The sequence below is a fragment of the Neopelma chrysocephalum genome, unplaced genomic scaffold (genome assembly GCF_003984885.1).
Source record: "Neopelma chrysocephalum unplaced genomic scaffold, ASM398488v2 Primary Assembly neopelma1_22, whole genome shotgun sequence".
NCBI classification, from domain to species: domain Eukaryota; kingdom Metazoa; phylum Chordata; class Aves; order Passeriformes; family Pipridae; genus Neopelma; species Neopelma chrysocephalum.
The window spans coordinates 6,781,182-6,909,504 of NW_020897689.1; the positions used below are offsets into that span (position 1 = coordinate 6,781,182).

Here is a 128,323-nt window from a genome sequence, read left to right on the forward strand (position 1 = left end):
TTAGGTGTCTATGTAAGAACAAAAGATTTAGAAATTGTATTTACCAAGCTAGTGTTTTCCAGATACATTACTAGGTCCTTACAGTAAATTTAACTGATATAACATTACATTTTCTTAATTTCAAATTTAATTTACTATCATCTAATAACCTATGAAAGCTTTAACAAAACACTCTGCCTCTCTAAACCATTCCTGTTTTCAAATGTTATCCCACTAAAAGAGATTAAATACCACCACAACTATTTTCTGCACTGCATAGCACCCTGATGTTTTCAACAATACAAAATCTGCCTTCTTATTAAGGAAAACTATCCTTGAATTTCCTCAGGACATGAGTTCAACTTTATCAAATAGTTTTCCTCTGTTTCTTGGTCTATATATTTTGGTCCTTCCTTCTCAACACAAGATTTTTCCATTCCCAGTAGCCTGTTTGTTTCCACTTTGAGGATTTAGAGGACAGCTAAAAGGAATAGACATGTTTCAGTGAAGCACTCCATTTTTCTTGGACCACTCTCCTATACTTAAAACTTCACACATTATTTAATCTCCCTTCAAACAATTATGTCAAATCATTCTCTAATATTTTTCTGGGACTCCCTTCACCAACTGTTCTGAAAAAATCCACTGTTTATTTGTACACGAATATGTTGGCACCTGAGAGACAGAATACATAGGATGCAACCAAGAAAACGTTGTGAAAAGGCTAAAATCACAGAATCACTGAATAAGTTGAGTTGGAATGATCCACAAGGATCATCGAGTCCAACTCCCGGCCCTGCACAGGATCATCCCCAAGAGTCACACCATGTGCCTGAGAGTATGGTGTAGACACTTGAACTCTGTCAGGTTTGGTGCTGTGACCACTTCCCTGGAGAGCCTGTTCAAGCACCCAACCACCCTCTAGTTGAAGAACCTTTTTCTAATATCCAACCTAAATCTCTCCTGACACAACTTCAGGCCGTTCCCTCAGGTCATGTCACTGGTCACCACAGAGAAGAGATCAGTGCCTGCCCCTCCTCTTCCCCTCGTAAGGAAGTTGTAGATTGCAATGAGGTCTCCCCTCAGTCTCCTCTTCTCCAGGCTGAACAGACCGAGTGACCTCAGCCACTCCTCATACGGCTTCCCCTCTGGACCCTTCACCATCTCCATTGCCCTCCTTTGGACACTCTCTAAGAGCTTAATATCTTTCTTATATTGCAGTGCCCAAAACTGCCACAATATTCAAGGTGAGGATGCACCAGTGCAGAGCAGAGCGGGACAATCCCTCCCTTAACTGGCTGGAGAGGCTTTGCCTGATGCCCCCCAGGACACAATTGGCCCTCCTGGCTGCCAGGGCACTGCTGACTCATATTCAACTTGCCATCAACCAGAACCCCTAGGTCCCTTTCCGTGACACTGCTTTCCAGCATCTCATTCCCTAGTCTGTATGAACACCCAAGGTTGCTCCATTCCAGGTGCAGAATCCAGCACTTTTCCTTCTTGAACTTCATATGGTTGGTGATTGCCCAGTCCTCTAATTTGTTGAGGTCTCTCTGCAGGGCCTCCGTGATTTCAAGGGAGTCAAACAGCTCCTCCCAGTCTTGTATCATCTGCAAACTTGCTTAGTATCCCTTCCAGTCCTGCATCCAAGTCATTTATGAAGATGTTGAAGAGTGCAGGTCCTAAGATATAGCCCTGCAGAACTTCACTAGTGACAGGTCACCAGTGATGTCACCCCATTCACTATTACTCTCTGTGCTCAACCCGTGAGCCAATTGCTCACCCACCACATGATGTGTTTATCCAGCTGTGTGCTGGACATTTTGTCCAGAAGGATCCTGTGAGAGACAGTATCTAAAGCTTTACTGAAATCCAAAAAGATTATATCAACTGGCTTCCCTTGATCACTTAGGTGGGTTACCTTGTCATAAAAGGAAATTAGGTTTGATGAGCAGGAATTTCCTCTCATGAAGCCGTGCTGGCTGTGACTGATAACTGTGTTGTCTTTCAATTGTTTTTCAATATCTCCCAGAATAATCTTCTCCATAACTTTACCAGGCACTGAGGCGAGACTGACAGGGCTGTAGTTTCCAGGGTCCTCCTTCTTGCCCTTCTTGAAAATTGGGACATTTGCCAGCTTCTAGTCAGCTTGGACCTCTCCAGATTCCCAAGACTGCTCAAAACTCATCAAGAGAGGTTTTCCAACGACACCAGCCAGCTCCTTAATGATTCTGTAATGAATCCCCTCAGGATCCACAGATTTGTAGGGATCCAGCAGGAGCCATACATCCCACACAATTTCAGGGTCAGCTAGGAGTTGATCATTCTCGCAGTCATGGTCATTCAGCTCAGGGCCCTGAGACCCCCTTGGTCTGTCATCCGTGTTGAAGAGAGAAGCCAAGAAAGCATTAAACACCTGCGCCTTGTGTCTGTCCCTGTTTTTGAGGTGACTATTCTCATCCTGGAAGAGGCCAGTGACATTTCTATACTACCTATTGCCCTTAATGTATTTGAAAAAAGTCTTTTTATTGTACCCCTCATTTCTAGCTAGCTTCAACTCCAGTTCAGCTTTGGCTGTGTGAATTTTCTCCCTACAGTTGCAAGAAAATCTCTGTGTTCTTCCTATATCACTTGACCTTGCTTCCACTGAGCATACATGCCTTTTTTCCAAGAGAAGATCACTGTTGAGTCAAGCCAGCCTTCTCCCTTGCCTCCTTGACTTCCAACATTTGGGAATTGCCTGCTCCTGTGCCCTTAGGACGTGGTGTTCAAAAAGTGACCAGCACTGATGGACCCCAGCAGCTGCAAAAACATTTTCCAAGGGGACCATATTTACTAATTCCCTGAGCAGCCTGAAGTCTGCTCTCCTCACATCCAGAGTTGAGGTTTTGCTGGCACTTTTCCTCCTGTCAACAGAGATTTTAAACTTGACCACTTTATGGTTGCTGTGGCCAAGAGGGTCACCAATCTCCACTCTGCTCACAAGATCTGCTCTGTTGACAAGAAGCAGATCAAGGAGAGCATCTTTCCAAGTCAGCTCCCTTAGGATGTGTTCCCTAAAGCTATCATCCAGGTTTTTTAAGAATCTCCTGACCTGGGTTGCACCAGCTGTGTGATGTTCCCAGTTCATTTCTGGCAAGTTGGAGGCCCCCAAAAGGACAAGGGCAATTGACTTGGTAGTGTCCCTTAGTTCCTCAAAGAATAATTCATCAGCATCATGGTTCGGGCTAGGAGATCTATAGCAGAAGCCCACAATGACATCCGCATTATTTGTTTGCCCCTTGATTCTTACCCAGAGGCTCTGAACTGTGCCACTGCGAGCTCCATACATCCAACCCTTCTATTACACACAGTGCCACTGCTCCATATCATCTGCCCTGCCTATCCCTCCTGAAAAGCCTGTAACCATCCAACAGGGCACTCCAGTAAAAATGTCATATGTGCCAATACTGTGCCATATATGTTTAGAAAGAAGTCAGTGAACATTATTGAAGGAGGAAACAATATTATTTTACTTAACACTGCAAAGCACTTGAAAGCTATAAAAATCAACAGAGAAATTCTGAGTCTTAAATCACATTTATATACCCCTGCTATTCCTAAGATTCCTTCTCCTCATGTGTGTCACCCGAATTCAAAGTTTCTGGTATTTCCCCATTTAAGACTGCTTAACATTAGTTAAGGTATGAGGTTATATGTTTAAAAAAAACCCTTCAATTTTCTTTAAAAAAACACATTTAGTTCATTTTTATATTATTTCTCTTTTTCTGCAGTCTCTCCTAGAGATACGAATTTGTGAGGCACTTTTTAGATATAGGGCTTAGAGCTTCCCGAAAAAAAATTGAGAGATTCCTTGACTTTGAATTTATCCTACCTCAGAAAACGTAAGTAGTGTTATAGTCAGTAGAGTCTCATTAGTCCCAGAAATCACAATAGCTGAGGTCTCAGTCAACTGAGTCTTCAGTTTGAGAAAGACCTATTATGTGCTGTAAGTGCCAATGATACAGGCTGCTCTTATGTGAATTGAAGGGTTAAAGAATGCAACATTTGGACTGCAGACTTGCATCTTCAAGAGATGTCCTCCTGCAATTACTTGTTTTATAGAACACTTGATAATTGGAGAATTAGTTGGCACTGCAAAGAATAATGGTTCGAGGGGGAAAAAAGTTAGCACTGTGAGATTGGATGGTATGGTAATGAACCTGCACCCTGGAGTTCTCCTTTTAGAGATGCTGCTAGGTCCTATGGGAACCTTGCTCTGTAAGGGTTTATTGAGAATTGGCACCTCTTCTTCATAAGCCAGAGCTATGAAAGATGATTTCAGAGACCCAATCATGCCTGCTAGTCCAGCCATTGTGTACACCTGATGCTTCTGGAAAAGAAGTTGAACAGGTGTCTAGTAATAGACTCAGAACTTAAAGGGCCTTCAGGTGTCATATTATATGAAGACCTCCTGCTGTTTGAGACCATGACTAACATAAAAGTATTTGCCTTCTCAATATGTTTTCTTTGCCGTAAAAGAGAGATTCCTGCAGTGCTCATAAGTATAGGAGAATGGTAAAGATAACAGACATGCAAGATATTTTACTTTTTCTAACAATTTTCTATAGCAGTGATGAATATGTCGTATGTCATTTCCCAATGTCTTTTCTTTCTGCTCTTGAATATAAGACATGCAGCTCTGAAAATGGGGAAAATGCGAATTATTTTGGGATTATTATATGTGCTTACAGAACATACTAACAATTCTAAGTAGAGAAAAGGAAAGAATATATGCATCTCATTAACAATTTTTTGGCTTTAGCAAAGGGAGATATAACATTACCTGGTTTTCATGATTTATAATAACTTTCCAGTTTTTAAATGTCAAGATCAAAAGAAAAAAATTCAACTGCAGGCTATTTGACTTTTATTTTTACTTCCTTCCCATTAGTAATAAAAATAAATAATTCAGATCTTTCAAAGAACAGCAATATAACTACAACAGAAAGCTAAGACACAAGATCCCTGGACAGATTCTGTCTTTAATTAATTACTCTTCTATAAAAAGCACACGGTAAAAGTATAAGGTGAAGTTAGATGTGTGAAGATAGCATGTGTAAAATCACAACATAAAAATAGTGAGAAGTCGTTGATATTAGCAATTCTTAAAATAAAATCTTCCAAAACCATTTCAGCTTCATACATTGACCACAACACTTAGCCAAATCCAAAGTGTTAAACAACACTAGCTACTTCTCTATAAGGAGGAAGAACTCTTTTTCTTGATCTACTCAAATTGAAAATTAAGTCCTGTCTAGTGAGTGCCATAGGCTCTCAAGTGAAGTAGAAGTACCTTATCAATGTTGATTCAAATTCTGATCCTTTGATCTAAATATATCTTGAGATTAATTTCAATTGCAAAGGTAAAACAGCTTATCTACACTTAAGGTTAATTTTATCATTTAATCATTTGGGTATTTAATCTTGTTTGTTATTAGCTGTGAGAACCGCTTATTTAATTTGCTTCTTTTTCTGCTTGGCCTTGCAGAGAAAACTAACGATGCAAAAAAAAGACATATAAAGAAAAACAAAATGAAAAAGGAACATAAAGTTTGCCAAATCACATGCTATTAAATGCTTCTCCTATCTAAAAAAAAAATCTAATATCCTTTAATCCTCATTATCGTTATTCTTCTTTACAAGAATGGAACTAAATATAAGAACTACTCTGACCACTTCTGTGCATCAATGGAGTATTTAAATTTAATGTGTCCCTTTGAATGACAACTTACTTCTCCTTAGTACTCAGTTACTTCCTCCGAAATTAAACAATTAATAAGCCAGGAGCTATATGAGCTATAAATTATTCATCCAAATGAACATTAATCAATTATAAAGAGATACATGAATAAAAAAAAGAAAAAAAGGACAGCTATACCCTTTTAATATTAAATATACTGTAGCCAAAAAGTCTTTAAACAGATGTAATTTGTGTAATGGCAATGCAAGCAAAGCTATATTATAGCTATTTATGCTAAAATATATATATGTCAAACAGAATTATGAATCCATGACCAGTTACCAATAATCAGACAGCAAGAAAAGTATTACAGTTTGGTTCTCTTTGTGAATAGAAAAGAGTAGTGAAATTCCCCTAAATTATTGGTTTTATCATTATTTAAGAATCTTATCTATTGTATGCATGCAGACATTAAAATACAGTCTTAAACTTTCCCAAGTTTCCCAAGTGCTCAAACAAACACATCAAATAATTTTCTTTACAGTTACTAGAAAGAAGGAAGACAATGGGCAGAGTCAAATTATGCAAAGAGATATGTAAGAAGCATAGAACTATTCTTATTTCTTGATTAAAGTTAGATTTATACCAGATGTGGGCATTTGTAGCCAGAAGGAGACCAGAGCTTTTCTTTTGCAAAAGTTGTTCTTTGTGAATGATGCATGCAGTCATCTATAGGAGCTTTGGAAAAGATGCATATCAATATTTTTTTCTGGAATTGAAGCACCAGAGTGATACCACGATGCAGCACATGTAACAATAAGGTCAAAACAGGCAGGAAGAGATACCCTCAGTCTAGCACTGCAAGAATATCTACAACCTTATTATGGATCCAGATCAGCCATCATTCTTTAATTTTCTGTCTCATTCTCCATACTCTATTTGTGGTGTTTATATAAATTTTAAGCTCTTACATATAAAACTGTCACCTACGTAATACTGGTACAATGTAAAACTTCTAGTCTTATGGGACTCAAAAAAAAGGTAAGTAAGGCATTACTCCAACAAAAAAGAATTTTTAATAGGATCAAATCTTATCCTGTGAATGTATCACTGTGTTCCATGTTAAGAAATTTTCACTAAAATATAGATTCTAATTCTCTGCATAGAGGGACACTACTTTTAACATCATTCCAGCATTAACCTCTGCCCAAGACAACATTTTATTTTCATGATTTTTCACAATGTCCTGAATTTGAAAGTTTGTAAACTTAGCTTTTTCTTTTTTTCACCCTACACCAGGTTACCCAACCCTATTCAACATCACAAACATTCCATTTACAATGAAAAAATGTCATTGTAAGTTCATATTTATATTTATGAGGAATAGCCACAGCAGATAAGCAGGCCAGCTCCTGACAGTTTGTTTCATTAATCATTCTTATTTAGGTCTACATTACCCCATTTTACCTACGCCATTTTATGGATTAATTTAACTGATCTTGACTGCTCGAACCAGAGATTGTGACAAAACCCCTGGAAATTCTCAAGTGAAGGCTAAATCCCATTCTGGGAGCATTTGGAAAAAACTGTAAATTTCCAGGAATTGTTTTAGCTGATGTAGGGATTACTATAGATACAGTAGGAGGGAAATGGCATCTGTGAGCTCAGGAAATGATGCTTCACAGTACAAGAGAGGCATGGACACACTGGACTGAGTCCAGCAAAGAGTCACAAGGAGGACTAAGGGACTGGAGGTTGAAGGCACTGACTACCTGGAAACTATCCAATCCCTGACATCATAAGGGAGAAGGCTCAGTGGGATCCGATCAATACATATAAATATCCGATGGAAGGAAATAAAGAGAATTAAGAAAATAGAGCTAGCCTCTTCTCAGTTGTGCCCATTGACAGGGCAGTTCAAATGCTCTGTAATTTCAAGGTATTACAATTTCACAAACCCTGAAGGTTAGCAAAATTCACAGTTTAGTATCACGTTCCTTGCAGTATGAACACTTCCTAGGAATATTAACAAAAATATATAATTGGCATTAAGGTAATAATAAATATTATTGCAATTTATAGTAAAATCCACAGTTTTCTAGTATGGGAAATATTATTCAAAATTAAAACCTTCCAACAATAGCATGACAAAAACACTGATATTGAATAACAAAAATCATGGTCGGATAACTAAATATACAGAACAGAAGTCATCATCATCATGGCTAGGCTTCGCGAACAAAGATTTGGGAAGGGCTCTACCCACATTTGTTGCAAACGCGTTGGTGGCTAAAAAGGCCAATACAAGATAGGCATGTCCAGTTCTAAAAGGCACAGCAGAAAGACTCCTTAGGTAGTATATTCTGCAAGGCACGAATCTTTCTGCGTTGTCTTTTCTCCTCAAGGGTGATCCTGCGTGCTTTCTCAAAGGCATCAGCAGCGTTATAGATGGTGTGTCTCCAGGCCTCCCAATTGGAGGCCAGAGTAGACCAGTTATGTTGATCAATATGGCCAAGGCTGAGATGTTGTTTCAAGGAGTCCTTGTATCTTTTCTTTGGGGCTCCTCTCTTGCGGCAGCCAGTGGCAAGTTCACCATAAAGCAGGATCTTAGGGAGGTGGTGGTCCTTCATCCTGCCCTGCCCAACGCAGCTGTGTTCTCAGCAACATGGCCTCAATACTTGTTACTGCTGCTTGTACAGAACAGAAGTAGCCAAAATCAATATAACTCTGTTTCAGTACACTTCAGCCAAACCAAATTTTTACTATTATGAAGTTTCTTGAGGCTTAGAATCATAGAATATGCTGAATTGGAAGGGACCCATCAGGATAATCAAGTCCAACTCCTGGCCTTGTGCAGGACACCCCAAGAATCACGCCATGATTGTTCCTACTTGTTTCTACTCTTCCTTGTTTTTAAAAAAAAATCTTAAAAAATTCTAGATGGCAATTGAAGACGAACATGCCAAGCACTCACATCCATCAAACTATATTCGCCTCACTCTCAAAGTAAAGGATTTTTCCATATTGCAGTATTGTTGATGTGTCAGCATGAAACGATTTAGCTGTACTTGTGCTTGAGGAAAAATGTGAGATAGAAAAATTATCAGTAATAGTATTTGTTGTGTCCCGTCTCCATAGTCAATAGAACCTCTTAGAGGCAGTTTTATTTTTACGCCCACCACTAATCAGAACAGAAAAAAAATCCTCAAAGCCAACAGGTCTTTTTAATCAAAACAAGTACAAAGGCAACTTGTTCACTTTTTTCACAGTCCAAAAGTTTCCAAAGAAAATTAGCATCTAGAAATAAGCATAAAAATATCCAGAAAGCAACACAGCATTAAATATATTTTTTAAAAAGGTAGTGTATAGGAGAAAGAAAAAGAAAAAAAAGCAAGGAAAGACAGGAAAGATAAGGATATGTAAATGAAAACTATTTATAAACATGATGTGACACATTCTGACATGGATCTTTTTCACGAGAGAAAATAGCATACGATAGAAGTCTGATTAAAGAAAAAAAGACATTAACCATTAATTTCTATGCTATGAAAAGCAAAAGAACCTACCAAAAAAAAAATTTTAAAAATTGCTCCAGCAAGAACCTGTTTAGAAAAGATGGAGCACATGGATTACCTATGATCTGATATTAAGAGAATGGGAAAAAGAAGTAATAATAATATAATTGTTTTGACTGGAAATATTTGCTTTTTAGGTTAAGTGATGACAAAAAATTTCTATGATTATGAGATTTGGATACAAGAAATGTGTAACGGAGAGCTCAGGAGGAGAGGTACCTGTATAATGGAGTGCTCCCTGCAGGAAGGAATAACGAGGAATCAAATACATCAAGAGCACAAATCAAGAATAACCTAACTGTAAAAGAGTCTTCCCTGGTAAGTCCTAAAAGATGAACATTAAATTTAATCTTAATTGCATTCAGTTAATTTAACTTTTCAGTCTTGTAGAGTCTTGGCAAATGTTCTCCACCAGGAGGTCAAGAAGGCAGCAGATCAGATATACGCTGAGAGTACAGATGGCAAAGAACTGAAACTCAGTTGTTACAGTTCAAAATAAAAGAAGAAAAGGAAATTAGTGGACAACACCTCATAATGGCATTGACTAACATGCCATTTTTCAACGTGGTGAGTGGATTTTTTACTGCTTTTCTTCCAGGAGAAATTCTTTGAAGGGCAGAGAAGGCTGGAATTGAGGATTTTCACTTACAACAATAATTAAATTAAACCTAATCAAACCATTTTATTATTTGCTGCTGAAGGCCACTATATTTAGCATCTTCTTCCATGCATAATAAATTACATTAGCTCTAGGCATTTTCAGAATGTTGATTTGCTAAAGATGTTCATATATATTCAGTGACATTCTCTGTAATATCCAGGTAAACATAACCAGTTGAGTATTTTTGGTTTTGAAAGGAAATAAACCATTAAGTCCTTTGGTTTATTTAAAAGATAAAAATTATAAATCTACCCAATGAGATGTCTTATACCCATGAGACTTTGTTAAGGGTATTCCTACTTGTAGCAGTCACATTGTCCCTCGCTGTCATTGTAGCATCAGAGGCTCAACACCAACCTTCCTGTTTTCATGTGATTTCTTCGTAACTCAGAATCTCCTCAAAAAAGACAACAAAACCAACAACAAACCCACAAACAACCCCAACTAGTAATTTTGCTGTAAGGTTCCACATTTAAAGTTAAAAAAACAGTACTGGCCAATAACCACAGGTTTAGAAGGCAACCATACTACATCTACTTAATCATGTAGTGATCAACTGGAAGATTGTATTCAATTGCAAAGATTACAGTATTTAAATGCCTTGCATAAAACATATTAGTCATAAGAATAGGTATTACTACAATAATATCATCATATGTTGGAAATATTTTGCATATAAACAAAGTAGATGAAGAACAAATGTGTCTACTGACTACATATATAACCAAGTATAAATTACCTTCAGTACAATGCTCTTCCATGAAGGAAGCACTACATTTGTATTAACAATTGCCAAGTACTATAAATCAGTTTTAAATCTCAAGTTTCACCCAGAATATTAAAAACTTCTTTCATTTTTACAACAACAAAGCACACAAACAACTGAAACTCCTCCCAGTTTCTTCTAATTCCCTCTTGTGTCTGAGTTTTGACAATCTCATCTACCGTTTCTAAGATTAACCAGTACACTAATGAACTAAGGGCCCTTCCCTCAGAAAAGTTTACCATCAGTTTACTGTGCAGTTCAGGCTGGCTACATGGTCAAGTAATTTAGATTCCAAAATTACTTAAGAGCTATTGAAAATCTTATTTCTGGCCTTCCTTCATGAGTGTTGTATCATGTCTGGTATCACTATCAACTTTTTCAGCATTTTTAACAGTTAAGCTAGTTAATCTCAAATTTTCAGAAACTGGTTGCATTTTAATGTGTGTGATGTGACCTACAGCATTGTTTTCTAGAGTATTAGTCATGCCTATGGAACAGTATGAAAGAAGGTAATAAGAACTGAGGTTCTATAAATTTGGAAGAGTAAACCACTAATAACTTAGAGTGAAACTGAGGTATAATTTTTCTGAAGAGGCAAGTCTATTTTTGTACTGTTGCATAAATATATGTGACCAAAAAATGCATTCTATTTGATGTTTTGAGATATTTATACTTTCATGCTGGATTGTAACTCAGCCTAAATTGAGTATATCACTGGTTTTGGATCTAGAATCTATAGGCCTGGCATGGTATTATTTGACAACTTCTTAAACCAACCCACAGCCCCAACACACTTAATAGGAGTCTTAATGGGAATGTAAAAAGATTAGCTAAATCAGTATGTAGCAACATGATCATAATAGAGATTTCTCATCAACTTCTCATTTATGTTATATTAACATCTGAAAAAGCTATTTAAACATTAAAATTAATAAATCATAAAACAATGGAAATACTTTATCAAAATAGTTTTATTTGAATCACAACTACTCACAATTTCTATGAATATCTCCATTCAAATTGTTACCATGAACACTGTATAAAATGAGAATAAACTAAAAGTAAAATTAGAATACTCCTTTATAAATTACTATATGTCAAGCTAACAAATGGTAGACTTGTCATATTGAACAACTAAATGTCTAAATGATCATTCAGCACTCATAGTGTAGGGAAAAAACACTAGCTTTGTTGGCTATAAAGCAGTTGCTCGATTTTTCATACTGTCATTCTGCTCTATTAGCAAAGCCTAACACAATTAGGTATGAATATGCAGTAATAACATGCAAATTGTTCCCTCTCAATTGCCCCAAGGCAGCAGTCTCAGCCTTTCAAAGCTTGATTTCTTCTACATCATTACAGGCTTGGCATAATTCATCAGAATAAAAAAATACCTCAGCCTTATTGCATGTGGCCAGCTAGTAAAATCATCAGTAGTTGTTAACCATTCTCCCTCAATAGGTTTGTTAGCAATGCTGTCCCCAGCTCCCTGCCACTCCTGCACTTGTACATGTTTCCCTTGGGTAATGTTAGACACTGCATTTGAGCCTGCCAGAACAATTAACCCTACTGTTAATTAGAATGAAATGTCAGGCGCACAGATGGTACAAGCTGGCACCCTGCCATCTCGCCAACTGCTGCTGAAAGCAGCTACCCCACTGCTGACAGCTGTTCAGCTATGTCCCAAACCAGCAGATGTCAAAACTTTCCAGCTGAGGAAAGCTAAAAAAAAGGCATTCATGGGTGTTTCTAGTCCCAGCAGTAATGATCACTGTTTTACTGTTATTGTAGCTATTACCTGTTGTCATACTGTACCCGTCAAGTGAAGGTATCAAGCAGCAAGATGCAAATTAAAAACTATACCAAAAGTGAATATATGTAAAACTGCTTTCCAAGCTAATTCTGTACAACTGTAAAAAGAAGAATGGAAGAAAAACATATCTATATGATTTCTTTAGAATATGTATTTTGTGAATTCAGGCTTTATTTTAAACAAAGTTATATGATGATACATGGTTAGAAAGTGTTACTCTGGATAGTTGTACACCGCAGTATGAAAGCCGTTCTTGTAGAAAATTGAAAAATCTTAGTAGCATCAGCAATTTTCCTACTTCGTTTTTCTTATGTCAATTTGATTGAATTTTTCACCACTATGAGACACCAAGCAACCAAAATACAGTACCAAATGTCAGAAAGTATCCTAATCCTCTCCCTGTCTAGGCTCCCAATACTTTGAATAACCAACTTAAGCTGAAATATGTGAATGAAGGATTCTAGAACATTTTTTCTGGTGTGAATCAGGATTCTAATTGTGGCAACTATGCCTTATTTGCTTAAATTCCTCTTTGTTGTTAGAAAATATGCTTCCGTTTTCAGGGTTTTTTAAATTTGAAATATATGGTGGGAAGTCAGACACGTTTCTATACCGTGAAAAATTCTCTATTATGTTCTTCATAGCTGCATAATGATGGAATGAGTAGTTTCTTCAGGGCTCCTTTAAAAGATTCTGTCACGTAACTTTTGGCAATCAAAATACAACTCCAATATTTTTAAGAAATAATAGAAGTAGAGTGTACTTGGTTCTTATGCACTGTCTTAGTCAAACTTCAGCAAGAAGATAAGATTATGCTCTTACATAACAAAAACTATCACGGGGACATGAATACAAAAGAAAATTATCACATACTTTTACAAACACAATTAGAATATATTTGGTTTACAATTTATTAATAAGATTATAGTAATATCTGTAAAAATGGGTCTGTAAATGAAAAAGTTTGTACAAATAACTTTGTTTTTTGCAAAGACGATTCATAAGGCTAGGACAAATTAAAAATAGGTGCAAAATTAATAAATTACAAAAATCTGTTAAGCCTAGTGAGATGTGTCTATTTATGTGTTTTTTTTCTGAAAGCATTTTTAATATATTCCTATATACCTTCACTCTCAAATACATTGTTTTTGAATCTGTCTCATCTATCTATTAGTAGGTATATGGTAACATGTGAAATTTATATTTAGCATAGGCCTCAAGTGTTAAATTATTATATATTTGACTTAGACTTGTTTGGATTCATATATACTGTCATTTTATGTGCTGTTAATATGAAATTAATTGCTTGCATATTTTAATATTAGTTTGGTTCTGGTTTAGATTAGGGGTGGGTTTTTACTATATGGAGGTAGTCAAAATACTAACTTTATGATTGAGTATCTTAAGAAATAAACATTACTAATACTTATGTCATCAGACTGCTAATGGTTCATTGCACTCCTGGAGTGCACTAACAAGAAATGTTTTTACCAGAAATATTCAGTGAAAAGAATACTACAGTATTTGGTTGAAAAAAATCCAAATTATCAGATTTCGATTTGCTAACTGCAGGAAAATCACAGTTTGCTAGAGGGTACTTAGCCATATTCTGCACTGATGAAAGCCTATATATGCTACTGTTTCAGAGGATCTAAGGCACTGCATGTTGCAATAGGCACAGTTTGATGGGAACACTTACACCAGAATCTTGCCAGATACGAGACCTGTCAGAGGTAAACTACACAAAGTAATTCACAATACACAACAGACACAGTTGTCTTGAATGACCAAAGCAACATTTAAATCTGAGGATAATTATCAGCCCAAAGCACCTCAGTCTTGCCAAAGAATGTAATTGGATACAAGACTCCTCATTGACTTCCCTTTCTCAGGTCAGGGAGCTTTATTGAGTTATTGCCTGTGCTTGATATGGTGAGGAAAGATGTTTGTTTTAGGCTTCAAGTATTATTTTGAGGGGTTATTGTATATTTTAAGAATATAAGAAGAAACCTTAGGATAGGCATTCTTGTTTCTACTTTGTCTTGATGTGAGAAGAATTTAATAGGAGTACTTGTTGATATGGTGTATGTGGTGCTTGCAGGTAGCTGCCACTCTGGTCACAAAGGCCCATATGGTATTCATTGAAATAGAACAAACCTCAGCGTGCAGGTGGCAGATATATATGTATATTCCTGTATTACTTCCCATGCAGACAATATGTCTGCTAGACAAGAGTATCCAGGCATACTGCAAAAAGTCCAGAATGCAGTTTGGCAGCTTCCCAACACAGATTTTGCTAGTAAAGGAGCAATGACTCTCATATGACCTCAGTGTTGGCACCCACTCAGTTACTGAGCTGCCTGCAAGCCTGGCCTCTCTGCTGGACTGCCATCCCACAACAACCCTGCAGTAGTGCAGGAACAAGCTCAAAGTCTGTGAGGTCCTGAGTTGCGCTCTCTGGGTAAGTGGTGCTCAGTACAGCCCACAGCAACAGCCACAACACCTACTGACAAATACATAGTGGTCAATTGCTAAAAATTATGTAAGGCCATGTGACAGACTTCATACAGAGCTATGAATGAAGCACATTTAAGGATGACTTTGAGGACACAACCAGTAAAGAGAGAAGCAGTAGCAGGTCTGCAGCACAGCACTGTAGATCTCTATAGCTAGACAACTTATTGTGAATCCATCTCAAATTAATAGCTAACTGACTGGGAGGAGTCTGGTACTGTCACGTAGCACAGAAACAAACACCTCAGTTTTTGTGAGATTGTGCCAAAGTATGTGCAACATATTTCAGCAGAAGACTTTGAAGGGAATACGAGTTGCCAACTACAGTTATTCCAGAAATGCAGGACTTAATACCTCACCAGGTAGGGTTTCCATTACTGTAAACCTCCCACCTACATGTAGTACAGTCACCTGATCCACAACTCTGAAACTCAGAGGAAGCTGAGGCAAAGGGTCATGAACTAAGTATACAGGAGCAGTAGCTTCTTAAGGGCACAACTTCTTCAAACTGCACTTGTCTGGAACCATCTGGGTAAGATATTCCCACAGTGTCCCTCTGCCAACATTTGCTGAGATGCAGAAGCACCAGTAGCAGGACAAGGAGCAGAAAGCCTTTGTCAGTAAAAGAAGTGGAGAGTTTCCATGGGTGTGCAGCGAGTGGAGCTCCATTTTAAGCTTTACTCTATCACGCATGGAGCAGGCAGGAGGAGGGACTAGGCAGGCTCACTGTGCTACAGTAGAATGGCATTGTCATGGTTCCTCACAATACACATGGCAGGTACCCTGCTCCATATGTGATGGTATCAACACCACCAGTGCAGGGCAGTCTGCACCAATGTGTCCTAAGCTGTTACCTGAGCACAGCATGACTTGGCTGTGGGCATAAAAAGTGTCTCAACTTATTCACTTGGGGTCTTCATTTCTTCAGCACCAGCAAATAATATTTTATATGCTACAAGGAAGATGTCTGTTTTGTCAGAACTGAATTAAATGACCAATACAAGCACTAACTAGCTCCAAACTCCAGACTGGATGAGGACTACAAAAAAAAAAATGAGGAATTGCAGAAGGTCTGTACAAAGGTGGCATAACAGTAGACTAGATTAAATTTGTTCTTGTTACAAATTAAGTGTCGTAGAATTGAAGGAATGTTTTGAAGTACTCCTAAGACTTTCTTTGATAGCAAATTAATCCTTGAGTAGTACAATTCGGACAACATAATAGATGAGTGGAGACTTCTCACTGCTTCATACACAAGCATGACACAGACACATCATGTTGATTAAAGTGTCAGGTTGCAGTTTTCTTTTAGATAAGAGTATGTTCCCAAATATAATTCTTTTTACAACCCCTGGCCAGGAAATTCTAGAATCCCTTGTAAATTTTTTAAGTAAGTTGGGCAAAGACCTAGTCTCGGAATCAAAAGGCTCTTCCTAAAATTCAGGTCTATCTGCAAGTTATCAGGCCCACAGTCATGGTTCATCTGGCATGAGAGCTCTCAGATATGGCTGAGAGTTATTCAGCAGCATAGAAACTCATGTGCTAAGATATTTTTTGATCAATACTTTCCCACCTAGCTCCCCTAAGCAAGGAGGGAGCAGTACTGACTTATTTTGATAGAACTCTTACCCCTTTTCCCAATCCTTTTTATCTTTAACATGAAATCCCTCATTTCCCCAATAAGGAAGGTATTCTGCAAGAACAAAGTAGAGCAGGTACATAAAATAAAAAATAGACATGAAATTATTATAACTAGATAAACATCCTCAAAGAATGTTCAAGATTTATGTCAGTGAAATATGATTTCACAGGTGAGGAGAAATGATTTTTTAAAAAAAACTCTCAGAAACTTTTCTTTTTTATATCATAGAAAAAAAAATTAATACCAAAGAAAACAACATCAAAGACAGTAGCCTCTTTACTACAGAATTACTTTCAGGAAAATTTAAAGTTCAAAATTGGACATTAAATCTTGCAAGAGTAATAAAGCAGTAGCATACATACATCTTGGCCTAACAGCCAGTCTAGTAAAACTAAAGTCAAGGGTTTAATGTCTGTTGCCTTCTGTTGGGCCAAGATTCAACTAAAATGTGCATGAGATTTCTTTTTATTCTCTGTTTCCCTCATACAGGAAGAAAGACATGGTGGAGCACTTACATACTAATGGAGAGAGCCATCCCATTTTAAACTAGTTACTTTTGCAACTTTGGTAAATGAAGGACAAAAAATTGATTTGAAAAACCAAGCAGAAGTGTCTTCCCTCTCCCTTGCTGCTAAGAAAGGTACTTGAACCTGCGCCATCTCACAAACAACTGTCAGATGTTTCAAACCCACACAGCTCCTCAGGGCATTCAGTACTTTTATAGGAATCAAGGACATTGGTTATGTGCTTTGGATCAGAGGGCTGATAATATGCATAGTGAATGCATCTCAGACGTAAAAGATCTCACTTATGTTCTCAGGGTATACTGCTTCAAGCACAAAACAAAGTATGTTCTCTGGGATTCAAGCTATATATACTCTCCTAAGTTTAGTCTGTTGTTGCAATGTATGTTCACAGTATCTGAGAACTATACATAGTTCTGACCATAACAAACATTCCAATCAATATGTACTCTCCCATATTTAGATTACTATACATAATTTTCAAGCTTCTTTTCAGATCTCATCCAAAGAATAAAATTTTAAAATACTGTAGGTAATGATGATCAGTTAAGCATTTCCTGTTAATAATTACTGATTTTACTGAACCTGCCAATTAGTAATTATCTAGTGAAAAACACGCACAAGCTCTATGTGGCTCAAATAAACCACTAAAAGGAACCATAAAAAGGTAAACTATTTTAACAGATTTTATGCTCACTGTACAGTACATGAGTACATATTCTGAACACGAGTTCTTCTCTTCTGTCTACAAGCTCAAGAAAAAAATGAAATTTCAATGGCTACTATCAATTTAAGTCTACATTAATGCTGTAGATTTTCTTCAAGTACTTGTTTAAATTAGAGTTGACACCTATTTCAAATCATGCCTTTCTGAAATCCTTATTAATAAGTCACCACTATTTTAAAATATTCATCATCAAAATTAGGTCAGATGATTAAGGGATTATTCCTACAAAGCCTGAAATTTAGAGTGTCTGAACACCCGCATTTCCAGTGACTTAAGTACTTTTGAGGTACTTCCTCAAAACCCACATGATCTCATGGATTAAGTTTAGGCCTGGCAGTCGTAAGATTCTGAGCTCTGTTTCCTCATATTTACCTATTTACATTAATAATTTTTTGTACTGATCATTAATATGATTCAGTTAGAAATTAAGGTGTATATAATTTATTCTGCCTTACTGATTGTGGCACTCAGAACTTCATAATGTATAATATCCTCAAGGTGTGAGAAATAACATACCAAATTCTCCTCTGCCATTCTGCATTTTCTTCAACATCACACTGTGCATGGATGGAAGCTTGTGGTGGAAGAGGTGGGAGGAAAGGACAGGGTCTCCACTAATTCTGACTGTCTGTGTCCCACTAAAATATAATCAAAACAAACAAAAAACACATTAGAAAACTGAGACCAAAACAAAACAAAACAAGCAAACAAAAACCACAAAAAAATCCAAACAAGCAAAAAACAACACCAACCAAACAACAGCAAAAAAAGGAAGCAAGTAGCCTTTGGTCTTTCTTAGTGACAAAATAAACATAATTACTACAATATAAATAGTGGAAGACTGGCAAAATAATGCTCTGATCTGTTCAATGTTTACCATTAATAGAGTTACTACATTTTGAAAATATCATATGCTCAATAGAGAACCTATGAGGGATATAAGCAGAATTTTTGAAAGCATGCATATTCAAAAATATATTAATTTACATTGAAAACTTTAACACAAAAACATTTTTCCCTGAGCAGTATTTTTTTTGAGAATTAGAATGTGTCACACTTCTCCCCATCACCTCACATTTTTTTTCTACTTTCTTCTTTGAGCCAAATGGATTTCCACTAATTTTTTGCTTTGATGCTACAAGATCCTGAATTCTGTAATAATATTCCCCTTCCCTTCCAAGTAGCCATTTCCTTCTCCTAAAGGTCATTACAGAATTACAGGATGTGTTCCTGTCTCCCTTAGGGCTAATAAACACAATTCCTCATAAACATAAAAGTGAATGGATACTATGGTTGAATAACACATTGTAATAACAGTACATTACTGAATTTGAAGGTGTGACCTATTTGGTATATTCACAGATTACTATAAAAATAAAAGTGCTGTAAAAAGTGTAAAATTTACAAAATATTCTAACATACAAAAACACATAAGCACACAAAGAAAAATAAATTGTGTGTAGATCCAAACACGTATATAGAATATTTTATTTATAAGTATAGATCAATGCCCTTTACAATATTTAAGCTGAATAATTTCTGAAGAATGATCTAATCAACCAGGAAGGTTTAAAGGTGCCACGTAACTACACATGTAAGTATGCCCTTACTGCTGATCTTACAATGCACTTAGTATCTTGTACTTTGCTAATGCTGTTTCTACCACTACAAGCAATTTATTCCACCTCACGTTCATCAAGTGCTCATAAATCAGCCACTTTTTTACTGAGTTGCTGATTTTTAGCCAGCAGACAGCAGCATTTGGATTCAAAGTCTAATATTGGCACACATATTGATTTTAATTAGTCTAATTAGTTCATTACACTAAAAATCAAACAGACCATTTATTACATTCCCAACTAATGACATACGATCAAGGATTTAATATGATAATGAGCAAGATCAATTATCACTCATAAAGGAAGTCATTAACAAGTGTAAACACTACCTAACTGAATACCATTACAAATTATGAAGTCATAGCTGGGTCATTTGCATAAGCATACTAATTTTATTTCATGATATTCCTTCCATTTAATACTCCAAACACCTTTCATAAAGCTCCTTTTTTCATGAGACTTGATTCATAGCTGTAAACTCAGTTCTTACTGTCAGTAATGTGATTGTTCACTACACAGTCCTTAAACTCAATGCTATTAAATCCAGGTTCAAGCAAACCAGACAATGTCTACGGAGTCTCTCAGAAAATATTACAGAATATTACAAGAAGGAAATGAGGTTTCCAGGTGTACCAAAGCGGATCCAGGAATATTTCTCTACTGGGGAAAATTCAAGAACTACTTTCTTTGTGGTCTGGGATATTTCACATGCAAAACCGAGCTAGTGAGAGAATTCAGCCCTGCCGTGGTTGTTTAGCAGTATAAAGAGAAGGAAGCAGCACCCAACAGAGTATTTTCACTTTACTGTAGAAACTGCAGATTTCAGTCTTTTAAAAGACAATGTACAACTTGAGCTATAAGTAGCTAAATATTCTACTATCCTTACGTTCTCAGTGCTTAGTTCTAACCTTAATTCTATTTGAATTTTTCCAAGGTCCCTGTCACCATCATTATCTATTCTGAATCTTACAATGGCATCCAAGGTGTCAATCAAAATCTATTATTGCAGAATCATACCTATGTGGTGCACAACAATCAAGAATGTAAACGATAAGCCCTCAATCTACCAAAATTATTTTCCTTCTGTTCTAATCTACAATGGTTACTTCAGAATACTTTTCATATGTGCTTCTTTATACCAGAACACATTTAGTGAATACATGATTAGAGAGCTACATAACACATGTATGTATAAAATGCAGAGGGAAATTTTTTATTTTCTTGTATTTTTTATAAGAGACTGGAAGAAGCCTCCATTTTCATGAAGGTCTGTAAAGATTTCCAAATGTAGAAGCTGTAACTAACACACAGTTCAGTTAGCAGATGTTTAAATCCAACGGATACAGGAAAACTTGACTTTACTACTACTCAGATTAAAACTTTACTCAAGAAGAAAAAGCTTTTCAGTATAAATGTGCAATTTTATTCCATTGAATTATCTTCCTGATTCTGAAATGTGCTTGTTCTAGAAGCAGCACATACTAATACATTTAACAGCATCTAATCTTTATCAGTGATAAGTGACTTCTACAGCTACTATGTTCACCAAAAACTGAAAGCTGTATCTTCAGATTCTTTCATTAAGTTTCTTACAAGGCTTCAACCTTTGATGTCATCATCAAAAAATATTCACCACTTTGAAGAAATAAACTCATTAATATAAAATTCATTCTTCCCCTAAAGTGTCACACGCAAAAAAAGTAGGTACACATTCTTTATACTGAGCTTCAAACTAATTAAAAACTCAATAATAATTCTTACTTTAGTTCATCCCTGTAACTAATAACTTAGGAAACATGGAAAACACAAAGGAGTCAAACTAGCTATATAGCTTTGGGGCCATAAGGATTGGAAGAGTTCTTCAAGGCATTGGGAGGCCAAAACTCCACCTCCCACTATCCAACTCCATTAAGTTTGGGACTGGTGGAAGAAAAATGATTTATAGCTGAGTCATTAAATGTTTCAAGACTTCAGGTTTTATGTGCTTATATGTATTAGCACTTTAAATTTTGTATACTTATGTGCTTAATACTTAACTAGATGTATTCTGGATTCTACTATTTAAATAAGTATGTCATTGATCTTGTTCAATACATAATTTTTAATGTCAGTTTTGTTTCACCATGTAGTACATCCATTGTCTTTTCATTTCACTTTTTTCCCATCTCTTATATCTTCTACCCCTTTGATTTTCCATTCTGCTTCTTTACTCTGAACTCTGACATTTCTTCCCTCCCACTTTCCATAACTTCCTTACATATCTCTGTGTCTTAGCCTCCTCTCCCCAAATCAGAGTTTGTGCTGGTATCAAATACAAATGGAAGATGAGAATGAATTTAATTATATGGTCAAATCTGCACCAGAAAACAAAATGGATTTAGCCACAAATACTGAAAGAATCATTATTATTATTCCACACCAGATTTATAAGAATGATTCAGAGCTGTGATTCATAACCCTCTTTTTAAAAAGATAATTAACTATCACCACTCCAATAGGAAGGGCATCTCAGTGCCATGGACACTATGATAGGTATACAGTCTGGTTCTCTCTGATCCAGAGAACAAATAGAACTATGAATGTCTGACTAAACAAAAAAGCAAAGGAAAAAAAGAAAGAAGTTGTATTTAAGCAAAGAAAATAGAAAAATTAAATGTATCAGATTAACAAATTAAATGTAAACACACATAAAAAAGCAACTCAGGAGGAAGCAAAAACAAAAACCACAGAGATCTTATCAATCTATCTTAACTACCTGAAGGAATCAGACCTTCTAATGCTAGTCTTCTCTTTCCAAAAGAAAAGTCCATAAGGCCTTGAGCAACCCAGTCTAATGGGAGGTGTCCCTGCCCATGGCAGGGGGGGTTGGGACTAGATGATCTCTGAGGTTGCTTCCAACCCTTAACATTCTATGATTCTACAAAAACATCAGGAGTAAAAGCTCTGAGACTGAGTTTATATGACCAGCTGACCACCTGGATAAACCAGCAGCACTCAGAGTCATTGCACAGAAGCTGAATGAGGCCTTTGCATTGGCATTTGTTGCAGACGACATTGAGGAGTTGACAGTATTAGAACTCTTTTTGGGCAGAAAGGGCTGCAACAGAGAGTCTGTCTGAAATTGAACTGAGAAAGAGGTTATAGTACAAAGAGACAGAATCACGAGGACCTGGCAGCGTTCATCCACATACTCAAGTACAACTCCGGGATGAACAGTTTGAATCACTAATGGTAGTATTGTTTTCCTTCGGTACAGGAATGCAGGAAAACAAAAGCAATAGCTATGCTTATAAAAAGTACCTGGGAAATTTCAGCAACCACAGACCTCTAAGTCAGATGTCATACTGGACATATTAATAGACGCTATAATCAAGACCAGAACTAGTGGACTTCGGGATAGATATGAATTACTCAAGTCTTTCCAAGGACCTCTTATGATCCCTTCTGGAGCAGAATGTTGAATTAAGCAGACTCCATCCACTGATAAAGTAGTTGTTACTTATAGCACTCATTCGTTCACATTCATATATTTTGTTCCTATTGTTTTCCATAATATCTAATCTTATGAAATGCAAATGAAGGGTAAACAAGGTAGAGAATAGCTTCCAGACACTCAGAGATAAACTCAAAATCTACCTGGAAAAGAGCCAACTCAAAAGAGATGTGACAAAGACCTACAAATTCAAAAGTAGTGTGAAGAAAGAGAGCAAGGAATATTTTATATTCTCATTAAAAAAAGAATTAGAAAATTCAAAGGAAATAACCAAAATTATTTAAAACAAGAACTATCTACTCTGTTCCATAAGGATAGAAGTGTGGCAATAATTGCCAGTGCATACAGGTTGATAGGTTTAAAAAATAACTCAAGATGAAAAACAGAGAATAAAAGTTTAAAGGCTAAAAGCCACAGGAATATTACTCGCAACTAAGATGAACATTGCTAGGAGCTTGGAGAATATTAGTCAAAAAGGGAGCACAATATGTTTGCTTTATTGTGAGATTTCTAGCCCTTCAGTGCTGCCCAGTCTTGGATAGTTTGCATGTGAACCAGTGCAACAATTCGAATGTCTGCACACTAATATCTATAAAGTTTACAGAGCAAAGACCTTTGGCTATTCAACATGGAGTTTTAAACATTGTTTTACATATACAGGCTAGCATGCCCTTAACATATAAGGCTGTCAGGATGTTAGTCTTATTAAGATTTCAGTATTTTTCCCAAAACAGTAATCTAACTTGATTCCCAATTTGAAAACATATGCAACTGTTTTAATTCTCATCTCATGTATAAATGCTAGAGATTTTATTTCTAAGAATTCTATTAATAGAGAGTTAACAGACCTTGCATTAATTGGAAAATCTGTGAGCTTTTCAGATAAGTCCTGTGACCAAAAGCTATTTCCTTTTTGTAAACTATGCAAACATTCTACATAAAATAATATTCCTAAGAAAACATGATGCACACATAAATAAGAGAAGCATTAAGAATAGCAAAGTATCTCTAACACAGAACAATAGGGGTACCTGGCAGAACAAGAGTCTGAAATATATTTACAGAGTATTTTGTCTGATAATTTAGGTTTGGAGGGACATTCCCAGGTCATCTGGCTCAGTCCTATGCTTAAAATTGGGCTAACTTCAAAGTTAGATGAGGTTGCGGTATTTGTCAGACATTCCACTAGAATGCAGAAATCTAACTTTTAAACTGTAACATGACAAATCCCAGTGTAAACAACAGGAGATAGCTCTGAGGGTTCTTTTTTCCTCACTAGGGTCTTAACACTGGAATGAGATGAACGATCTAGAGAAAAGAAAAATAAAGTCGCCAGAAAGGGATATTGAAGAGCACCAAAAGTCTTTCAGTATTTGGCAAAGAAAGGCAGGGATTTGCAGGTAAATGTTTTTGAGGTTTACCATTGATCTATCTCTTGCACCTTTTATTGATGTGGATGACACTCCCCTGCAAAGCTTGCATGTTCCTTGCTTTAACTGTTATATGATCCCTGGACAGTTAAGACTGTAAACCAGAAGTGCCCAGAAGGTTGGAGTCCAAGGGTCAATGTACTTGAGTTAGTACATTCAACATTGGTCTTAGGCACTATGGCAACTGGCATACAAGCCACGTATTCCAAGATAAAAGCATCAAACTCCGCACTTAGGCAGAATGTTCTTCCAAGGCCATACTTAAAGGCAGCATCCAAATATTACTTCAGAGTACATACAGTATGTATATTAAAAGTGATATAGTAATTTGATGACCACTTGCAGCAAAGTGTTCCATCAAGTCCTTAATAAACTCTTAACAAATCCTTCTGATTACCTTTTCTTGCTATCTTCTTTATTTCAGGAAATAATTGTATAGGAAATAACTTACTAGTGAATTGCATTTCCAGTAAGAAATGGAAATTACAAATAGTGTTTAGTGACTGATATTACAAAGCATTTAAAATGCTAAAATTCTTTCTTTAAAGTTATAGCTAAATACACAATTTTTATTTATGTTATCCTGACATGTCCTGTCTTAAAAACCCAGCTTTCCTTCAAAGGGTTAGCAAAATAAGCAGCTACTGTACATCAGGTCATTTGCTGTTTCAGCAAATTGCTTAGAAGCTCCAAATGCTTGGGAGATTTTACTCCACTGATTACAAGGGAAACAAAGTAAGCATTGCAACTCTGAAAGGAATACCTCTTAGTCTGATAGTTGCTTTCAACAAAGAAGAATAGGTCTATGAGTCATAATGGATGGCCAAAGGCAATGTTTTTTGATTCCACTGACCTTTCAACACTCTAAGGACAGGAAGTATAAATCTTATGATTAAGTCACGGGCTGCTAGACTAGACACTAAAAGACTACTTTGTAAAGGAAACAAAATAGAGCAAATTAGTAATATAATATGGACTTTCACACAATAGTTATAATTTTAAGAGCTCTTCTGTAAAGTTTAAATATTTGTAATAGTAAATGAAGACTGTTTTTAACTCTCTTACAGTCCAAGTGCTTTCACAGGTACTCAAGTAATGGTAAAATCACAAGTTATAGACTAAGTGGTAAAACCAATGTTTCTGTTCTAAAACATTTGCCATATACTTTACTAAATAGATGATTGATTACTTCTATACACTTCATCATTTTTATATCCTGCAGGTCAGTCAGCAGTATCATTACTCAATAACACATATTTTGTTCAGTGCCTAACTCAAAACATGTATGAAATAAGTTTTTTTAATGCATTTTTAATATTGCATATTTTTAAATTAAAGAAAAATGTGAATTAAGTTTCTTATAATGGATTTTATTTTCCCAATCTCTTGTTATACTTCTTTCAGTGCTTCATCCAACAGATCTTCAATTGTAGTCTGATTACTGGCACAGCTTTAATGGGAAGAGTGATGACAACATGGAAAAGCTTGTCCTGATACAATGGATAAAGTATAAGTCAGTTGGGGAAAGAACTGTGAAACCTGTTAAAAAGAATAAGTAATTGAACCTAAGTTTCCCCATCGTTTAAGTACATTAATATATAAAGAATCATCTTTATTTCCTAGTTCATTTCTGATATCCTTTAAACAACATACACATAGCTGATTTTGTGGCAGCAGAGTGGCCCCACACAACTAAATCCTAAATTTAGCCCATAACAAATTGTTAAAGATCCTTTCTAAGATCTTCGTTCTTATTTTAACATTTTTCCACATGCTTTAAAAAAAATTCTGTCAAAGGTCTTATCTGTCATTATCAGTACTTTCCCACCACCCTGGTTGCCAAGAATTGTAAGGCAATAAAAAGCAAAAGTGCTAAGAGGACTGAGAAGGACCACAGGTAGAAAAGAAACCCAAGAGAAAAGAAAACCACAAACTTGTATGATTGGATTTAAGACCAAAGCTCTTGAAGGCTTTTTTGTCAACATAGTCAGCCTTGAAAACTGCAGAAGAGGTAATCACAGAAGCCACTCTCAGGCTTAAAGCCTGTAGCAAGAATCAGTAATATTGGAAGGTGTACAGAGACAGCACCTGTTTTTCATTGTGTCAGCAGTTTCAACAATAAAAAATCAAAGACTACTGCTCTCTTGTACCATGAAAACACTGAGGTAACATCTCAAAAGATGTTACCTCAGTAATGAGGTAACGTTACTGAGGTAATGTTCATTTCAAATAAAAATGAAAAATTGTATTTTGGGTTTAACAAATATGAGACAAGAAGTATGAGTAAGAAATACTTAAAAAAGAAACTTTTGAATCATACCAGTGTACTACAGCATGAGTTGCTTTTATGTCAGCCACCTTTTCTGAACAGCTCCACTAGTCAGACAACGGTTTGTCTAATCCAGGCTGAGCTACAGAACGTAACTGTCATCTAACTTGCAGTCAGATGATCTAAAGAACCACCTGCTTTTTCTATGCCACTTGAAAGACAGAAAAAAAAGGCAGTGTCACACTCAAAATTCTACTTCCTTCTAAATACCCTCTCTGTTAGTATCAACCCTGCACTACAATATAGGATTACAATACTACAAATATATGTTGAAAAAACAATCCCTAATTACAGAATCATAGAGCAGTTTGGGTTGCAAGCAACCTTAAAGATCATCTAGTTCCAACCCTTCTGCCGTAGGCAGGGACACCTTCAACTAGAACAGGTTGCTCAAAGCCCCATCCCACCTGGCCTTGAACACTTCCAGGGATGGGACATCCACAGCTTCTCTGGGCAACCTGTTCCAGGGCCTCACCAGCCTCACAGTAAAGAATTTCTTCCTAATATCTAACATAAACCTATCCTCTTTCAATGTAGAGCCATTATCCTTTGTCCTATCACTACACTCTCTGATCAATTGTCCCATTCCATCTTTCCTGTAAGCCTCCTTTAGGTACTAGACGGCTGTTCTAAGGTCTCTCCAGAGCTCTCTCTTCTCTAGCCTAAACAATCCCAACTCTCTCAGCCTGTTACATGGGAGGTGTTGTAGTCCCCAGACCACCTTCATGGCCCTCCTCTGAGACTGCACAAGAAAGTCCGAATCTTTCTTATGCTGGTGACCCCAGAGCTGAACACCATACTTCAGGTGAGGTCCCACAATCTAACCTCACCTTGGACCTTCAGGATATCTATAAGTGAACATCACGGTAGTCATGGGTAATTTCTGAATTTCAAAAAGTCTTACTCAGAAGTTTCTATCGCCTATGTATACACAAGACTAAAACCCATAGCAATCTCAACCATCATCTAGTTCCTTCTCTACACAGAATTCAGACAGTAAAATGATAACCTCTGACAAAAAAGGGGCAAGCTGTTGAAAATACCTCTATAGAACAACTAAAAAAAAAAATCTAGCTTACTGAAAGGTAAATAACCTTATTGGCTTGCTTGTTTATTTTTTAAGTACCTGCACAAGACTGAAAATAGACCTTCTACATAAACACAATATAAAGAGTTCTACAAGGTTGTGTTTTGCTACTTAGAAAGAAATAAGACTGGTAAAAACACACAGTTGTATACCAATCAAAATGAAAACATATGGCCATTTTGGCCCAAACAGAGGCTAAAAATTCTTTGTTAGTATATCCAAATGGAGTACTGTGAATGTCAAGTCAAAATGATGCATTTATCTTAATGGAGGTTCTGCCATATTAAAAGAAAAAAAAAGTTTAATTTTCAGAAAGCTGGGTTTTCCTGACAAGAAAAGAAATATAAGCCAATCCTTCAAAACACTATTTAGTAAAACAGATAAGTAATACATACAGAATAAAACATCTTGATTTGGTGAAAAGCAAGTCAAGAGAATTTTTGTTTCAAAAACAATAATGGAAGAATAAACAACAGCAACAAAAAACCACCTCAGTTCATAGAGAAGACTATGAATTATGATTCTCAGAAGAGAAGCCCTTCTTTACTCCTGCATGCATTTTCATGACAGAATTTTTCCTATTCTGCCAAGGCTTGTCTCAAACTCAGTACATGTAAATATCAGATGACAGCTTTTTAAAACATTTTGGATTAAATGGAGGATTTCACACTTAAATATGTTCTAAGTTTGTGATCTCTGTGAAGAGATCATAAACTACCAAATTGCTTCAAGCACTGATGCACCACTTCAAAACATCTTATCTGCAAATGATAAACAATTTGACTTAACAAACATTTGTTTATATAAAATGGTTAATTTTTATACAATTTTATATATATATATATATATATACATACACAATTTTATATACCCATTAGGGTATGGACTATCTCCTAGACTGAAACAATGGAAAAGTCCTCAAGGGCATCAATGTTGTTCTTTATTCCAGGACATTTTAACTGTGTCTGGGATCCACTATTGACCATCAAGCTGTAAACACAATATTGTTATAGCCAGTGCAAGATGTAAATCTGTATTTATGGACTGCTAGACAAATTAAAAAAAAAAAGGTTGGATAGTCAGGCTCAGAGGATTAATGTACCAAATTCTACCTTGATGTCAGCAACAAGTGGAGTACTAAAGGGATCTGTACTGGGACCTGTCCTCTTTAACATTCCAAATAATGATGGAGAGGAGGACAGAGAGTATGCTTTCATGGAGTCTGCAGATGACACCAAACTGGAAGGAGTCCCATAGATATGCTTGAGGGTGGGGCTGCTAGTCAGAAGGACCCGGACGGCTAGAGGAATGTCCAAACACAAACTGTGGGGCAAAGGCTGCCCTGCAGCTGGGAAAGAAGAACCCCTTGTGTTTTTACAGGCTGGGGATGGACTGTGTGGGGAGCAGCTCTTATGGAAAAGACCTATCTTAGCAAACAGTCAGCTGAAATAAGCCCACAGTGTATCCTGGAAGCAAAGGCATCCAGTACTATCCTAGGCCATGTGGAACACAGCCAGTAGATCAGAGAAGTGCAGATTATTCCCCTTCAGCACTTTATCCCAGTACTTGCTAGTTGGCATCTACAGTACCACATCCTATTTTGCCACCTCCTCCACTACAAAAAAGCCATCGATAAACTGAACTATGCTCAGTATAGGGCCACCGAGATGGTCAGGGGACAGAGCACATATCCCGTGACACGCAAAGAACATTTAAGTTGAAACAAGAAAGCTTGTGACTGAATGTGGGGAAATTTCATCCTATGGTGAAATTTCTGATCAAACACTAGAACAGGTTGCCCAGACAGGTTACGCAGACTCCATCCTTGGAGGTTTGCAAGCCCAGACTGGATAAGGTCTGACCTATAGCCTATGATGCTTTGAGAAGGGAGTTGGCTTTTTAAAGTCCCAACCTGAACCATTACATGATTCTATGATAATCTTTAAGTTTGAAACTGATCTACACAATCAATCTCAAGATCTAAAGATTTAAGTCATAACAGGCATCAGAAGAGCATTCCTATGTAAATATTATTGCAATTCATTCATGTAAGTGGGAAGAAACCTTTTCAGCAGAATTTTTACTGAAAACCACTTTGCACTATGGTTTTGGATTGTCTGTTGACTTGAACAATGCTTGAAATGGTCTAATGTATAATCCGTCAAATAACATCACAAATGTGCAAGCCATCATAGGGCCCCAGAGACTAGTTAGACTTTTGTAAGCATTCAGCTGTGTACCTTAGACATTTTGATTAAGATGCTAAAAAGACACAAAAAGAAAAGTGCTCCGAGTCTTTCAATCACAAGGTTGTTAAAAAATATCTGTCAGTGTTGGAGACTTGCCTTTGATGACAATATTTCATCATCATCTTGTGTATTAGTACTTCACAGAACAGAATACTCAAAAGGGAAATACTTATTCACTGCATCTGCCTTTTTGTAAAATGCAGATGTTTCCTTAAAAGATTGGTTTTTTTCATGTGATTTTTTTAATGGCAGAAAGACAAAGCTGTGTCTTTGAAAATACACAGCCAAATGAGCTTAACAGACTTCTTTTTTTGTTCTTCTCTGGGTTTGGTGTTTATCTGGGTGTTTTTTTCTTTTTCTTTTCAATAAACTGTAGCTTCAATTTACAGGAGGAAACTGTACCTTCTGGAAAAGTATCAAAGTGTTGTACTTTTCCATGTATGCGCCTGTTCTTTGGTTACATTCAGGCCACTAGCTGAAATCCATACTAAATAGGCATTCTGGGAAATGTAAATCGTGACAGAAAGTATATATAAATAAAATGTCTAAATTATCTTTATTAACCTTAGCCTGTATTTCCATCTTTTACCTTCATAGTAATTACCAGAATTAATTTACCTTAATAACTCAAAGTACCCTTTAGTTCCTTGACATATTCTTTTGTCTCCAATAAGTTAGAAAGAAAAGTTTGATTGGAACCTGTCAAAACATTACTTAATAAAATAGTAGAGCAAGGTATGATTTACTGAGTTGGTTTTGGCTGGGGCAGAGTTAATTTTCTTCCTAGTAGCTAGTATGGGCTATGTTTTGTATTTGTGCTGGAAACTGTTGATAATTCAGGTATGTCTTAGCTATTGCTGCACAGAGCTCATATAGCATCAAGGCCTTTTCTGCTTCTCACCTCACCCCACCAATGAGCAGCTGGAGCTGCACAAGGAATTGGGAGGAGACACAGCGAGGGCAGTTGCCCCCAGGTGACCACAGGGATATTCCCTACCATATGGCATCATGCTCTGCATGTAAAGATGGGGAAAAAAAAGGAAAGGAGGAGGTGCTCAGGGTTATGGTGCTTATTTTCTCAAGGCACCATTACGTGTGATGGAATCCTGCTTTCCTGGAGATGGCTGAACACTTACCTGCCCAAGGGAAGTGGTGAACAAATTCTTTGCTTATCTTTGCTTGTGTGCATGACTTTTCCTTTACCTATTAAAATGTCTTTATGTCAACCCTTGAATTTTTTCACTTTCAGTTTTCCAATTCTCCTGCCATCCCACAGAGGGCAGAGTGTGGAAAAGTGAACGAGCAGCTGCATGGTGGTTAGTTGCCTGCTATAGTTAAACCATGATGTTTACAAAATGGCATCAATTAAAAATTAGCTCTGAATCTGTACTATATAAATGAATTTGTAGACCTAGGGTGACATCGAGGTACATCAAATTAGATAGCTTTATACCAGAGATATAATTACAAATTAAAGAATATAAACATGTGACAGAACAAAACTCTCAAGAACAGAAAGAAGACTGGAGGAAAGAAAAAAAAAAAGGGATTTTATTCACTCTTTTGCCATACAGAAGTTCAAACACATAAAGGAATCTAGCAGAATGGAATGTCAGGCTGTTGAAGCGGTGGAACAACAGAGGCTTCACAACAGATATAATTTGACCTGATGCATCTCTTACATCCAGACAACCATTTGTCCTCGTTAACCTGCTCATGCAATTCTTCCTGAAAAAAGTAGTTAGCCACCCTCAGTAGCTACTGAGAAGCAGTATCACATGCCTATATGTATGGACTCACTCAAAGTTTTTTTATCTTTAATGTTTCTTTACCTTTCAGTTGTGAAATCAGAGCATTTTTTTGACTTATAGCTTTCCTGTGTTCTCAGAACCACTTTAACTGAAAAAAGTGAGAAACAGACTATTCATGTTTTACTATGGTAGGTTGCTACTCTTGGAATGATAGGTTTTATTTTTAATTAATTCCTGTGGGGTGGTTTGTTGTTTTTTTTTATTTTATAGAGGGTTTTTAATATCCTAATGAATGCTCTAGTACTTTTTAGTTTTAGATTTTTGCACCAGAGCTGCAATCAATTCAGTGAAAAATAGCTGTCTAAAGTTGATTATAAAATTGCAGAGAAGCTACATTTAAACATATTTATTTAGAAAAAAAAACCCCAAACCAAAAATATCAAAAAAACCCACCCTGACAGTTACTAAGTTTAGTCTCAACCTGTACTGACACCCAAAAAGACTAACACATATTTCTCCATCTTAAACAACATATTTTATTGCTTTGAATTTTTTTCCAGACATTTGTTCATAATATTTTTTCTCTCTTGCCCAAAACATGTGCTGGAAGAATCTTGCAAGTGCCTGAAATACTATTTGAATTCTTCTTTTTTCTCTCTCAAGCACACAGCCTGCCATTACAGTGAAAACTACTTGCTTTCCCATATGCTGTGTAAGGATTTAAAGTGATTTAGATCTCCATATATATTATCTGAGACTTGAGAGACTTGAGAATTTGACATTCATATTGGTGCTACATAGAAAGAGGGCCTTAAACAATTATTCTATTTCTCTTGGTGATGTTTAGAGTATGTGTCAGTGTAAAATGGAAAAGAAATGTAGAAAATACTTGGGGAAAAAACGTACCTGAAAAAAAGTTTTCTGTAACCAAAAAACTGGTGCCTGATACTCAGAACACATCACGACAGAATACAGGGACTTCAAAGAACACATGAACCACAACAAGACAAAATTCTTACATTCCTATAATTTGGTTTATTTTTCCCTTGAAAATAACTCTTAATAAACCACATTTTTAAGTCACGCATTTTTCTATGAAATCATTCTTCAGTAATAGATACATTCAAGTTAGACTTTCAGAATACCTTTATTTGAAAGAAAACATTAAATTATGAAAATTCTGCACATGTTTATGATATATGCTATCCAAGGAATTTGAAGTACTTTAAAATATTGCTTTGAAGTTGCAATCTGAATGTAAAGTTTAAAAGTCACAATTTACTTTTGAAATATTTACGCTGATATTTTCAGTGAAATTATTTACATAACTCCCAATACATGTTTCTTTTAAATTCATTTATTCTTTAAAATTATTACAAGTAAGCACATATTATCACCTAGAGGAAAATACATAAAACAGTACTGTAAAGTTAAGTATTTTAAAAAATATCCACTAAATCAATCTAGATATTCCTTATTCTTTTAACATTTGTTAGTTCTATGTGCAGGTTAGATATTTTGAAACTACACAAAGCATATTTTACAGAAAAAAAATTCAAGCTATTGATAAAAACAAGTGAAATTAACGTTATACTTGGCAATTAATTCTCCCCCACCCTGAAACAGAGTTGATTCTATTAAAAGTGATAAATGAAATGGAAATTAAAATTTTAATGAGGTGCTTGTTAATCCATTTGTTCACATCTAATTTGAACTTGGTTAAATTGCTACTTATTATGAATACTATAGATATGATTCCTTCTAAATCTCAAGGGCAAACAAAATGTTAGAGGACTGCTTGTCCCAAGATAGGTCCACAGTATATTATCCAAGCTTCTGAAATTAAGCACTGGAGCTATTTCCTGTGATACATTTCATTTATGAAAATTAATGACATTTTAAAGCAGTTGGTTAAGTCCTTTGACATGGTAATTGTCCATTCCAGAACAATAGAAGAAATATAACCAAAAGGAGACTGCCTACCTGCCATTGATCATTTCCAAGACTGGAGGGCTTATTTGTACCTATTGCATTTCCCAAGGACTATATTAAGCAATATAATTTCTCTTAGTAGGATTTGGGGTTATTTTACCCTATTTATTTCTACTTGATATGTGTACAAGAATTTGGTACAGACACATGTCAATGATTTTTTCTGCTTGACTTTAACAAACAGTAAAAAAAATATAATCTCACCTAGAAGACAGCACTCAAACTACAATATAGACAGCATAAGTCTGGATGTGATTTTTACACAAAACCAAAATGCAGAGCAATTGCAGCAATGAATAATGTACAATTTTATAATAATTTCATAAAAATCAGTATATTGAAAAGAAAATGTGTATGACTACAAAGAAATGTAGAACCATCAGAGTTGCATAGACAAGTCCCAAAATAGGTCCCTTGGACTTATGTATTATAACACCTCCTATATTTAATTGGTCACAGATGATTTTTCAAATAGTTTTTATGTTAATTTTAGCCCACAACCTTAAAATCATTTAAAACAGGTAGCACTTTGCAATCTTTCATTCAACATTGCAACTTTGCATTTGTCTTATTGTCAGGATGTTAATAATTGAGCACTTACAACATTTCAGAATTTTAGTAAAATTCAGCTACGTTTAAGTCACATAATTTGGAGGGTTTGCTTTATATATGATAAACTGTCTTTTCTCCTTGGACTGCATTTTAATTTTACTAACATAATTTGCTACATTTCTAAGAATCTCATCATATAGTACACTGTATCTATAATATGATTCATTAAACTGCTATCTTATAAAGTAGCTCTGTTTCTTGACATTAGAGTCCATTTTTAAGGCTTTTTCAAAGTTTCTTTTCTTTTTTTTACCAGAAGCATTTATGTCCAGCTAAATTCATGTGCAGTCTAAGTAGTTTGTTCTGCTGACCCAAAAAGTCTTTTTCTTTTCTTGACACTTTCACCCATATATCTTATCAGAAAAAAAAAAATTAGGAACCACCTACTTCTTTATATGAAAATATTTTACCAAATTATTAGAACGAAAATTTAGCAAAGAACAATCCTTAGTGAACCTAATAATGATGTACTTACAGTCTGATAGTTGACCTTTCAACATTAGGTCTTCCTTTACTAAATCTTTAGTAACTTTATATTCCTTTCTGTTCTCTCCATATTTTTACATTTGTATCATCTAAAATTCTTTCTGAATTCTAATTCTTTTTGCATATATCTTTTGTGCCACAATCTAGGAAAAGGAAAAGATATAAAGAAAGGATCCTTTCAACTGAAATCTAGGAGAAAGGTTTGGCACATATTGCCCTCATTTTACTACTTCTTCCAAGCAATAAGAGTTGATTTTTTCTCTTTCTAGTATGTTTATACTAAATTCCCAATTAAAAATAATCTGAATAAAATACATCACGAATAAAGTTTAGAACTACAAGAAAATAAACTGTTTTGATAATCAGCAAAACACAGTTAAATAAATACTGTTTAATTTTAGGGCACTCTGATAAGAAAGAAAAACCCATGAAAAAAACAGTAGCTATTTAATATTACTGATACTATGTTACGTGAACCTGTTTTGTTATGTACTGAAATGAACTTGGAGCATTTACAAATTCATTTATCCTATCTCAGTGGAGGAGGGTATAATGAACAGCTGCAGGGTAATAAATCTCTAAAAATACAACATACGTTTTGTGAGCATCTGTTTACGCTGTAGTTACAATGATAGTCTGTCCATTTCTCGAGTACCCTCTTCTTCTATAAAAATTGTTCCTTGTGACTTCAAAAAAGTGAATGCACATCTACTATGACAGTAAATCTCAAAACTTTTAGGGAAGGAGAATTCCCTTAAATTGACCTAATTAATTTTTTCTTTATTTCGGTTTTCTTGCAACCAGATACAGATTGAAGGGATAAAGGATACAAAAGAAAGGAAGAACAGAGCATGGGAGTGTACTGTCTTATTTCCCAAACCCCTTCATCTGTAACATAATAAACCCCAAACATTTCTGGAAATATTTATATGTTGAATAAGTGTCTTAGTCTAACTTTGTTTACCTTTGATTTAGACAATTGAGTTCCCTATATTAGAGTAAGAAATGTTACACAGATTAACAGATTACTCACAGAACCTGTTGACACAAAATCCCTTCTCTATCATACTGTCCTGGATATAAGAAAATGTATATTCTTTTCCAGAAAGCATTTTAAAAAATCCAACTGAAATTCAACTTGCAGCAAGTTCATACAGGATCAGGAAGAGCCAGAGGTTAAGCAGGTAGTAGCCAACTGTTGAGTCTGATGCTCAGAGGACTTTGAACTAAGCAACTGCTCATCTGCACATGCAACGTGGCTCATCTGGAAAGCAGATCATCACATGACGAAAAAGGCAGGTGGGACTAACGCGCATGCATAGAGTTGGGAGTTTTATCTATGAAGAGTAATTTTTCATGATTGCTGACGTTTTTGGTAGTTGTGGGATTTTTTAATTTTTCTTTGAGAATTTTACTATACCGGACACAGCTTCAGACAATAAAATATGTATGTTTTAACACTGTGCTAACAACTAAGAAGTGTAAGTAACAGTTTCAAATCCAAACGCTGTGAAATATTGAGGCTGAGAAACTGGACACGCTTTGCAAATTTTAGACTTGAAGAGGACAAGTTCAGGATTCCCATTAAATTATAGACAGACTGCTAGAGACAGTCAAACACCCTCAGTGGAGTAAATCAATGGGATCGAGGAGAAGAAGCCTCCAAGAACAGTCAGTTATGGACAGAAAAATTTTCTGTCTAATATAGTTGAGTATATTGAAGACTAATAATATTCTTCTAGAACAAGATTTAAGTGGCAAGTTTTTGACTTACTACCTCCCCCAGGTTTGAGTCCCACTGCCTGCATTTCTAGACAAATATGCACACAACAGTCAATCTGTAAATGCACAATAAATTCACTGAGTCCAGACAACACTTGATTTATAAATTTCATCTGTATTCCATGTGCACAGTAAATATCTAATCTCTTCCTATAACTGAGGAGTAAACAACAAAGAAATAGGTAAGAGAAGACTGCCTTCCTCAAAGTAATTCATTCAAGCCCACAGCTAGTTTTTGGCTAGCATCTTTCTTGACAACATAGCAAACTTCAGCAGCTGATGCAAGGTAGATGAATAACACAGTGGTAGCAGCTAACCCTTTCCATTGCTCCTGCAAGTAGCCATTCCCACTGGGCTTCACAGGAGATAATAACCAAAGGCAAACTACAGAGCAATGCAACCGTATGGGCATGTTGGATGCAAATGAATTTTGAAGGTGAAGCACCTTGACAAAGGTAGAGCATTTGTTTTTCCTTGCTTTTGACTTTTTTGAGCACTTCTACCAAGAATCACTCATAGGGTTTATAAATGTGCATTGGCTTTAGAACAGAAACCTGATCCACAAACACAATTACTTGATAACAACCCACACAAATAATGTATTGTCATTGCCGAGATCTCCCTTGCTGCTGATCTAGGGGATGGGGGGATTACTTCAATACTACCAAAGAAATAAGCTCATTAGCACTCATTTCTCAGTCCTATGAAACGTATTGTTTCCTATCACTTCAATCAAGTTCTCTTGAAAGGATAATGCCTTTCCCAGATGGTAAGGAACTGCCAGTGCACTTTAATTTGGCTGCGTTAATATTGGAAATCCCTACAAACAATGTGGAAGTGTTTTAACTAGGGAAGAACAATTACAGTTCACCATAGGTCAAAAGACCACATATTAACAGGTGTTCAATATTACTATTCACTTAATCATTTTCAAGTCCAGTAAACATCATTGGAAAAAATTATAAATATTTATGCTTTCAACAAAGAAAAGTCAAATTATTTTTTCTGCTTTTCATCTCTAAATATTAATGCATACTTGCAAGGCATATATTTTATAGGGAAAAAACCCCAAACAAACAAACAAACAAACAAACCCCCCAAAGAACAAAACTCAGCAGAAATTGAAATTTGCAGGCAAATTACTCCACAGATTCCTTCACCATATTAAAATAACTATTTTAATCTTTACAGCAACGACCATTTTCATCTGCTGAAAATTAGACCTATCAAATTCCATCCTTGGTAAAAGATACCAAGATTTACAAAAATCAGCCATAAATGATGAGAACAGCAAAGTTATGAAAAAGATGTGTTGAGAAAATTCCCTCCAGAGAAAAAACAATTTGGCAGTTAGACATAAAAGCTGATAATTCAATGGAAATATATACAAAATCTCTCTTTTTAGACCATTTTCTGTTCTTAATAACAGAAATCATTAACTAGAGATCGAAACCTAAATCATGTAAGTGATACCTCCACTTACCCAAGAATTTTGCTAGATATAGGTTATGAGGATGGAATTGAGGGACCAGGCTCAAGTACACTTCAGCCTCTAGGGTGGGGATAGCAAGTTGCAACTAAGCAACTTGTGGAAGCCAGGTTATTTCACACACATTCATACAGAATTTTAACACTTTCCAATTAGACTGAAAATGTTTAAAAAAAAAAAAGTTAGGGGGAGTATAGACATATAGACATGTACTTCAGGGCTTTTCTCTCCCCTGGACCCTCAATTAAGAAAAAGTACAAAGACAATATACAAAGTATGCTGGATGCATTAGGCAAAGGCAGGGAGGAAGAGCACCAACTATGTGGGGCAGTATTTTGCTCTGAGTAACAATGAGTAAGTCTACAGAAAAGAGTTATTTGTTTAGTCAAGCACAGGAATCCCTCTAAGACTCCTAACAATCACAGCATCTAAAAGTCTTGTATTTGCTGATGTACACAGTCAGGGATATTAACTCCATTGCCCCAAAACTACAAGTTTCTCAAATCTCAATATATTTGAGAGGCAGAAGAAACACACATAATAATCTTTTAGTTGTCATGCAATTACACATAATTTATATACAGTGCTTTCATCCCATGGCTGGACAGGGCACAGAGGAGTTGCGAGGACATGGCTGAATGCAACATGTAACTAAATATTAAACTAGGTGAATAATAACATGAATTCTTGAGGCATCTATTGCAATTAGTAGCTAGTTGAGTATTTTTCTCAAAATTAAAAAGGATAAACTCTGTCGGAGGGGACATAGAGAATATACACATGGCAGATTCAACCAATAAAAGATGTGATGCCTTAAAAAAACCCCACAATCCTCATGTTCTAGAAGTGGTTCCAGAAAGTCCTTGTGCTGCAGCAGCCATCATGTGCCCACATGAACAATAATGATTTTCATTGTCCTGGACTTTTAACCAGATAAGCAAGTTGCTCTGTATGTAGAAGGGAAAGAGAGCAAGCAATGCTTTAAACTAACTATGAAATTACACACTGAAATTGTTTTTCTTACTGTTACAGAAAATGGTCCTCCCATTTACAGCAGGCCTGTGTCCTGCAGATGAAGAAACAGAAACCACACATGTGACACATATATTTTGCACTGGACATCAGTATTCTACACTTACATGACTGTATTAAATTGGAAAGAGATGAAACTACCCCAGTCCTTAAATACAGCACAAGACCATCATCATGAAGAATCATAGTTCATGCAAGACCACAAATCAGACAAAGATATACAAAATGGAACATCGAAATGGAATTGCACTTGAGTATAATTAAGGACTATAAATACAATTAAAGTTAGTAATTCTGCCCCATTAAATAAGAACTGACAGACAGACAGGCCTTTGCAGTGAGAAAACTGCCTGCCATTTGAAGATAGCAGCTTGCAGTTCACTTGGAAGGAACACAGTGGATGCAAGAAGTTAATCAGTCCAAACAGGAAAAGAGAAAATTGCAAGGAAAAAATGCAATAGGGCAAGGCAGGATTGACAGCCATGACTGTTGCATCTTAGAAGTCTTTTCTAAAGCTTGTAGTATAAGAAATTAATGCATCATATTTGTTCACAGAAACTGTTGGTGACAAGTCAATTCACACCTCTGCAATTTCCATTTTGGGATTTTAAGGGTGGCTGTTTATTTGGGATTTTTTTTGTGAGGTTTCTTGGTTTTGTTTTGGTTTTTATTATCTTTTAAACAAGATTCACATGACCCGGTCTTTTCATTTTTTTTTCTCTATGTTCTGATGTGTATTTCTGGCACATACAATGGATTAGAAAGTGGGTCTGCTTCAGATAATACGTTATGACCTCCAGTTTGTGGGTTTGAGATCAGACAGCTAGGTAAAATCAAGTCACTTGTGTCCACAACAGAAATCTAAAGGGAATATACAAAGGCTTGGTCCAGAACTTATTTATATTTTTTATGTATTTAGGAATAACTGAATATATGTGATCAACAAGACAAACCAGGATGATGATTTTTGGAAGACAAAGCAGATAAGAAACCATCACTGGACGAGTTGTAGTTTGCATTCAAATATGCATGGTGTATGAACACATTTGTGATAGAAGAATAATGGTCAATTACTACCAGTTGCCATTTAAGTATAAATTACAGGGTAATGGGAGGAGGACACAGACATACAAAATTCTTTCCTGGGTGACTGCACCACTTTTGGTGTCCGAATGCAAGGGAAATTCCAATTACAGCCAAATCTACCTGGAGTACTGAACTGCAGCATGCACTTGGAAGAGAAATTACTTAATATTGACCAAATCACTTAAAAATAGGGCATGATAAGTAATCAATTTAATACTAATCATCTCCCTCTCCAGTGACACATAACTGAAGTACTGTGTTTGTCAATATCAAATAGAAAAGTAAGTCCTTTAAACTTAGTGAGGACTTTCAAACTTGCTTTATGTGCAACGACATCCCATTTTCAAGTAACATTGGTGTTATAATGGAATTATGGCCTGGAAGATGCAAGGTATCATCCAAGAAAATGTCTACCCAGTTTAGGGAAGAGGCAGAAAAGATCCTTTCTCCAGGATCTTGTAGCAAACCCACTCCCATTTCTGCAGCTCTAAAAGGCAGAAAGAAATGGAAGACACATAGACAATCAGTTGGAAAAATGACATACTGGTCCTGAAAAGTTGACAGAAGTATGATAACAGCTATCACTTTGATGGATATATTCATCCATGCAGTAGGAACATCTCAGGTTATACACAGTTCAAGAGAGGCTTTGCTTGTTTTTACAGTGTATAGGCTTTTTTTTCACATAGGTTGTGTGAGCTGGTGGCCTTTTCTTCATCAGAGATGCTGAGCAGAACTTATTGTGACAGCAAATGCATGAGCTATAATGGAAAGGAGTCTAAAATAGCCAATAAGGAGTTTTCTCGATCGGTTGATAGAGCAGATAGAAAGTGCTGCCTACTGTCAGGATGTTGGAGCCCTGCTAGGCACCTTCTTTTTGTATGAACAACCTTTCTTCAAATTGACTATAGTCTCCAGCAGTTAAAAAAAAACAAAACCAAACCTGCATCAGTTTTGTGCCGGTCAAAAGCCCAATGATTTGTGTCTTACTCTTTGGATAGGACGAGCAAAGCCTGACACAGGTGACTATGAAATGGAGGCCTAACTGCTATTACAATTACCACTTGCCTCATAACTACTAAATCCTGCTCCTTTTCTAAATAAATACAGCTGAATTTATTTTCTGGTTTGCAGAAGGAGCAAATAATGTTTTCCCAATTCAGTGGTTATAAAGAGAGTTGAGAAGACTAAGCAGACTGCATGAGAGAAAAAATTCTCTGCTCTATTAGAAGCGGTATGATTGTTAGCACATGTCATATTTATCATCTCCATCCAGTCCTGTGCCATTCAATGTCCTGTGTCACCATTTAAACTTAATAACTCCAGAACATGGAGCCAAAGGAACACAGATGCATTCTTGGTTACCTTCCACATTTGTGTTTAATAAAAAAAAAACAACAACCACCTTACCTCTCCAGTGATGACTTGGGCTGGGTATGGAAGTATGTTACCTGATATGAAGGCTGAATGAATTTTTTGCACCTTTTTTTTTAAAGAAACATTGCATAAAAGAAGGTTGATGTAGCACCATGGTTATTTCTCATGGGATAATACAATGCATACTACTACGGCATTTCAAAAATTATGGTATTCCTTTATTAGATTTGGGGTATGATCTTTGACTGAGCGAGTTTATTAATCTAATGCTACATGAGCACTGAATAACATGTATTGGAAAGTGCAGCCATGCTTTTTGTTTCATGCTCAGGCATGATCAAATGCCTCCAGTTCTGAGTTTCAATAAAAGCTTGTTCCTTTTCAACTTCACTGAAAATATTGCATCTTGGCTGAAAATTAGACTAGTCTTCAGTGTTCCCAAATAAGACAGACTAAGCTCTGTACAACTGAACTGGAGATGAACAAAATTAATGCCTGCCATTCAAAGCACATATTCCACTATCTGTGCCATCATTTTTTGCCTAATTCAGAGAGAGAATTTCAGATAGCTAACTAAATATACAATTCAGAAAGATCAGGGACATTAGATCAGCAGCATCATATGGTTAATTTAGGCTTTCTTGAGGGATAAGGGTTGGTTTGTTGGAATACTGTTGATTTCTCTATAGCATGTCCATTCTGGGCATTAAGAATATGAAAAAAGTTTGGTATTAGCATCCTTAATCATATGAAACTCAAACCTGACTAAGACAAAATGTAAACAACATATCTGGAAACAGAAAAAAATCCATGACAAACTTATGTCAAGCTGCATCAAGAAACCACTAAAGCAGCTTACATGTGGACATCTTCCTTTTGTAGTAGACTCTGGAAAACAGTTTTGCAAGAAAAGAGTCTAAAACCTGATGAAGGTGATAGATTCATCATTCCTTTTGTCTTTTTTATTTTTAGAAGTTATATGCCAGTATTTTCTAACTTTAACACACACACAGAGTGGCAACGGAAGAAAACACATTCTTTGACTTCTAAGAAAAGTTTAGTAAACCTCAATTTGGCCTCACCACCGTTGCCTAATGATACTCACACCAAAACATCTTATAGTTTTTAATATCCCAGAATCATCAACAGTTTCTCAAAGGCCACATAGCAACCGGTCAAACTGCTGATGGAGACTAATGAATTCATCATCTGTCCAAATAATATACATGGGAACTGATGTCTGTATAAAGTTTGAAGACAAAACACAGCTACTCTCCCTCAAGAGTTACTATGTTTGTCACTGGCATCACAAAAAAAAATGTGGGAAAAGAGCTAATTATCAGGAAACACTCTGACTCCCAAATTAATGCCACAAAATCAGTTTATAAGCTTCTATAATAGTGGCAACCTACATTTGATGTTATAACTGCAAAGTTTATACCTGGAGTTGTTCAGCAAACGTCATTTATGCATTCAGGAGTTTCACATTGCTTACATACTGTTATAGAGGAATACCATTAATGTACGTGCATGACCTACTCCTTTATCCCTCTGTTGCGCTGTCACTGTGCATCCTTGAAATAACATGGAAACCCTAATCATAGGTCCATACCAATGTATCCAAAATATTTCCTAAAATTTCACCTGTCCACCAGGAAATCATAAAAGTTCACTATGAAAATATGTCCACATGCACTAATAAGTAAGTGTAAGTAAATGTACTGAGAACAATGGAAGTTACTAGAGAGTCAGCAATGTTGACACGTAAAGAAAAACATTTGAAAATTAAAAATACACAATTTCACTACAGAGGATTGACATCAGAGATAGTCACTGTGATACTAATAATTACACATAATCTTTATATGACTGATTTATATGACTGATTTTTAGAATTATTAAAGAATTAATTTGAAATTAATATTACCAGGAGTAATAATAATAATAAATAATAATTTAAAAAACCTTGTGGTTGCATATCATGAAAAACTACTTGGCAATGAGACTGGCAAAGCAGCACAAGAGCATCCCAGGAGAAGTAGTGGAATCTCCATCATTTAGGATATTTAAAACCAAACTGGACAAAATGTTGGAAAATGTTCTGTAGGGAACAGTCCTGAATTTGAAAGGAGACAGACTGGATGACCTAACAGGTCTTTTTCCATCTGTACTGTCTATTACTCTGCAATTGTCTCATGTCCTCAATCCACACATTAAACAATCCTCACATAGCTACAGTGCCAAATGGTTTTTCTTTACTCATCATTTAAGACTAGCAGAGCAAATGCTACCTAGGAATGAAAATGTTCATAGAAAGATCAACGACAAGGAAAAAAATATCATTCTGAGACCCAACCATGTAATTCCTCTCATGCCAGCAGTTCTCAAGCTGTGCTAGTGTGTACCATACATAAAAGGGTACCATTAGTGAAATACGAACAGCTTCAAAATGGTATGCAGCTCACCTCAATGCCTCTGCTTTTTAGTATGACTTGTATTTGTGAAATCAGCATGTTAAATCCTGTTGCAAACTATGTGCATCTCAGAAACTGATAAAAAATAATTCTCTAAAATCTCAACCCAGTTCTCTCAAGCTGTACATTGGTGACAGTTTCTTTCAGCTACAATAATAATCTAAGCAGTATCTACCTCTGTCTTATCCTCATCACTTGATCCGATTCTAGGCTGTTTACAAGTCTTATTTACATACTGTAGGAAGCAGCAGGAAGAGGGAGTAACATTCATATTACAGACTTTCCTCCTGAAGTTCTTTTCTATAGCTCCATCACCCATAGTATTATAAATTGGGAAAAATCAGAAAAAGCATTCTTTGATCAGGGACAACTATTGTGTTTTCATAATGAAAAAACAGCATCAGATTTCACATTTACAAATGAATGTGTTTCTGAGCATGAGTTTGGTAAAGTTGGAAAGACACAGGCATTTCTATCCCCACACACAGAAAGCTTTACAGCTGTGAGACAACCACAGAGTTGGTCAAGGTATTATCAAGTCACACCTTGCTGATCACCTGTGTAACTCTTAAGTTTGTCTTTCTCTTTACCTGAAGTGGTACTTTAAATATTTGTGTTTAAGGGCTTTGTTTGTGCCACGATTACTCTGTTTTGTTGTTCATCATAAGGAACATACCATACTTCAGAACATCTAAAAGGAAGAAATTTATTTGTTTTGAACTACGTTCCATTTAATAACTGTTCAGGTACATTGCTTACTTTGAAAAGTTTTTGAAATATTCAATTAAGTACTATACAATCAAGTAATAACTTTATTGTGTCTTTGTACAGCACATAAAAATTAAAGAATATTTGATGCTTTTTACTTTTTATAGCAACATCAACATGCTTTTTACACTGTTTTCCACTTTGCTTCCTTTTATATTCACAGGGGGAGAATTAACCCATTAACATAGCCAACTTAGCTCTTTTCCTGCCATGGAAGTTTGCACATGGCACGGGTACTTTCAACTTGTTTACGTAATGTAATTTACCAGTGGATTTATATCACTAGAATTTTGTCCATGGCCATGTTTTTTCCATAATAAAAATATCCATACATAGACTTATAAATATTTGCAATAGTTATAAATTTAGAATATAATATTTCCCTGTATACCCAGAGTCTGTACTGTATCTGGTCTAAATTCCACATTTTTAAAACAGAGATATTTCCATGGAATCAAAAAATCATAGAATGGTTTGGGTTGGAATGGTTTGGGTTGGAATGGACCTTAAAGATCATCTAATTACAAATCCCCTGCCATGGGAAGGACACCTTCCAGTAGATCAGGTTTCTCAGGGCCCCATCCAACCCGGCCTTGAACACTTCCAGGGATGGGGCATCCACAGCTTCTCTGGGCAACCTGTTCCAGTACTTCACCACCCTCACAGGAGAGAATTTCTTCCTAATATCTAATCTAAACCTACTCTCTCATCTCAAGACACTTTGTTTTCACTGGTATTACAAATTAGTGTTACATACTCTTCTCATACAGTGCAAAGCAAAAAATAAAATTGTATTTTCTAAACAGCTTTGCACATTTAACTACATACCTAAAATATTCACCTTGATTGCACACATATCATTTGTATCTAAGAGAAATCAATAGAAAATATTTCCTACTTCCACCTGGAAGCTTAAAAGATACCATTTTAAAAAATGTATCAAAAAAATGAGATGTGTGACAAGTGAAAAAATCCTGAACAAAATCTCAAGTTCATCTTAAAAAACTGACAAAGGAGGTACACAATGAGGTTATGCTTAGTACCATGTTTGAAATAGAGAAAAACTAGAACTTCTAAAATAAATCTTGTGGTTGTCCTAAAAGAAAAGCAACACAGGAAGAAAAGCTATTACAATCTGGGAGAGAAAAAAAAAAGTTTACTAATCCAAACTGCTGTAAGAGTACCAAATAAAATAAAAATGAACAAAAATTCAAAATGAACTGACTTAATTTATCTCTTCTATTTACCACCTGTGAAGGGTAAAAGAAAGCAAAATAACTGGGATGTTATCTTGGTTTTTTAACAGCACTTATTCCAAATTACTGCATACTGCTAATTACATGCTTCAGGAATCATTCTGCAAGAAACACCATGTCCTATGGAAATCATGGCTTACAAAAGATGAGCAAAACAAACAAAAAAATCAATTACAACATACAGCAACACGTAGCATAAAGTCTGTGTCTTTGCATGCATAGGATGAAGTACATATTGAAAAATTATTTTATTTTTAGCATATTAAGAAGAACAACAAATGTTGCCATGTTAAAAACAGAAATTATGATAAATACAGTAGCCATGTTTTGACATTAAAGAATAAAAGTATCATATTGTATGGTACCTTATTTTCCACTCTTGATTCTCCTTCGTAGAAAGAAACACAATCTCTGATGGTATCTCATTGATACATCCTGAATTCCAAGTGTAAATCACAAAAATAATATATACATAGAAGTAGATGAATATGTATGTTACTTACAGATGCATAAGTTAACTGGCAAATTTAAAATGTATTTAAAGTTTAAATTAAAATTTGAAATATAAGTATTGAAGCTCTTTGTACTTTAAATGAAGGGACCTATAAGAATGTTTTACTTTTGGGGGGTTTTTGACATTTTTTATATTTTGAGATTTTCCAGACTTCAGGGTTGAAATGGGCAAACTGTTTGCTTATGTGGTGTATTATCTTTCTAAATTCATCACCCCACCAGGATAGCTAGCAAAGCTATCTCCTATAGTTCTAGAATATGGTCCCAGGGTAAAAACATAAGACATGCCCAACAGTGATACATTATTTGTCAGTTCAGCTAGAATTTACATAACACACTGCTAGAGATAAAGAAAACTAACAAATGATATGGCATTTGGAGACCATACTCTCTAGTAATTCATAAGCATGATAAAATTGTTTCAGATGGAGAACAATTTGCCTGTTTATAATATTTCAATTACTTTTTTAGATTCCTGTGTTTTAGCTCTTCATTTTGAAATTTTCATTTCAGGAAACCACATTATAATTAAATATAGAGGAAAGCATTGGTACCTTCGTGCAAATACAAGTCAGGACCTTTTTTTTTTTTTTTTTAAGAAGGCTTTTCTAAAAACACCCATTATCCCATATTCACATTCTCAATATGGTTGAGAAGCTGCAAGACCTGGCTATTAACTCTTGCTACCTTCATGAGTAGGAAGTGGCTGGTTGAAAAAAATGCTGCTTCGTGCAGCTGACAGCCCCTTCCTCTTCCAGGGCTTGGATGGTTGCCTCTAAATTCCACTGCCACTGACTTCCATTTCAGCCATACTCCACACTTCAATGCTTCACACTCGTTGATGCATTCTGTATTGACAGACCAGGTTTCCCATCTTCCAGTAAGGTGGTCATCTTTGTATACTTATCCACAGGAAACAAGGCCAAGGTTTCACTACACCATGTGAATGCCCTAATAAAAGCAGACATGCTCAGACTGTAAATGAAGGATGAAGTAAGTGTCTCTCTTTCCACCTGCAGCCCAGGTACTCTGCTTTCTTACTGAAGAAAGACATACTAAAGGAGCTGAAGAGATGCTGGAGTTGTAACCCTACATTCATGATCAAACCTTTTATTTCTAAAAATATAAATGAGATATCATTAACTATATTGGTAGTCTATACATCTACCAACTGCACAGAAGTCAAAATATGATAGGCAGAGTCATATGAACTAATGTTAGCACCATTTTTAGCTGGTTATTCTCTTTTATTGACTTGACCAGCAGTAATTAAAGTGAATTTGCCTGTCAGAGACAACATAGGCACAAATGCTACTATATGAGGTAGATGAACAAAATCCATTATGAAACTAATTAACAAACTCTAGTTAAAAGCAAGAATTCCCCAGCAAAATATTAATGTAGTTGTTCCAAAATAAATCAAAATGCATTATACATCTCATTTATGTTTCTTCCTTGCATGAACAGGAGAAATTCCTCAAAAATAAAATCCTTCCAAGAGAGTCAACTGCGACTCCCAGGGCATTCTGCGGCCACGCAATGCAGTGTTTGCATTAGAGGCAACTGAACTAGCACTTCATCATCAGCTAGTACATTTTCATGCCATATTAAAAAATTGTACAGAAGCACTATCTTCCCTCCTAATAACAGAATAACTTCATTAGTAGCACACTGTGCATAGCCTTGCATTGCAAGTTGCAGATATGCTTTTAAAATCCCCTCTCAGCTCCTATTTTCAATGTGAATATCTTCCTCCCATTAGATAATTCAGTGCCATACCTATGTAACATTATTCTGAATAGCTATCTAATAAATGAATGACAGGTCTTCTGTCACAGTATCATTCGTGTTCAGGTCTACTGTGTTCTTTCTATACCTTCCTTGCTAATTATTTTGCTCTTTCTCACATAGGTAAGAGGTGAAATTGTAGACTTAGAGAACCTAAGGCTATGAAAAAAATTATGACCATCTATGCTGACCTCCTGAATAATGCAGACAAAAGAATTATATTATTCCAAATTAAATCTATAAACTCCTGCTAAAGCAACAATTTATTGTATTAAATAACTTCTAATTCCAATTTAAAAGACTTCAGGCTCTAAAGAGCATATCATATTCCTATACCATTTGTTCCACTGTTTAAGTACCCTAACTATAAAATTAAATCTTATCTAAATCTGCCTAACTTAACCTAACATGCATCAAACTGCTCAGCCTTCTTTCTACCAGATGCAAGAGCCTGCCACCAGAAATCTCCTCTAGGGTGCTGTAAGTTTTAATTAACTCTTTTCTTAAACTTCTTTTGTTAAATTAGCATTCTAGTTTATCTCAGTCATGGTGAGCTGAGGAAGATAATATTAATCCAATTTAGCAAATATTTGGAAGAATCAGTAAACCCAAGCTCAGAGAAACTTGGAGAAACTTATAGGCAAAAAATATACATTGAATGCACAAGCAGAAAGACAGAAGCAACCATAAAGCTGGAAAAATGATCTTACATTAGTTATCTAGTCTGCTTTCAAAAAAATATCATTGGATTGAACAACTTCATCATTGTATTCTTTCAAAAGATTCAGTTGTTTGAAGTAAAACTCTATTTGAATCACTTAATAATTTCTATAGAACTATTTTTACTTGCAAATGAATTGAATATAATAAAAAAAAATTAAAAATAATTTAAACTTTTGGCATTTACCATGAGTTAATATACTCATTCGTTCCTAATCTTTCAACAGTATTTCACCACTGCTTTCTTCCTAATTGTCATAATAAGCATGCCTACATCAGTTAATATGTACTGAAATAAAAACAACTAAACAGAATAAAAATGTTTAAAATGTAGCCCCAAGGAACAGCTGAGGAAAAGGGCAAGGTTTCTTACTTTTACTAGAACTTTAGACTGACCTACAGGTTAAAGGTTCTATAACACGCTAACAACATGGTTTCCTTTAGGGTATAGTTTTTGGAAGCTTACCAAGACAAATTTTAGCTCCTTGTACAATTCTAACCCTGCTTGCTATACAAACTTCTTTGCTTCATTCAACTCCTTCCATAAACTCATGACTGCCACAAAGACTGGAAGAAGTTAAATTATTTTTCTAACTCACAGTGAAAATATAATATTTATCATTTTCTACAGCTCCATCCTTTTCATCACGTGAACAGGATTTTGTCTCCTTTGTAAAACACCAACATAGTTTAAAGTATATAATGAATAATTATTATATCAATATTTTAAAAATCAAGGTTCAATGCCACATGTATTTCATAAATTTCCTACAAGTGAGCTAAAACAGTATCATGTTTGACCAAGCCAGATTTTCACATGAAACTGATAATTATACAGAGTTATGCTTGAAGATTAAATCACTGAAAAAAAGATAAGGCTGAAACCTTATAATGATCAACAGAAAGAAATGTATTCAAAAAAGTACAGAAACAGGAAATTATTTTCCGGAACAAGAAGAAAAATGCTATCAGGACGAAAATATAAAAGAAAAGTGACCTAATCAATTGTAACCAAAGTAAAACTGAGACACTCTGTTCAGAGAGAGGACTTTTTCTGAAGTGTTATATTAGTCAAAATAAAGTAGGCAATTTGAGAGAAGTCTGACTGAACAGAAAGCTGGAATTTTAACAAGAAAATTCACATGTTGACTAGATCTTATTCCTAGGGACTCTGAACCAAATGTAAGTTTCAAAATTAATTTCTTTTTTCCAAACGAGGATGATTAATTGCATACTTAGGAATTAAGACAGCTGTACTGCAAGAGAGAAGAACCACTAAGTAAAAATATAAGAGAGACAGGACCTCAAATGCAATTTCTCTGCTGGTCTTTCCTGTCTAATATCACTGTTAAAAGAATAATATTGGATGCCTATATAAGACTAAAACCCACTGAAAAAAATTGTTCCTTTGTAGTAAGCACCTCATTCATCCTATGACTAATAATGTAAATACTTTGCTTTCTATGAAAAAAAAACAAAAACCAAAACCCAAAAAACAGCAGAGGAAAAGTTAGTGCTATCTCTTTTTCTCCATACTTTTGTATGGAAAAAAAGAGGTACACGTGATGCTATCTGTTTATTCATTCATCTTGCTTTACTTAGCTTTAAATGAGCATATTCTACAGGATTTAAGTAGCAGAAGAGTGGTGGCCTATATGGGAGCAGGTCATGTACTACCATGTGCCAGTAAAAATTGGCTCCAGCCTGTCCTAAACAAAAACAAAACAACAAAACAAACAAACAAACAAAAACCCCAAAAAACCAAACCCCAAACAAACAAAAAAAAAGGTGGAAAAACTTCGGTCTACCAGGGGAGCACATGGCATCCCTGCTCAGACATATTTAAGACAGATAGCAGCAGGTGTGGGGAGCTGAAAATATGCTCAGTGGGAGTGAGACACACACCTCCCATTTCTGCCTTATCTCCAAAAGAAGATCCCTGCTCAGCCAAGCTGGCCTTCTGCCTTGTCTGCTTGACTTTTGACTTTTTAGAATTGCCTGTTCCTTTGCCCTTAGGAGGTAACCAGCACTGATGGACCCCAGCACCTTCAAAAGCATTTTCCCAAGGGACCTGACTCACTAGTTTCCTGAGCAGCCTCAAGTCTACTCTCCTAGTGTCTAGGGTTGAAGTTTTGCTGGCACATTTCCTCCAGTCAACAGATTTTAAACTTGACTGCTTTGTGGTCACTGTGGCCAAGATAGCCATCAACCTCCATTTCCCTCATCAGACCATGTGTTAACAAAGTAACAAATCAAGGAGTGCCTCTTTCCTACTTAGCTCTCTTAGTACCTTTGCCACATAGTTGTCATCCAGGTATTTTAGGAATTGTCTGCATCTGTTTGAACCAGGGCAGGAAAGGACCATTTGCTTATGAAAGTGTATGTCTTATTGGTTGTCATTTTCTTCTTGACAATCAAAGGAGTGACCAGAGATTCGTGTTTGATGAAAATAAATTACGTCAAGTAAAATTCCCCAACTCTAAATTGTCTCATCACTATATTACCTTAAATTTTAATACAGTGACTTAGTCTACTCAATTTGAGAGCAACTGAGTTCAAAAAGATATTACAGCTATTGTGGTACTCAGTAAATGGGGAGGACCAGGGGACAGAAGAACAGGGATAATTTCTATTAATTCCCTGACTGATAGAAGAAAAGGGAGACTTTAGATCTTATTCACTTTGACAACAGCCAGCAGGCCATTCAACACATGCATTCTTTGGAATAAGTCAGAGCATATGACGCCTTTTGCCCAGCCAACAGAAGCAAAAGTAAGCTAAGTGTATGTTTTCAAAAGGACATGAGAAAGATGTAAACAACTGCAGTAGGATTCAAAGTATATCAAGTGAATATATAAGGATATAAGGGGTACTGTTTTAGAATGTCCTAGGGAGATCTAAGGGTATTACTAAAAGATGCCAAAGAAACAGGGAGGTTAGCAAAAAGCTGGATTTTATAGTGTCAGAATATAGGGGAATATACAATACCCTCCCAAAAAAACCCAACCAAAAATCAAAGAAAACATACTTCATTAATTTTCACTGAACAAAGTATTACACTACTCTAACAATACAGAATTAACATGGAAAATGAGAGGTATGGGTTATCTTCTCAATGTGAAGATGGATGCTTTAATTTCATGGTGCTCTGGACACCAAGGATGGGCAGAAAATGGGGCACCATTCACCCTTCCTGCAGCTGCTGCCATAGGTAGTCAGGAATGTAAGACACCTGGGACCAAGTATGACACCATGAGAAGTTTGTTTTCCTGTCCTTGTTCCCAAGAATATTTACTTAACTTCACAAGATCCACTCCTACACTCTTTCAGATTTCACTGTAAGATGACAGAAAGTTATTTTGATAACAATCATGGCAGCTTCCTTCATCACTCACTTGCTAATTATTTTTTTCTAACAATTTTGATACTATTTCTCATTCAGTTTTTGCTATTGGCAAGATGCTCCTTGTCAGACTGTGCTACATTCTTAACTTTTACTGGGGGGGGGGGAAAAAGAAGTATTTTACCAATAGAATATTTTAACAAACTAATTAGTATGAACTTGAAAGCTATTAACTTATTGAAAAAGCTATTAGCATATTTTCATTATGCTATCTTGCAAATTAAATATCTATGAGACTCCAGAATCAGGTCTTTATTCTGAGAGGAAATGTCTCTGCTAAGGAGATTAATTTTTTTTTAATTAAAAAAATAAGGTAACTTGACAAATGTGTATATGTTTCTCTCACACATATTTGTAAGTGGTGTTCATTGTACAGCAAATGTTTAAAGACATCAGACTTTGACATATTCTAAAACTTAGTACTTCAGCTCCCCAAGTGACAGATCCTCACTTTTTGGCTGGCATATTTCTGTGCTCATCCCAGATTGCACTTCCCATTTTTGTTAAACCAGGGAGAGAGTTACACATATGGACATCAAGAAGAATATTGCATTCACTTAAAAAATGAAGTACAAAGGAAATGCTTTGTCCTTATTAAAAGTTAGGAAATGTTTTGCTTAAAACAGAAACCTCATCACAATTTAACACAAAGGTTTAAGATAGTTCATCCCATATGCCCTATCTCAATACTGTGCTTTCATGAATCCTGCAGAAATTCTCCCACCTTTAGACAAGTTGTGAATCTCTGCAAATTATGTTTTGCATATATTCAGCAGGAAGTTCATTCCAAAAGCAAAAGTGTCTTCAAAAAAATATCCCTACTGAGTATTCTCCAAACTGGAGATGAAGGAGCTAATCTAGCCCTTTGTAGTTGCCTCTGTTCCAGTCTGTTACAATGCCAAAGACAAGAATAGACAGCAAGAGAACATTTCCTTCTGCGCCTTTTGTTCCTTCACTAATTGAGCACTGAGAGTTCACAGATGAGAAAAGCATAAAAGAAGCAAGAAAGACCAAAGACAATTACGTAGATTAGACAGACAACTGCTACTGGAACAATGATACAAAAGGTCAGAGGGAAAAAAAACAGCAGAAGGGGGAGAAACAAAGATGAGACAGTTTTAGACCTGTATTTGCTCATGAAGGACAATGAGCAAAGTCAGGACACAAAGTAAGGTGAGGCTATGGGTTAAGCAAGATGAGGAAAGATGTCAGGGAAAGAAAAACTGTGTTAAACAGATGATGTCAGCTGAGTGGGGGTAGAGTACAGTTCTGCACCAATATGACACATCCTGCTCAGAAACTGGAACTCAATCTGAGTTTGCAAACTCTACAGTTTTCAGTGGTCGGTAAAGAATGTGCTTTAACAGCCTCTAGAGTAGGCCCTTGTACAGATGATTATCGTTAGTGCTCTCTCAAATTAAGTACCAGATGTTTGTATTATCACAATGACCTATGTGAAGATCAATATAATTCCACATCATGGATTTTTTTTTAGTTGGCTTCACTTTAAAACTTAGCAGTTTATATTGATAAAACTACAGTTTTTCTGAGTGATCGTTTTCTAACTGGATAATATTATTTCCCAAATTACTTTTATCCCTTCCTTCATATCATAAATCACTGCTAGAGAAGCAGTGGTATTCTATCTAAAATTGACATACAGTTGAGGTGGCACCACCAGTAACAGGGTAAATATTGTTTAAAGATCTTTTTAGTGCTTTGCAGAAAATATCACCATCACTGTCCCAAGCCAATAAATAATCCTGTTGTTGGATAAAACATATACTGAATTTGTCCTTTCACAGACAAATAAAATCTTGCTGAATAAACGTAAGATACCAAGATCCCACTGATCATACATAATGAGGTGAAAAAACTAATCTATTAAATTCCCTTACCAAATACAAAGTCATTTAAGAAAAATATCCTTCACAGTAAGGCAATTTAAAAAAAAAATCCATATTGTAAAAGCAATCTTTCTATTTATCATGTTTTCCTCATCTAGATAATCAGAAAGATAAGAAGAAGATGCATTTTGATGAATGTGGCCCCATTTTTTTCTATTCAATTTTTTATATATTTTTCATCGTTGGGAGGTTCATAAAATAGTATACCTTCTTCCTTAGTTGCATGCAACACTAAAATGAAGTTTACAGAAGAGTTTAGAAATTAATGTTGATCTTTTTATTATTATCAAATATAATGTAGTCACACTGTACTGTTCCAGCTCTTGTGAAAACCTACACAAAATTGGAGACACTTCCTACAGTGCTGTGAAGATCTAAAGGGACAAAGGATGCCGAGAATTTAAACTGGAAATTTTAAAATGAGGACAATACTTACCAAAGGATGGTCTTCCCAAAATGAATGAGAGACACAAATAAGAAAAACTGTGTAGCTTCCTTATCTTGATCTATTGTTCTAAAGAAGAATCTTAGGTCTCATTTCAGAAAAATGTTGACTGCAAAGCACAGAAAGCATATTTGTTGCATTAATAGGTGCCATTTTACACAGTTATTTTTCAGATTAAAACTGCATTTTACAGAGATGCAAAGAACTGCAAAGCTGAAAAGAGGGATTATAAAACAGAAAGGGTGCTCTTCAGTTTAAGAAATATTTCTATTGCTCTCCAAGGAGATTTATTTCATCCACCATATAGCGTGTGTCAAGAGTTATGCTGATCTTTCACTGGGAGCTAAGTACCCCGATAGTTTTTACATTACCATGCACCACAATAGCAATCCTTGACATTGGTTATAAGTGTCAGATGGAGCCTTCATTAATTGTCATCATCTTTAAGACATAAAAGAAACCTTCTCTTCTTGAATGTTATTACACAAAAAGTGTACATGTTATCTATATACAGCAAGTGCAAAAATGTTTTGTATTGTAATAATAATCATTTAGAATATATGGGATAGAAAGTGTACTATTGTTAAACTGTCAGTCAAAACCCTTGTTACACAAGGATAGAACATCACATCCATCTATAACAGCCTTTTCTGTCAGTCAAATGTGTTGTTCTGTACAAATCTAGCATCAATTTGATTTTTAAATTGGTAGAGGCTCTAAAACATTATTCTGATGTGATATCAATGTAATCTAAGTTGCTGTTGATATCGGAATACAACACAGGCTTCCTCTCAAATCTAGTTCTGCTTCTGCTTTTAGACATCTGCATAATGTAGATGATTTTGCATATATAAGTACGTGAACAGTCAATTTAAATTTTTCTTTCATTATGTTCCAAAGAACATAATGTTTGTTGATCATCTCTAATTTGAAATAAAACATAATTTGCAAAGCCTGTATAAGGGTGATGAAATTATTATTAACATGGACCCTACAAAACCCAACAAATACTCCTGTTTATCAATCCCTTACCTTCATTCAGAATTAGATCAGTCCCTTTATCTCAGCTATGAGTAACTGCAGCTTATGAAAACTGAGTTAAAGAGCACTGAATTCTTCCAGCATTTGTGTGTGACATTAGCCATAGGATGGGACACGCTATTCACTCATAAATCAATGCAGCTGAACTCTGTTTCTTGTCCCACTGAAAAACTGAACACAAATAAAAAGTACAGTTGAAATTTAAATTTTATTGTAAAAAAATATAAAATAATAAATTAAGACAAGCTCTGGCTTTTTTTAACCTATTCCCATGCACACCCTGACACCTGCAATTTTTGTACTAATTTACTAATTTTTGTATCTGAGTTCAACACAAGCTTGAGAAAACAAATTAATCTCTGCATAGACTACTAACAAATTTAATCATCCCTTTTCTTCCATCTTTGAAGTGAGCAAGTATGGGTAAAAAAAAGTATACCAAAAGCAGTGTTAGGTTTTTAACTCATATTCTTAATTTCTGGTTTTAATTTCATACAGGAATCATTAATCTAGAATGATTTGTTAGCATCCTTATAATTATTTGGGCATATGGGCATAATCAGTGACTTTTAATATACTTTTAATATACTTGGCATACACAACAACTTTATGGAATTTAGAACCTAATGACAAGGTTCTAAAATCCTAAAGAGCTCTGGAGGTATGTTCAAACAAATTGCTATTGAGATGATATCACCAATCTCTTTTCCACTTGTGACAGATTCAAACAAATTTCTACTGAGATGGTATCAGAAATCTGTTTTTCACTTGCACTGTTTCAGTAACACTCACAGTCAAAAATCAAGGGTGCCAATGCCTAAACCATCCCTGTTTTCAAAACACTAAAACTAACAACTGTTAGTGAAGGACTATGAAATGGAGAAGCTAAAACGCAAGTCAAGTTTTAGTTTACCAGCCCAGCTAACTTTCTATATTACCAAGGTAAAACAGCTGGCTACAATAACTCTCAGTATATCAGACTTAGAACTAAATTCTGTACGGAACTACTCAACACTACTTTTCAAAATCAAACTCAAAAAAAAATCTCAATACCTTACTTTTGTTCTTAGCTTCAACACCTTAACTTCCCAGTAAACCACCTAATATTTCCATGACTCATTTGAAATTTAACACAAAAAATCTCTCATAAGGTATAGCTATTTAATTCATTTCAGGATTATGAATGATTAATACAAAAGCAATTTCTAAGGCAATCAAGAGTTTACACATAAAAATTAAAAATATGTAATTAATGCAGTTAATATTTATTGCAGTATCTACTTACATAGTATTTCAAGGGAGACTAAAAAATTAGGCAGCTTGCATACTGGTACTGTGTATGTCTTTCCATTTTATAAAAACTGTCATTTACTCAGCATAGTGCTCTGTACATATTCAATTGTTTAGTCTTAAAACATTTCATGTGGCCAGTCATGTTATGCTGCTTCTGTTCATGTGCTTTTTAATTCAAGACAGGGATAAAAACTGGTCAATCTCAATTACCATTTGAAACATCTGAACTGGCATTTGAAAGCTCTTCTACAATGAGAGTCTCAACAAGGTAACTACACAATTTACAGAATCATGGAATGATTGAGGTTGGAACAGAGCTTTGGAGGTTGTCTCGTCCGACCTCTCACTCAAAGCAGGTTGTTAAGAGCTGTGTCCAGTTGAGTTTTAACTATCTCCAGGGATGGAGACTCCATAACCCATCTGGACAACTTGCTCCAGGATTAGATCACCCTTAAAATATGGGGAATAGAATTAATTACTCACACTCAATCAACCATTATACTGTCAAAAATAATATAAGCATAATTATTCTGGAAAAAGAAGAAAAAAATCCAACTAAATCCTTTTGACAAATTTGCTTATTCTGCTTAGAAAACTGATCTATAGATAATAGCAAAACATAGATTATTTTTTTTCCCAGCAGAAGCTTCCTTCATGAGAGTGCAGATGCTTGACACTATGTAAAAAATACACAGGACACAACTCCTGTCTCTGGGAGTTTAGAGTGTGTTATCAAAGCAAAATTTAGGGCAAAGAACCTCAAGTACATAGAAACACATCTAAAAACTTGGAAATGTTTGGAGTTTGCCAGGGTTACAAAACAGAACTATTCCTTTCTTTTTATGGATAAGCATACATATAAAAACTGAAATGAGCTAAGGTTTGTTTTCATTTTTAGCTTTTTTTAACAATATCCTATATAGCCTAAATATAACACTAACAAGATTAACTATTTCTTTTTAAAGAAATACTGGAGAACTAATCACAAATTACTAAAAAACCCAAGGAAATTAATGTTTGAAATTTACGTGAGAAAGAAAATTGATTAAACTATACAATATATTTTATACATTGGAGTCAAATGTAAGAAAGTATATTTACAAAACACTTCACAAGACTTTTCCAGGTATTCTAAATTACAGAGTTAAAGACATTACCATCACAGTTTCAGTGCAATGAAGGGGAACATAGTTACCAAAGACAAGGCTGAGTACTTAACACCTTGTTTGCCTCAGTTTTCAATAAGACAGGTCATCCTCAGGACAACTGGCCTCCTGAGCTGGTAGACAGGGATGGGGAGCCGAACAACCACCCTGTAATCCAGGAGGAAGAAGTTAGTGACCTGCTGAGCCACTTGGATCCTCACAAGTCTCTGGAACCAGATGGGATCCATCCCAGTGTGATGAGGTAGCTCATCAAGCCGTTCTCCATCATTTATCAACAGTCCTGGATCACCAGTGAAAGTCCCACATGACTGGAAGTTGGCCAGTGTGACAGCCATCCACAAGAAGGGCTTGAAGGAAGACCTGGGAAACTACAGGCTGGTCACCCTGACCTCAGTGCCTGGCAAGGTTATAGAAAAGATCATCTTCAGTGTGATCACATGGCACCTATAGGACAGACAGGGGATCAGAGCCAGCCAGTATGGATTTAAGAGAGGCAGGTCCTGCCTGACCAACCTGATCTCCTTTTATGACCAGGTGACCCATCTGGTAGATGAGGGGAAGGCTGTGGATGTGGTCTATCTGGACTTTAGCAAAGCCTTTGACACCATCTCCCATGGCATACTTCTGGAAAAGCTGGAAGGCCACGGCTTGGACAGGGGCACTCTCTGCTGGGTTAAGAACTGGCTGAAGGGCCGGGCCCAGAGTGGTGGTGAATGGTTCCGCATCCAGTTGGCGGCCAGTCACTAGTGGTGTCCCCCAGGGATCAGTGTTGGGCCCAGTCCTGTTTAATATCTTTACTGATGATGTGGATGAGGGGATTGAGTCCACCATCACCAAATTTGCAGATGACACCAAGTGGGGGGGGGGAGTGTCAATCTGCTGGAGGGTAGGAGGGCTCTGCAGAGGGACCAAGACAAGATGGATAGATGGGTTGAATCCAATGGTATGATGTTTAACAAGAGCAAGTGCCACTTTGGCTACAAAAACCCCCTGCAGCGCTACAGGCTGGGGACAGAGTGCCTGGAGAGCAACCAAACAGAAAGGGACCTGGGGGCTCTGATTGACAGGAAGCTGAACGGGAGCCAGCACAGTGCCGAGGTGGCCAAGAAGGCCAATGGCATCCTGGCCTGTATCAGGAACAGTGTGGCCAGCAGGACCAGGGAAGTGATTCTGCCCCTGTACTTGGCACTAATTAGGCCACACCTTGAGTACTGTGTCCAGTTCTGGGCCCCTCAGTTTAGGAAGGATATTGAGGTGCTGGAGCAGGTCCAAAGGGCAATGAGGCTGGTGAAGGGACTGAAGCACAAGCCCTGTGAGGAGCTGGGGATGTTTAGCCTGGAGAAGAGGAGGCTCAAGGGAGACCTTATCACTCTCTACAACTACCTGAAAGGAAGTTGTAGCCAGGTGGGGGTTGGTATCCTCCCAGGCAACGATCAGTAGGACAAGAGGGCAGTTTTAAGATATGCCAGGGGAGGTTTAGGATAGACATTACGAAGAAATTCTTTATGGAGAGAGTGATCAGACAATGGACCAGGCTGCGGAGGGAGGTAGTGTATTCACTGTCCCTGGAGGTATTTAAGAAGAGATTGGAGTGGCACCTAGAGCCATGGTCTAGTTGACAAAGGTGGTGTTGGGTCATAGGTTGGACTCGATGATCTCAGAGGTCTTTTCCAACCTAGCTGATTTTGTGATTCTGTGTGATTCTATGAAATTTGCTACTTTCTACTAGAAAGTAAGAATCACATAAGGGCAAAAATAAAATAATGATATTAACAAAAAAAAAAACAACCCAAAAATATGCCGCAAGATGTTACTTCACAAATAGTAAAACTAAATTGTGAAACTGAATTTATGTAATACCCTTATCTGATAAAAGAAAAAAAGAAAACAACCAACTTTAAATGTGAAGGTTACCACATAAACCCTTATTTTCCTCCAGAATGTAAATATTAAGATTCATTCTTTCCCCAAATCTATATTTTCAAAGACTACATCATGGTTGATTTTCAAATGCACGGAGACAGGGAATACAACACACAAATTTTCACAGTGACTATCTGATTCTAATCATTATTTTGATCTATAAAAATGTCAAATGTCTATACAATGTCAATTTGCCTATTGTACAATCTTTTCCACCAAAAAACATACCAAAATTTTTTCATTACCAATGCACTGTCTTACACATCATAAACTATGGAACAGAATCAGTTCTCTTGACAGATCTGCATCATCACCAGCACTTCTGCTTGGCTGTACCAGGTAGATACTATGATTTTTTTCTCCTCCTGTGCTGTCATGATTATGCCAACAGAATACAGTTGGATGTACCAATCTTAAAATTTCAAAGCATAGAACAGATATTAATTTATGTCTGCAACACTAACAAGCAAGTAGATATTTTACATATCTGGAAATCAAAGAAAGGTGAAGTGCTTTGTCTAAAGGCACTTGGAAGAAATGAGTAACAAAGCCATAATTAAAATTCAACATCAAGCTTCAGGTTAATCCTTGAGACTTAACTGCCTTTTTTTCAAAGTGCATGATTTGGAACATCAAAATAAGAATCAATTCAGTCTCTTTTCTCACTACATCCTTTAATGATAAAATAAAACACCACATTCAGCTTCTTCCCCTGTACTCACACGAACAATCATCTTTCTTAGGAATCAAACTCATGAAATCATTTTGAATTACAAAGAACAATTACAAAGGAAGTCAAGTCACACATAAAATTTGAATTCCACATTTGATTTGGCCTGTACCTCTGTGTACTGAGAGACCCACAGGAAAACACACATACGTGCTGGGTATGCTAGTATACCAACTTATACTAGACCAATTTAATTAGTTTGCTTTCAATGCAAAGGTGCAGCACCTCAGCAATTATGAGATCGTTAATACAACAGAGCATAACAGCACCTTTAGAGATCTTGTCTAACCTCTAGGCACACATATAACTCCCATTAAGACTAATGGGAGTCACATGTGTGTATCCAAGAGAAAAGAGACCCATTAAAACTGATACAACATATCCATTAATCTTCAGGTCACTCTTAAGGTCAAACATTATAAAAATGTTTATGAACAGTACTTACTAGGTATTCACAGTGGCTACTTTGGTTTTGGTACAGACCTGTGAGCAGTTAAGGCCACGGAAAATGTCTGCATTAAAAGCATCACCACGTTTCAAGTAGTGGCACAGAAATTTGAGAGCGCTTTTCTGTAGTCAAAGAGGACATTTTTCTATCATATCCTGAAAGAATTAGAAGGATAGAAATGACAGAGAAGGCTAGACACAAATGAAAACCTTGGACAAAGGTATGCTGCAGCTTTTCATTTTTCTTCCATCCCCCACTCTTTCTTCATATTTCAGTCCCTTAGTTGTGGTTTTCCGCTTCAGGAAGAATATTAATAGCAGTAACTAAATTCCTAATCTGTGAAGCCTGCTACAAAGACACTACAAATAACATTTTGATTATTGAATCACCAGCAAAGCACAACAATTCAAGTACTGCTTGCAGGGAGTAAAGGGTGTTTAAAGTTTTTCAAAGGGAAAGGTAACTTCAGTTTACTCTCCATTTCATTCAGCATACCTGAAAATTCCCTTTTTAATCACTGGAGGAGTTTAAGCAAGCATGCTCTTTTCCAGTTTAGAAAAAGATAAGTCTGTAAAATCGATCTGTTCGGCAATGAATTTGCAGTCTTCGTCCAAACTGAATCCTGGAGGAGAGAGAGAGAGAGTTCTCACCAGCATGAGGGCCAGATGATCTCCATATGAACAGAGCAGAAGGAACAGGGGGAGGAAATCTGTCAGATGAGTACAGAAATGAAAAAATTAGGACAAAATTCAGATATGAAATACTCCTGTTTGTTTGCTGTTTCTTTCAGGAACTGGAATAAATGAGGAAAAATGGCTTCATCAAGACTTACTCATGAACTGTTCTGAAAGTCATCTTTCAGAACTCATGTCAAAACTCTTATTTTGTATGTGAGACTTGTTCAGCACTGCCCTATTACACTTCCTGTTACAGGGTCTGCAAGTATTCCAAACACTGACAAATTAGCATTGCAACTTTTGTTCAGAGAACTCATGAGACACAGATAGTCAGCTGCACCTGCAGTGTCAAGTCAAAACAGAGGCAAGCTTTCACCTAGAAATCACAGCTCCCAGAGACAGTCATAATATCAGCCTACCAAGAAATAGCACATTGCTTCACTCTTGAGCTTCTCTATTGCCTTTCTCTGCTATGCCCACATAACACAGGGTCTCACTTCAGAAGATTTTAGATGCTGATAAACTCTCCAGTATCCTGCACAAGGAAGTGTTTTTGTTGCTAATTCAAATACTCTATGATAAATAAATAATAAATTAATATTATGGTTCAATTAATTACTCCTCTGCAGAAATAAAACATTACATGGTTTTGTTTTAAAAACAAAGCAAAAATTACCCCAAATACCTTGGTGTATATAGTAGACTATCTAAACATTTGGGGGTGATTGTTTTTCCTTTATTAGTGGTCATAAGCTTTCCACAGCAACATCTTTTTGTGAAACAGAAGTGCCTTCCTAGCTCAAAAGATTTTGCTTAAAACGTATTTTTCATAGAAAAGACCTGATCCCCATTTTGTGAAATCAGCCAAGCGAATTAGCCTTATTCACTTCAAACAGTTCTTCTAAAAGAGGAATTGCTCATTGTTAACAAAGGCATCTGTTTTGCTTTATCATTGTGAAAAATTACATGTAAATCCTGAACAAAAGTGTTTTTTCAAGAGTCTGATATTCCTAAAGGCCTGTACTTTGTTTTGGGGCACCTCCAGTAGTCCAGAGCGCCATCTAATTTCTCGTCTGTGAGTTAGAAAAAAACAGTACAGAATCCATCAATATGTGCCTATGGGCTCCCAGTCTCCTCAGCACAGATAACCTCAGCAAGGTATCTGAGGAACTGTGACTCTCAATGTCATTTGTGAATCTGTGCTCATGAATATGTCAAAACTGAATACAGTTACGGTTTGGAAATAAATAAATCACTATTTGAGTATCTTTTAATCCCTATGTTTAATAAACATTGTCAATTCCTATCAACCTGTTCTTAGAGTTCCCTTTAATTTGCTTTCTAGAACGGTAATAGCCAACTTTTCAATGCAGTTTTCCCCAAGGTGTACAATTTATCCAAATAAAAGCTCTGAGTCACCCAAAACACTTTCAACCCGTTCTCAGCAGGAGAACCTGGCTGACACTGACGCCACTTACAAAGCGAGCAGATACGAAACCAACAGTGCTGGCGTGTTACTGATGGGGAAATACCCGCCTGCAGTACTTTTAGGACGTTGCCACATTTCCTCCAGAGTCAGCTCAGCTTCTACTCTCACAGCCCTGTGATTCCCGCCAGTAAATCCTCCAGAGGCCCCTCGCCGCCCATAGGCTGCTCCCCGGGCTGGCCCCGGCTCCAAGCGGCTCGGCCTCGCCTTCCCCGCACCACTCCCGGTGACCACCCCACCCCGAGCCGGAGCCTCTCCACGGCCCCATGGGCGGCCAGGAGCCCCTACTGGCGCTCGCCGAACTGCAGACGGTGGAACCGCAGCGCGGGTTCTCCCGGGACACCTGACCCGGGATCGCGGGCCCCGGATCACGCGGACGCTCCAGCTGCCGGGTGGCCCCGCTCAGCCTTGGAGCCGTCCCGCCCCTACCGCTCCCATTGGCTGTTCCTTCTCCCTCCGAGGCGCTGATTTGCTCCTCGGCCTGTCAGTCAGGCAGGCGTGCGCCCCGCCCCAGCACGGCCCCGGTGCGGGAAGCGCCTCTCGCGCGCCGTCCCGGTGTCTCCGAGCGCTTCCTGCGCAGCCGCGCGGGCGGCACCGCGGTCACTGCGGCCGAAACGCCGCCCGGGAGCGGCCTCTGCCCCGCGCCGGGGTGGCTGAGCGGAGACTGCCCGGGGCGGCCCCGTCCGCGCAGAGCTTCTCCGGGAGGCTAGAGGCAGAGCCCGGCGGCGGCGCAGGTCAGTCGGGGCGCGGGGCGGGACGAGCCGGAGGGGCTGCGCTGGGCAGTGGCCGCGGTCTTTGGCGGATCCCGGTCAGGCTCCTCCCGCGGCCCGGCAGGCCGGGGCAGTGCCGCACGGTCAGCCCCTCTGGGTCAGTCCCCGGCTCTGCTCAAGGGCCTGCCTGTAGGAATTTGTGTTCAGCTTCCTGCTCTCCCCGTGCGCCTCCCTGCTGGGAGTCCCGCTGGCGCTCAGGCTCCTGGTGCAGCAGAGGGATGGCGAGGGTTCTGGCTAGGCCCGGGAGTGCGGGAAGAGAGGACGGAGCCTGGGGACAAGCTCCATAGAGAGGAGAAGGTATAATATCTTGTCGGAGGAGTATTTTCGTCTCAGCTGTTATTCTGATGTCAGTTGAGAGAGTGAAGCATTTATAGTCTCCAAGGCTCTTTCCTGTGACTGCGTGCTATAGGTGACAAGGTTTCCTGTAGGAAACCTGCTAAAGGTGAGGGTGGCAGCTTTCCACTTTCTGTTTATCCAATTTTGTGTAGCCTGTAAGTAACAGACCATTGGTTTTCCACAAAATGAAGGTGGATTTATTGTGAATGGCCAGTGTGTTTTGACAGAGGGCTGAATTCTGCTTATGATATTGTCCATACTGGAAACCAGAGCACTGTATGCTTTCTGTGTGATCTTCGCCTGTCAGTGGGAGGGAGGTGTTCACCAAGGTCAAAGATTGTCTGGCCAATTAGTAGTAAAATCTGACTCCAAAATATTTTGCCATTTGATTTTACTGGAAGTTAGTGAATTCTTGTCAAACTTTTTTGAGCTGTTATTAACATATAGTTCAACAACAGTTGCAATATAAGACTAGGAGTTGAGAGCTATTTCTCTATAAGACTAATACTATTTTTAGTCATTATGAAGATATGTTTTATTAGTGCTTTCTTCTACAGATTCTTTTTCATCTTTCTGCTTTTGTTTCTATTCATCAGCAGCTTGTTTTTCAGTTCCTGGATGTCCACCATCACTAGTTTATCTAATAAAGTGATTACTAGGAGAACAGCTGAAAGTTTCATTGCTGGTACCTTAATTGGAGTAGCAGATAAACTGTTAAGGGGATTAAAAATTTACGTGTCTGATTTTTATTTTTTGTGTGTTCATGCTGCATGAAGTCATCAATTTCAGTTACTTGCTGTGAAGTTAAATTCATAACTGTAAGATATATAAATTAACTCATTAAAAGGTGGGTTTTTTCATTTTTAATTTTTGATAGAAATTGAATAGACCAGTAGGGCACATAATCAAGAGTATTGGAGGGATTTAACACTTATATTTCAGTTCTTCTAGAATTTACTACAGAAATAGATGATTATGTCAGTATTGGAACACCTACTTTGGTTGCTAGTGCTCTAGCATTAGTTACTAGTAAGAATACTTCTTTGGAGTTAAAAATTGTATTTTCCACGAACGCTTTCTTTGGAGAGAATAGTTCAACACTTGAGTCTGTGGTGATGTACATGGAGAAAAGCCAGTGGTGTACGTGAGAGATTACACCATGAGTAAACTAGTTCAGTTTTCTGTAGAAAAAAAAATATATCCAATATTTTGCTATCCTATACTTTACAGTAATGTTTTTTAAATAATTTTTCTTCCGGGTGAATCAGATGGTATTTTTATTGCTAACAGTTGTCGGAAGTTTATGTCTGCCTGTGCAAACATACTTCAGAAAGCAGCATTATGTTTTGTTTTTAAAAATCTTAAAATTTTAATAGCTTATGCATTTCATGTCCCTATACTCGACACTGGTGAGGCCACACCTCTAGTACTGTGTTCAGTTGGGGGCCCCTCACTGCAAAAAGGACATTGAAGTGCTAGAGTGTGTCCAGCAAAGGGCAACAAGTCTTGTGAAAGGTCTAGAAACATGTCTTATGAGGAACAGCTGAGGGAGCTGGGTTTGTTTAGTCTCAAGAAGAGGCTCAAGGGGGACCTCATCACTCTCCACAACTGCCTGAAATGAGGCTGTAGTGATGCGGAGGCCTGTCTTACCTACCATGTCTACAGTGAGAGGACAAGAGCAAATGGTCTCAAAGTGAGACAGGGGAGATTCAGATTAGATATTAGAAAAAAATGTTTGCATTCTTAGGGTGGTCAGGTATTGGAATAGGGCTGCCCAGGGAGGTGGTGGTCACCATCCCTGGAAGTGTTTAAGAGGTGTCTGGATCTGGTGCTGGGTGATGTGGTTTAGGGATAGTGGCAGTGCTGGGTTGATGGTTGGATTTGATGGTCTTAAAAGTCTCTTCCAACCTTTATGGTTCTATGATTTACACTTCTAATTACGCTAATGCTTATAAGTGTTCTCTGTATTGCTAAATTATTGACAGTCTGTGGATTGGAAAGTGGAATACATTTCAAGCTCTTCACTGTGAATGTTTTGCAAGGATGTTATATTACGTCCTCTTTCTTGCCTACCATTCTGTATTGTATTGAGAGAGACTGAAAGAGGTGGGGTATTGAGGACTTTTTAGAAGTGAGAGTTTGTGTGTATATCAATGTTTTTAAAACCCTGGTCTTATGCATATATATTTGCAGTTTTTAAAGTAAGAATTATGTTTATTATTGAGTACAGAGCATTGTGAAATTGCATTAATCTGGACCACAGCAACTGAAATAACCCTTTGGTTAGCCTTTTGCCTCTATTTCTAAGTCCTTTTAACTTCTAGATCTGCCTTAGTTAAAACTTGTGAGGTTTAATTTGTTGAGATCATCTTTTTCAGCAAATGAAGAAAATCCGTTCCCATTGATGTTGGTATAATTAAGTAAACAAACTCTGCATGAGTGTAAAAATATCTTTTACTTTTGTTAGAAATGTTAAAAACTGTAAAGTAATAGTAGTGAACTTATATATATCTGAATTGGCTTATGTTTAAGTGAGCTACCCTTAGAACTCTGAGTATAGCAGTACAAATATAAAATTTCATCTTCTGAATCTATTTCTTAAAAAATTTAATTTCTTAGGTATTGGGCCTGCAGATGCATTATGACTCTACTCGCTTATTAAAAGGCTGTCAAGTAGTTGGTGTGGTATGCCTCAGTTCATGTTGGTAGATTATTAAGGACTAGGCTTGATATATGGAATGTCTGTTTTGTGCAGGAGGATGTTTAGATTTGGGAGGGAAATTTTTTATTTGTTTGACAGCTCTGGATATTTTTCTCCTTTTAGATTCTTCTATTATTTCCCCATCCCAAGACTGTAGGTGTAATTTCATTGGAGAATGTAGTGACTCAGAGAAAGGTTTTGATACTTAGCGTGGTCCAGGACACGTAGGAAGTAAATGTTCCTGTAATGGACAAAATTAAATTCAACTAAAACTTGCAAACAAGTATTAATAGTATATGAAGACTTGATTGAACCCTCCATAGAAAAGAGTAGGAAAGGTAATTTCTCTACTCAGTTTTTGACACTGTTACTAATCCAAGGACCTTCATTTGGGCTTTGACATCAAATGCTGTGATATAAGTCAGGAAAGAGATGTCTCTCTGTTTAACAGTCTTTTATAGTCTTCTAAAGAGAAAGTCCTGAAAATCACCAAAGACTGCTACCCAGAGAGTATTTGGGAAGGAAACAGGTTTATGGCTATATATAATCAATACCAAAAATATATTGTAAAATAAATGACTCTTCAATATATAAATAGTCAAGATGTAGGGAGTGATGTCTGAATCCAGTGCTAACATATATCTGGATATACTAATGAAGCACATGGTCTTTAGGGGGAAAAAAACTATTTAATTACATGTTCAAAATGTGAGAGAGTGGGAATGTCTTTTTTTAAACATATGAAAGTAGTTTCAAAGCCATGAGATTCAGAGAAAGTAGAGGGAAAGAAAGATGGACAGCTATCTGAAGGAAGACTAGCAGTAAATTGAACAGTAGACAAAATCAGTCAATAATTTGAGATTATAATTAAAGTACCTTATTACCCATATGGTTTATTTCTGTTATGGTTATAATGGCCTACTCTTAAAAAAATTTAAAAAAATCCCACAGCACTGTTGCACTTGCAATTTCTACATTTATTCAGTGAAAACAGGAATCAGGAAGATTAAAAAAAAACCAAATAAATTGTGTCCAGCTAACACTAACTGGTAAGTTTTAGACATAAATACAATTTCAATAAATTAGTTTGCAAGCATGGTGTGCTCCAATAATAATAATAATAATAAAAATAAGATAATAATAAGAAAAATGTGAATAACTTTTTAAATTAAAAGATAGTGTATTTGATAAGAAATGTTCTGCATGTATTAACAATAAATTTGTTCTGGATTAATATCAGTCTAACTAAAAAGTAAGATATATTACATTATTTTTGATACCTGACTTCTGAAAACTTTTAGGTATTTAATGATTTATGGGCAGAGAGGGTATTTTTAAGACTCTCTAGGTAATAACTTTTTCAACAAAGAAGTTCATCATGTTTATGGCAGTTTAGCAACGTTTCCTTTAAGCTGTATGGTCCCTGACAGAAACTAGTGTGATATATTTCTTATTCATTCAGGATATGCTTAAGAAAGTCAAAGTCTGCCTGGAGTTGAATCTGGTGAGGGATGTCAAAGGCAAAAAGAAGTGCTTCTGTAAATACATCAGTAGCAGGAGGACTATGGAAAATGTGATCTCATGGCTGAATGGGACAGGGGCTCTGATGACAGCGAATGTGGAAAAGGCTGAGGTACTGAAGGCCTTCTTTGTTTCTGTCTATACTAGCAAAGACCTTCAGGAATTGTAGAATGCAGGGAAGAGTCTGGAGCAGGAAAGATGTACCCTTGACAGAACAGGTTTAGGTCAGAGAATACTTGAGTAAACTGAACATAGATAAGGCTCTGGGCACTGATGAAGTGCTGAGGGAGCTGGCTGATATCACTGTGAGGATACTCTTGATAATATTTGATTGATCATGGAGACTGGGAGAAATGCCTGTAGACTGGAGGAAAAATTCTAAAAGGGCCAGTATGTTGTGCTAAAAAGCTGCAGTCTCATTAGTCAGATTGTGTTGTTGCTTCTGTCTTCAGAAGGGCAAGGAGTACTCAGGGAACTACAGGGTGATCAGCTTCACCTTAATACCCCAGAAGGATGGAAGATGATGGAGCGGCTAATCCTGGAAACCATTTTAAGACACATTAAATACAAGAAAGTGATCTGGAGTAGCCAGCATAGCTTTACCCAGGGGAAGCCATTCTTGACTAACCTGATAATTTTCTACTATGAAATGACTGGCCTGGTAGACAAGGGGAGTGCGGTAGATACTTGTTTCAGTAAGGCTTTCAGCAGTGTCTCCTGTGACATCCTCATAGAGAAGCTGCTGAAGTATGGACTGGGTGAGCAAACAGTGAAGGTCAACATAAAAGTTGCAGAAGAGATGGAGGAGGGTGGTGATCCATGATGTGAAGTCTAGTTGGAGGCTAGTAACTAGTGTTGTACTCCAGGGTTCAGTGTACTGACTTCAATCCTATTCAGCGTCTTCATTAATGATCTGAATGATGGGGTAAAGTGTACTCTCAGCAAGTTTGCTGATGACACAAAAGTGTGAGGAATGACTGATATGCCAGAGGATTGTGCTGCCATTCAGAGGGACCTAAAAAGGCTGAAGAAATGGGCTGACAGGAATCTCATAAAGTTCAGGAAGGCAAAGTATTAAGTCCTGCCCCTGGGGAAGGTTAGCTCTATGCCCTGGTGTCTACTGCATGGCAAGCATCTGGAAAGTAGCTTTGGAGAAAAGTCCATGGGGGTCCTGGTGGACACCGAGTTCAGAATGAGCCAGCAGTGTGTCCCTGTGGCATAGAAGGCTGATGGTATCCTTGACTGCATAAGAAAGAGTGTTCCCAGCAGATCAAGGGAGGTGGTTGAAAATCCTGTTACTCTCCTCAGCAGTGGTGAGGCCACATCTGGAGTACTTTATTCTGTTCTGTGCTTCCTGGTATAGGCAAGGCCTGGAGAGTCTGACAAAGGGCCACAAGGTTGATTAAGGAACTGGGGCAGGACTCCTGTGAGGAAAGGCTGAGAGTGCTGGGACTGTCCAGCCTGGAGAAGCAAAAGCTTGGCAGGATCTTCTTCATCTATATAAGTACCTGAAAAGAGGGTGCAAAGAGGACAGACCCAGGCTCTTTTCAGTGGTGCACGTGACATGACTAGAGGCAGTGGGCACTTGCCAAAATGCAGGAAGCTCTGCCTGATCATAAGGAAACAGTTTTTCACTGTGAGGGTGACCAAGCACAAGTTGTCCAGGGAGGTTGTAGAATCCCCCTCCTTCAAGATACTCAAAAGCTGTCTGGACATGGTCCTGTACAAGTTGCTCCAGACAGCCCTGCTTGAGCAGGCAGGGCTTGGACTTCATAAGTTTACAGTAAACACACTGATCCCTTCCTACTTGCCCCTATTATCACATACATGAAAAAATTAAAAGGAGGGGGTAACAGTCAACTCTAACGTCACCTCTTTTCATTTTTATTTTGTCTTCTTAGCTTGCAGTGAATACAAAAGCAGTATTTGGGCAACCCACCAGCAACAGACAGAGTTGAGGAAATTTTTAGAGGAAAACTGCACTATACTACTGTAGAATGACTGCAAATAAAAGATCGCTTTGCCAGCAAGCTTTGAGAGTGGCATATTTTGTTTAAATCACAAAAAATATTTTAAAGTCTGTATTGATCCTTCACATCATAAATACACTTAAATTTCTACAAGTATATTAGCCTGATACATTTGTTTAGTATATACAGAGCTGAACAACTTGTAAGATACAAAATGTGAAAAGGATATATTTACACTTGTATGCAATGTGTGCAGTTAAAAGATGATAATTTTGTCAATTAAAATCAGTCTTTCATTAGAATACACTAATGTAAATTTTTCCCTAAGAAGTTCTGCTTTCCAAATGTTAACTTTCTAGGAAAAATATCTGAATTCATGCAATTTTTCAGAGCACGTAGAGAGTGAATTTAAATTTTCAACCTAAATCATAGTTGCTTATGACTTAAAATGGAAATAGACTTCACTCCCTGTATTGCTGCTGCAGTTAATGATGATAGACCCTATACCTTGTTACATCTCTGGGACTGCAGCAGCAGATTACTTCAGGATCATCTTTTCAAGCAGGCTGCCTATGCTGTTTCAGGGTTTTTGTTGGGGTTTTTGGTTTGGTGTTTTAATGGATGGAGAGGGGGTGGAGATAAGGTTGGTTTTTTTCCTTTTGACATGTAATACAATATATACTTTCTCACATAGACCAGGAGGAAGAGAAGGGGTGTGACTCTCCTTTTAACTAACTAGCCTGGTCTCAACACCAGCTGCTCTACAGCACTCTCTGTGAAGTTAAAAGCAGCAAATGAAAAAAAAAATTAAAAGGGCCAGTGTGTTGTGCTAAAAAGTGCAGTCTCATTAGTCAGATTGTGCTGTATGTGAACAGAGAATGTAGCAGGCTCTTTGTCCTGTAGCTTCCTGGGTGAGCTAAATGGTTCCTGCAGCCATGAAGCTGACCTACATCTACAAGCATTGTCAGTTCACATCTAAGCTTTACAAAAATCTTCAGGAGAAGGAAAACAGAAAGGATGCTGTCTGTTTGTAACATGCCTCTCTCAGAGATGGTGGTAAGTTGGTTTTTTTTTTGATTTGGAGGTGGAATACAAGCAATTTGGAAGTCTGAGATTATTTCAGACTGTTTTCAAAAGGAAACTAAGTTCAGATTTTTCAGACTAAGAAAAGGTACAGATGAGAAGAGAGAAAAATTTCTCAGATAGATGAAAAAGAGGACAAATACACAATTTGGGAAGAGAGGGGAATTACAACTGGAACAACTCTTGATTCAAGATTGATTCTGACTGGGTCTGGGCACTTCCTACTTTCTCTGCCAGGGGTGACCTGTGGAGATTTTCGGCCTTTAGGAAGAAGTTGAATTGAACACTGCTAATATTCATTATGTTTGTGTCAGTAGCTGCCTGGGAACAATGTCTCTAACATTTATGTCTCTGCCAGTCCTTATCACCGCTGTCTCGGTGTTCACAGAATCACAGAATATTCTGAGTTGGAAGGGACCCACAAGTCTTAAGTCAATGGCCTGTGCGGGGACCAAACCTGTGACCTTGGTGTTATGAGTACCATGCTCTAAGAAACTGAGCTAATCTATTGTCAGTGGGGTTAGAAAAGAAAGGAGTTAATAAAAATTTAAAATCTAACAAAACTTGGAAAAAATACAATAATAGTAATAATATTAATTTTATAGGCAGTGGAGCTGACAGAAGATATCACAGGAGGGTTCTGGCAAGGAAATTAATAGAGGGCCATGACACTGTGGGGCATAACTAAATATGAAGGGAAATTCATGTTGGAATTGCAGAGGGATTTTAGCTGCTGTAACAGCATACAGCTCAGGCTGCCTAGTAAGAAAATTATTATCTCTCTTTTAAACTGTTACTTGTAATACATGTGTGCAACCATGCCAGTGGATCCTAAAATGCTAATAAAGTTATAGGATTGAGGAGAGTATGGTGAAAGCCTATCAGTCTTCCCTTGTGTGCTTAAAGTTACTGTAATTACCAAGTAATAAAACTGTTAAGATTTGGGGACACCGAGCACATCTAATTTTCCCAACATCTCTGTTAGTCACTGTGTATGCCAAACATTTCAAAGTACAATCGTATGAAGAAGTAAGAGTGGGGAGTGTTATTTATTTAAGCAAAGTGGTCTCTCATCTGCAAGTCTGCACAAATCCTACAGTGGACTTGTACAAATAATTCTTCTTCTTTTCATTTTTGAAAGACAACAAAAAGTTTCATTATTTGTATTTACAGTGTTGTGGTGTTGTGCTTGCACATTTAGCATGTTGGGCTTGAAGACCACAGTTCTAGTCAAATTAAAAGTTTAGTTTTCTATCTTGCTGTTGGCTGGTGGTGGACGTAAGAGTATGATACTGAGATTAAAGGCAGCTGGTTTCATGATTACCTGTCTTTCTTCACTCTGTTGCTCTTCTTACTCGTACTGCATGTATCTTACCTGATTCTGTGGTGGTCCATATGTGTACTACATCTGCAGAAAAATAAATTAAAACAGGGGTTTTTTTGCCAGTTTAACATGAAAGAACAGTGCAAGAGAGTGTCAAATGAGTGCTGGTGCTAGTCTGTAAGAGAAAGACACAATACTACACTAGAAGGAAAACGAGAAACAGTGATTGTATCTTTCAAAAATTCATCACCTTATGTTTCTATAGAACACGCACCTATAAATTGAGATATATGTCAGGTAAAGTACTGTTCTTTATCCTTACACCAGTTGAGAGATCTTGATTATAATTAGATACAATTATTCATAAGTTGTGCTGTATAGAATAAGACCAAAACTTAAAACTTACAGTGAACAGGCTTGTCTTTTTATTGATACAGAGCTGTATTAGCTCTAGCATATCATATACAGTCTGTAACAACATTGTTTTTACATGCAGTCCTTCTTTGGTACAGATGGGGACAGGGGTTAATTATGACTTAGCTATGCATTTAGGACAGATTTTACTATTCTCATCTAATACGTATTTCTAATAAGAAGTTAAAAGGCCTTATGTTCCTTTAGTGCAGTGCTTGGATCAGCACTGTTACACTTGCATATCACTGAATATTCATGACTCTGCAGTTGGTATGCATATGTATGTAAAAAGGAAGAAAGTTGGAATAAAATCTGGGCAGTGACTGTTTCACAAATGGTAAGCATAAGGTGTTTAATGCAAAATTTTAGGATTCTATCATCTGTGGTAAATTATATCAGAGGATATAGAGCAGGCGTTCCTTTTGGAATCTCTTCTACATATCTACTCAATCTTCATCCTGGCATCTCCATACCTGTCTGGTAGGAGCAGAACAGAGACACAACTGTGAAATGGGAATTTAAGTTAGATTATTTTGTTTGGGTTTTATGTAGTTTTGAATGGAAGAAAGGTAAGGAGGGGCATGGAAAAGATGCATAAAATTGGAATTGATGCTGTGCTTGACAAATAAGGCGATGTGAGATACAGTGCCCTTACAATTGTGAAAAGCAGATGTTACATATGTCATGAGGTGTAAGACCAACTTTTCAGGTAAGTAACAGTAATCAGCAAAGGAGGAGTTATGGCTCTAACTGCCCACAATGTGCTGACATCTGTACATTCATGTTCTGTCTTTGGACCATTTGGAAATGGAGCTGCATAACTCTGCCACCAGATGATGTTTCACCTGCTTTACACAAAGGATGGCACATATACTAAGCTTTATGTCCTTTTCACTTTTATACATGCAATGCAATATTATTTTGTTATCCATCCTTTTAGCAGAACCTTTAATGTTATCGCAACCAAAATGTCTTCAAATGCAAGGATCTCCCCTTTTTGGGTGATCACATCAGCAGTTGAGATCTACATTTGTAGCACAAGGCATTCAGATTTTTCCCATGCTCCTGTACCTCCTGCTTTAGTCAGAAATGTTGCCCCTTCCTTACAAGGGGCTGTTCCTTCCCAGTTAACCATCATAGTTGTCACTGTGCAGCTACTTCAAATCTCTCTTCACCATTTTGATTCATCAATAGTAAAGGTAAGGCACTTCTCCAGGTAATTCCCATTACCTAGTTCCAAAATAAAAACAGTCAGTGTTTTGTATTGGACATGTGTTTTACTCAGCATCTTGGTGATCAAGGGATTTTTTTTAACCATGTTTTTTGGAAAGCCTCAGGTTACAATGTAGCTGGTTTTTTTTAAGCTTTTGGGTTTTTATCACTGATTAATTAAAAGGAACAACAGGATTTCATTTAGTATAGCAGAAAATGGGAATTTATAAGTGGAACTGTCACATCCCTTTACAGATGAATTTGCAATTTGATGTACTAAGAGAGGGGTTACAAAAGAGAGGAAATAAGATGGGGGAAGAAGAGAAGTAGGATATGGGATTAAGAAGTAGAGTGATTGAACATTAATTTGTTACATGCTTATCTTCCTATTTATTCCAATAAATGAAAATTAGGGCTATATCCAAAAAGTGCTAGGATGATGCTATCTCTGGCTTCTATGCTATGAGGAATACAAATGCACTTAGAGCTTTTGTAGCCTTGAATTCAACACCACAAATTTTAAAAGGTAGTATTTTAAATATTAGTTATGTGGTAATTGGTCTATCAGATCTGGTTGTTTGCATCTAATAATCTGTCTTTTTATGAGTGTGAACTGATGACAAATTTTTCTGAAGTCCATAAGAACTCTTAGCCTTCAGAGTATCTTTAATGGTGGCCAATAATAGTCTAGGTTGCTAGCATCTACTGAAGTATTACATCATAATATCAACATAACTGGTCTACTCTGGCCTCCAATCGGGAGGCCTGGAGACACACCATCTATAACGCTGCTGATGCTTTTGAGAAAGCACGCAGGATCACTCTTGAGGAGAAAAGACAACGCAGAAAGATTCGTGCCTTGCAGAATATTCCACCTAAGGAGTCTTTCTACTGTGCCTTTTGCAACCGGACGTGCCTGTCTCGTATTGGCCTTTTTAGCCACCAGCATGCTTGTAACAAACGTGGGTAGAGCCCTTCCCAAATCTTTGTTTGTGAAGCCTAGCCATAATGATGATGATGATGATGATGACACTGACAGGGGATTTTCATTTTGCATCAAATGCTGACAGAAACGACTGATATACAACTTCTAACAGTGCAGCACTTTCCTACTGCTCTTCATACTGTTGTATCAATTCTGGCTCTTCTGAGCTGGTTATGATCTTGTAGCTTGAAGCCCTAATATTTTGACTTCGGAGGGTAATTTATGGAAGGTAAACCAATGAGGTATCATTATGTTTTTTGGCTGTCTCCAGGCATTCAGCATTGGTTAATCTCTTGTACCTCATTTTATGGAATCTAAGTTTACTGAGTTAAAGTTGGAAAAGCAGTCTGTGAGTTGAATGCATCTTTGTCTTGTACTTGGTCTTTGGACACTAAATGTAATTTTAGCATTTAGGATTCTGGGATTTGTTAGTAGTTAGTCACTCAATCTTCATAATGAAAATCTTAATTTTATCTGTGGGATTGATTTGTTACACAGTCATTCAGTGTTTTCCTTGACTTTGTCTATTTTGAGAAATAGTCCTTTCTTCCAGGAATGTAAGAAATAAATAATAGTTTCTGTGATTGCAATATGCTGCTGGGTTTTCAATTAGTGTTAGTAGTTATTCCAAATGGTTAAAGAATCAATTTATGTTCTTTAGAAAATGATAGGTATTTGGCTGAAGTATATAGAAATCCAGACAGTAATACAAAATCAATCTTTTGTAAGGTTATTTGAGGTAATGATATAGCGATAAGTTAATTTTACAGTGATTAAGAGACAACACAGTTGGGGCTCCCAATTAGACTTTGATCTGAGGATATTTCTCTCTACACTTGATGAGCAAGAACGAGATGAGAATTAGTGGTAAGACATGAGGCTTTGAGCAGCTGGGGTCCATATTCTGTGTTATGAGAGTTGGTGTTAAGGAAGATTTTAAAGTTAACTGAATACATATTGTTTGATTTCTCATCCTTAAAATTTATTGATTTTAAATTGACATCTAAAATATCCTCTGCTATTGAGAGTACCTGAAAAGAACAGTTAAATGGTATACATTTTCACCAGAAAAAAAAAAAAAAAAAACAAAAAACCAAACCCAAACCTCCAAACCAATTATAAAACACCCCACCCCACATTAAAAAAAACCTCAGCATTCTTGTGGTGGGTGGAAAGGTAGTCTTCGTTTGCTGTCTCTGGATACTGTACCTTTATGAACATAAAAGGAGGGATAGTAGACCAAGGGCATGACTTGCTCTTGTGCTCTCTTACACACCCCGTATGGCAACACTGAATGCATAATGCCAAGTACCTTGTAGGTCCTGAAGAGAAAAGGAACTGTGTGTTAGTGTTATCTCCAGAGGGGGTGTGATTCCTGGCATATCCACTCTACATACTCCTTCCCCATGTCTGAACCATAGATCTCAATGCTGGGACTGGGCAGAATCTAGTCTGTTGAAAAGGCTAAAAAATTGTTATCCTTATGTCCTGTTGTTTCTTTGTGTTGAGATACTTTGTATAATAAACTAAAATGGTAATAATGAATGTTAAAGACACTTTATATATCAGGAATTTTTCCATGGCCTGGAAATCAAAAGAGTTGTCCAGGCAAAAATACAACATGATTAATGATGGATATAAACAAATAGCATAGGAATGTAAGAATAAAATTGATGACTCTGAATAACAAAATAAGTTTCAGTTTACAAAGCACAAGAAAAGAATCAGTGAAAGGATCCAAAAGTCTGAGTAAGAGGAGGCACAAAGGGATAGGTCCATTACCTAGATGTTATTAAATAAGAAAGGAGAACAAGTAACAGTCTTTCAAAGACTGATTCTTTACTTCAGAAATTGTAAAAGAGATATATTGTGACCTACTCCTTTCATAAAATTAATCTTATACAGGAAATAAGAGTGGAACCAAAGCACAGAAAGAATAGCCTAAGGAATCTTAATATAGATGTGCTCAAGTGGCAAATCCTAATAAAATTCATCCTAGAATGATTGAGGAATTAGGCACCACTGATTTTATTTATTTATTTAATATCCCAGAGGGTGAAAATAGCCAGTAAAATGGGTTTGTACAGGCCTGTTTTTGTGCCTGTTTATTCTTCTGTTAAGAGAATTATTGAAGCTGTCAGTTTTGATTACAGATAAAGGTTTAGGAGTAAATAGTTTAGCAATTAATTTGTATCTAATAATGGATAGAAGAGAGATTGTAAAACAGCCAGTATGATTTGATGAGACCTGTTTGTAAGAAACCTCAGTCTGTTTCTCCTCTTAAAAGGGATCACAAGTTTAGGAAGAGGAAAACTTTAAGGAAAATACGGCTTGATTTTAATAAAGTCTTTTTCCCTACATAGGCAAACTAAGGAAATGTAATATCAATGGTATCTCCATTAGATGCTGATATTATCAGCATCACGGTGAAAAGTTGCCTCTACTGAGTAATTATCTGTAGTGCCCTGTCAAGATGAAAAGGCATTAATGAGTTGGATGATGGAAGAGAACACGTACTTAGAAATGTTACTCAGGATAGTAGTCAGAGAGGGGTTTAAAATTTGTTTGTTTATTTTTTTTATTTTATTTTCAACATAAGATATGAATCCAAAAAACTCTTGATGGGTTTGGAGAAAATATCTAAAATCAACAAGATGAAAAGCAATGCAGGCAAGTATGAAGCACTGCATTTAACAGGACAAACTCAAATACATGAATCAAAACCAGGAAATAATTATTCAGAGAGAAAAGTGACAGAAAAAGATAAGAAGATATACTAGACCTCAAGGTAAATTTTAATATGCTGCTGGAAAAGAGTAAAGTTGTTTATTTGTGGGGTTTGTTTGGATATTTTTTTCTGGAGGATCATACCAGGCATCTTGTAGGAAAGAGAATATTGTCTAATTTGGCAAATCTTCTGTGCGTAGTTGGCCCCCTCGCATGCCTTGCTGCTTTTTGCTCTGAGAAGGTGCAACAAAATGGAAATTCTTCTCTGTTGTTGTTACTGTTTTCTGCTGTGGAATGAAAAGCATCCTTCTTTGTAATAAAGATGCTTCAGATTGAACATGAGAAAAAGATTCTTTGTAATTATTAGAGTGATAAAACACCGGAGAACAAACTATTTAGAAAAACTGTGGAATTAGCTTTCTTGGTAGTTAAACACCTGTCAATATATTCCTGAACCTATGTTTGTGCTGAGTTAGGATTTGGTAGTCCCTTGTGTTCTATTCCATCCCTGCATAAGTATAATGCTCCGAATACATGTTTTGTCTGCACGGAAGAGATCGTCTAAAAGAGTTGGAGCAGTAAGGAACAAAGTTATTTTTGTCATTTAGTACATATATTTTTATTTGGTTTCCCAAAAAGTTTTTACAAATCATAAAGTTATTTTGAAGCTTTTGCATATAGGTTCATTTTTCTTTTAATGATTATGCTAGAAAAGCAGGAAATGCAATTGCAGTAGTTCTGAGATAGTAGAAACCCCTTGATTACTTATCCACAATGGAATAGTCATTTGGGAAAAATGGCACCCAAGAGGTTACTTGGATTTGTATATTTCTGCAGGCAAAGTTTACAGACCTGTAAATTTAAATGTAGAATTTTTGTAGGCAGAATGCATTGACAGATATCCATGATGGTAATACATCTCATACTGATAGTTCCAGAAGAGGTCAATAATAATGCTTATATTGATAGCAACAATGCAGGAGATGTTACTTGGTATTATAGCTAAAATCCATGTTATCACCTTAATTATAATTACATTAATATTGACAGGCTGTTGACAATACTCACATTACTATTGATAGATTTCTGTCAATAACATGTTTCCAAATAAAATATATTCATTCATAATTTGTACAACGCTCAATAACAGCACTAATATATATCAGCAGAAATTCCTCTTTCCCTAGTGATATACAATCATTATTTTTTTTGTTTCGCAATGTACTGTACAACTATTTATTTGCTTAGTTAAAAAAAATCCAAAGCAGACAAAATATAGGTTATTTAAGAAAGAATCATATTAGTTTTTTTGGGTTTTTTTTGTGGGAGACCATTCAATTTTGTTCTATGCAATATCTGTGACAGTATAATATCAACAAAGAACCTTTCAAGTAGTAGTCTTTACTATTCTGTCTTAAAATGTATTTATATAATAAGTTAATCACACATAGAGTTTATCATATATTTGAGTGTTGATACTTGTCTCTTTCATTACTGGGTCTATGATTCTGAGTTCTTAGGTTTTAAACTACTTAAAATAAGAGAGTTAAAACAGTAAGGATTTGACAATTCCTTATGTCCAATTGGAATTTTTCGTGTAGCGACTTAACACACAGTTGTCTCTTTCTTTCACTTCATCTCACAGAAAAGTTTGACTTAATCTTAATTGCAGCCCTTAGGTAGTGCAAGATTACTCATAGATCACTTCTTAGCTGCCTTATTTTCAGTTGAATAATCAGAGTCCCTTCTAGCTCTTCTCATATATCAGGTCTTGGGGCTCCCTGATGGTGTTAGTGACTGGGCTCTTCAGTTTGTTGACATTTCTTTTGTACTATTGATAGAAATGAGGCAAAACTGGAGGTATTATCCCAGGTGTAGACTCAACAATGCCAAGTGGAGGGTAATAAGCACATCCTCCAGTCTGCTGGCTATACCCATGCTAATACACTGCAAGGATGCACTGGTGACTTGTGTTCAGCTTTCTGCCTACCAGAATCCTTGCATCCTTTTTTCAAAGTGGGTATACAGTCATAGAGGCTCCCAGCCTATAAGGATCCATTGACTTTCTCGTGTATTTCATGATCCATCATAATCCTATGTATTTGACACTTTTTCCTTGGATTTCAGAAGGTTCCTGATGACCCATTCCTCACTTGCTCAGGTTTCTTTAGATAATATGGCTATAATGGGGGGGGAAATCTGTACAGATTTAGTCTACCTTGCTTAAGAGAAATCTGCAACAGAAATTTCTCATAGCACCTGGGATAATGGAACACAGCTGGAAAAGATGGTTGAACTGATGTTGGAAAATCGTCTTAGATGGATCAAGGAAGTTGTTTGATAAGATGTCCCTTTTGAGTAACTTTAGGATTTTTAAAGGAGATTTTGTGTCTTGGGAATTGTATAGAACACTGAAACAAGTTGAACAGAGTGAAATGAGTAGAAGAGAAAATCAAGAAGACATTAGACTTCTGGGGGTTATGAGTGAATAACACTAAACCAGAGTGACAGGTTCCAGAGCAAATGGTTGTAAGAGGCTCTGGTTCCTAAAATGGTAGTGGGGTAAGATGAGGGGTAGAAGATGGATAATCATTAGCACTCAAGCTCTTGAAGTGATACAGTAAGGGGTTGAATTGACCCTTTGATCATAAAGTAGAGGAGTGAAGTTATTTGGGTAGTACTGAAAAATGTTTCCTGTGCTTCGGTTCCTGCTACAGAACAGTGTGAGTGAGACAGGCTTGGGTGTACAGCCTTGGTATGCTGGCTTTTCGGCCTGTCTGGGTTGATGCAATGAACCCCAAAGCTGTTTGTCCAGAGGAGGTGGCCTTGTGCTACTTTCAGCCCTATTTTGCCTGCTAATGAGGAAGGAGGAGTTTAAAGGGGTTTTCTGTAAACTAGGTCTTTGTGTTGAGTATTTTAGTGAAATTCTTTTCTTGGTTATATTTTACTCCTGTAAAACCTTTTGCCAAAATGTCTTATTTCTGTCACTAAATTAAAAGAAATTCTCTTAACGAAAGCGTAGTAGCGTTTTCTCTGGACGCCAACTCGAGGTAATAACGAACCAAAAGGCTTTTAAAAAGTCTTAAATAAATGTAACTACTCTGGGCAACTTGTGGCTTAAAATCCAGAGTGTAACAGGTGTTATCTGTATTTTGCTATTGCAGTTTGATGCATTTATTTTCTTAGTCATAGAATTCCAGATACAATAACATTTAAAGGAAGCAATTTTAAAAAAGTAAATCCTACATTTGTTAGTATTTCTAAGATTATACTTTCAGCTGCAGCTACCGAAGTGTTCATGTTGGTATATTTTCTGTCCTCCCCACTATTCTTTTCTAGATTTTTAGTTAATATGTTCCTTTTCCCAATTTATCCATACAACACCATAAAATATTACAGTTCTTTCTGATCTGTTTTAATGTCCGGTTGAATATTACAGTTATGCCCTGCAATATTTTTTTTAAATGTGCACAGTGAAATACTAAATTGCTAGATCTAGATGTTGAACACTTCTCTGTAATGAAATCCAAATATTGTTTATGAGAAATAGTCAAATATAATTTCTTTTGAGTTGAAATTTCTTACTGTTAATGCAAAGCTTCTTGAAAGGATTTGTAACATATTAATAACAAATAATAGCATTCTGAATATATTTATTTACTGCTGGTATATTACAATTTTGTTATCTTTAATAAAAAGAGAAATAGGAAATGCTCCGTTACACTGAAATCTATTTGTGTTTTATTCCTAGAAAGTTTTTTCTCTGAAGAAATGGCCTCCAGCACTGGAAATGAAAAGGGCGTGAATCCTGTGCTCAGAATAAGTCAACTTGATGCTCTTGAACTAAACAAAGCCCTGGAACAACTCTTGTGGTCCCAGTTTACCAACTGTTTTCATGGATTTAAACCAGGGGTGTTGGCTCACTTTGAACCAGAAGTAAAAGCATTTTTATGTCTTATATTATGGAGATTCACTATCTATTCCAAGAATGCAACTGTGGGACAGGGTATTCTGAATATTCAATACAAGAATAACTTATCTCAGACAGAGAAATACCAACCTCTGAGCAAACAACAAAAGTTATGGTATCTTATTTTCACTGTTGGTGGAAGATGGTTGGAAGAAAGATGTTATGATTTATTTAGCAATCGTCAACAACAATCTTTCTCCAAAATTAAGAACTATATTAGCTTTGGAGCTGGACTTCTAAAACTTTGTGGACTTCTAAATTTTCTGATTTTTCTTCGGAAGGGAACATTTGCAACACTTACAGAACGCATTCTAGGAATTAGGTCAGTTTTTTGCAAGCCACAAAGTGTTCGTCAGGTAGGATTTGAATACATGAACAGGGAGCTCTTATGGCATGGCTTTGCTGAATTTCTGATTTATCTACTGCCACTTATTAATGTACAGAAACTGAAACTTAAAATTTCGTCTTGGTGTTTGCCTATTGCAGGTCTTTCCAATAGTGAAAACACGTTAGCAAGCCACTGCAGGGAATGTTCACTGTGTGGGGAATGGCCTACTATGCCTCATACCATAGGCTGTGCACATGTTTTTTGTTACTACTGTATTAAAAGTAACTACTTATTTGATATGTATTTTACATGTCCTAAATGTGGCTCAGAGGTACACACTCTTCAACCACTGAAGTATAAAATTGAAATGACAGAATTGCATGTCTGATATGTGGTTGATTTTGTTTTATACAATACATGAAATATATTGAAGAGATTAATGGAAGAATTCGGAGGCTATTGGAAGCTTAGAGATGGTTTTGGAGACTCTGTAATTTGTCATAACATATATTTTTACTGCTCTTAGTTTTTTTATTGAGTAACAATGCTGTAATGCCCCTGTCTGCTTGGTGGGTTTAGGGGAAGGTGGTTGGATTTACTCCAGGTGGTGCATGGGAGAAACAACAAAATTCTCAGGAGGTTCAATAGCAACTTTTACTTGCAAACTGTAGAACATTCTGATTGATTAAGGCACTTGACAGACTTAAATTTGGTAATCTTTAACTCATCCAGACACAACAAGGCACTTAACAAGGCATCTACTAGAACCTTTTGGTCTGGCTTACAATATATTTTGAGGAGAAGAAGGTAGGAGAAGAGAGAGGAAGGTAGATTATCACCACCCCAGGATGCATTATAGTCTCAGCAGCTTTTAAATCCAGGATAGTGGAGCACACCCCGTGGCACACTGTCAAGGGTGGGAGTGGAAGGCTTAGACAAAATTTATCGAAGAAGCCCTGCTGTTGAGTCACAAGGTGCAGAAAGTATCCAACCTTAGCTTCGGATTTTGTCAACGGTTTAAATTGAAGGAATTATAGAGGTGTGATGGAACCACTTTTGTCCCGCAGGTTTTAATGATGGCAAACCAAGAATGTTTATATAAAATGAATCATTTATTATTACAAACGATCAGACAAGGATCTTAACCAGAATTATTTACTATACAATATAAATGCTAAAACTACTAGTAGTATACTAGTATAAGTGTACTATCTTATACTAGTAGTATAAGATAGGACAGTGCTCTATATTGAAGCCATTCTTGAAGCAATTATATTAAGGGTAGCAAAAAGAAATAATTATTACGTAGAGATTTAATGTAACTCAGCCATACCAACGCTTGTGGGGAGATCTCTTTTGCTCAGCTTCGAGGAATATCCTTGAGGGACATCCCCAGCCCGAGGGAGGAATCTCTGCACATACACCCAAGAAGAGTTATGTTAGAAGAACCTGACTCTATGAGAGGGGACTGGACTTTTATAGTATAAAAGCAATTGACTGCTAGTCGCAAATTTGCAGGCCAGCTACCAGCTTATCTGTCACATCCGACTTTAAAAAGCAGGATTTGTGTTTGGAATATGGTGAACCAGGCTGGTTTTAGCATAATTCAAAACCAAAAACATTACCATGGGACCACTGGTAACTCATCACAGATAGCTTGCATTGTTTGCATTCTGTGATCAGATTCTGGGCCTTATCAGGGTAGGCCCTACTGCCACGTGCATGTGTCACCATCCTTTTATCTCTTCTGGTCTGCTGGGGCCCTTCCCTAGGTGAGTTGATGCTAATTTCAGAACCAAAGTCTCATGGGTGTGTTTGCACAGACCCAGAGTGTTCCTGGTGAGTCCATGCAGTCGACTGCCCCCGTTACCATGTGGATGGGTGGCTGACTTCCCAATGCATGTGTTCTGCACACTGCAGTGTAAGAAGGCTCAAAGGGGCAGGGGGAGCAGTGCACAGCCCACCTACCCAGAGCTCACCCTCTTCCCCCACTGCTTCCCACCTGGTTGTTTTGACCCAGTCAGCCATTCCTCTGGTCTTCTACAAGTGCCAGCTTGGCTCTGAAGCAAAGAAAACAAGTTTACCAGCTCTTCCTCTCTCTCTCAGACTACTTGATCCCAGTTTAGTACCCCTGTGTTGTCAAATCATTTGTTTTTAGATCTAGGCTATCAGCCTGCCACTTCTTCTCTGCATGCTATATACTTCCCTCAAAGACAGAGAGGACACCCAGTAAGTTCTTACCCATTTTGTGTATTTTCTCAAGGTTGTTGTAAAAGTTTGTGCCATTACTAATTTAGCTAGTAGATGGATTCAGTGGAACAGTCATTCTTTTCGTGCCTAAAGAATAATTTTAAATTTGTTTATTTATTATTCCCAGTGTGGTGTTTCACTAAAAAAAAAAAAAGGAGTAAGATGAATTGTCATTTCAGCAGATTTTGAGTTTTCATCATATTCAACTACCATGACAGGATACAACACTAACTCAAGCTTGTTTTCTTGTTAATAGACCATAAACTTTGTGATCCAGCTGATAGATAGGTAAATACCCCATAGTTAACATGTGCCTACAGGAGATATAACCCTTCTGGTGCAAATACAGTGCACCTTTTACACCTTCATGAGATGACTGAACTAGTTTCCTCAGGCAACTGTGCCTCTGTCTTCAGTGACATATATATGACCTTCCACTTCCCTACAAAGTTGAGGGATGAAGTCCATCATTCACTGGAATGTAGCAGCTGCCAAGGGTAACTTGCACTCATCTGAGTCTGAGACACTGGAGAAAACTGTTTACTCACAAGATGCTGTCTGTGGCAATTGACACACTCTTCTTTTTTTGATATGGTCAAGGTGGATGCCAAATCTCACTAACAGTTCACCTCCACAGAGAAAAAAAGTTCAAACGTAGTTATGTGCATGTTAATACATTAAAATAGGTAGCTTTCCTGCTCTTTGCTTTCACTATTTGGTTTCTTATTTGGCTTTGCAATGGTGTTACTGTTCTAACACTTTATCCTTTTGTTCTTCAACCTGGTTTTATAAGATTATTTTTTTGTAGTTTTTTTTTAACAGGAAAAATTAACACAAAAATACGTTTCATCCTCTTTTGACTCTTATATTTTCAAAAACTTATACAGATGATTTGAGTAAATAGCTTTATGGTGGCTGTGTTCTTGATTGGCTATCATCAATAGTCAGTCCCAAAAATACTATGGTAACAACTGATCCACTGTCTTTGATCTACTTTTATGAAATGATTTATTACATTCTACATTCTGATTAAAACAACCCACCAGCCTATTTGTTTGAAGATCTTAAATTCTAGGTTTTGATCTTTAGACTGACACACTTCGCTTTCATCTGATGCAATTAAATATAGTTCGCAAGTTTGTAACTATCTTTGGGCATCCCAAAACTTCATTAATTCTGCTACTGTTCTATGAGTCAACAGAGATTTCAGAGCAATTGCTTCCACATACTGTGCCGCAATGTTATTAGCCATCAAATGTGTATATTAGCAGCCTGCCATATTTCTGTTATTTGCTGTTGCAATTGGAAACACCAGGAGCAAATCTGTCTTCATTAGAAGAATCGAAACTGGTAAGACAGTTGGAGAGTGTCCTGGATTCACTTCCTCATCCTGAAGACATTTTGTATGAATTGTCCCTCCACATCACTTAATACCTTTTCCCAAAGAAATGTATTAGCAACCCTGACTTCGAGGTGGTCTAGTGTCTCCAGAAAGCATCATCAGCATTTCTGCTACCTCTGTCTTTAATTATCCTTATTAATTAAGATCTTTTTGCATCCAAAATCCAGTGTTTGTAGCTTAGAATCATAGTAGACCTTTGTTTGTTGTGAACTCTATTCTGAAATTGAAGTCATGGTGTGATATTTTGTCAAAGGAGCATGGATCCTCTATAGTGGCCTCTGTTAGGTGTCATGTCTTTCTTAGGTAGGAGTTAGCTTCTTTCCTATTTAGAAATGTTTAATTTTTCAGAATATTTAAAGAATGTTATCTTCCTTTTTTATTTCACTTTTCTCTGTCCTGCTGTTTGATTTTCCTAATCTGTATGAATTTCTTGAGGTTTGTTTTGTCTCTTGCAGCTTCATGCAGGTAAAATGTATAGTTTTTCATCCCTATTACACTGTCAGTACAAAACCTGTTTCCAGCAGTTCAGTACCTCTGTACAGCTAGTTTTTGCCAGCTGTGCTATATTGCATTTGACCTCACTGTTTTTCTTCTGGAAGTGAACTTTTGATACTTAACTTCTGATGACTTATTATACCAGAGCATTGGCCTGCTAATGTAGCACCTCCTCATCACTGTGTTGGCTTTGTAGCCCATAGAATTGACCAAGTTTGTAAAGTCTGTTTCTTGTGTCATAACCAAACAGTTTGTGTTACCATAAGATCCTAGATCTTAAGGTGGGGGTTTAGTTCTTTTATTTCCCATGCGGGTAAGCAGATCCCAGGCATCTCACAGTAGTAGAAGGTTTAGGAAGAGAGTGGTTCTTTTAGTCAGATAAAGAATTATTTAATTTTTTTTAATCTACCATTTGGTGAAACCTTTGCTCAGTTTAGTCACAGCTGAGACTGACGAGACCAAGGTTCCAACTTATATATTGAAAAACTACTTGCAGCAAGTTAGCGTTTTAGGACTTCAAAATCAATATTCAGCATCTTCCTTATAGCACTTGAAAATTAAATATATACCTTTTTTTACATTGTAATTCTGTTTTGTTGTGTCTTGTGTTATATAAGCTGCAGAAAAGGCTTACTTGAAGATATTACAGGAAAAAAAAATCAGATAATTTGTAGACTAATCAAGGGATAATTAGTTTTACATACTACTATATCTGGTAATGCTTCCTGCAGTAGAGGGAATAAAATTTATTTTGGAATGTTAATCTCTAAACAAAAGGGTTTTAGTGTTCAGCTACCATGAGAATGTACTTCTGAGTAGTCATCAGTGAAAAGGATAAATGCCTAGAATTTAGGGAAGCTAAAGGACCAGAACTTTTATTCAGTCTTGGATAGAAGTTACAGCCTTGTATCACTAGTTTTCTTTGTGCTCTGTTGTTCGTCTTTGTGTGCTGCATGAATATTTTAATTGTATCAAAAATCATAAAATGAAGTGGTAACTGAAACAGATCGATTATGTTATAAACATACTTGAAAACTTTTCACGTCTTCGTTTGAATGAGAATTACCAGTTGCCACAGTGTGATTCAGGAGACATTCAGCTGAAAGGAGTCAGAGAATGCTGATTCCTTGCTTCCACAAGCCACCACCACTCCATCTACTCTAAATGCTTTAAGAGAGGTTTTATTGAAGTAATGTTATACAAGACTTAAAAGCAGTATTTTCTGTAAAAATATTCTGTAAAAAAAATGAGAAGGATAGTATCTGATTTCTGCATTACCTGGAAATATTTCATTTTTCCATAAATGATGGGCAGAGATGATCTCAACATTAATGAAGAGAAGTTGTGAAGAAACATAAGAGATATATATTTCCTAAAAATCTAATGAATGTCCTTATTTGAGAATACTACAATTGTTATCTGGGATGTATCATTCATATGAAATCCAAGTTGACAAATAAATTATACTTTTTTAACAGGAGGTTCTGAAGTTTGCCTTTTTCTTTTGAAGGGTAGTTATGCTTACTCGATGGGTGATTTCATACTTTGGTATTTATGAGACTAAAATGCAAAGTGATAAACTAGTTTAGAGTTCACTTTAAAATTTTATTCAGTTTTAGGTTCCAAAGCTTTTTAATATTTCTTCTTGTGAGCAGACTAGTCATAGCAACAAATTATCAACCATTACGCTTTACTGTGTGTTTGCTAGGAAGCTGTCTTGGCTTGTTCTAAGAAGAGAATATTGTGACATGACTGGACACAGGATAAGGTCACATGCTTACTGCCACGATAGTAAAGTTGATGGTCATTTACTTTTAATAACAAAAGTATGGTAGCCTTGGATACTGCAATTCACAGGGAATACAACCAAAACCAGGGAGCAGTTTCAAAATGGTGTTTCCACCTGTTATGCATTCCCAGGAAAAACTCTTAGTAGAATTGGTTGAGTAGATTCCAGCTGCCTGCCTTCCACCTCCCAGGAGAACTTTCCATGCTGACATCATCAAAACATCTACCTAAATTGTTACTGCAGTCTTAAGTTTCCACCATTCAAGGGGAGTCCACTTCCAAGGCCAGGGCTGGCACGAGCCTGACAAGGTGACCAAATAGATGTCACTTAAGGAAAAGACAGTTGTGGGCAGGATCCCTCTCAGGCTGGGAAACTGAGACCAGATGACTCACAAACGTGCACAGGCATAATTGTAGAGCATCTGCTGAGGCCAGCTAGTCATCTTTTCTGTTCTCTGGAGCACACCTGGGGTTTTGGACCTCTGTTCAAACTGTCTGCTGACTGCATACAAAATGCAGACCTATTTTAGATAGGAGCTGTGGCCAGTCATGCAACAGGAAGTAAAGGTAGTTCTGTATCTTGAAGGCAGTTTTTAATAAGTACAATGTCCTTAGCTGAATACCTCTCTGATCCTGAGAACAGCTACTTCTTAGAGAACAAACTGGTGCAAAGTACGGTGAAGTTGGCCAACATGCTACAATTCATCTCGAATCTGTCTACTTTCAGGGACATATTTCAAGGATATTTCAGGGAACAAAAGGTTGTCAGTCTGGTACATGCTCTGCATTAGGCTATGTTGGAAGAGCTGTAATGGGGAACTAATCAGAGCATGTTGCAGTAGCTCAGGAGAGGGGGATAGGCTGACTCCTGCCATTTTCTGTGTCCATTGCAACCTTCTGTCTAACCTCTGCAGACCTGCTAAGTGTTATTAACCTGACCTAAGTGTCCTGTCATTTCCCTAGCTTTTAGTCACTTGCCAATAGCTGGTGTGCCATCTTGGTTAAAGATATTACCTAAATAGTCTTTTTTGTGCCAAGGAAATAACCCAAGATAGCATCTCCAAATTGTTTGTACAATTGGGAAGGATACCTCTGGTGCAGTGACTGTGTCAAGGATATTCCTTGGAGATACATTGTCTTAATGGAAGAAACAAATCACAGCTTATAGGTTCAGTAGAAGTCTTCAGGCAAATACACCTGATTCCCTAACAAAGCTGCTAGCCTGCCACATGTAGTTAGTTCTCTTGTTTGTGGCCTGAAGACAGGAGGCAGAAAGGATCAGGATTTTCTACCTAGGGGCAAGGTAGTCCCTGGGCCACTAGGAGAGTGCCTACCGCAGCAGGCAAAGACAGTAGGTTGTGTTTGTGGCAGTATTGACTCTTATGTGGGAGGCTAATTAAGCTCTTCTTAATATGCTTTTGCACCGATGAAGATTTCAGTCTGTTTGCACTTAAGCTGGTAAGTTCCTCATATGAGTGACTACTGTAGCCAGTTATAATATCCACAAATCAGTCTCTTGTAATAAAATAAAAGTTTTTGTGATGTGAATGCAATATTTATTGATAACTCTGAACTCCAGCCTCTGTTGATGCATGCTCCTACCTAAGATTGTGGATCCTATGGATTGCCCCCATCTAATAAAGTCACATGATTCAAAGAGCAGATAATTGCCATCGCTTCAGGATGGTTTACACAACAGGCTCTGACCATCTCTATGATTGCTACACTACCAATAATAACGACCAATCCCTGATTTGTTCCATATTAACCCAAAAGATCAGTATTGGGCAAAACTGGAGGCAGTGAGGGATGCTGGACACAGGAATCAGAGCTCTAGAGGAACATGGCTCCGGGGTAAACAGCATGGGGATTTCAAAGAGGGCCTGTTCCATGCAAAAACTACGTACTCACTGCTGTTCATTCCGTACACAAAATGGTCCCAGTGTGGTGAATGGTATTTCTGCTCCAAAAGCAACACTTGAATGACCAGAGCATGCTGCAAATGCAAACATGAGATGGGCAATTAGCCAAGTGGCACAGCTTCTATTACACACATTGTGGGAAATAGGGTAGCAGTTCAGTTGTACTTGGTTGGTTGTTTCCAGTTGTAAGCAAACCTGGCTGTTGCAGAAGGTGTAGATGGACCTGCAGCATGCCTTCTCAATTCCATCCTTTTCACAACCCCTGTGACCGATAGCAGCAACAGCAGGCACCATGCAACAATTTGAAAGTTGATAGATGAGTGGCAAAGCACAAAGCAGTGCAGGTTGCTCATTGCATCATTGCTTAATGCCACAAAAACTCATCTTCATAAAAATATACTAAATTGATCCAAGAAAAAATGGTACATTAGCCATACTTGCAGAACCAATATAGATGTCAGGACAAGGAGATTAGAAGTATGAAGAAAATGGCACTTGAAGTTTTTCACATACACAGCAAAACAACTTTTGCTAAAGAAATGCAAAATGCATTACTCATTAAAAATAGATATCTGCACATTTCCAGTCACCTACAGCTATTCCTGGAAATATATGGTCCAAAAAGAAATGATATTCAAGCAGTGAATGAAATATCTCACGATTCTAAGAGAAATGACAAGATTATAGCAATCAAACTCAACTCTTTTTGAATGTAAAAATAAAACAGTTATTTTGGTTAAATTCTCAAAATTAGCTCCACTAATTCATTTGCAGGCATACAACTCTCTTTAAGATACATATGATTGTGGAATGTTATTATTCACATTGAGATGGTCAGTTCTTACCCCTGAGCTATCAGTTTACCTCATGCTTAAAAGATGTTGTTAGAGAGGGGACATGCAAGGAAAAGCATGCAATTCATTTTCTATGATTACAGAGAGACATTGCCTCCTTTTTGAGGAATTGCTCATGAGCATAGTGTTTTAGATCTACTTTTTGAAGCAGATTTTTTGGTAAAAGTATTCATTTTATTTTAAGATATGTTAACAAAGGTAACATGTTAATATTGTCCCTGCTTTGGGTTTTTTTCTTGTAAGACCTTACAAAATTGATGGAATTTTTAATTCTATTATAGATGTAAAAGCCCCTTTTTAACATTTTGTAAGTAGATGATATTCTGTTAGTGACTGCCTTTTCAGTAATGTGGTGGTCTAAATTCTGAATTCTATTATTTTACATCTACAGCAACTGAAAGTATATTTTTTATAAACAGCAAACTTCACCTCATAAAAATTCATTACATAAGGGCATAAACAAGTACTTTTCCTTCCAGTCATTGGCAGTAAGTGATTCATCCGTTTTCCACAGAAAACCAATTTCATTGCAGATGTTCTGCAGACTCCCTGAATTGTAGAATCATATCATCCAATCCCAGCACAAGGAATGTAGGAATTTTTTAAAAAAAGGGGGGGGGAAAGACTGTGCTTAGTCTTTTTAATAGGATTGAATATCATTTGCTGTCTCATCAGTTTTGTGAAATAACCATAAAGTAATCAGCTTGCCATTCTTTTCTTTCCTGTACAGGCTATCAACTTACTCACAATGCTGATTTCATAGCAAGTACATATAAGTGAGTAACTTGAAGGAGAGAAAAATCTTTCTTTGAGGTTAAACAAAATGTAACTAGGTTACATAGTTGTCTTTTCTTCATTCTTTCTTTTCTTTCTTCCCTCCTTCATTCCTTTCTTTCTTGCTTGCTTAATACTTTGAAATATAGAAATTTCCCATAGTAATCAGCCACTAATTTTCTTCGTCTAATAGGCTTGCCTTTTTTTCCTTTGTAAAAAATTTTAAATTAAAGTTTACTTTTAAAAGAATTAGTAATTAACTATTAATTTAATTCTGTTTTTTCACAGTGAGCACAAAATAAAGGATTGACCTAAAAACTACTCTTTGCAAGTGTATGCAATTTTGTTTCATTCTATTCTGTATAGCATATAGAGTCCACCCTAATACATTTCCATTGCATTAAGTTATGTAGATACAAAATTCAATTCTGATAGCTGAAGGAGGGAAAGGAGACAAAGGAATATATTGAGGTGAAGGTGAAAAGGGATGGAGGAAGTCTGAAGCAGAGAAACCAAAACACTAGCTGACAAGCAGCAGGAATCAGAAAGAAAATTTATTTTCCAATTGGAAGAATTAATTTCATCAATAACTCCAAGATGGGGTTGAATTTAACCCTTAGAGAAGAACCTGATAGTAGCAAAATACACAGATTACGTCAACAAGTAAATGTTGTTTTATACTGCTTTAAGTCTTGCTGTGAGTCTCCTGTTTCCCATTTTGTTTTCCATTGCTACTATTCTTAGCATAGAGAGAACATTTCTCCAAGTGTCTGTGAATCAATGAACTAAAACCAGAGCAAGAACCGGTCTTAGAATCATAGAATCAAAGAATCACTTAGGTTGAACAAGACCTCTAGAATCATCAAATCCAACTATTGCTCTAACACTGCCAAGTCCACTACCAAACCATGTTCCTAAGTACCACATCTGCACGTCTTTTAGACTTCTCCAGAGATGACTCAACCACTTCCCTGGGCAGCCTGTTCCAATGCTTGACAATCCTTTCCATGAAGAAAGTTTTCCTAATACCTAGTCTAAACCTCCCCTGGTGCAACTTGAGGCCATTTCCTCTCATCCTATCACTTATTGCTTGAGAGAAGAAACCGACTCCCACCTCTCTACAGCTTCTTTTTAGGTAGTTGTAGAGAGCAAAAATGTCACCCCTGAGCTTTCTATTCTTCAGGCTGAACAACCCCAGCTCCCTCAGCCACTCCTCATAACACTTGTGCTCCAGACCCTTCACCAGCTTCATTACCCTTCTCTGGACATGCTACAACACCTCGGTGTGTTTCTTGTAGTAAGGGGCCTAAAACTGAACACAGGATTCAAGGTGCAGCCTCACCAATGCCAAGTACTCAGGGATGATCACTGCCCTAATCCTTCTGGTCACACTATTTCTGATATAGGCCAGAATGCCATTGGCCTTCTTGGCCAGCCAGGCACACTGCTGGCTCATATTCAGCCAGCTGTCTCTGGTCACCAGGAAGAAAAGATCATTGCCTGCCCCTTCACTTCCCCTGGAAGCTGTAGACTGCTATGAGATCTCCCCTCAGTGTCCTCTTCTCCAGGCTGAAAAAGCAAAGTGACCTCAGCCAGTCCCCATATGGCTTCCCCTCAAGGACCTTCACCATCTTCGTTGCCCTCCTTTGGACACTCTAATAGCTTAATATCTTCTTATATTATGGCACCCAAAACTGCACACATGACTTGAGGTGAGGCCACACCAGTACAAGGTAGGACCAGGTCAAGCAGGACCTACCTTTCACAAACCCACACGGGTTGAGCCTGATCCCCTAGTTGTCCTGCACATGCCACATGATGGCACTCAAGATGATCAACTCCATGATCTTCCCTGGCACGGAGGTCAGGCTGACAGACCTGTCGTTCCCCAAATGCTCTTTCCGTCCTTTCTTATAAATGAGTGTCACATTTGCTAACCTACAGTCAACTGAGGCCTTCACAGTTAGCCAGGACTGCTGGTAAATGATTGAAAGTGTCTTGGTTTGCACTTTCTCAGTGCCCTATCTTGTATCTGTATCCACAAAAATAGTATGTAGTTTGATGCTGAAAATGAATAGTGAAAGCCCTAAAGGAGAAAGCTTTGTTCAAAGTTTGAGAAAACAGCAAAATCCAGATCCAACTGACTTTTGTTGACCTGATCAGATTCAGGATTTCAAGAAATTTAATAGCTATGCTATGTCCATACCAGAAAATGAAACCTGTCAGGATCTTAGTTTTTTGTTATTCTGGCCAGTCTACATGGCACAGTCCCTATCTGTGTTCATAAACTCACTACCCATCATAAGAAAATGACTTCAAATGCTTGAGCTCAGCTGAGTGTATTTATATGTATATCTATAAACAACCACAGAGACTTAATTTCTAAGTAATTTCAAATATATTTCACATGGTGAGTGTTTCCCATGTATTGCATCTATGCTTACAGATTGTGTATTGTAACTGAGCTCAGTAGTGACTGGTAGACTTAAGCAAAGCATGCTCTTTGTTTCTTTATTGCTTCTCCAGTTCATTTCTTTCCAGGGCAGAATCCCCACATGGTTTTCCTCCTGTGACTGGTAGACTTAAGCAAAGGAGGTCAAACTGCTGGTGTCCATGTTTCCAGTGTAGAATCCATGATTTGGTAAGAACAGTGCTACAGAAATCATCCCTTCATTCCTGTTCAAGTTCTTGCTGTGTAAGGACAATGGGGCAAAGCTTAGACTGGTTTAAGCATGACTATCTCCTAGGCTCTTTCCAAATTTATTTCTGGCTCCAAACCACATAGGACCAGGACGTTGACTGTGTGTCAACAAAGAAAAACTGATTTTGACAAACGTACTAAAGGACAGTGTACTCAAAATACCTATTTGTCCTTTGCAGATTACAAAAGCAAAAACTTCAGTCCATCCTAAAGCCCTGATCATATGCAGGGCTTTCCTTCAGAAATCTACAAAATTCATCCTGTATGTCTGTATTTAATTGTGTTGTAAACAACATGGATGACTAGCAAATATAAATTCAGGAATAGGATCAGATACTTAATTTCATAACTTTCGTACACATAGAAAGGATGAACAATGATGTTGTCATTAGTCATGCTTTCCTTGTGTATCCATGAAGATGGAGCTATGGAGTAAGTGCCAACCAGCACAAACAGATCTGTTCCATCCTAAATTCAAGTGTGGTGAAAAATGAGAAATTGCACCCTGATACCAAGAAGCAATTGATTTCTTCATATGTAAGTTTATACATACATAAATATATATAGAGAGATATATGGTGGTTTATTAATTTCAAGATTTACTGTTGTAGAATTACAAACTTTTCTGTTCTTTTGAAGGCAGTGCAACTGTTCCCTAGGGTGTCAGAGATTGTAAGATCAGACACCTAAGGAGAAGAGTTTACACAGTTTTGTAAGAATGAGCTGTGACAAAACATAAAAATATGTTCTGGGAGAAAAAAAGCTATAGACATATGGACAGAAATAAAAAGATGAGGAAGTAATTTCAGAGACAAGCTTAAGGAGGACTTGAAAAAGGAGAAGGTACTTGGCAACTGGGGACAAGAAAATTTACCTCATGCAGCCACTTGGATTGAGGAGAGCAGCATGTAAAATGAAAAAAAGCTGATTCTTACTGAGGTATTGAAAAAACCTATTGAATTAAGTTTTTCCTTTAAAATGCCTTGCTGGAGTTTTCTGTGTGAAAAACAATCAGCCTGCTAACTGCAGGCTCCAGGTGAATATATGGGAAAAGATTTTTCTTTCTGTGATATAGGTTATACTGACATGTAGAATGGAAGTTTAATACTGCACTTTATCATTAGTCCAATGAAATTACAGATATCAGCTCCTTTAGCAAATTAAAGTTATACCACATGGAGAAAAGGATTAAACCACATATAGAATTAAGGTTATCTTAATTCTTTTCTGTCCTTCAACCATTGAAATGAAAAGGGTCGGTTCGAGAAAGTTGCTAGGAGACCATAATCACAAGTGTCAGAATAATACATTTTTATTTAAAATAGGAAATGTTGATTAATGAACATACTTAACAGATAATGAGTAAAGGTATTGAAAGCATCTATGTTCAATCAAATTTTGGGTGAAACATTTAATTTATATATTGAAAAGCCGATGAGAATTGAAAGTCTTCAAGGTAAAGCCAACCAAATCATACAGTTAAAACTGAAGGACACAACAGTTTATGAGTACTTGATTAGAAGCCTCTGGATACTAAGAAGCAAGAGCAAATGTTCCCAGTATGCAAGTCCACTAAGACTAAAAACAAAGAACAAAAAAGGAAATTATTTAGCTATTAGTCTCATATAGACATCTTGTTGAAACTAAGGTAAGAGGAGCCATCTGCTTCAGAAGCAATGAATTGGTATAAAGGTAAGATACTGGAAAAGATGGAAAAGATGTTATATTAAAATTAGAGAAAACTAAACAATAAATAAATTGATGGTGAAGAAACTTCAGCCTAAATTAAAAGATCGCTATTAAAACCTGACCAAAAAGGTCCTAAGATTTATTATACCAAATCCTCCAACAGTGTCAATTTAATTTGTGTCATGAGAATTTAAACAGGTATTATGCCCTGAAAACACTAGCATGGTATTTTGCATGCAAGATTTATCATCCTTATGTTCTTGGAACCAGGAGTCTAAGTATATTACATAACTAGGAATCTGAAACTATAAGACATTGGCTCTTCTCTCTCACATTTAGATGTAAGTGGTAATGCATAATAAACGGCTCACTGTGATGACCACCTCAGCTTCATGCACATAGCATGGATTGTGTCCTTATTGATTCATGTCATTGTCAAGGAAACCAGTCAACAAGACTGTCCATCCAAACCAAGTAAACTAATTTGAATGCTATGAAGAAATTGTTTCCTATATGCCAATAGACACCTGCAGAAGACAGGAAATGAGATACTGATCCAGCATCTGGCTGCTGATCACTCATCCTACTACTAACAACAAAATCTTACTGTGGATGCAAATCTTGCTAAATCTTCCAGGGAAAAAATAAATCTGTACTAATAGAACAGGAATCAAAAAAATGCTCTTGAAATAATGGTAGTTTGAAATAAACTTACCATTCCGTTATTAATGTGGAACAATCGTAGAAGCATAATATATTTCTGTTTGTTTTATTTGATAAATAATAAATCCAGACATTTCTTTTTACCAAGCCATCACTTAACTAATTCTGACCTAAATACTTCTAATAAAGTATTATATGCATAAGTTTATTTCTAAGTACAGCACATATTATTTCTAATGAGGAAGGGTAGCTGCATGCAATGAGACAACAGCCATGCCTAAAGCAATTACAATTCAGGAAAAATAAATTTTTGGTGATGTTAGCTGAAATGACAGCTACTTATACAGAGAAAGCATAACCTGAAAAAGTGCTTCACTTAAAAGAAAAATAGATTAATGTTATTTAAACAGTTGGCTCAAATTTGAAAAATCTTATCAGAAGCACAGTGTACAACTGATAATGTCTCTGCTATCCAGTAGAATTATAAAATTAGGGGAAAAAAAGTTTTGCTGATTTGTAAGGGAGAACAAATGTACCTTGTGTGTACAAAAAAAAAAAGATGGAAATGGTTTGTACTTCCAAAGTTTATATTGGCTTGCATTAACGGTTCCAAACTTTTTTAATTTTTATTTAACAATTTTACTTCTGATCTGAATAAAGCTTTCTGGGCAAACAGGAAAGGACACTACAGATTTGTCTCTTGAATGGTGCCTCTATCACCTACCAAAAAGAAAAGTGAATAAGAAAAAATTACTGTTTGCTATTTTGAGAGAGAAATTAGAAACTCTAACAAAATATATTTGTTTGAACTCTGATAGTATAATTATCTAGTCATCTTTATATAGTATGATATTATACTGTATTGCTTGTTTAATTTGTATTTCAGTTTAATTTAAAACCAGGTCTTGAATTTGTGTATTAGTTAATGAATCCAACTCACCAGAAATTCAATATGAGTAATCAGCCAATAACTAGCAAAATTAATTAATTTCTATTGTGTAAAGGAAAAAACAAAGTAATGCTCTGTATAAATTAGTGAACTCTTTGTCTTCCTGCAACTTAGGTGAGTTATTTGCTGAAATATGTAGCAGAGTTTGCTCTTCTCAGGAATCTTGGAAAAGCAGTTGCTAGATAAATTTCTTAGTTATTATATGGGAGGAAAAAGCAGATATGTAGAAATTAGTAGATTCCTAGGATATTTAAGGGAGAACTTTTTTAAACTTTATATTCACAAGAAGATACTTAAATAGTAAATAAGGTAAATTTGATTAGTTTTTAAACAGAAATAATCAGGTTCTAAGAGAATGTTCAACAAAGTATTTCAGCACCTAAATCCAAGACAGGAATCCACAACCCCTATGGAATGTGTAAGCACCTTTCTCTCTACCAGTAACTTTACTACTACAGTAAATTTCTTAGACATGTCTTAGTCTTGTGTTACGCAATCCCAAAGACAGCTCTTTTGGGAAAGCAGAGCATGACAATGTTCACCTGGTGTCTAAGACAACTTGGGATTTATTAAGCAACCATCCTATTACCCATGTCTCCTGAAAGGCACGTTTCAGCAGGCATGCACCAGGATGTCCAAACGTGCATTGACGACTGAGACTCATACACAAAACACAGAAAGAAGCTGTAAGAGGTGCACCTGCCTATATCTGTATTTTTTATTATAATAATGGGTAGAAGTGAGATTTGTTTTCTGTGATTTACACCTCCTAGAAGTTCAGCTCACACATGCCTGTGAGGAGACAGCACTAGCTCTAGATAAGGCTGCAAGGGAGGCAGCAATCAAATATGTAAGAGTTTATACCATCTAGATCTGTCCTTTTAATGATCTGTTTCCTTTCTGTGTAGGTTCATCACTGTGCTTTCCACTGGAAGCAAGTTACCCCTTATTTTCAACTGAAAAGGTAATAAATTACTATGTTAGAAGAACTATTCTGTTAATTAATATATCTTTTTATTACCTCTCTTGATTGCCAATTCTGTATCTTCTTGGAGTTCAGCACTTGGGAGATACTGAAGATAACTTCCATAGATGTCGACGGTAACTGAGTGAACAATAAGAGTTGATGGTATTTGATGCATCTTAGAATGTAATAGTTTCTGCATTTGTCTCTTCTCTTCTTCACTTTATCTACTGGACCTAAATTATATTCAGTTGCATCATTTCCAAATGAATTTTTTTTCTGTGAAAGATTCACCACAGACAGTAAAATTAGAATTTTTGTGCCTTTATTTTTAAATCTGAGAAGTAACAGAAGACAAAATACTTTATACCATCATATTTTAGTAACAGCAATAATAATTCCATTTTAACTTATAATACAACGCTTTACTCACTTCGTGGGTCTGCGTCCAGAAAACACTTTGCAAATGTAAACTTCTGTATATTGTATAAGAAAACAATTATCTACTGTTCTTGAAAAACAAAATCTTGTATTTCGTTTGCATAACACCTATTTCAACAAATTAAAGACATAATTTTACTTACTTATCTGCCTCATAGATTGGCACTGCTGTACAATCACATAGCAAAAAGATAGGCTTTATGAGAGTTTGGAATTCTTATGAAGAATTTAGAATACTTATAGAAATATTTTGTATACATACCTAACATATAGCGTATGTATACTGTTGGATGAGTTATGGTGTATACATAGACAGGAACTTTGGCTTTAAGGTTCTGTAGGTGAGGACAAAGATTTGCTGTTTGTTGATTCCTCCTCCACACAATGAATTTGTTCTGAGTCTTTGTTTCCACTTGCATCAAAATACCCACAAATGTGTTCAAATTGTCTCTGAACAGCATTGTGTGTTGCATTTCCTGCATTTCAGCTGAGCAGTGAGAGTGTCACCAAATGAAATGTGGCTTTTTCTGCTATTCCCCTCTTGCCTTCAAACCTGTTGATAGAGTTCAACTATTATCTTGAGCAGCATTTAAGTTTACCTTCCAAACACCATGCAAATTCCATGCATAAAACTAAGTTGGGTAAGTTGATCTCTGTGAGACAGGGAAGGACCAGCAGGAGTAGCTGTGTGGGCTGACCCAACATATGGTGCCATCAATATAGTTTTACGTGGACCATCACAAGAGCGGAATTAGATAGTATGCAGACTCATGCCAGGTGTTGTCTGGACATTTAATTTTTGTACTGTTATTTGTAAATGTATATCTATCTGTCAGGGACAGAAGAGAGAAAGAAAGGAAGGAATCTAATAAGGGTTGCCAATTCAAACCACACTTTATTCTTAGTGACAAACTTACTTCACATTTTGCCTAGGACTGATTTCACATGGTGGGCTAGAAGTGCAAGGGCAATTTCCAAGGAGATGTAGCACCTCCTCTTTTAATAATTTTTTTTTTACAAAGCTTACAAATTTTCACATTTATCTACAAATTTTGTTTGTTCCTGAACTTTCTACCACCAGAACAGCAAAAGCCGTACTCACCAGATAGCTCATCAAAATTGTTTCCGATTACAACTGCAATAATTGTCATTTTATCTTTTTTGTTCGGTTGTCCCAGATCCTTTTATACAAGCTCATAATTCAAGGAAGTTGAGCAGGACTGGAGAATAGAGACCAGTATATTCAATCTCCATTTTTTTTGCAGTTGACCATCTTCTTGTTAAGAATTTTAAAACTCCTCTTTCATGAAACCTTTTGTACATGTAGCTGTTTTCCCTGTACAATGTTTGAATGCAGGTCCTAGATAAGCTTTTAGGTGTTGCACAGAAGTTTGAAGTGACAAAGACAATAGGAAGGGTTCAAACAGCAGCAGAAGAAAAATCTTTTTCTTGTTCTTATTATATGTCTGCTACTATGTTCCAAACATTTAATTTATGGACATTTTCTGTCCTCAATACTATTTTTTACTGTTTTGTGTCATAAACAACTAAACCAAGGAAATAGTACTGAGTGAAAAGATACTTCAGAATTTAAGAAAAGGGGAATAAAGTTTCATTCTCTTGTGCATGTGTTTCTTTCCGCTTTAAAAATATAACAGAAATACATGGCCAGGATCTTCCCAACTCTCTCATTCTGCAAAAAAGAAAACTGTGTATAGACCATCTTCTAGGCTTTTCTAAAAATTGGATCTATTATAGTAAACATAGTCTATATCTCAAGGAAAAGTTTACTTTGTAAATTTTCTTGTTGCCCCATCATCTACACCATCCCACCATCTTTCTCACCCTCCCACTTTTCTTCTGTTGGAAACCAAACAGTGGCCAGATGGAGTGAAGTGTTCGGGTTCAATAACAATATCAAATCAAAATACAGTTTGGGCTTTCAAGGGGCTTTGGAAAGTACCCTTGAATCTCAGAACAGTCATAAGATATAGTTACAAGCTAGTGATTCAGCTGTATTGAGTGGATTGCCTGATGCTGTCAGATATCAGATGTCTTTTTCAGTGCTGGAGGAGGAAAAATGTCTCTGTTCCTTCCTCCTCTGCCTTAAACTCAAGCATCTAAACCTCAACCAACATGACTGCTTTATTTACAAAACCCAGATAAATTCTCTAAGAATATAAGTGGCATTGTCTCGTGATCTACCTATGTTTAGGAAAGAAAACCAATGAAACTTAAGCATTCATTAGATTTCTAAATGAAACTGCAAAGCAATAGTGAAGATGGAGGTTTTGTAAGATTTAGTTTTTGCCAACTAATATTACAAATAAATACTTTACACTAAAAAAAAATACAGAAGGACTTGAGTGACTAAAATCTACCCTTTTAAAGAAAATTTGTATCCCATGTGCTATATATAACATGTCTAACAAGGCAATTCAATTGTAAGTATACTCCTTCTTCTCTTTGAGGTTTTTTCAAGTCTAGCTAAATCCTTTTCCATTTTTTTTTAATTTTTTGTTTGTTGTTTTTGTTGGGGGTTTTTTTGTTGGAGAATAAAAAACTTCCTAAAACTGAAATATTTTCAAAAGGTATCAAACATGAGGATTCTGAAAAGTACTTCATAGCACGGATCCCAAAGCAAGACACAGAGATTCTATGGTCACTTTTGAAAATCTTGGCAATCTAATTTTAAAATTTTAATCTAATTTCCTGTGCTTATTTATAGAACGGAGCAAGCTAAGCCCTTTGTTGAACTTCAGCCATCCTGTGAGTTTATGTTATCAGTTATAAAAACGTACCCTGCCCCAATTTCACAAGTCCTTAATTACTCATCTCCTCCCACAGAAACCATTAGCAAGTGATACATGATACGTATTTCTTAAAATATAATATGAAATGCAAAGCAAAGTGTCAGGCTGTTCAGAAGCTATGCATATTTTGGTGACTCAGAACAATGCACAACAGTATAAGGAGATTAATAAAATTAAGAGTTCATTTTCATTCCCAGTTCCGATTTGTCTTATTTAAATGCTGGGCTGTCCTAAGGTTAAAAATAAGCTCTTCTAGTTTTAAGCTTTTAAGTTGTAGCTTTAATCCTTTGTCTGACTTGAATTTGATGGACTGCATTCAAAGTAGGTAGGTTATATTCATTATTTATTTCTTTATTTTGTTAAATGTTACCCATTGCAAACCAAAGAGGTCAGCAAAACGCAGTTTGATAGCTTTCCACTGGTTATTGAAATATATTTTTCACATGACCACAAAAAATGTCAGAACTTTGTTTTCATTTTTCAACTCAATATTTCCTCACAGAAAATTAATCTGGTAGCAAGTATTTTTAAGGAGTCCATCAGACTCGAGCCATATTCCATTTGTTGCAGGAAAACAAACATGTTGTGTATGTTTAAAGAACGGACATATGTGATATAGCTAATTAACAGGCATAGTAATCTTACTTCATGGAGATTTTAGAACAAATCTGGATCAAAGTATAATTAATTATATAAATCAGAAGTGAAAAAAATGCTAGTTAGGTTCAGCAAAAGCCAATTATACGGGGTAATTATACCTTTCTCGGCTAAATTAACAGGTTTTCTGAGCAAAGAAAATGTACTAGATAAAATATATCTGGACATCAGATTTGCTGCAAAATAACTTCTGTAGGAAATTGTTTATTAAGTTAGTAAAGCTAGACTAGTGCAAGAGTTGTAATATGGGTAAGAAAAGAGTGGAGGTGATACTGTTTGTGGAAACTGTTAGTATGAAAAATAAAATAGTTCCAGTGATACTAAATTAACACAGAAGATGTCCCAAATGTCAGACAGAGCAAAATGGACAACTGAACATGGGAGTAAAACAGCTGGGATGTCATACAACAGTAGTCAGTGTGAGGTTTAGGACAAATAACAAGACATTGGTGCTTACAGAGTGGAAATAATAGAGGAAGAAGATACAAATGTGTACTATTAATCAGTCACATAAAATATGTGAACAAGCAGTGTGAAGAGGGTATGTTTAACGTAAATGACTAGGAGAACTTTGGAACACTGAATATTATGGTTCTCGATGGAAGTTTCTGCTCTATTTTACTGTCTAGCTACTTAGGGAATTCAGACACCAGAGACATAGAAACAGACAGCTTTTTTTTAGAAGATGAACTGTGTCAAGTTGTTTTATCAGTACACTCATGTATGGTAAACCCATGACCTGATTCATGGATGGACTGTATGAAATGTGAGCTGTTGGAACCGAGGGAATGGAATTTCTCCCAGAAGAAGAGGGAAGAATGGAATTTCTCTCAGAAGAAGAGGGAAGATGAGCTGGTCTCCCACTGTAACCTACACCAAAGTGAAAAATGTGAAGCTGCATGTAGAAGTTAAGGGCCATATACACTCAGATCAACCACACCAACTTATATCCCCACCTTCTAAAGAACTTATATCCAAGTGAAACTCTACCAGCATTTTGAATTAATAAAGTGTATTATAGATTTTTTTTTTCTGTACAATTAATTGGATTAAATAGTATATTATTGCCTTGAAAATTTTTATTTCTTCAACCAAACTGTCATTCTTTCTTACACAATTTTTTAGGAAACAATTTACATTGCAGATTTCATCAGCAGAATTTCAGTTTAACAAAATCTACTGAGTGTTAACAGTCCCAGGAAATAACTGAGATCACTAGCTTGAAGTGTTTTATTTTACAGCATGTTTTTATCAGGATATATATCAAAAACAAATAATCCTCAGGCCAAAACTTTTTTATACTCTGGAGCTTCTTCCCCCATGAATCCATGAGAGATTTGCCTTGATAGCTTCTATTAACACAAGTGGGAGTTGCAAGCCAATCCCCTATGCATTGTTTGAAGAACTTATCTCAAAGCATTGCCCAAAGCAAATTTTTATGATAGCTTAGCACCCCTGGGAACAGGGATTTATAATGGCAACAACTGAAAAAGACCCTAATCTATAGTTTAGTGATGGGAATAAGAGTACTGTTATACGTTTTCAGTTATTATGCTGCTGAACTTGAACTCCAAATTGTTTCCTTCTTGAAGAAATATTTGAAGTAGTTTTGTTGAAATAACTATTATAATGCTTTAAAGTTTCTGAAGTATTTTAATATTGTCTCGGATTTCAACCTTTCTTTCCATTCCTCAGTCAAACCACACAATATTTAACAACATGCATTATTAACAGAAACTATACAAAGCCCTTGAAAACCACCATGTAAAGCAACAAACACTCTTGTATGTATAACTTTAAAATAATGTTTTCCTGATATCTATACATTTCATCTATTACTATTTGCTGTGATAAAGGATCTAACTTGTTCTTTGGGTAATAATCTCTGTTTTAAAAACTTCCGAAGGAAATAAGAAATAAGACTTAAGCTAAATGGCATGAGCAATGCTCTGCAAATTATCTTGTCAATATTATATATTGACAATTATGTAATATCAAGGCTGATAATAGCATATAAAATTAGAAATCTATTTAAATTTGATAATTTTAAAAATCTTTTGCCCTGATAAATGTTTGCTGTTTTGTAATTTTAGAATTTTTGCTAGGTTTAAAAAAATACTAATGAAAACAAAGCAAAGTTTCAAAAGTTAATGAAAGGAGTGGGAAGTTGATACTAGGTTTTTCCTGGCCATGTTTTTGGATCTTATGGACAGGAAAAAAAAACCTTTCTTAAAATATATAATGGTGAAGTATTTTGTTTTCCATATGAAATAAGAATTTTTATTTATAAAAGCAGGCTTTGAGGAACCTTGAAAAAAATGGTCAAATTTTGGTCTAGTTTGATTCTCTTTGATCCCACATAGCATAAGTAATGTAGCCTAAGTAATGTACTTTCACTAAAGTAAATTCCTTTCACTCAAAGTCAAAGAATCACGAAGTGGCTGAGGATGGAAGGGACCTCTGCAAGTCATCTGGTCCAACCCCCCTTGCTCAAGCAGGGCCTCCTAAAGCTGGTTTCCCAGGACCATGTCCAGACCACTTTTGAATATCTCCAAGGAGGGAGATTCCACAATCTCCCAGGGCAACCTGTGCCCATGGTCAGTCACACTCACCGAGAAAAAAATATTTTCTGATATTCAGGCAGAGCTTTCTGCATTTCAGTCTCTTCCCTTGCCTCTGTCACTGGGCCACTGAAAAGACCACGGCTGTTCCTTTTGTATCTTCCCTTCAGGTATATGTAGGCATTCATAAGACCATCCTGAGGCTTCTACCAGGCTGAGCAGTCCCAGCTCTCTCAGCCTTTCCTCGTAGGAGAGATGCTTCAATCTCTTATCATCTTTCTGGCCTTTCATTGGACTTTCACCAATACGTCCATGTCTCACCTATACTAGGGAACCCAGAACTGGGCACAGTTCTCCAGGTGTGGCCTCACCAGTGTTGAGGAGAAGGGAAAGATCACATCCCTTGATCTGCTGAAAACACTCCTCCTAATGCAGCCCAGGATACCACTAGCCTTCTTCGCCACCACAGCATATTACAGCTCATACAGGAACCTCAGGTCCTCTTCTGCAAAGCTGCTTTCTAAACGGTTACCACCCAGCAGATACCAGGTCATGGCATTGTTGCTCCCCAGGGCTTTGTGCTTCCCCTTCTGGAAATTCACGAGATTCCTGTCAGCCCATTTCTCTAGTCTGTCAAGGTCACTGCAGATGGCTGCACAACCCTCTGACATACAAACCACTCCTCACTGTTTTGTGTCATCAGCAAACTCGCCCTATCATTCAAATCATTTCATGTTATTTAAAATGTTCTATCTTCTTTCATTGTCTCCAAGCATTTTTCCCTCTTTCTTTCCATCTCTTTGGTGCTCCCAACAACAGGAATTATTGTTCTGAGCTCCAAACAATTCAGCCGTGCTTGCTGGTATGAATACTCAGAAATCAAAGTGAACCTAAACTGTGTAAGGAGCAATGGAAAATCTTAAGTGAGGAAGAAATTCAATCTCAAATGTCATACTGCAGTGGCAGAGAAAGGTGTAATGGAAAGACTAAGTTAGCAGCCAGTTCATTAATTGCTGTCGGCTCATATATATTCACACATAATACTCCAAACTGCACTATCCTTGTTGATATCTCTACATAAGATGTAGAAAACAGTAGAGACATTTTATCATCAGGTATTGGGGCCTTAAGAACTAAAAGTTTGGGTTAGAACTGTGTTTCCTTGTATTAATGAATTTTGTACACCACTCAGATGAAAGCTAAGTTATAACTTTGTCTCTGAACCAGTCCGAGTAGAACATAGATGTAATATGAAAACAAATTATGAAATTGTGTACTCTCCTCATAAAAATATATTGGGATGAATCCAAGACTTATCAAATCTGTCACGGTTACTGTACAGAGATTAATTTGTACTGTTTGTCTGGAATCAAGTTTTAACTGGATTCAGGAAAGATAAGATCATGCAGGTATAAACTAATTTGGTCCACTATTTTGAAATGTAAATTTTGTAAGAATTGAATGTCTAAAAATATCTGGAATAATTGAACTCCATTAATGTATTGTTCAATTAGCTTCCACTTGTGGGAATATTGATACAGCTGATGTGCTATTTCCTGACAGTCGTTATTGTTCTTAAATGATTTTAACCTGGCTTACTTATCTGTGCAAGAAGGTTGTATTTGGAACAATGGTAAAAGCCAAGTGGTTAGTTTGGGTTTTTTTCAATAAATTACTCCCTGACTTCTTTGTCAAACTATTAGCTCTTTATGTGTGAGCTCTTGTCCTCTAACATAGTCATAATATGCCTTGTCTTCATCCTAAACACAGATATCTGTACATCACAATTCCCATCCCTACTTCATATAATATTAACTTGCAAAGCTTAATCTTTCCAACAAATTTCTAACAGGTTCCAGGGATTTTCCTTAATAATAACCATACTCTTTTTTTTCTCCTTCTAACAGTCAGATGAATGATTCAAAATGTTTTGTCTGAATGAAGATGACCAGTCTCCTTATCTGTGAGTTCTTGTACCCATACAAAATGTGCTACACACATCCTTTTTTGCTGTTTTGTATTTGTCTGAAATGGATTATAGTAGTTTCATTTTTCTTGGTATCTACATTAAAGTAGTATACTACATAAATAGAAAAATCACATTGACCCTGAATATATTTGCAACACTATTTCATATTATGGACATATTCAGATTTCATTTACACTGGCCTCCACCTAGGCAAGCTGCTCATGAAGGGAATAAATTGAGAATCAAACACAGATCACTGTAATGAAAATCAATGTTAATATATATCCCATACTTTCTAGGAATAGAAAGCAAACAGGTTGCTGTCTGTTTTGAATAGCTGCATAAAAATGTTGTACACAAAATAATCTGTCATGAGTTTTCTGCATTCAGAATAAATATTTCTGAATTGTTTTAAACATAGTTCCATTATTTCTTGTACAAGAAGAATTCCAGCTTATTTATTAAAACCTGAGGGGCCATCACATGATAGGTTGTAATCAATAAAACTTATGCCAACTGATGTTATTCGGTATGTCAAGTCATATTGCTACAGTTCTGTCTCTAGGATGTTACAAAGCACTAGCTTGTTTGCAGTGTTCTTTTCTACCTTCTTAGCTATGACTCAGGAATTATTTCTCATAACTATACCAACGAGAAAAAAAAAAACAAATCGTATTCCTTTCATTTCTAACAAAAGACAAAAACACACCAACAAGAGCAATAGAAAATTCTGCTCTAATGCACCATTACTGCATTGCCTCAGATGCATTACACAAACTAAATAAATTACCTTCTGGTAAAAAACTTGCATGATCACTCAGTCACATCAGCATGTTGCCAAACCTGACTAATCTAAGCAAACAAAGCAACCAACCAATGAACCCACAAATCATATCTGACATTGTCAGATCATCTGAAACACTACAGCATTCATCCAGATTACCTTCGTGTACATATTTTAAGTCGGATGGTAAGATTGACGGGGAGATAGATAGACAACAGGTTAGCAAAGGCATATAGTGCTTTCGGAAAGCTTCATAAACGAGTTTGGCGAAACAAACACCTGAAGAAAAGTACAAAGATCAGTGTTTACAGAGCCATAGTGCTGTCTACTCTCTTATACAGATCCGAATCATGGGTCATCTACCGCCACCACCTGCGTCTCCTAGAACGCTTCCATCAGCGCTGCCTCCGTACAATCCTAAACATCGACTGGTCAGATTATGTGACCAACACATCTGTTCTTGAACAAGCAGCAGTCACAAGTATTGAGGCCATGTTACTGAGAACGCAGCTGCGTTGGGCAGGGCACATCTCCAGGATGAAGGACCACCGCCTCCCTAAGATCCTGCTTTATGGTGAACTTGCCACCGGCTGCCGCAAGAGAGGAACCCTGAAGAAGAGATACAAGGACTCCCTGAAACAACATCTCAGCCTTGGCCATATTGATCAACATAACTGGTCTACTCTGGCCTCCAATTGGGAGGCCTGGAGACACACCATCTATAACGCTGCTGATGCTTTTGAGAAAGCTCGCAGGATCACCCTTGAGGAGAAAAGACAACGCAGAAAGATTCGTGCCTTGCAGAACATACCATTTAAGGAGTCTTTCTGCTGTGCCTTTTGCAACCGGACATGCCTATCTCGTATTGGCCTTTTTAGCCACCAACGCGCTTGCAACAAATGTGGGTAGAGCCCTTCCCAAATCTTCATTCGCGAAGCCGGGCCATGATCACATATTTTAAGGAATAACCTAGATTTTATATATAAGATTTTTTTTCTCTGCATTGCAGAGGTTAGGGAAGAGAAGACTCTTTGGAAGGCAAAAGATACAAGAACAGAATCATCAAGGATAATGTGGTAAGTTTTATGGCAGAGATTCACAAGGGAATGATGAGGCCAAGATAAGTACTATCCTTAACATGCACTGCTACGAGTTCTATGACTCTTCAGGGATCAGCTGTTTAAAGCTGGTTTTGTTAATCTAATATGTATTTACATATATCCAGAGACAGGAAAGGATTTCTGTTGCCATTTGGTTTTTGACAACTGGTCTGCTATTTAGTTCTCATACATTCTTTCATTAATGTCTTGGACATTGCAGGAAAAGAAGACAAGACACCAGGAATGTGGTTTAAGTAGGCCGTGACTTCATAAATAACACATCTGGGAACCATCTGGCAATGACTCGTCCAGTGCAGGTCATACTTCCTTTGTAATCCATACCACGTGGTGGCAAACTGCCATCAGCTCTCCCTCCTGCTAACATGGCCTTAGCATCACTCCTGAGACCAATGGGCCCCCTTCCCCTTAAGAGGACTGAAAATAAAGGGGCTGTATCCCAACTTGAATGTAACCCCACTTTCTTTGCAGTCCTCTGTTCCCTTCTCACTCCTGTTTACATTTTATCATGAAGTCAAATCCTTAGTCAATAATTACCTTCACTGGAAATTTGCTGCAGTGAGGCAACAACTTTTCTACCCTAGCCAAATTCTCACATTGTCAATAATTCCTTCCATTAGAGGAGATAACATCATATTCCTTTTCAAGTAAGAAATTTGAATAGAACACTTGAAAATATTAAAAGCACACTTCAGATGAATAGTTACCTGATTTTTCTCTTCAGTTAATTCATAAATCAGCCAAGTTCCTCCTGTGATCACCTAAACTTTCTGGTGTGGTGTCCTGAAATCAGTCATTTTACTATAATATGATCAGGTTGTACTTATGACCTCTTGTCCTAATCTAAATTCTGCCATTATTTTTCCCTCTGTTTGTTTTATCGTTATTTATCTAGATCCATTCATATGGCCTCTCCCTCATTCTGAATGAGTCAGTTATGCCTCTTCAGTTGGGCTAACGCTTACCTGAAAGGTAACTGATGAACTTCCAGAAAAACTAGATTCCTGATGTAAACCAAATGCATACTATTAGCCAGAGAAGTCTGACATATTCTGAAAAATAGGTTGAACATGGATATTACTGAAAATATCCCTTCCCTTCATGTGTCAACTCAGATGTTATCAGTCACAACCACAGTCTTCTGTGTTCCTACTGCCATGTCTGCTTCAGATGCTTTAATATCCATGTGGAATGAAGAAGAACCCAGTTTATTAAGGTAATGGCTGTAGAACATGTTCTTTGACATTGACATGAAATTAAATATTTTTTATGATTTAACTGCCTTCCATGAGAAGCAACAGTAACATGGTATCAGTTGACCTCTATCCTTGTCACATCTGAATAGTTTGATTGAAAAACTCTTACATTATTATAATACAGAACTTTATTTCCTCACCTTTATTTTTTAAGACAATATTCTAAGAAGCACAGGAATTGTAAGATGCAAAGGCAGCTTTTCTTCATTTTTTTCAAATGCAGAATTGTAGATACCTAAGTCAAGGATCTGCCTGAATTGCATTTGGCAATTCTTCAGAAACTGTGCAACTATGCCACCCTCAGACTTACTTAAATCTCTCATAAAGTTTCTCTTAAGCTGATATATTCCTAAAATAATGATGATCAATACTAATGAAAAAGAAAACAATGACAGTTTACCTTGTATTCCTAACAAATAAAGACAAAAAATGGAAATTTGTAAAATTTTAGGACAGATTTCTCCACTTAGGAAAGAAGAATGAATTTATTCATGCTTACACACTTCTAGATGTTTTGCATGTTGACAAAATTTCCAGCAGAAATCAAGCTTTGAGAAGCCAACTGTACATAAATAGGCTCCTTGCTGGCAAATTCTCCCAATCTCTATCTCTTTCCCTCTTTGATTGATTTGAAAAATACTTATCTTGTTTTTCACTAATTGTAAAAATCAAATTACTACCACTTATGTAAATTTGAAACTTTGCTTGCCCCATAATATATCAAGCTATCTTAAATGGCTGTTATGGCTGGCTGTAGATCTACTCTCCCACTTTAAGTATGGGGAAAAAAAAAAGATAAATCAGGACCTCTCCAAAACTAAGTGCCCTGTTTCTTGTTTCGTCCTTAAGAAGAAAAGGGGTCTGGTCATTACTTAAAACACAGCTGATGGGAAAGTATCAATTTCAAAGTGACTTCCCAAAATATTAAAGACACTATATCTCTAGTTCATCTTTTTTAACACTGTAGTTATCTTTATGATCTTAACAATACTAACAACTTTAGTGAGAATTTAGTCTAGTCTCCAGCTGAACTAACTAAATGCAGCAGTGAATAGAGAGGGCAATTCACTATTTCTCATTTGTTGACAGTATTCCAAACTCACTGGTGAAAAGAATATGAAGGTAGCAAACTCTTGTCCTCTTATGAACTCTTAAGTTGAAGGGAATTTCACTATGGTGATTGCTGTCATAAAACCTTGAACTTTAGCCAGTCCACATATATTGATCCATATTCATGCACTTTTATAACCTGCATATCTCTAGTTTGATCTGCTGAAACAACCTGGACTTTTCAATAAAAGGTGGATTTAGACAGAAATCTACTTAATAACGTTCTAGCTCATCAGTGCATGAAGCATGGTGCAGAATAAAAGACCTGTGAGTTAGACTCCTAGCCCCTGGGTAATGATGGGAGACATCGCAGATTCTCAAACTTAGTGCTACTGGTATGACTGACAGATGTTAGCAGACCTCTAATCCTTTGGACACACAATAGCAGATAAACACACCACAAGTGTCATATGTTCCCTGCCTTCTTACAGCAGCTTCTAGGACTAGTCAGGTACTGAGAGAGAGATCTCTAGAGTTATAGTTGCATATATATATATATATACACAAGTAGAATGTCCTCAAGGAAAACCACTCTGTATGAACAGGAGCCAAGAAACCAAACCCTCTGCTTCACCAGTCACCTCCTCCTGTCTTCTGCACGCTTGAGGAGAAACTGAGGGTCCAAAGAGAAAGTGATTTGAAAAGACATGATATATAAAAATTGAAGTTTCTGTTGGCCCGGGCTGCTTCCTGAGCCTCTGAAAGATGTGGAATGGGTTCTCTAGATGGACAGTGCACAAGACATCTGCTACAATGCAAGCTTTAAAAAAAAAAAGTCTCTATTGTTTTGATTCAGAAGCTTTCTCTTGTTCATAGAGCTTTGTATAATCATATCAATGTGCTTTGAGTTGCAAACTGATGAGAAGAGCAATAATTAAGAGGGTATACCAAGTACATCTGCCTTAAGCAAAAGTAATTTGCAATGCTGAATTAATGTATTCTTTGTCTATCAGTGATATTTGGTGCCACATTTGCTTCTGTTATTGTTTTGGGCATATTTATTTATTCTGACTTATTCTGTCTCCCCTGAGTGTGTTATTTCCCCAATCTCACTTTCTCTTTTTTTTTGCGAATAAATGCAAAAATAAATATGCCAGGAGAATGCCTCTCTGTGATACCCTACACAAAATCAAAAGCATTTTTTTATTGCTATTTACCAGTAACTCATAAAACACATACATATCTTTTGACGGAGCCAACTGTTCTCTGAGATGTAAATTATTTTTTAAATAATTTTATTTAAGTATCATTATTTTCCTCCTAATTTTATCTATTTCAAGCTTTTTTTCCACTATTGTTGCAATAAGCTTTCTCACGATTCCAATAGATGCAACTATTATGAGATCAGTTTAATTTTTTTGAGGGTATTGTTTTAGGTATTACTTTGTCTAAATCTGTCTCCTGAAGATCTTTCCACCTCACAGATTGGCAAAGGCTAAATCTGCAACAGGATTCAGGTGTTGAACTACAGGCTATTGCGACATTTTCGGTATTCTACCACCATCCTGTTTCCCAGTGTAAGGCATGAGGTGAGTTAGGTTCTTAGCAGTTGACTCAAAGCATCCAAAAGTGAGTGGAGAGCCCTCCACTTTAAGCTAAGGATATACACAGGTTGCCTGCACCATGTCCCTCACGTTAACTGAGTGTGGATTTAAACTGCAATAAAGTGCTTCCTTCCACTCTGGAGTCACATCTGGAAACCCTTTACTGAATGAGGCACCTATACCAAGACAATAATTTCCTGAAAAATAAAATCTGTTGGGAGATTTTGGTTCCATTAAACCCAGCTGCCTAGTGGTTAAAGCATATCTGACTACTTTAACTGCATGAAAGGATGTAGGTGATCTATGTTTAACTGTCTTTCCATGCCCCAGTCAGACCATAATCCTGCCTGTTGGGATAGTACACTAGCCATGAGAATACAGTAGATTTTGGGAAAAAAATCCTAGTTGCTTTTAAAACCTTTTTGTATAAACTACTTACACATTCACTTGAAGAAAGGAGTAGGAGCTGGATTTCCCTGGTGAGTGATTTAACCACCAGGCATTCTAACTCCCTCTCTGGCCTAATGAATATTTCATATTTTATTCTGTGGAACAACATATTATGCAATCATTCAATTAAGCACTGTCTCATAATGCATATGCACAAGGTGTTATTCATGAATAACACCACTGAAGCTGAGAGGCTTGTTTTGTAAAATAAAAAATGCTGTTCTTCATTATTAAGCATCACATCTTTATCGTTCTTCTGTTGAAAGCAGAGCTCACGTTTGAAAACAGTGTATCAACCAGCCATTACTGAAAATATCACTAACTCCCAATTAATTTCCAAACCAGAATGTAGAGGTTTGGAGAAAAACAATTGTGGTCTTTCTCCATCGCCTAAAGCATCCTCACCTCTCTTTAAAGATACAGTCAGCTTCAAGGAGAGGGAAGACACGAACTATGGTCCAGAGAGCAGAAATACAGAAATTACAAAAGACAGAAATGAATGAGAAAAGAAGAACAAAGAAAACCTGAAATTTCAGGGCCGAGAAACCCATGTCTTACAAATAATTTTTTTTTTAAAGTTTTTCTCTGAACTGAATAAAGAGAATTAAGAAGTTGATGCCATTGCCTCATCCTCAGGAAAAAAGTCAAAGTAAGGGAAAGAGGAGAGGAAGATCTCAAGAAGGTACCTTATCTGGCAAACCTGTTTGCTGTTTTTCAGGAACTTAGCTTGCTCTGCTTCCAGAGACCACAGGTGAAGACTGAAGAAGTCTATGAAGAAGAAATTACTTGAACATTTGGCTTAACAAGAGCCAGAAACAGAAAATTTTGAGACCCTGATTTAAATCACCATACTAGAAAATTTTTACTTCTGTGTAAAGCTTGTACAATGTTTCTTAAAACACATTTAGTGTTATCTGCAAAGATTTAACCAGCCTTTTAATGGTATTCTGAAATGGATTGAAATGTACTGGAATCTGTCACAGATGGGTGGCTGGAATAGCCATTCCATTCGGTTAGCTGGAATTCCACTCGGGTAGCTGAAGATACCTGCTAAACCTCATAAACAGCCCCAGTGCTCATGGAACTTCCTCTAGGTCACAAACTTCCCTGAATATAAATGTTGCAGGGGTGCATAGTAAGCTCTTGAGAGTCTGCCATATGACAGGAGAGAAAAATGTCAGGTTTGAGTTGTGCTAAGAAGCCATATTATAGTTTGATTTGTAGTTAAGGGAGAGACAAAGGGAGAGGAGACAGTGATGGGGACAGTAAGTGGGATCAATCTGTCCTTTAGGTCCTTTGTTAATGTAACATAAGGTTATGCATAAATATCTTCTTCTATTAAAGGGCTATTAAAGGGCTATTAAAGGGCCTGATTCCCTATTACAGGAGCTCTTATGCTTCAGGAGTGGGATTTGTGTGTACAGGAACTTAAAGAAGAGCTATGTTTATGTGTTTTCTATAACTCTTTTGTTTAGGAGGCAATTAAGTCTTTAAACTTTCAAATGAAGACATATGTTCATATGAAATTTTGACCTTGCAGAAAATAGAAAAATTATGACAGTAACATCGGTCAATTGCAATCATGAGTGTTTGCCATTCAGTACCACCATGAAGAGATGAGAAGACAGGATAGACAAATGCTTATAAGCTCAGCTATGGTTGCACAAAGATACAAAAATATCATTTAAAGTCAGTTTTCTCTATATTTTAGTTGTATTGTATTACTAAATACTGGCATGAAATCAAGATTCCTGCTTCTTACATTTCCATTCCGCCCACTTTAAGTATACTAATTTGCTTTTTCAAGTTTTAAAGTATTCTAACCTTTTGTTGTCCTCTTTCAAAAATAGTCTGCTATAAAAAGTTCGTATTGATCCTCTGCATTAATCCTTGATGAGAACTCCTGCACTGAGCTAGTTTGGCCAAATTTCCTTTCCAAATTAAGTTACTCAAGGTCAAAACTACTACTGTTCAAGCCATTCTTTTCAAGCATCAAGTACAAAGCTAAACTTTCAAGACTTGTGAACTTGGACTAGAAGTGCTATTATTCCATAAGTTCCCAAGTCTTTGTGCATTTCAGTTTTCACAAATGTTATGCACTTGAGCAACAGAGAACTAAAACCCCCACAATTCCATAATGAGAACTAAACCCCCCATGACTTTATTACATCAGTTAGTATATTCTGAAAGTTTTAGAGAATACATTATCTTTTGAGGTAGTTTTGCAGCCTACAAATGGCAAAATTTGCAAATTGCTGATATTTTCAGTGATCATATAGAATCCATAAACACATTTCAGGTTGTATTCAAGAGCATCACAAGTTTTGCTGTACACTTAAAAATAAATCCTATTTATGGGTTTCAATTAGAGTACTTCAGAAAGTGACCAAAACTGAAAAATCCACACAGTGCCTTGAATAATTTCATGAATTTTTATACCCATAGCTGTAGACTCTTCATGCAGGTGAGATTTAGTGCTAAATTAATCAAGTTAAAGGAAATCTTTTCCTCAGTGCGTTGATTAGGATCTTTCTCTGTAATCAGTCAGTAGTTCAGTCTCACATAATTCTGCACTGGATTTCTGGGAGGCATCACTGTTTACTAAGTGATACCTTCTCAAGGAGATGCTATTCACTTTTCTAAGTGCAATAGCTCTGTGGACACCTGAGCAAGGCTGAAAAATCCACAAGGTACCTGATTATCAAGTAGTTCGGCATTAAATTATATTTAGGGACCTAATTTAAGAATGTTATTTTATATTAATTAGCCTTTTAAGTTCATTTAAGGCCCTTAAAATTCACACAGACAGTGGGGCCTCTGTTTCCTAATTATCTTCATAAAAGTATTCTTGCTATAAAAATAAACAAAACCAGAATCAGAGGTTCAGAAAGAGTGAAGATTATAATCTCCTTTCAGCACGTGTATTTAAAAGCATCAATGTTCACTCTTTTTTTCCTCCTAAAAATGAGTTAATTTGCAATTAATAATTTACTACTAACCTTACCGTGTGTTTAATTGTAAATATTTTATACCATCCTTTTAATGGAAATTTTTTTCTTGAGCTTATTTTAATGTGATTTTGTGCTATACAATGAGATGGAAAAATCACTAGTTTTGGCTTTCCCTTTGTTCACTTTTTCAGTAGAACTCTGGTTTTTATTGAAGTGTTGAATCACACTAGAACCAAAACTTTTTCTGATTTTTAGGGGAAAAAAATCCCTAGTCAGTATTTTAAACAAATTTAATTTCCAAATATCTTAAAAATACTATGTTTCATCCTTCTTCCTTTGATAGAATAGGAAAACAACCTTTTTTCTTTATATCTCATCCTGTCGCCACCACTACTTGAGGTTAACATATTGTCTGTCTACTTTTAATAGAAACATTCCTCATGTATTCTAACAAATCACATATATCTGAATTCTACATACAAAGCTGTAATTCCATTGAGAGTTTGTAGTGACATTGATAAATGATGTCACCAGAACCCTTTGCTTGAATTACAATCTTAATTATGTACACCTGGGTTCTTATTATTTCTTATATTATTTCTGTCATAGCACTATCTTGTCCTATTCTTACTCTGATGCTAATTTGTTTTATCAGTAGCCAAGGCACTGCAGCTTAGCAAAGCCTGTCCACAGTGTTTAAATAAGTGTAAATTTCTTCCTTGTTATTGCTGTTTTAAAAACAGAATTCAGCAGTAAACAACAAAGTCAATGAGGATGATGCAGATTTATGTAAAGTTTTGGGGGCTTGTTTTTGTTTTCCATGGAGTTTTCTTAGGACTATCCAGCATTTCTGACTGCTTCTAGTTGCTTCATATCTCTTGAGAAAAGAAGAGTGAAAAGGTTTCGTTACTCAGTTATTTTTGTGGGAGAGGAATTCCCATATGGCTGAAAATGGGAAACACTGTATTGGAAGCCTGAGAATGGGAAATGCAAGTTTCTTCTAGTTCTCATTCTCTTAGTTTTTTTCTATATTCACCTTGTGAACCTAACCAAGATTACTTTTGTCACAGAAAATATAAAAGACTCTGCTTTGAGTGCATGTGTGGCCAATGGAATCCCTTTTAAAAATGATCAATCAGGCTGTGACTTGCTTTGCTCTGGAAGCCCTTTGAAGAGACAAGCTTACAACAAAGGTGATTAAAAGCTCACAAATCCACTTTATCCTCCTAACATTTAAAAAATATGAAGAAAGCTTAGACTTTTAGGATATAACTTGTGTCTGTTCATTATGTTTATTTAACTTGAAGAACGTGGGTCCTATCTTGTACAACACAGTTACACACTTGCTAAAAGTTCAGAGCTAAATGCTAGCACATTATTTTTGAACTTAGTCTTTAGCCAGGCAAATGTATATACATGAGCTAGGTCAGACTTGGAAAAGGAATTGGAAGATTTTGGTTCTTATAGCCATTTATTCCTCTTTCTTCCCCCCCCTCAAGTTTTCTCTTATTTCTGTCTGTCAACAAAATATGAACTGCATCCTCTAGAAAAATGTACATTTCTGCTTCCTTCATGGTCAGATTAGTTAGGACTGAGTATTAACACTTGTCTTCCTACACATCACTAATGATCACACATTCTTTTCTCTTTCCGCAATAGCAATCCTCAAAAGCATGAAACAATAGGAATGAAAACGCTCTGAATTTTGGACCATTCTACACTGGAGTATCAGGAGAAAAACAAAACTAAAAAGGTGCATGAACAGAAATCCGGACAACTCTATCATAAATATAATTCCTACCAAAGTTGTTTTAAACAAATATTTACTTACCTTTTAGTTTAGTCAAGATGACTAGTATATTTATGGGTGTTATTTGCTTGTATATGAACAATCACATATGCTCAACCCTACATTACAGAAACAATTCTTAACTCTCTGCCATGGAAAATTTTTACTTATATTATTTCTCTTGCCAGTTATTACATTCATCTTTACAGTTTCAGTTCTTTCTCATGAGATGCATAGGTCCAAATGAGACTTTGAACTTTTCCCATGCTGTTTCTTAAGCATTAGGTCTGTTCTGATGGCTCTTCCTGTCCCAGAAGTATATGACAAGTTCCTACAGAAAAGATTCAGGTCTTCTTCCATTCCCAGGAGAGACTGTAATTTTTACTGTTCCACAGCCTCTAAAATGCTAATTAGACTCTTATCAACTCTAGAACTGTAATTCTGGACTCTGCATATTTGTCTGTAAATCCAGCCTATGTCATTAATCATGACCTTCTGGAAACTGCACAAGCTATCACAACAATGAAGAGTACTGAAAACTCTAGGAAAGTGGCGCAAAAGCCAACACTGTCAGATCAGAGAAAATCTAAGCCTGCCTTTATGTTTCTAACCCTTTAAACACTTGGATTGGTTTTCAATAAACTTTTTCACACTTTGCAGGGATCTGCTTTTAAGGTCTTGGCATCCAAAGCTCACTTCAACTCCAGCCAAGGTTTGAATTGCATGCTAGTTGTTTTAAATATACACCAGCTAAATATGCACCAGTTTCCCATTCTGGTCCACTTTACATTTTTGAGAGTGTATAACGGGTCTTTTTCGCTCCTTAGTTGATATACATGCATGTGCACACATGAAAATTTGCATAGATGCTCTTTGTGAATGGCCTTTTTTTGTCATTCTAAGGTCTGAGACATGTAAGTTATTGCCTGAAACTTGGAGTCCACTCTGAAGCACAAGTCAAATAAATAACAAGATGAAGCACAGATACTGTTATAAGCTGCTGGAAAGATTTGAAAAAGGTAAGCTCTTTCTGGTTTACTAGTTTTACTTTGGTCTTTCTGTGATCTTCAGTAAAAAAAGTGATAAATTAGGGAAAAATTAATGGAAAATTAATGAAAATTAATGGAAACTTAACATACATGGCATACTAGGCAGAGCTTAATTCACACAAGGTTCCTTAAAAAGCAGTGAGACAATAAACCTAAGTTAAATACTTGGAGTCCAAACACCTAAAGTTCCATTGAATCAGAAGTTTTACAGAATCTCATTGCTAATATACATTTCCACACTTGGTAAAAATTCAAGTACAAAACTGACTCACACTAGAGAGAAGAGGCAGGGGAACAGATTCCTGTGGCGAGGATACAGTTCTGTAATTTTCCTATTAATTTTTGTTTGTGGAGATAAAAGAAGTTCCTATCTAATTAGAGAACCTGATGGGACAGCTTCCTTATCATTTTAAAATTCTGCCATTGGTGAATAATGCTTAGGGGTAGTTCATATAGAATAGGTATGGCCTGGAACAGAACTAAATAAAACTATCCCATGGCTGCTTATTTAAGTTGTTTAAATGAAAGATAAATCTCAAATTATTTTTTTTTCCTCAAAGACTATGAATTAGGACCAACAAACTATTCAGCTTGCTGTTTCAAGCAGGCACGTGGACTTGCCTTCTCCGTTTATTGTGAGACATTCACTTACTGATTTTTATTTTTTTCAGCTCAGTTGTAAGACTATTTATAACTGGGGTCCAAGTGAAGGTGTAGAACTGACCAATACTTCACTGTGCATTCCTAAGAGCACTTTGCTTAAAAAGAGCTTTGGTTTTTTCTTATATTTCTTCTTTCCCTATCCATTGTTTCCTTCCTTCAAAATACACTTTACCTGCCTTTCCATGTTAAAGCAAACTCTTTCTTACACAATACATTTATTTTTCTTCCAAAGCCAAATGGGATCCTAATTAGGTAAGTGTCCCTTTAGTGTTCTAGTACTACAAAACATTATTAATAACAGCAACAGCTAAAAGAGAGCGGTGATCCTGCAATCAAGCACTTATGATCTGTTCTTGGACGTGAGATGTACATAAATGCTCTTTGGGTTAGATTCCAATGTCAGTTACCCAACTACAAATTAGATTTAACTTCACTGAATTTAAGAGTTTTAATTTGTCCATGTCCTTGTTGGGGGGGCTGGAACTAGATGATCTTTAAGGTCCCTTCCAACCCAAACCATGCTATGATTCTAGGAATGCTAATACAGGTGCAGACTTCATCAGATTTTTTACATTTTGTATTAAATAGTTTGCTTCAAAACTTTACCATGTTTTCCATTGAGTCTTTTCGGGGTGGGGAAGTGCAATCTCAAAAGCTAATATTTTTAATTTTTTTTTAAATAAGTCCTATACAATTATTTTTTAAAAAATAATAAAATCAAGAACAAAATACTATATCAGTTAGTGTCCTGGCAGACAGATTTTCCAATCTTTCTTTGAGATTCTAAAATAAAACAATAGATAGACAAAATACACTGGTCAGTGGCCCTTGCCCTGAACACGTCTGGGATACAGGTTCACTCAGTCGTGAGCCAAAGCTGAGCCACGCTCAGTCATACTGGGTGGCTGCTGCCTCTACACTTCACAGTAGGAAGAAAATTATTTCATTCCTTCCTGGTTCACTCAAGATGAAGAAATGGGAAATGTCCTAAAAAAAAATTTCTCACAAAAAGGGAGACAACAAGGATTTGGAAAGTCATTTTACTCATTTCTTCACTTCCCATAAGTTGTGTGTTTGCTATTTTCTCCAATTACTGTGAAGAACAAACTTCTTTCCTCCACATTCCTCCTCCTCCTCATTATGATTTCCCTACCCTTATGGGGCCCAAAACCAGAGACCCTATCATTAATCTTCTTTCCCAAAGTGTTTAGGTCCATGAGGTCTGGCTTTAATTACCAGCCATGAGAAGAATTAATTACCCTGGCCTAACAAAGACAGGATGGTGGGAGGGGGGTGATGTTGTGAGGATCTGACAGTGCACATTTTGGCATTTTAGATACTCTCATTGCTACTTCTCTGTCACTTGAGAAAAAGATAAAAAGACAAGTATGCAGTAGTTACTCCAAGTTTACAAATGCCTCTAAAGATACCTCTGTGGGAATTAAAGTTCTCCTTGTGGGAGTACTTGTAGAGTGCAGAGCAAATAGATAGCACTTCAACAGTGAATGCATAATCATAATGAGTTGACCAGTGATTCAAAGCTGAGCTATGCAAGCCTAAAATAAGTATTACAAATGTGGGAGTCTATAATTCTCAATCAAGGGACAAAATGTTTCACTGTTTTAAATATAAAAAAGCTACTTATCCTTCTGTCAACTGAAGTTGGATGTGGCCACGTCACTTCTGAAAAGTTCTCATTTTCTATGGAACTGTGTTAGTTCATAGTACATTTAATATCTCCAAAATACACTCTTTTGCTTTAATAATCTTCTTAGCATGAAAGTCAGACTGGAACCCTGATTTACAAATAAGGACTCTATACTGAATGGAGCTACAGCTTGTTGAAGTTAAAGCACTTCAATATTTGTGTCAATAAAACATGTTTCTCTGATCCTTCTATGTACCCAAATTGACTGAGTGCTTTAACGTATTGAGTATATCACAGGAATAGCGTTTAAAGGGAAAGGTGTGTATGGCAACTTTATGTTACTTAGTAACTGGGACAATAACATTAAAAATTATAAGTGAAATGGGAGACACTCCAGGAAAAATACATAATATCTGAGTGGTAAAACATCTTGCAGAAGGCTTGAAAGGGCTAAAAAGTTTGTAACTTCTCTGGATAATCTTGAATTCAGCTATTGGATTTGGTGGTTGTTGGGTTTTGGTTGGGTTTTTGTTTGTTATATTTTATGGGGGGGGGGGTTGTTGGTTTGTTGGTTTTCGGTTTGGGGTTTGTTTTTTTTTTCTAGCTGAGAACTGTGGCATAACACATCTGACACAAATGTGGCATGGTATGGAGTTTCTGCCCAACAAGTCATCGGCTGTGCCTCATCTTTACCTATTCTCATAGCCTGGGCTGTTTCACCCTCTGCTGTGCTCCCAGCATATTCAGCAGTTCTTCCTTAACTGAGGAATCTCTATTAGGGATATTACTGATGCTTGGAAGACACCACACTGACAGGTATCATCAGTCATCCCATGCTGCTTTGTGATTTTAACGTATCTGAAGCGGTCCGAAACGTAAGAGCTAGCTAGCTGGGCTTCCAAAAGCAATGTTTCTATGCTAATGTACTGCTCTGCCTGGTTTAATAGATGCTTCTTTCTACCTGGTTTTAATGTTGACTTCTGAAAAACAGTGGCTCTTTTATTGCCCGGAATGGTGTGCAGCAAGCCCTTTCATCCTAAGTGCAATGTCTGCAGAATCTATCTTGCTGTGCCATCACATCCAAAGCGTTGGATCACCTTAACTCAACTGCTAGGTGTTTTGTGCTACATTACTAATTACTGCAAGGCTTTTAACATTTATTTCCTTCAGTAAGATTTTGTTCCACATGTTATGATTCATGACTCAGTCTATGATGCAGAATGAATCATATTTAATTGTCCCAGCCATGGCAATTATGTTATGAGAATTAGGAACATAGTGCCTTTCTGGTGAATATTACCTTTGCCTTTCTTTGGGGCCTGATTTCTCTTTAATTGATTTTGTTGGAAGGCTTAGCCTTTGGGGGATGCCTTTCAGGGTCAGAAGAATTTTTACATCATGGGAGCTTGTATGACAAAGTATCCTGTGGGGTTTATACACTGTGTGAAAATAGCTGCGTCATCAAAGTTCTTAGTCTGAAATTGGGTTTGGCTTGGTTTTTTAAATACACCTAAGTTTCTCGGATTGCATAGAGAAACTGTTTTCAATTTTCTTGAATGCCTCCAATCATTACACCTTCTGGATGACAGACAAACTGTGTTGAAGAGCTGCTGTGTCAATGGTTTATGTCGCAGCTGACTCATTGTGAGTTTCATGCATGCACAAAAGTTAACAGAGAAATTTTTGTTGATTTGCTGAGTGCTATGCAATCCTTCATGTGTCTGAAGAGATCATCCATCTGAAATCACGTACAATAAATACATTAAGTAACACATTATCTAATGCCTTTCCAAGTCTTATCAATAATGAATGCTGCAAGTATTTGTATATTCAGGTTGCTACTCAACCTTGTGTGACAGATAAGAATCAAATTACTCTACCATGAATGGCCTGTAAGAGACCTGGGGCAGTAAGTGATGCAGACTGTGCAATGGCAGAAAGGAATGCATGTTTCTGAGCTCAGTTCACTTTTGCTATAGGCAAGCATTTATTTTCTGCACCGTATGAAAGAATAAAAGAAGTTTTATGACCTGTGTAATGCAGAAAGCAAAATTCTCTGCTCATAATTGTCTATGAATTCCAGACTACGGATTCCCAGTCTACAAATCCCAGCTCATCTGTTTTTCCCCCCTCCTTTTCATGGGACCAGTGGTCATTGGGAGTGGTGAGTTTCATACACAAAATCATTTCTCCACTTCCTGTGCCTGAAATTTAGTGATGTGTGAAACATTAACCCTTCCTGTCAGACCAACTAGTGCAACACAAGGAATATGTGTATCATAGGCAATGTGAGAAGGAAGGAAGGAAGGAAGAAAGGAAGGAAGGAAGGAAGGAAACATTTCAAAAATCCCTTAAAGGAATAATGGAAGATTAAACGTTTTTTAGAATATCATGTAAGCAACTAAAAGATTTATGAAATATATCTTATAGAAACAGTTTGTAAATTATATTTTAAAAAGTAAGGTAGCAGTATATGACAGAATCAAGAATGATTTAAAATAAATTTCAGGTGCTCTTCCTTCAACACTTAATTACTCAGTGTTCAACTTACTAGTGTGTCTTCAAACTAAGCACTCTGTTTTCTTATTTTGAATTGAAAACAATGATTTAAAACAGTGACCTCTAATGCCTCACTGTTGAATTAGCTCCTGTATATTATATGATTGTTTAAATTTTTTCGTGTCAACAAAATCTTTTTTGAACAAATAACGGCATATAACCATATCCTTTTCACACCATCTGTTCCAAAACAATTGTCTCACTGAAGTGAAGAGTTATTCCAATAAAAATCCTACGCAATTTTATCAGGTAATTTTTATGCAATATTAACAGGGTCATCAGATAGACAGTGTGGGTAACTACTTGATAAATATGTGTAAGAAATAAAATAGCAATTATAGGAATTAATAGCTATGGGGAAAAAAAATAAGAAGATCTATGTTCTGGCAAAAGACCAAAAAATTATATAGATAATTAATTTTAAATGTAGATAGTATTTTTCACCCTAGCAGGTTCTAAACTGGTATAAACAGTCTGACTGAAATGCATATTATATATGAGGTAAAGGAAAAACAGAGCAGCTGTTCATTGCTCTACAGCCATGTTATACTACATGGTTTTGGACAGGAAATAAAGAACACCTTTTTTTTGTGGAAACCAGGGGGGAATTTGAGGTTGCAGAACATTTTTACCCACACTGATTTTGGGCCAGGCCATCAGCTTTTAAGACCCTTGTTCTCATAAATGTGACATGAGATCTCAGAAATTACCATAGGTAGCAAGGATATATCTTTATAAGATGTAAGTCACACAGTTTCTGCAAATTCTAGTAGCACCTAAGAATCTGCAGGGTTTAGAAAAAAGGGTCCTAGAAGGCCCCAGTCCCACTCCCTCCCAGTTCTCTGATTTTCTTTGGGAAGAAGCTGTTCCAACTAAAACACCAATGAGGACTACTGATGCTCAAGTCCTGAAAATATATGTGTTGTGAAAGAAGGGTTCACAGCACAAAGCAGCCCCATCACGTGGTGCAGGGGTACTAAACAACAAAACCTATCACTTCAGTCATAGTAAATAGCTTGAGATATGTCTATGAATAGTAAACTCACTTCAAACAGCAGGGAGCAAGCAACCTACAGTTTGAAATAAGAATGTGTGCTTACAAATCATCCACTAGTGAGGAACTTTCCCCATCAGACTGCAAGCCAGCAGGTAATCTAGTTTTTACTTTAGCGGTTCCTACAGTGTTGAACTGGTTTTCTGGCAAAACCCCATTCATTTCATCTCTGCCTGTTTTTGAAACACCCACCGTAAGAACTGTATTTACAAAGTTACTGTGGCTATATATTACCTTAGATCCTGGGTTGTCTGCATCATTGTTCTTTGGGGTTTTTCTCACATTTTGTGGGGAAGTCTTATTATTTGTTTAAATAACTTTGCTATGGTTTTTTGATATCATGCCATTCACCAAGCTTTCCAGACAGCAATGACAAACAATAGCATCATGGCCCACTAAAACACGGTATCTATTCCTAATGGAATTCATGGCAACCTTGCTGAAACCTGTTTTAATATTATTGACCTGGTGTAAAGCATCTTAATTCTCACCTGGCCAGCCAAACTGGGAGAGGACATGTTTCTCTAGAATGCATCTTCCCATTGGGTACAACCTGAATGTGACCAATATGAGGAACAGATGGGCTTTACTTGAGAATGCCTTTCTTAGTATGACTTATGGAAGACCTACAAAATTTTACAACAGTTATTCTAAGTTAGCTGATTTGTTTTAAGGTTCTTTAAAAAGCTTAAATATGCAAAGGGTCATAAGATTCATCATTTTCAGAGAGTTCTCAATCTATGGGTATATAAAACATAAAATCTTTACTGTAAGTAGCCTACCAATACACTAACTGCTTTATTGGGAAGTTCTGTTCTCATTTTCAGTGGTATCTTTTTATATCACCACACATTCTCCTAACCTTCCATATAATTTTTTAAATTTATTTTAAAAGAACAAGCCAGCTCTATGCTGTACTAACAGACCAGGGATAATCTCTTAGTTAAAACATTATCTGTCACAGGAGCCGGTCACCACCAAGGGTTCATTTTTGTGTGAGAACTATTCTGTAAGAGCATTTTAGTTAGGATGGATTCCCTACCTACTGTCACTATACTAATAAAAAAAAAAAAAGAAAGTAACATGTACAGTCACATAAAGCCTGTGTTTTGAAAGAGCTCGACTGTCTATCAAGAAAAATGGCAAAACACAAACTCTTGTAGTTAATATCAGGCCTTTTAACATGATATAGGTATTTTACAGGCATTTTAATCTCTGGTTATTCTGATATGGTCTGGGTGGAAAAATAATACAAAATATAAAATCATGACAATTGAAATAATTCCTTTACTTGTAGTTACAAACTTTGGAGATCTGCATTTTAGAACCACAATTGAATGACATATAAAGTTCTGAATCTATTAAAATCATTGTGCATTTTGACACTGACTATTTGCCACACAGCAAATATTTCACTGATATAATTTATGTGGTATCAAAGGGAGGAGGTAGAAAGAATTGTCAGTAGGGTGTGGCACTTTTTTTCCTTGTTGCTGAATTTAAATGGAATCAGACATTTTTATATTCAACCTTCCAGAACAACTTGTAATAATTTTTGAAGTTTGGGAATAGATAGAGTCCAAAATAGCATATATAATTTATAGGCCTTAATTTTAAAGAACATCTGGCCATTCACAGAGGAGATTTTGGAGAAGAAAGCTGACATATCTTAACAAGTATCAACTCTCCTCTCCAAACAGTCTTTATCTCTACTTGCAAAATTCTTTCCTTAAATAAGAAGGAACATGCAGGCTGAAGAGCACAGAACAATTTTCTAGCAGTAAGATTCAATATTCTGTAAAAGCATCCTCTCAAGGGAGGTTGCAGGAGACCCACTGCTTGAGTCATTTAAATCTAAACTGGATAAAAGTTCACTATAGGGAACAGTTTTCGATAAGTGGCGACTATACAAGTTGATTTTACAAAATTTTCCCATTTCTAGCTTCTATGATTTTGCAGCAACTTTAATAGGACACAAAAGAGCTTCCAAAATGGCTGAATACCAATCTTACATCTTTTCATCCAGAACCAAATTATATAGGTCTTGTTTAAATTATGACAGAAACCAGGGATAGTCACAGCAGATATATTATGGGATTATGATCCACAATGGGACTCTCCACCTCAAAACTATTTAGGCTATTGCCAAAACATTTCAGATCATGCTCTCCCTCATTTTTTCCACTAACAAACTTGTAAAAATTAGTTGTAAATTTTTACTGTAACTAATACATCATCATTGTTTTCTTTTGTATTTTGCTGATTTATTGTTTTGGCTTTCCCCCCCCCCAAATTACAAAACTAACAGAATTACTGAATTAAAGGGCAAAATAAAAATCT

The 128,323-nt window shown here is 36.6% G+C and overlaps 1 protein-coding gene and 1 long non-coding RNA gene across 4 annotated transcripts; both read left to right on the forward strand.

Annotated features, from left to right (window-relative positions):
* Nucleotides 1-64,369: 64,369 nt before the first annotated feature.
* Nucleotides 64,370-83,652, forward strand: PEX2 (peroxisomal biogenesis factor 2). 3 transcript variants are annotated; one of them, XM_027691326.1, is made up of 3 exons: nt 64,581-64,842; nt 74,443-74,463; nt 82,570-83,652. In XM_027691326.1, exon 3 carries the CDS (start codon nt 82,590-82,592, stop codon nt 83,502-83,504), a length of 915 nt encoding a protein of 304 aa, XP_027547127.1. In that variant the 5' UTR covers nt 64,581-64,842; nt 74,443-74,463; nt 82,570-82,589; the 3' UTR covers nt 83,505-83,652. The 3 variants fall into 3 exon arrangements, with proteins under 3 accessions (XP_027547221.1, XP_027547127.1, XP_027547039.1); XM_027691420.1 differs by lacking the exons at nt 64,581-64,842; nt 74,443-74,463 and adding an exon at nt 64,370-64,509; XM_027691238.1 differs by lacking the exon at nt 74,443-74,463.
* LOC113971544 lies at nt 64,850-108,003 on the forward strand. Its single transcript, XR_003535589.1, has 3 exons — nt 64,850-64,987; nt 99,512-99,567; nt 107,947-108,003. It is a non-coding gene; the product is annotated as an uncharacterized LOC113971544 (long non-coding RNA).
* The last annotated feature ends 20,320 nt before the right edge of the window (nt 108,004-128,323 follow it).

What these genes read in the sequence shown, in the direction of transcription:
- PEX2 (XM_027691420.1), top strand. Translation starts at nt 82,590, where the DNA reads ATGGCCTCCAGCACTGGAAATGAAAAGGGCGTGAATCCTGTGCTCAGA.